This window comes from Kogia breviceps, chromosome 11, assembly GCF_026419965.1.
Source record: "Kogia breviceps isolate mKogBre1 chromosome 11, mKogBre1 haplotype 1, whole genome shotgun sequence".
NCBI classification, from domain to species: Eukaryota; Metazoa; Chordata; class Mammalia; order Artiodactyla; family Physeteridae; genus Kogia; species Kogia breviceps.
This window is the reverse complement of record NC_081320.1, coordinates 43765744-43909922: the sequence shown is the minus strand read 5'-3', so window position 1 is coordinate 43909922 and position 144179 is coordinate 43765744. Positions and strand designations below refer to the sequence as shown.

General features: G+C 44.5%; 1 protein-coding gene across 2 annotated transcripts; it reads right to left on the bottom strand.

Annotated features, from left to right (window-relative positions):
• Nucleotides 1-38853: 38853 nt before the first annotated feature.
• TGFA (transforming growth factor alpha) lies at nt 38854-141374 on the bottom strand. 2 transcript variants are annotated; one of them, XM_059079839.2, is made up of 6 exons: nt 141063-141374; nt 105517-105570; nt 57926-58046; nt 47635-47784; nt 44836-44945; nt 38854-42912 (listed from the first exon to the last, which is right to left on the bottom strand). In XM_059079839.2, the coding sequence occupies exons 1-6, from the start codon at nt 141100-141102 to the stop codon at nt 42905-42907; spliced, it is 483 nt and encodes a 160-aa protein (XP_058935822.1). In that variant the 5' UTR covers nt 141103-141374; the 3' UTR covers nt 38854-42904. The 2 variants fall into 2 exon arrangements, with proteins under 2 accessions (XP_058935822.1, XP_058935823.1); XM_059079840.2 differs by having other exon boundaries at nt 57926-58043.
• Between the last annotated feature and the right edge of the window lie 2805 nt (nt 141375-144179).

The following is a 144179-nucleotide window of genomic DNA, read 5'->3' as shown; positions in this document are numbered from 1 at the left end:
TACTTGAAGTGGTATAATAATATTTGATGGTAAACTATATATTGTAAACCGTAGTACAATCACCAAAAAGCAAAATAAAGAGGTATAATTATTAAGCCAGTAGTAGAGCTTAAATAGAATTATATTAAAAAGTTCTCACTAATATAAAAGAAGGCAGGAAAAGAGGAAAAAAAATCGAAGATGGGACAGATGGTCAAATGGTAGATTAAAATCCAATCATATTTATAGTTATACTAAATGTCTAAATACTCCAAATAAAAGGCAGAGATTGTCAGATTGGGGAAAAAAAGGAGGCCTGATTATATTTTCCATAAAAAGCCTATTTTAGATACAAAGACATAGATAGGTTAAAAGTAAAAAGATGGAAAGATATATCATGTAAGCAGTGATTTTTAAAAAGGTAGAATGGCTATATGAATATGAGACAAAGTAGATTTCAGAACAAGGATTATTACCAGTTAAAAAGAGGGATAATACATAGCGATAAAGGGGTCAATTCATTAAGAAAACATAACAACCCTAAACATATACGCACCTAATGAAAGAACTTCAAAATACATAAAGCAAATGCTGATGGAATGGAAAGAAGGAAGAGACAAATCCACAATTATAGTTGGAAACATCAAAAAACTTCACCCCCAGCTCATCCAACATTGCGGGTTCAGATCCTGAAATTCCTTCAAGCTATTTCCTCTCTTTCTAAAAATCACTTACAGGGAAGATGAAGACACCTTGGCCTGGTTTCCTCATTTCTGTCCTGAGTCGGTATACATGGTCAAGTCTTACTTAGACTTTAAGGCCAAAGGCTGTTATAGATGTCCATAATGGAGAAGAGACAGATCAGAGGTTAGAGGAAATACAGACCAACGTCTATTCGGACCTCTTCATTTTACTGATGAGGATAGTTGAGGGCCAGAATCCTGAAATAACTGACCTGAGATCACACCACTGATTGGCTGTAGAGCCAGGACTAGAACGAGGATACCTGCCCTCAGGGACACATTTTCAGACTATTGAAGGGGCTTTTAGAGCCACCTTGAGGAAGTCAGTGAACATTGGGGAACATTGCTTGGGAAAAGTCAGTGATGGCTCAAGAAGTAGCAAGCCAAGGGAAAAGGTTTCCTTTTGGAAATCGAGTGAAGAAGTCTTGCCTTTATAATTTTCCTTATGTCCCCAGTAACAAATAGAGTTTCTGGAACATAGGGGATCAATCCTTCCACAACCAGCACCCCGACACCCATCTCTACCTGGTTTATTTCAGCATAGGAACATTGTCTCTGAAGGAACTCTTGTTGGGGCGGAGACACTGCTCAGAGCAGAGTTCCTCTAGTCCAAGTGGGGCACAGCTACACCCAAGGTCCTGCCGGCTGGGTCTCGATGCTCCCCTCCCCTACACATACACAGGAAAATGGTTAGATATGTACTAAAGATGCTGCTCATTGTGGAGTGTCTAAAATGTCAGGAGCCAGTTTGAGGACCACCAGCTGGGAAGAGAGCTCTGAACCAAGGCTTATGAATAACATTGTTAGCTTTAGCTGATGCTTTACGATAAGCGCCCATTGCTTTCCCATACCTGGTCCCTTTCAACCCAGGTCCTCTTTGCCGTAATTATGCTTTTCATTTTACGGCTGAGGAAACAGTTTCAAATGCTTAAGTCAGTTTCCCAGGGACATGGGCTGGTAAGTGGCAAAGCTTGGAGTGGGACCCAGTTGACCAGATCCCTACTCACCTTTGGAGGGTGAGAGAGACGTGTCAAGGGAGTATTCGGTCTCACATTGGGCTGGGCTCCCTTAGGGTGCCTGTGTGAAGAATGGGGAGAAGGCCAGGGTGGGTGGTGAGACCAGTTCTGCCTGGAGGGTCAGGGTTTCACAGACGGGGAAACATTTTAGATGGCACTACAACAGCTTCCTAAATTTGGCTGCCCATCAGAAACAACCAGAGAAGTTAAAAAAAAAAGGCTGATTCCTGGACTCCTCCCCAGACCTATCAATTCAGTATCTCAGTGGGGAAAACTGAGAATATACCTGTATTTGTCCCAACAGCTTCCTTATGGCCTGATGGAGACCGTTGAAGGGCTGGGAGTTGGGGCCAGTCCCAGGGGCCTCCCATCTCATGCAGCTGTGGGCAGCCCCCCTGCACCCCTCCTCCCTGGGGAGGGGGGAGGGGCTTCTGAATGGAAGACCAGGGTCCTGCCTGCTACTCTGGTACCTATCTGGGTCCAGAGACCAGGGTCCCATGGACAAGGCAGGAGCCTCCCAGGTACATGATCTGTGCCGCACAGACTAGTTTACCACCGCCTACTGCGGACTGTGCTTACAGAAATGATTTCTTTGTCAAAACACACGACAGTGAGCCTGCTTTGGGCCCAGGCTTCTGTTTCGTAACTCCTTCTATTGCAGCAGAAAGAAGCAGCACATTATTACTCTTCTGCTCCCTGTTTTCTCATGACTCAAGACAGCAACAAGCGCTTTGTGCAAACAGAAAAGCCGGCTTTGTTGTCTGAGGACAGGGAGGTGAGAGAGACAAGAAGAAGGCCTTTCACAGACCATAAAAGAGACACACAACACAGAGCGGGCTCGGGGCGGGGCGGGTGGGCGGGGAGGGCTTGAGAATGGCAGAAAGAAAGCATTTGCACGCATTCACTGGCTCATCCAAGTTTCACAGGTTTCAGTAGTAAAAGTGATCTGGGCAGGTAGGTATGTGTCAAGGCTGTCTGGCAGAACCCTTTCTACTAGGAGGACTATTCTGGGATGATTTTATGCAACGATGATGTTTCTGTAAAACCAAGTGAGTCGATCAAGTTGTTGAGGGCATTTTGACGTTTAAGAAACCTTGGTACTAATATATGACAGCGGGCTTTCCATGTGCCTCCCTGTGACCTGTGAGGAGACAAGGTGGCCATTGTCACCCTTAGTCACAGAGGTGAAACCAAGGCTCAGAGACTGAGTTCCCTTTCCTCAGCTCACACAGCAGAGCTAAGTTCAGTTCCTGATGTGTGTGTTCATTTTACTTTACTCTTTTTTTTTTTTTTTTTTTTTTTTTTTGTGGTACGCGGGCCTCTCACTGCTGTGGCCTCTCCCATTGCGGAGCGCAGGCTCCGGACGCACAGGCTCAGCAGCCATGGCTCACGGGCCCAGCCGCTCCACAGCGTGTGGGATCCTCGCGGACCGGGGCACGAACCCGTGTCCCCTGCATCGGCAGGCGGATTCTCAACCACTGCGCCACCAGGGAAGCCCCTACTTTACTCTTGATGTCGGAAACCATTCAGTAATATAAGTATTTCCCTATGTTATTGGCGTCATGAATCTGAATCTAATAAAAATACTTTATGGAAGTATAGTTGATTTACAATGTTGTGTTAATTTCCGCTGGACAGACGATTCTGAATTTTTACACGTTTTATTTTCTTCAAGTAGAGCACAGAAGTTGATTCAGCTGATAAGTTAGCACAGCCTAGTAAGATGCGTACATGACTTTGAGAAGCATTCCTCACTAACAAAATTAAATTTTCTCAACGGTACAGAAATGAATAAAAAAGCAGAAATTTCCCCCTAAGCTAGGGCTTTTCTCTTTCCACCTCCAGATAAATGCTCTTTCTAGAACCGTGATTCTCAAATTGTAGTAAGCATCGGAATTACCTAGAGGGCTTATAAACCAGACTGGTGGGCCTCACCCCTAGAGAGTCTGATTCAGCTGCTTTGGGGTTGGGCCTGAGCATTTGCATTTCTTGTAAATTCCCTAGTGATGCTGAGGCTGCTGTTATGTGGAACCCATTTTAAAAACCACTGTTTTAGGGCTTCCCTGGTGACACAGTGGTTGAGAGTCCGCCTGCCAATGCAGGGGACACGGGTTCGTGCCTCGGTCCGGGAGGATCCCACACGCTGTGGAGCGGCTGGGCCCGTGAGCCACGGCCGCTGAGCCTACGCGTCCGGAGCTTGCGCTCCGCAACGGAAGAGGCCACAACAGTGAGAGGCCCGCGTACCGCAAAAACACAAAATAAAAAAAAACCCACACAAAAACAAACAAAAAAACCCCCCACTGTTTTATAGTGTTTTTTTTCTGTGTGTACACAAGTATATATCTCTATAGCTCTGCATATATACACACACAGATTATTAAAAATGGACCCCTGCTTTACTTATAATTTAAAATCTTGTTTGTTTTCATTTAACAAAATAAGACATCATTCCAACCCTGTAGATTAGAATCTGCATCATTCTTTCTTTAAAAAAAATATCTTATTGAAGTTGATTTACAGTGTTGTGCTAATTTCTGCTATACAGCAAAGTGATTCAGTTATACATATATATATACACTCTTTTTCATATTCTTTTCCTTTATGGTTTATCACAGGATACTGAAAATAGTTTCCTGTGCTACACAGTAGGACCTATTGTTTATGCATTCTATATATAATAGTTTGCATCTGCTAATCTCAAACTCCCAATCCAACCCAGCATCATTCTTTTTAATGGCTACATAGCAATCCATTGTATTTCTGTACCGTTATTTATTTAACCAGTCTCTATTACTGGATGTTTAGATTGTTTCTATTTTTTTCCTACTATGAACAATACTACTGCTCTTTCCATATATCTTTATACATTAGTGCTAACATTTCTGAAGGATAAATTTACAGAAGTAGAATTCAGATGGGGGACAGTGATTATGTCTTAAATTACATACAACTGTCAAGTTATGCCCTACCCTCATAAAGTTTATTCCAAATTATATTCCTAACAGTAGAATTTGAAAAATCCCTCAACACTGAATGTTAAGAATCGTTTTTATCTTTGCTTATCAGATAGGTGAAAAATGCTCTATTATTATTTTGATTTGCATGTCTTTTATTAGTGAAGTTGGGCATATGTTATTGACCACTTATATTTCCTCTCTTGTGGTGTGCGTGCTTATATCCTTTGCCTGTTTTCAGTGAAAAGAAATTCAGAATGGTAGAAAAATGCATGACAGTTTCCTTCCTGTATTGGGCATGGCTTGGGCTCCTGATAACCTGTTGAAGAAATTTGGAGGTGTCACAGAAGAGGAACAGGAAACAAGCCACAGAAATGAGCAAAAATTATTAAAGGAATGAGTTTAGAAAAGCAAAATGAATAAAGATTGCTTAGGCCAGAGAATAGAAAAGGGAAGGGGCAGTAGGAAGGACTCACCACTTCTGAATGGTAGGTGTTTCAAGACCCTTCTTGGCTGATATGTACTCCTTCTACCAGGAACCAACTTTGGTTCCCATAGAGGGCTTTATTCAGTGTGAGGAAGGTCTTTCTGATTATACGTGCTGGTTCTAGTCTACGTTTCTACTCTTAGAGACATTTCAACTCAACTGGAGATAATTTTGGTACAGTGACTCCTACACTTCAAATCATGGCGCATAATCTTCCAAATAGCTCTATGTCCCCCCCCCCCCTTTTTTTTTTTTTTTTTTTTTGCGGTACGCGGGCCTCTCACTGTTGTGGGCTCTCCCGTTGAGGAGCACAGGCTCCGGACGCGCAGGCTCAGCGGCCATGGGTCACGGGCCCAGCCGCTCCACGGCATGTGGGATCTTCCCGGACCGGGGTACGAACCCGTGTCCCCTGCATCGGCAGGCGGACTCTCAACCACTGCGCCACCAGGGAAGCCCCCCTTTTTTTAACTTAGAGAAATTTCAGATACAGTGGTCAGGTCAATCTGACATCATTTAATTAAAAATTTGGGGCTCTTTCCTACCCACCTTCTGCCACAGTGTTTGGAACTGTCCCTTCCTCCTTCCCAGCAGCATGTGCCTCTAGCACTTAGGCAGCTCATTTACAAGTTATGTCCTCTGCCTGGATGCTGACTGGGGCACCAGGGTTAATATGGCAGCAACCCAGCTCAGCAGCTGAGAGGTCCCCTCTTTCCACAGGACCTGAGCAAGTGTTTTGCGTTCAGAGAGTTTTCAGTGATCAGTAGAATCCAGATGGCAGCCCTCACCTGTGCTATCTCTCTGCCTCTGCCCCTCTGTGACGATCTTGACTCCAATCTCATTACTGGGCTCTTTTCCCTGTTCTCCAGAAGGTACCCTCTTGTACCAAAAGCATGAGTGAACAATGCAGTAAGAGGAAGGTACAGTCAAGGACCCGGGGCCCCCTGACTTCCCTCTCCTATGACTAGAATTAGAGAGTCCAAACTAGAAAACTGAGGCATCACCAACTCCTCCCAAACCTTCTGCTCCCCCATTCCACTAGTGACAGGATCTTATCAAATTTCTCTAAAATGTGATCTATTTTTGCAACCTTATTATCCCTGGTTTAGTCTAAATCCCTTCTCCCTTTCCTGAATGAATGCTTTGGCCTGCTGGCTTCCTCCAGTCACATCACCCTCCAGACCACTTAATCATATAACTATTCATTTATTCACTCATCTGCCATTCTGTGAGAATTGACTTGTCTTTGTGCCAAAGACATCCAATAGATGCTGTAAGACTGAGTTATCAATTACAAAGAAGACATCCAGGCAATCAGCCCTCTTGGTTCAAAGGAGCTGGGGAGGGGCTTTCTGGGGTGGTGTTCCAGAGGCAGATGAGCTTGAGGTGAGCCTTGAAGTGTGCATAAGTAGAAAATACCATGAGTCGTCCATCCAGCAATCATTCCCCATTCTTTCTTGCTGCAGTGGTTCACATTCTCATATGCTCAGGGAAGCTGCTTTTGCCTCCAGCCACAGATGGGGAATCTTGATTGGTTCAAACAAATCACGATGTTTCTCCTTTCAGTGATTAGCTTAGGCCAATAGGACCTTAGGGGAAGGCTTCTGGGAGGCTGAGGGGAATGCTTCTGGTAAACGGTTTCTTCCCTCGTGAAAACAAATGTATGGGAAGAAAAGCTCCTCTTCTTCACAGGTGTTACCATATACGCATGTGATTCCTGAAATCACAGCCACCTATTTGCAGCTGTGAGGAGAGATATTGCCAACATGTTGAGGCTGGCAGAAACGTGGAAAGCATTTGGGTTCTTTAAGGTCACAAGCCTGCAAATTAAGCAACTCTGGAAACTACCCACCCGCAAACTCCCATAACAAACTTATTATTCCAGTCTCTTTTAGTTGGGTCTTCAGTTGCTTGCAGCCCAAAGTATCGTGCAGGTGAGAGGCAGCCCAATGGGATGACTATTTCCTGGCTTGCTGTCCTGGGGTCACAGTGGCACTGTTCATTTTTCTGACTTTCCCAAGGTCAGGCTTGCATGCTGCAGGGTGTATTATTGAATACCAACTCTGCAGCCTGGCCTGATGGAGGAGTGGAGGATCAGGGGCTAGAACATGGCTCAGAGAGCCTGTCTTTTTTTTTTTTTTTTAACTTAAGCATTGTTATTTATTCAGCAAATATTCTTAAGCACTTATTATGTGTCTGGCACTATTCTAGGTGCTGTAGTGACCAAAGGAAAAGGCACAATTTCTGGGTTCAAGGAGGTGCATCCACTACAGAGGTGACCATGTAGACTGATGTAATACAGGAACATTGTGATATGCTTTCCAAAAGCATAAAGAAATGACCAGTGAGTGAACTGTGTACAAATTAGAAATTATAAGGTTTTAGTTTCTTTCCTTTTTTTGTGTGTGTTTCTCTGTTCTGTTTTTAATTGAAGTATAGGTGATTTACAATGTTGTGTTAATTTCTGCTATACAGCAAAGTGATTCAGTTTTATATATATATATATATATATATATATATATATGCATTCTTTTTTTAAAAAAATATTTATTTATTTATTTGGCTGCTCTGGGTCTTAGTTGCAGCATGCGGGATCTTTTATTTGTGGCCTGTGGGATCTAGTTCCCTGACTGTGGATTGAACCCAGGCCCCCTGCATTGGGAGCATGGGCGGAGTCTTAACCACTGTATCACAGGGAAGTCCCTATACATTCTTTTTTACAAAATATTCTTTTCCGTTATGGTTTACCATCGGATATTGAATATAGTTCCCTGTGCTATACAGTAGGACCTTGTTGTCTATCCATCCTATATATAAAAGCTTACGTCTTCTAACCCCAGCCTCCCACTCCGTCCCTCCCCCAACCTCCTCCCCCTTGGCAACCACCAGTCTGTTAGAGAGCCTCTCTTACAGTCTCATCTTATGTCAGAGAACGCCCAGCACATCCAGAAACCATGAGCATCCCAGGCTGGAAAGGCATCTTGGCCACCATCTGGGTCAGAGGGCAAGCAAGTGATTTAAATGAACGAACAGGCCTGTGTTAGCTTAGTAGACATGTAGGAATATCCTTTATTTCATGAAGAAAGATGCTCTCTTTAATTTTTTCTTGATGCAGATGGACCTCTTGGTTTACCTTTCATTGTTCTTATGGGAATGGAAAAAGAAGAACTGTTCTATTGAAAAATAAACTCAGCCTCAGGTTGGGGAGACATAGGCTATATTGGGGAATGTGGTGGACTGCAAAGAGTGCCCATCTAAAGGGGGTGGCTGTGGATGGCACCAAGTGATGGCTGCCACATGGAAATCCCAGAGCAGTAGGATAAGTCTTCTGATTTCTCAAGAGAAGCTTGAAATCTGATTTAAAAATTTTTGGAAGGCTGATATATCCCTTTGTGTGGTGAACGTGTGCATTCTAGGTACAAACATCTGGAAGCAGAACCTAGGGACAGAGCATTTGGGGTCAGGAGTGCAGTGTGGGTGAAGATTCAGAGAGAGACAGGAGCTTGGGCTTTTGAGGGACAGATGTTGAATTCTTGTCTAGGTGACAAACATGAAAATGAGGTTAAAAAGCACACTACAGAAAATATAGAAATGACTAAAGAAGAAAATGAAAACCACTCACAAGCCTGATTTATAAAGAAACACTAATTTTTAATCTTTTCCCTTATAGTTTTTTTTTTCTCTTATAGTCTTCTTTCCTGACTTTGTTTTCTTTTTAAATTAAAAAAATTTTTGGCTGCGTTAGGTCTTCGTTGCTGCGTGGAGGCTTTTCTCTAGTTGCAGGGAGTGGGGGGGCTCTACTCTTTGCTGTGGTGTGCAGGCTTCTCCTTGCGGTGGCTTCTCTTGTTGTGGAGCACAGGCTCTAGGCACGTGGACTTCGTAGTTGCAGCATGCGGGCTCAGTAGTTGTGGAGCACAGGCTTAGTTGCTCTGCAGCGTGTGGGATCTTCCTGGACCAGGGTTCGAACCCGTGTCCCCTGCGTTGGCTGATGGATTCTTAACACTGCGCCACCAGGGAAGTTCCCTTTCCTGACTTTAGATTGTGAGCATTTCCCCTTCATCATTAAAAGCTCTCTACAGACTTACTTTGGAATGGCAATAACGTAAGTCTAATACCAAGGCCATGTCTTGTGTAACCCCAAATATTTTTATTCTGTCAGAATAAAACTCCTTCCTGAATCTTGGCTGGTTGCTGTGTTCGCTACATGTGACACTTGTCATGATACTGCAGTAGGTTGTCTGCATCCCATGCTTAGGGGCAAGATGGGGGGTAATAAGAAAGGATAAAATCTGGCAGACCAAGAAATCTAGGGAGAGGACCAAGGCTAACCAATCACTGGAGATCTTTAAGTGAAACTTAAGTGCCCAAGTGGGATTCCTTTTATGAAACTTTAAGTAAATAAACTTCCTGGGTGTAAGCCACATCTGCTCCTGGGTTCTTCAGGGGCTCTGGGAGTGGGTAGGAAGTGTTTACATTCGCCTCCTGCGAATGTTACTCTCAGATCACCAGGCTAGGAGTGAAGAAAGGGCACAGGCAAATCCATGCCTGGTCAATTCAAAGTATTTGCTGACAGATGGCCAACAGGCAAATGAAAAGAGGCTTAATATTGCTAATTATTAGAGAAATGCAAATCAAAACTACAACGAGGCCTCATTATCTCTCTCTCCTCATAATCTCTCTCTCTCCTCATAATCTCTCTCTCCTCATAATCTCTCTCTCATCTCTCTCTCTCTCTCTCTCCTCAAAATCTATCTCCTCATAATCTCTCTCTCTCCTCAAAATCTCTCTCTCTCTCCTCATAATCTCTCTTTCTCTCTCTCCTCATAATCTCTCTCTCTCCTCATAATGTCTCTCTCTCTCCTCATAATCTCCCTCTCTGTCCTCATAATCTCTCACTTTCTCTCTCCCCATAATCTCTCTATCTCCTCATAATCTCTCCTCATTATCTCTCTCTCCTCATAATCTCTCTCTCCTCATAATCTCTCCTCATAATCTCTCTCCTCATAATCTCTCTCTCTCTCGCCTCATAATCTCTCTCTCTCCTCATAATCTCTCTCTCTCTCCTCATAATCTCTCTCTCCTCATAATCTCTCTCTCCTCATAATCTCTCTCTCTCCTCATAATCTCTCTCTCTCTCGCCTCATAATCTCTCTCTCTCTCCTCATAATCTCTCTCTCCTCATAATCTCTCTCTCTCTCTCCTCATAATCTCTCTCTCTCCTCATAATCTCTCCTCATTATCGCTCTCTCCTCATAATCTCTCTCTCTCCTCATATTCTCTCTCCTCATAATCTCTCTCTCTCCTCATAATCTCTCTCTCTCCTCATAATCTCTCTCTCCTCATAATCTCTCTCTCTCCTCATAATCTCTCTCTCTCTCCTCATAATCTCTCTCTCTCCTCATAATCTCTCTCTCCTCATAATCTCTCTCTCTCCTCATAATCTCTCTCTCTCCTCATAATCTCTCTCTCTCCTCATAATCTCTCCTCATTATCGCTCTCTCCTCATAATCTCTCTCTCTCCTCATAATCTCTCTCTCTCATAATCTCTCTCTCTCTCCTCATAATCTCTCTCCTCATAATCTCTCTCTCTCCTAAAAATCTCTCTCTCTCTCCTCATAATCTCTCTCTCCTCATAATCTCTCTCTCTCTCTCTCCTCATAATCTCTCTCTCTCCTCATAATCTCTCCTCATTATCGCTCTCTCCTCATAATCTCTCTCTCTCCTCATATTCTCTCTCCTCATAATCTCTCTCTCTCTCTTCATAATCTCTCTCACTCCTCATAATCTCTCTCTCCTCATAATCTCTCTCTCTCCTCATAATCTCTCTCTCCTCATAATCTCTCTCCTCATAATCTATCTCTCTCCTCATAATCTCTCTCTCTCCTCATAATCTCTCTCTCTCCTCATAATCTCTCTCTCTCCTCATAAACTCTCTCTCCTCATAATCTCTCTCTCTCCTCATAATCTCTCTCTCTCTCCTCATAATCTCTCTCTTTCTCCTCATAATCTCTCTCCCTTCTCATAATCTCTCTCTCTCCTCATAATCTCTCTCTCTCCTCATAATCTCTCTCTCTCTCCTCATAATCACTCTCTCTCCTCATAATCTCTCTCTCTCTCTACTCATAATCTATCTCTCCTCATAATCTCCCTCTCTCCTCATAATCTCTCTCCTCATAATCTCTCTCTCCTCATAATCTCTCTCTCTCCTCATAATCTCCCTCTGTCCTCATAATCTCTCTCTGTCCTCATAATCTCTCTCTCTCTCCTCATAATCTCTCTCCTCATAATCTCTCTCTCTCCTCATAATCTCTCTCTCTCTCCTCATAATCTCTATCTCTCTCCTCATAATCTCTCTCTCTCTCCTCATAATCTCTCTCTCTCCTCATAATCTCTCTCTCTCTCCTCATAATCTCTCTCTCTCCTCATAATCTCTCTCTCTCTCCTCATAATCTCTCTCTCTCCTCATAATCTCTCTCTCCTCATAATCTCTCTCTCCTCATAATCTCTCTCTCCTCATAATCTCTCTCTCTCCTCATAATCTCTCTCTCTCTCCTCATAATCACTCTCTCTCCTCATAATCTCTCTCTCTCTCTACTCATAATCTATCTCTCCTCATAATCTCCCTCTCTCCTCATAATCTCTCTCCTCATAATCTCTCTCTCCTCATAATCTCTCTCTCTCCTCATAATCTCCCTCTGTCCTCATAATCTCTCTCTGTCCTCATAATCTCTCTCTCTCTCCTCATAATCTCTCTCCTCATAATCTCTCTCTCTCCTCATAATCTCTCTCTCTCTCCTCATAATCTCTATCTCTCTCCTCATAATCTCTCTCTCTCTCCTCATAATCTCTCTCTCTCCTCATAATCTCTCTCTCTCTCCTCATAATCTCTCTCTCTCCTCATAATCTCTCTCTCTCTCCTCATAATCTCTCTCTCTCCTCATAATCTCTCTCTCCTCATAATCTCTCTCTCCTCATAATCTCTCTCTCCTCATAATCTCTCTCCTCATAATCCATCTCTCCTCATAATCTCTCTCTCTCTCTCTCCTCATAATCTCTCTCTCTCCTCATAATCTCTCTCTCTCTCCTCATAATCACTCTCTCTCCTCATAATCTCTCTCTCCTCATAATCTCTCTCTCTCCTCATAATCTCTCTCTCTCTCCTCATAATCTCTCTCTCTCTCTCTCTCTACTCATAATCTCTCTCTCCTCATAATCTCCCTCTTTCCTCATAATCTCTCTCTCCTCATAATCTCTCTCTCTCCTCATAATCTCTCTCTCTCCCCATAATCTCTCTCCTCATAATCTCTCTCTGTCCTCATAATCTCTCTCTCCTCATAATCTCTCTCCTCATAATCTATCTCTCCTCATAATCTCTCTCTCCTCATAATCTCTCTCTCTCGCCTCATAATCTCTCTCTCTCCTCATAATCTCTATCTCTCTCCTCATAATCTCTCTCTTTCTCCTCATAATCTCTCTCTCTCTCCTCATAATCTCTCTCTCCTCATAATCTCTCTCTCTCCTCATAATCTCTCTCTCTCCTCATAATCTCTCTCTCTCCTCATAATCTCTCTCTCCTCATAATCTCTCTCCTCATAATCTATCTCTCTCCTCATAATCTCTCTCTCTCCTCATAATCTCTCTCTCTCCTCATAATCTCTCTCTCTCCTCATAATCTCTCTCTCTCCTCATAATCTCTCTCTCTCGCCTCATAATCTCTCTCTCTCCTCATAATCTCTCTCTCTCTCCTCATAATCTCTCTCTTTCTCCTCATAATCTCTCTCTCTCCTCATAATCTCTCTCTCTCCTCATAATCTCTCTCTCTCCTCATAATCTCTCTCTTTCTCCTCATAATCTCTCTCTCTCTCCTCATAATCTCTCTCTCTCTCTCCTAATAATCTCTCTTTCTCCTCATAATCTCTCTCTCTCCTCATAATCTCTCTCTCCTCATAATCTCTCTCCTCATAATCTCTCTCTCCTCATAATCTCTCTCTCTCCTCATTATCTCTCTCTCTCTCCTCATAATCTCTCTCTCTCTCCTCATAATCTCTCTCTTTCTCCTCATAATCTCTCTCTCTCCTCATAATCTCTCTCTCTCTCCTCATAATCTCTCTCTCCTCATAATCTCTCTCTCCTCATAATCTCTCTCTCTCCTGATAATCTCTCTCTCTCCTCATAATCTCTCCTCATTATCTCTCTCTCCTCATCTCTCTCTCTATCCTCATAATCTCTCTCTCTCCTCATAATCTCTCTCTCTCCTCATAATCTCTCTCTCTCCTCATAATCTCTCTCTCCTCATAATCTCTCTCTCTCTCCTCATAATCTCTCTCTCTCCTCATAATCTCTCTCTCTCCTCATAATCTCTCTCTCTCTCCTCATAATCTCTCTCTTTCTCCTCATAATCTCTCTCCCTTCTCATAATCTCTCTCTCTCCTCATAATCTCTCTCTCTCCTCATAAACTCTCTCTCCTCATAATCTCTCTCTCTCCTCATAATCTCTCTCTCTCTCCTCATAATCTCTCTCTTTCTCCTCATAATCTCTCTCCCTTCTCATAATCTCTCTCTCTCCTCATAATCTCTCTCTCTCCTCATAATCTCTCTCTCTCTCCTCATAATCACTCTCTCTCCTCATAATCTCTCTCTCTCTCTACTCATAATCTATCTCTCCTCATAATCTCCCTCTCTCCTCATAATCTCTCTCCTCATAATCTCTCTCTCCTCATAATCTCTCTCTCTCCTCATAATCTCCCTCTGTCCTCATAATCTCTCTCTGTCCTCATAATCTCTCTCTCTCTCCTCATAATCTCTCTCCTCATAATCTCTCTCTCTCCTCATAATCTCTCTCTCTCTCCTCATAATCTCTATCTCTCTCCTCATAATCTCTCTCTCTCTCCTCATAATCTCTCTCTCTCCTCATAATCTCTCTCTCTCTCCTCATAATCTCTCTCTCTCCTCATAATCTCTCTCTCTCTCCTCATAATCTCTCTCTCTCCTCATAATCTCTCTCTCCTCATAATCTCTCTCTCCTCATAATCTCTCTCTCCTCATAATCTCTCTCTCTCCTCATAATCTCTCTCTCTCTCCTCATAATCACTCTCTCTCCTCATAATCTCTCTCTCTCTCTACTCATAATCTATCTCTCCTCATAATCTCCCTCTCTCCTCATAATCTCTCTCCTCATAATCTCTCTCTCCTCATAATCTCTCTCTCTCCTCATAATCTCCCTCTGTCCTCATAATCTCTCTCTGTCCTCATAATCTCTCTCTCTCTCCTCATAATCTCTCTCCTCATAATCTCTCTCTCTCCTCATAATCTCTCTCTCTCTCCTCATAATCTCTATCTCTCTCCTCATAATCTCTCTCTCTCTCCTCATAATCTCTCTCTCTCCTCATAATCTCTCTCTCTCTCCTCATAATCTCTCTCTCTCCTCATAATCTCTCTCTCTCTCCTCATAATCTCTCTCTCTCCTCATAATCTCTCTCTCCTCATAATCTCTCTCTCCTCATAATCTCTCTCTCCTCATAATCTCTCTCCTCATAATCCATCTCTCCTCATAATCTCTCTCTCTCTCTCTCCTCATAATCTCTCTCTCTCCTCATAATCTCTCTCTCTCTCCTCATAATCACTCTCTCTCCTCATAATCTCTCTCTCCTCATAATCTCTCTCTCTCCTCATAATCTCTCTCTCTCCTCATAATCTCTCTCTCTCTCTCTCTCTACTCATAATCTCTCTCTCCTCATAATCTCCCTCTTTCCTCATAATCTCTCTCTCCTCATAATCTCTCTCTCTCCTCATAATCTCTCTCTCTCCCCATAATCTCTCTCCTCATAATCTCTCTCTGTCCTCATAATCTCTCTCTCCTCATAATCTCTCTCCTCATAATCTATCTCTCCTCATAATCTCTCTCTCCTCATAATCTCTCTCTCTCGCCTCATAATCTCTCTCTCTCCTCATAATCTCTATCTCTCTCCTCATAATCTCTCTCTTTCTCCTCATAATCTCTCTCTCTCTCCTCATAATCTCTCTCTCCTCATAATCTCTCTCTCTCCTCATAATCTCTCTCTCTCCTCATAATCTCTCTCTCTCCTCATAATCTCTCTCTCCTCATAATCTCTCTCCTCATAATCTATCTCTCTCCTCATAATCTCTCTCTCTCCTCATAATCTCTCTCTCTCCTCATAATCTCTCTCTCTCCTCATAATCTCTCTCTCTCCTCATAATCTCTCTCTCTCGCCTCATAATCTCTCTCTCTCCTCATAATCTCTCTCTCTCTCCTCATAATCTCTCTCTTTCTCCTCATAATCTCTCTCTCTCCTCATAATCTCTCTCTCTCCTCATAATCTCTCTCTCTCCTCATAATCTCTCTCTTTCTCCTCATAATCTCTCTCTCTCTCCTCATAATCTCTCTCTCTCTCTCCTAATAATCTCTCTTCTCCTCATAATCTCTCTCTCTCCTCATAATCTCTCTCTCCTCATAATCTCTCTCCTCATAATCTCTCTCTCCTCATAATCTCTCTCTCTCCTCATTATCTCTCTCTCTCTCCTCATAATCTCTCTCTCTCTCCTCATAATCTCTCTCTTTCTCCTCATAATCTCTCTCTCTCCTCATAATCTCTCTCTCTCTCCTCATAATCTCTCTCTCCTCATAATCTCTCTCTCCTCATAATCTCTCTCTCTCCTGATAATCTCTCTCTCTCCTCATAATCTCTCCTCATTATCTCTCTCTCCTCATCTCTCTCTCTATCCTCATAATCTCTCTCTCTCCTCATAATCTCTCTCTCTCCTCATAATCTCTCTCTCTCCTCATAATCTCTCTCTCCTCATAATCTCTCTCTCTCTCCTCATAATCTCTCTCTCTCCTCATAATCTCTCTCTCTCCTCATAATCTCTCTCTCTCCTCATATTCTCTCTCTCCTAATAATCTCTCTCTCTCCTCATAATCTCTCTCCTCATAATCTCTCTCTCTCCTCATAATCTCTCTCTCTCCTCATAATCTCTCTCTCTCCTCATAATCTCTCTCTCTCGCCTCATAATCTCTCTCTCTCCTCATAATCTCTCTCTCTCTCCTCATAATCTCTCTCTTTCTCCTCATAATCTCTCTCTCTCCTCATAATCTCTCTCTTTCTCCTCATAATCTCTCTCTCTCTCCTCATAATCTCTCTCTCTCCTCATAATCTCTCTCTCTCCTCATAATCTCTCTCTTTCTCCTCATAATCTCTCTCTCTCCTCATAATCTCTCTCTCTCTCCTAATAATCTCTCTCTCTCCTCATAATCTCTCTCTCTCCTCATAATCTCTCTCTCCTCATAATCTCTCTCCTCATAATCTCTCTCTCCTCATAATCTCTCTCTCTCCTCATTATCTCTCTCTCTCTCCTCATAATCTCTCTCTCTCTCTCCTCATAATCTCTCTCTTTCTCCTCATAATCTCTCTCTCTCTCCTCATAATCTCTCTCTCTCTCCTCATAATCTCTCTCTCCTCATAATCTCTCTCTCCTCATAATCTCTCTCTCTCCTGATAATCTCTCTCTCTCCTCATAATCTCTCCTCATTATCTCTCTCTCCTCATCTCTCTCTCTATCCTCATAATCTCTCTCTCTCTCGCCTCATAATCTCTCTCTCTCCTCATAATCTCTCTCTCTCTCCTCATAATCTCTCTCTTTCTCCTCATAATCTCTCTCTCTCCTCATAATCTCTCTCTTTCTCCTCATAATCTCTCTCTCTCTCCTCATAATCTCTCTCTCTCACCTCATAATCTCTCTCTCTCCTCATAATCTCTCTCTCTCCTCATAATCTCTCTCTTTCTCCTCATAATCTCTCTCTCTCTCCTCATAATCTCTCTCTCTCTCCTAATAATCTCTCTCTCTCCTCATAATCTCTCTCTCTCCTCATAATCTCTCTCTCCTCATAATCTCTCTCCTCATCATCTCTCTCTCCTCATAATCTCTCTCTCTCCTCATTATCTCTCTCTCTCTCCTCATAATCTCTCTCTCTCTCTCCTCATAATCTCTCTCTTTCTCCTCATAATCTCTCTCTCTCTCCTCATAATCTCTCTCTCTCTCCTCATAATCTCTCTCTCCTCATAATCTCTCTCTCCTCATAATCTCTCTCTCTCCTGATAATCTCTCTCTCTCCTCATAATCTCTCCTCATTATCTCTCTCTCCTCATCTCTCTCTCTATCCTCATAATCTCTCTCTCTCTCCTCATAATCTCTCTCTCTCCTCATAATCTCTCTCTCTCCTCATAATCTCTCTCTCCTCATAATCTCTCTCTCTCTCCTCATAATCTCTCTCTCTCCTCATAATCTCTCTCTCTCCTCATAATCTCTCTCTCTCCTCATATTCTCTCTCTCCTAATAATCTCTCTCTCTCCTCATAATCTCTCTCCTCATAGTCTATCTCTCTCCTCATAATCTCTCTCTCTCTCCTCATAATCTCTCTCTCTCCTCATAATCTCTCTCTCTCTCCTCATAATCTCTCTCTCTCCTCATAATCTCTCTCTCTCACCTCATAATCTCTCTCTCTCCTCATAATCTCTCTCTCTCTCCTCATAATCTCTCTCTCCTCATAATCTCTCTCTCCTCATAATCTCTCTCTCTCCTGATAATCTCTCTCTCTCTCCTCATAATCTCTCTCTCTCCTCATAATCTCTCCTCATTATCTCTCTCTCCTCATCTCTCTCTCTATCCTCATAATCTCTCTCTCTCTCCTCATAATCTCTCTCTCTCCTCATAATCTCTCTCTCTCCTCATAATCTCTCTCTCCTCATAATCTCTCTCTCTCTCTCCTCATAATCTCTCTCTCTCCTCATAATCTCTCTCTCTCCTCATAATCTCTCTCTCTCCTCATATTCTCTCTCTCCTAATAATCTCTCTCTCTCTCCTCATAATCTCTCTCTCCTCATAATCTCTCTCTCCTCATAATCTCTCTCTCTCCTGATAATCTCTCTCTCTCTCCTCATAATCTCTCTCTCTCCTCATAATCTCTCCTCATTATCTCTCTCTCCTCATCTCTCTCTCTATCCTCATAATCTCTCTCTCTCTCTCCTCATAATCTCTCTCTCTCCTCATAATCTCTCTCTCTCCTCCTAATCTCTCTCTCCTCATAATCTCTCTCTCTCTCTCCTCATAATCTCTCTCTCTCCTCATAATCTCTCTCTCTCCTCATAATCTCTCTCCTCATAGTCTATCTCTCTCCTCATAATCTCTCTCTCTCTCCTCATAATCTCTCTCTCTCATCATAATCTCTCTCTCTCCTCATAATCTCTCTCTCTCTCCTCATAATCTCTCTCTCTCCTCATAATCTCTCTCTCTCTCCTCATAATCTCTCTCTTTCTCCTCATAATCTCTCTCTCTCTCCTCATAATCTCTCTCTCTCTCACCTCATAATCTCTCTCTCTCTCACCTCATAATCTCTCTCTCTCCTCATAATCTCTCTCTCTCCTCATAATCTCTCTCTCTCCTCATAATCTCTCTCTTTCTCCTCATAATCTCTCTCTCTCTCCTCATAATCTCTCTCTCTCTCACCTCATAATCTCTCTCTCTCCTCATAATCTCTCTCTCTCCTCATAATCTCTCTCTCCTCATAATCTCTCTCTCTCCTCATAATCTCTCTCTCTCCTCATAATCTCTCTCTCTCTCCTCATAATCTCTCTCTCTCCTCATAATCTCTCTCTCTCCTCATAATCTCTCTCTCCTCATAATCTCTCTCCTCATAATCTCTCTCTCCTCATAATCTCTCTCTCTCCTCATAATCTCTCTCCTCATAATCTCTCTCTCTCCTCATTATCTCTCTCTCTCTCCTCATAATCTCTCTCTCTCTCTCCTCATAATCTCTCTCTTTCTCCTCATAATCTCTCTCTCTCTCCTCATAATCTCTCTCTCTCTCCTCATAATCTCTCTCTCCTCATAATCTCTCTCTCTCCTCATAATCTCTCTCTCCTCATTATCTCTCTCTCTCTCCTCATAATCTCTCTCTCCTCATAATCTCTCTCTCTCCTCATATTCTCTCTCTCCTCATAATCTCTCTAAAAAGAAAAGAAAAAAAGAAAAAAAAAAAACTACAACGAGGTATCACCTCACACCACTCAGAATGGCCATCATTAAAAAGTCTACAAATAATAAATGCTGGAGAGGGTGTGGAGAAAAAGGAACCCTCCTACAATGTTGGTGGAAATGTAAATTGATACAGCCACTATGGAGGTTCCTTAAAAAACTAAAAATAGAGCTACCATATGACCCAGCAATCCCACTCCTGGGCATATATCTAATTCTAAGATACATGCACCCCAGTGTTCATAGCAGCACTATTTACAATAGTCAAGATATGGAAGAGACCTAAATGTCCATCCACAGGTGAATGGATAAAGATGTGCCATATATACAAATATATACACACACACTATATATATGTTTATGTGTATATATATATATATATATATACACATTGTATATATAATGGAATATTACTTAGCCATAAAAAAAATGAAATAATGTCATTTTTAGCAACATGGATGGATTTAGAGATTATCATATTAAGTGAAGTAAGTCAAAGAGAGAAAGACAAATGATATCACTTATATGTGGAATATAAAAAAATGATACAAATGAACTTATTTATAAGACAGAAATAGACACACAGACATAGAGGACAAACTTGTGGTTACCAAAGGGGATGGGGGTGCAGAGAGAGAGATAAATTAGGAGTTTGGGATTAACAGATACACACTACTATATATAAAACAGATGAACAACAAGGACTTACTGTAGAGCACAGAGAACTATATTCAATATCTTGTATAACTGATTCACTTTGCTGTACACCTGAAACTAACACAACATTGTAAATCAACTATGCTTCAATTTTTAAAAATTGTTAAAAAAAATACTTGCTGAGCAGCAATTTCCAACAGTTAAGTCAGTCAGCAAGCGAGGCCCTCTAGCTGTCCCCTCTGGAGTAAGTGGCCCTGGGGCCGGCTAGAAGGAGTGTGAGCGATGAGGGCCTGCAGGAGTCCCTGGGGAATGAAGTTGTCACACGGCCTCTGAGTCTCATCTTTGTGTCTGTCACCTCTCACTACCCTCTGGTTTAGGGGAGGGGGGCCCTGGCAGACACACTGTACCTACTTTGTGACTGCGTGCATCTCCCCGAGGGTGTGTTCCTGTGCCTTGTGCAATGATGGCTAGTCACCGGGCACAGGTGTGAATGCATTTCCCAGGCAGCTGGCATGATGAAAACTGGCTGACCCAGCTCCCCAGTGAACACTTGGTACCCCTCCTCTCTACTGTGTTCCCTTAACAGACACTTGACATGGTAGTGGGAACCGGCTTCAAAGATCATTCACAACACACCTGTGTGAGTGAGATCTTGCTTTGTGTGTATGTAACACCATTCCCAGGGCTCAGTTAGGGTGAAACCAACAAAACAAACTGATGTGCAATGCAGATTGTTTGTAGTGCTAATAATAATTAATACAATAACTATTTATTGAGCATTTGCTATGTGCCACTCTTTTGGTGAAGGACTTTTATGCATGAACTCATTTAAGCTTCATGAAACCTCCCTGAGTTGGATACCATTAATATCTTAATTGTAATGATGAGGAAACTGAGGCCCACGAGAGCATATTACAAACAAACAAAACAAGACACCTCCAGGTTGCCCAGGAAGGGTGAAGGAGAGCTTCCCAAGAAAATGACACACACTCAGAGCTGGAATGTTACCAATTTTTGTAAAGGTTATATTTCATATGGTCAACGAACTGAACTCTTTAAATTAATTGCAGTAGATTTTTCAGTTGCTTTGCTAGGGTTTTTAAAGTGTACAATCAAATCAGTATAACATTTCCTCTTATAAAAAATTTATATTTCTAATTTCTGTTTCATGTCTATTGTACTGGCCAGATCTTTCCAAATAATGCTAAGTAACCATGACAATGGTGAGAAGTTCATGATTTTAAAATGAATAATTTAGTGTTTTACAATTAAGAATGATGGTAGCTCTTGGTTTGAAAGAGATAATCAGGTAAGAAAGTGGTCTCTGTTCCTACTGATTTTATGTTTTGTGTTGAAAATGGAGATTGTGTTTTATCAAATGTTTTTAGGAAAATATTGACCCAAATGTAAGGTTTTTCTCATTTGACTTACTATAGTGTGTTTTCTTAGCTGCCCCTTATATCCTTGTAGTCCTGGATATGCTGCGTCGGGGAGGAAGAAATTTTCCTCTACTCTTCTAGGTTCTTCTTGCTGGTCTAAGAATTAAGTTGACATGAGACAGACGAACAAGAGAAAGTCACACAAAATTTAATAACACGTATACATGGGAGAGACCAGGAAAACTGAATAACTCTCCAAAATGGCTGAAGCCCTCACCATACATACCATTTAGCTAAAGACAAAAGAGGGTGTTGGGATGGCGGTTTGGGGCTTCAAAAGGGAAGAAGGCCAATTCACATGGAGATGAAAAAGTAAATGTTTGGTAAAGAAATGATTGATGGGTCACGCAGAGAAATTGGGACACAGAATTTTAATAAAGAGACTTTGCTAGATTCCTCCCAGTCTACACACCTAGCTCAAACTATAGTTATCTATGGTGATGGCTCCCATCCTGGAACAGGTCCTCTATCTACATTTTTTAGGCAGTTAGTGGGAAGGTCAAAGTTTCTTCTTGAGTTTTTTGGGTCTTAAGTGTCTTCAGCTTGAAATAATCTGCATGCCAGAGAGACATTTTGGCCTGGCCAATTTTGTTCCCCACAGATCTATTGGTTGTGATACTTTTTAAAAAAATGGACTTCAAATTTAAAAACCTAAAATTTTATTTAGAATTTTTCAATATTCATTTATAAATGAGACTGAGCTATAGTTCTCTGTCTCTGTCTCTCTTTCCCTAAGTTGTTTGGGCACCTAAGCATTTTTGCTTTGAATCTGAAATGAATGCTTTCTAAGCTCTGGAATGATTCTAATTCATTGAAGGAGAAAGGGAAGACTTTCCTAAGCAATACAGGAAACCCAGAATCAATTAAGAAACAAATAGACAAAATTGACTGCATACATAACAGTTTTTAACACGGCAAAATACACCATAAATAAAGTCAAAGATAAACACTTTGGGGATGCATCTGTGATACAAATGACAGAAAACTAGTTACTATCACACAAAAAGATTCTACAAGTTATGTGTCAACTACAAATTGGCACTTGCCATTGGCACTTGCCATCTACTTCTACAAGGATTAAATCATGTGCTGCTACAGCTGCTGACTTTTCCTGAAAGGAGTTCACGGTGGAGAGCAGAAATGCAGCCCTCTGTGCTCTGGGAAAAACTGGCAGAACAGGTCTTCAGATAGATATTTTCAGGAGCCAATTTTATGAGCCCAATTCTTGTATCTCCCCATATCTAGAAAAGCAGTAAAATCCTTCATGGTGATGACTGCTCCTTGTGACTAGCAGAAACCTCTGCAAAAAAATATGTGCTTGATTGCATGTACTCCCCCTTCACCAAAATCACATAGGTACTGACCTTCCCCCCTACCTCTTTGGAGCAGTATCTCAGAGCTATCTAAAATGCTGTCTCCCGGGCTATAGTCCTCATTTTTCCCCCAATAAAACTTAACTCACAGCTCACATTGTGCATTTTTTTTTAACATCTTTATTGGAGTATAATTGTTTTACAATGGTGTGTTAGTTTCTGCTTTACAACAAAGTGAATCAGTTATACGTATACATATGTTCCCATATCTCTTCCCTCTTGCGTCACCCTCCCTCCCACCCTCCCTATCCCACCCCTCTAGGTGGTCACAAAGCACAGAGGTGATCTCCCTGTGCTATGCGGCAGCTTCCCACTAGCTATCTAATTTACATTTGGTAGTGTGCATTTTTTTAAGTCGACATAAGGAAAAGAAAAACAAGCCGATTAAAAATGAGTAAAGAATTTGAACAGTAATTCAGAGAAGAGGAAATCTAAATGGCCAATTATCATATAACAAGATGTTTAATCTCATTAATTGTCAGAAAATGTAAATTAAAACATCACTGATATACTTTTTCACATATTAGACCAGTAAAAATGAATAAGGTTTCTTTCTATATATAGAGGTGTTAAGGATGCAAAAAAATAGACACTCTCCCTATGATAGATATGAATTATTACAGTTTATTAGGAACCTGTCCTGGCAATAACTATTGAAGTAAAATATATGCTGTGGTAGACACTGTTAGTTTCCTATCCAATATCCACAACTTTTTTCTTCCTGGCAATAGAATCCTAATTTTGTTTATGGAAGCAAGGCGATAAATTTTAATTGATTTAAACCATCATGAAAATCCTGTTCTTTTCTAGTTATTCAATTTCTCAGTTTCCCTTCCACCTGGCAGTGGTCATATAACCCAGTTTTTGTCAACAGAATGTAAGAGAAAGACTGCTGAAAGATCTCTGAGAAGGCCTTTGTTTTGCTAATGTAAGGTACAAATGTAAGTGTTGCTACCGGTTCCCCTTTACCTTGAATGTGAACATGATTGATGCCTGGCGTTTTGGCAGCCATCTTGTAATCATGAGGAGGCAAACATGAAAACAAAATGTCAAAATGCTAATGTCAACTAAAACAAAAACACACAACATAAGAGTTGTGAGTTTCAGTTTTATTCAGGGATCTTACTGAAGACTATGAGCCAGGAAACAGCCTCTTAGATAGCTCTGAGGAACTGCTCTGTAGAGGTAGGGGAGGAGCCAGTATACATACAAATTTTTTGGCTTGGAAATACCCGTAGTCAAGCATGTATCTTGGTGAAATACTTCTGTCAATTATAAAGAACAGACATCTCAAGTTAATGATTTTAGTGCTTTTCTATGTATGAGAAGATCCAAGAATCTAGGGTCATTGAAATTCTTCTTGAGATATGCATCTTAACTTTCTAGGGGTCTATTTCTCCAAAGCACAGAATACTTTATCCTGTTTTCTCCATCCTGAATTCCCCTCAGGGCTCACTGTAGGTGGGTGACTGCAGTAGGTTGCAACTTAACCCTTTGTATAACTGGATGATGAGAAACACTGTTCTTTTTGTTCACACTAAGGATATGAGAGCAGAAAAACATATAAGAGCTTGGGTTTCTCAAGCAATACCTACTATTACTTACCTCCAGACGCTTGTTATGTGAGAAAAACAAGTCCTTATTTGTTTAAGCCTTTGTTAGTAGGGTTTCTGTTACTGGTAGCCAAATATACCTCTAATAAGACACAAAACTTTTGACCTAGCCATTCCCATGTATGACTCTATCCTAAAGAAATGAAAGTACCAGTATATAGAAAGTTATGTAGAATTTATGTATAACATTGATTTTTGGAAGCAAAGAACTGACAATAAATGGAATGTCTCTCAATAGCCATATGGCTCAATAAAATGTAGTATATTCATACAACAGAATGCTGTATAACTATTAGAAAGAATGATGTGAACTGATGTCTATTGACCTTGAAGGATGTTCATGATGTATTATTCTGTGAAAAATAGCAAATTGAATTGTTAACATTTATAGTATAATCTATTATTTGTGAAAAAAATCTGTATAAGTATATAATGTTTGTATACGTCTACACAAGCATAGAAAAGAGGGATAAAAATGTCTACAGGAGTGAGTGAAGTAACACAATTGAATGAAACAAGCCTAGCAGAAAAAATAAGCTGCCTGAGGTATTATCCAACTTTATTTTTATTGAACTATGAAGAGAAACATCTAATGCGATGTAAATATACATGATATTGGCAATTATGTTTTAAATATAGTTAGAAGAAAATTTTAAAGTGATATGTTTTTGTTTTCTCATAGTTTCTTACTCTTCTTTTTGTAGAACATGAATTCCAATTTTATTTACCCCTGTCCCAGGAATTTCAAGATAGGTCTTATTTTCCTTTTAATGATGAGAACGCAGAATTCATCCTGGAATACTTTACCTAGTAGTGATACTTAATTTTCAGAATGAAAAATATCTGTTTAAAAGTGTGGTACTCCTACAGTGAGAGGCCCGCGTACCGCAAAGAAAAAAAAAAAAAGTGTGATACTCCTAAACAGAGATATAGTGTTTGCACATTAAAACAAAAAAACCAAAACCCAAACCAAAAACCTCACTGTGGGGCTTCCCTGGTGGCGCAGTGGTTCAGAGTCCGCCTGCCAGTGCAGGGGACACGGGTTTGTGCCCCGATCCGGGAAGATCCCACATGCCTCGCAGTGGCTGGGTCCGTGAGCCATGGCCTCTGAGCCTGCGCGTCCGGAGCCTGTGCTCCGCAACGCGAGAGGCCACGACGGTGAGAGACCCGCGTACCGCAAAAAAAAAAAAAAAAAGAAAAAAAAAACCTCACTGGAGTTCTTTACCATACAGTCAACATTAACTGAGAAAGACAACTGAGTAATGTTAATTCATTTTCATAATTTCATTTTCATAATTTTTATAGATTTTTGGAATTCAGTTTTCATCTCCTCAAATTAAGAACAAACTTCAGATCATCACTTTCATTACTAGAAAACTGATTTTTGTGTAGGAAATTGAGCCAGGTTATTTCTTGTCGAATAAGTTTACCAAAGACACAGTTTCTCTAGAATGAATAAATCAAATCATACATTTGACGAACTACTTGTGAATGCCTTTCAACGTCATTTTGGAGGTATCATCTTGACAAAGAAAAATACCAAGAATTAATCCAATTTTAATTAGTGAACTGAGGTAGAGACGTTTCCTCAGATAACCTGAGCAATGCATTTTTTTTCCCTTTACAGTTAAAAAAATTCCATTCACATTAAGACACTGGTTAGTCACATAACCTCTGTGTAGTGCAGCAGCCTTCCATATTGTACTGCCAATTTATTGTGCATCAAAATGTTTGGGTTAAGCCAGGGTGGGAATCTAGTATACAGAGTTAATTACTACTTTCATCATGTGTTCTCTTCTTAATATTTTCACAACAAAGAGATTCTTGGTGAATGACACAATGAGTTTAAATCCTGTTTCCATGCTGAATGAGGACACCATGAAATTGTTTCATGTGAAGTCTCAGCTTATTATCAACATCACAAAAGCACTGTCTGCAGTTATGCTGACTAATTTTGACCTGAGCACATTAAACTTTTCAAGAATGTTCTCAATGCAAGATAATTTATTCCTCAGTGTTTTGTCTGATATGGGCATATGTCCAAAAATTCTTTGCACATGTTAACCCCACCCCTGCCCCAAACCCCAAACCAACAATACCTATTGGATCTCATGAATAAGTTTAGTTAGTTGTATGATATTAGTTATATCCATGTTCTCATCAGTTACAAGAAAAATATCACAAATTATCCAATTGCTTCTACCTAACTTGTCCTGAACCTTTTGAACCCTATCTTTATCATGCTGAGCAACAGTGTTTCTGGTAAATGTGTATTTCTGTATAATTTAGACAAAAACAATGGAAAAGTCCATTTCTTCAGTTCAGTGATTTTTTTCATCTGATTGATTTTTAGTTATCTTTTTTGTTTTAGTAATAGCTTTACTGAGATGTATTTCTATACCATAAATTACCCCCACTTTTAAGTATACAATTAGCAGTTTTTAGTATAGTGCCCTTTATTCCATGTCAGTATTTCAAATATTCACTCAAGGAAACATCCCAGTCACAGATTGAATACTTTTGAGAGTGTTTATGACCACTCAGAGTTCAACTCAAAGAGCATAGCATTGGAATTGGGTTCTCAATATGCCTTTACTGGAGTTACATCATCTGTACTTTCTTTTCCAGAATGGAAATAACCTAGTGTTCACCTGTTATGTATATATTCAGAGAGTAAGGCTTGGATATGGCCATAATTAAACCCTATATAGATCAACCAATCATATTCAATTGAGAGTTATTTATGACCACAGATCCTTAAGTGGGTAGAAGGTCACAGAATGTTTGGAATGTATTTCTGATCCAATTGAAGATTGCAGTCCATTAAAGTGTAGAGGATGAAGCAGATGAAAACGACAGCCTATACTGTGTGCCAGATACAGTTCTAAGCTTTATAAAATTTACATATTTAATCTCTGCAATCACTTCTGAGGATATCCCCATTTTATGGTGAAGGAAACTGAGGTGCACAGATATTAAATAAATTACCCAAGTTCACACAGCTAATAAGCGACAGGTCTGGGATTTGAACTTAGGCAAACTGACTTTCAAGCTGTGCTCATAACATCAAGCTACACTGTAGCAAAGATCCGCAGCAGAAGAGTGGTCAGAAGACCACTTGGCTTTGGGAGATCCACAGAGAGTTTTGGTGTCTTTTCCTGCATCCCTACTTTCTCCCCCACATAACCTAGAGGGAAATAGGAAGATTTTCAGATTGGGTATGGAAGGGGGGCTGGGAAGAATATCTGAGTTAGAGTGGTCATAGAGTCTAACTTTTCTTCTTTTGCTTCAAAGGTTGGGAAAAAAACCATGGTAGCTCAGTCTGTATACATACTGTATACATTTTTTCTGAGTATAACACACTGTGTTTACCTTCAGGGTGTGCCCAAGAAGTTGGTTCTTCTAATCTTCCTTCCAATTTTAAATTAAATAAATGTCCACGGGTATAAATGTTTCTTTCTAGAAAGTGCCTTACCTGTTAAGAGCAGTATATACTCTGTGTTCATTTTTGCCTTATGTATTTTTGAAACAATGCCATTTGGCACACACATGGCACATTTTAAGTTTTTATATCTGCCTGGTAAATGTAACCTTTTAGCATTATGAAATGCCTTGTGGTACACTTTATCTTATGTGAGTATAGCCACACCAGCTTTCTTTTACTTGGCAATTTTATAGTCTATATTTTTCTGCTCTTTTATATTCAATTTTTCTGTACCCTTATTTTTAAGATACATTTCTTATAAGCAGTATACAGTTAGGTTTTTTAAAAATTGAAATATAGTTAATTTACAATGTTGTGTTAGATTCAGGTGTACAGCACAGTGATTCAGATTTTATATATATATATATATATATATATATATATTCTTTTTCAGATTCTTTCCCACTACAGGTTATTACAAGGTATTGAATATAGTTCCCTGTGCTATACAGTAGGTCCTTGTTGTAGGTTTTTTTAAAGATTGAAGTATAGTTGATTTACAATATGATACTAGTTTCAGGTATACAAAATAGTGACATGATATTTTTACATATTATATTTTTATACATTATAGCTGTTACAAAATAAAATAATAGCTGTATTTCCTGTGCTGCACAAAATATCCTTGTTGCTTATTTATTTTATACATAGTAGTTTATATCTCTTAATCCCCTACTCCTATCTTGCCCCTCCCCACTTGTAACCACTAGTTTTTTCTCTATATTTGTGAGTCTGTTTCTGTTTTCTCATATATATTTGTTTTATATTTCACATATAAGTGATAACATGGAGTATTTGTCTTTCTCTGTCTGACTTACTTCACTAAGTATGATACTCTCTAGGTCCATCCATGTTGTTGCAAATGGCAGAATTTCATTCGGTTTTATGGCTGAGTAGTATTCCACTATATATATATCTCACATCTTCTTTATCCATTCATATGTTGATGGACACATAGGTTGCTTCCATATCTTGGTTATTGTAAATAATGTTGCTATGAACATTGGGGTGCATGTATGTTTTTGAATTAGTGTTTTTATTTTCTTTGGACATACACACAGCAGTGGAATTGCTGGATCATATTTAGTTTTTAGTTTTTTGAAGATTCTCCATACTGTTTTTCATAGTGATTGCACCAATTTACAACTCCACCGACAATGTACTAGGGTTCCATTTTCTCCACATCCTTGACAACATTTGTTATTTGTAGGTTTTTTGATGTAACCATTTTGACAAGTGTGAGGTGATATTGTGGCTTTGAATTGCATTTCTCAGATGATTAGTGATGTTGAGCATTTTTTCATGTGCCTGTTGGTCATCTGTATCTCTTCTTTAGAAAAGTATTCAGATCTACTGCCCATTTTTTAATCAGGTTGTTTGTTTTTTAAAATATTGTGCTGTATGAGCTATTTATGTATTTTGGGTATTAACCTCTTACCAGTCATATAATTTGCAAGTATTTTCTCCCATTTAGGTTGTCTTTTCATTTTGTCAATGGTTTTCTTTGTTATGCAAAAGCTTTGAAGTTTAATTACGTCCCTTTCATTTTTTCTTTTTTCTTTTCTTTTTTTTGTGGTACGCGGTCCTCTCACTGTTGTGGCCTCTCCTGTCGCGGAACACAGGCTCCGGACGCGCAGGCTCAGTGGCCATGGCTCACGGGCCCAGCTGCTCCATAGCATGTGGGATCTTCCCGGACTGGGGCACGAACCCGTGTCCCCTGCATCGGCAGGCGGACTCTCAACCACTGTGCCACCAGGGAAGCCCCCTTTCATTTATTTTTGCTTTTGTTTCTTTTGCCTTAAGAGGCAGATTCAAAAAAAATATTGCTGCGATTTATGTCAGAGTGTTCCACCTACGTTCTCTTTTAGGAGTTTTATGGTTTCAGATCTTACATTTAGGTCCTTAATCCATTTTGAGTTTATTTTTTTGTGTATGTTATGAGAAAATGTTCTAATTTCATTCTTTACATCTAGCTGTCCAGTATTCCCAGCACCACGTATTGAAGAGGCTGTCTTTTCTGTACAGTATATTCTTGCCTCCTTTGTTGTAGATTAATTGACCATAAGGGCATTGGTTTATTTCTGAACTCTCTAGTCTGTTCCATTGATCTATATGTCTGTTTTTGTGCCAGTACCATGCTCTCTTGATTACTGTAGCTTTGCAGTATAGTCTGAAGCTTGGGAGGTATAACCTCCAGTCTTTGTTCTTTTTCTCAAGATTGCTTTGGCAATTAGAGGTCTTTTGTGATTCCATATACATTTTAGGATAATTTGCTCTGGTTCTGTGAAAAATGTCCTGAGTATTTTGATAGGGATTGCATTAAATCTGTAGATTGCTTTGGGTAGTGTGACTATTTTAATAATATTAATTCTTCCACTCCACAAACATGGGATATCTTTCCATTTCTTTGTATCATCTTCAATTTCCTTTGTCAGTTTTTGTAGTTTTCAGAGTATAAATCTTTCACCTCCTTAGTTAAGTTTATTCCTAGATATTTTATTCTTTTTGACACTATTTTAAATGGGATTGTTTTCTTGTTGTCTCTTTCTGATAGTTCATTATTAGTGTATAGAAAAGCAACAGATTTCAGTATATTAATCTTGTATCCTGCAACTTTACTGAATTCATTTATAAGTTCTAATAGATTTTTTTTTTTTTTTTGGTTTGGAGATTTTAGAGTTTTCTATGTATAGTATCATGTCGTCTGCAAATAGTGGCATTTTTACTTCATCCCTTCCAATTTGTATGCCTTTTATTTCTTTTTCTTATATGATTGCTGTGGCTAGAACCTCCAATACTATGTTAAATGTAAGTGGCTAGAGTGGGCACCCTTGTCCATGATTTTAAAGGGAAGGCTTTCAGTTTTTCACCATTGAGTATGATGTTAGCTGTGGACTTGTCATAAATGGCATTTATTATGTTGAAATATATTCCCTCTATACCAACTTTAAGGAGAGTTTTTATTGTGAATCGGTGTTGAGTTTTGTCAAATGCTTTTTCTGCATCTGTTAGGATAATCATGTGATTTTTATCTTTCCTTTTGTTAAAGGGGTGTATCACAGTGATTGATTTGCAAATATTGAACTATCTTTGCATCCCTGGAATAAATTCCACTTGATCATGGTATATGATCCTTTTTATATATTGTTGAATTTGATTTGCTAATATTTTGTTGAGGATTTTTGCATCTATATTCATCAGACATAATGTCCTGTAATTTTCCTTTTTTTGTAGTGTCCTTGTCTGGTTTTGGTATCAGGGTAATGGTGGTCTCATAGAATGAATCTGGGAGTGTTCCATCCTCTTCACTTTTGTGGAATAGTTTGAGAAGGATAGGTACTAACAATTCTTGGTATGTTTGGTAGAATTCCCCTTTGAAGCAGTATGGTCATAGACTTTTGTCTGCTGGGAGTCTTTTTTAAATTACAAATTTAATTTCAATACTTGTGATCAGCCTGTTCAGACTCTCAATATCTTCCTGATACAGTCTTGGAAGTTGTATTGGGTGGGCCAAAATTTCGTTCATTTTTTTCCATAAGATGGTTCTAGTAGCACTTAGTTGTCTTTTTTTGTTAGATTGTATGTGACAGCTGTCATATCAGCATGCATTTAAAAAAGACATCAAAATTGGTGAATATTTGTGTAGCCACTTTAATATTGAAGATGGAAGAAAAAAGCAACATTTTTCAATATTATGCTTTATTATTTCAAGAAAGGTAAAAATGCAACTGAAATGCACAAAAAGTTTTGTGCAGTGTATGGAGAAGGAGCTGTGATGGATCAAACATATCAAAAGTGGTTTGCAAAGTTTCATGCTGGAGATTTCTCTCTGGATGATGCTCCATGGTCGGGTAGACCAGCTGAAGTTGATAGTGATCAAATCGAAACAATAATTGAGAACAAATCAACGTTATACCACGTGGGAGATAGCCGACATACTCAAAATATCCAAATCAAGCGTTAAAAATAATTTGCACCAGCTTGGTTATGTCCATCGCTTTGATGTTTGGGTTCCACATAAGTTAAGTGAAAGAAACCTTCTTGACCGTATTTCGGCGTGCAAGTCTCTGCTGAAACGTAATGAAAATGTTCTGTTTTTAAAACAAATTAAGATGGACGATGAAAAGCGGATACTGTACCATAATGTGGAACAGAAGAGATCGTGGGGCAAGCGAAATGAGCCACCACCAACCACACCAAAGGCCGGTCTTCATCCAAAGGTGATGTTGTGTGTATGGTGGGATTGGAAGGGAGTCCTCTATTATGAGCTCCTTCCAGAAAACCAAACGATTAATTCCAACAAGTACTGCTCCCAATTAGACCAACTGAAAGCAGCATTCGACGAAAAGCGTCTGAAATTAGTCAATAGAAAACACATAAGCTTCCATCAGGATAACGCAAGACCACGTGTTTGTTTGATGACCAGGCAAAAATTGTTACAGCTTGGCTGGGAAATTCTGATTCATCTGCTGTATTCACCATATATTGCACCTTCAGATTTCCATTTATTTCGGTCTTTACAAAATTCTCTTAATGGAAGACTGTAAAATGCACCTGGAACAGTTCTTTGCTCAAAAATATAAAAAGTTTTGGGAAGATGGAATTAGGAAATTGCCTGAAAAATGGGACAAGGTAGTGGAACAAGAGGGTGAAAACGTTGTTGAATAAAGTTCTTGGTGAAAATGAAAAATCTGTCTTTTATTTTTACTTAGAAAACCGAAGGCACTTTTTGGCCCACCCAGTATATTTAGGTGCTCTTGTATTGGGTGCTGAAAAGACCAGCAACCTAGACATTGATATTGATATTTGATAAAATTATGGCTGAAAACTTTCCAAACCTAAAGAAGGAAACAAATGTCCAGGTACAGGAGGCACAAAAGGTCCCAAATGAAATGAACCCAAACAGACCCTCACAAAAACATGACATAATTAAAATGATAAAAGTTAAAGAGAGAATTCTTAGGGCATGCCACTTCCTTTTGCAGAAAAGGAAAAAGTTTCTGCAGAAAAATCAGCCTTTTGGGGTTCCCTTGTATACAGCTTTTTGTTTTTCTCTTGCTGTCTTAAGAATTCTGTTTCATTAGTTGTTTTTTTCAGGGTTTTTCTCTTGCCCTTTCAACTGAAACAAATTCCTCTGTCTTCTCATTTTGCTTAACATTCTCTGTCTCTATGAAATTAGGTGAAATGGTTACCTATTGTGGTCTTAAAGGGGTGTCCTTGTGTGCGAGCAGCCTTATACAGTCTGTGTGTGCCCAGTGGCTTTGGTGGGAGAGCTGGATCTGACATGAACACTCATCTTTCCTCAGAGTGTGCTAGGAGCTATTACCTTGGTAGGAGGTGGGGCTGGACATGGAAGGGCTAGAGCCCAAACCAGGTGTTGGTGAGGACGTGGAGTAAAGGGAACTCCTGTGCACTGCTGGAGTGAATGTAAATTGGTGCAGCTGTTATGGAAAACAGTATGGAGGCCTTTCTAAAAAAAATTAAGAACAGAACACCCATATGGTTCAGCAATCCCACTTCTTGGTATATAACCAAAGAAAATGGAATCTGGTTCTCAAAGAGATATCTGCACTTCCTTGTGCATTGCAGCATTATTCACAATAGTCGAGATACGGAGACAAACTAAGTGTCCCCCAGTGAATGAATGGATAAAGATGTGCCATATGTACACAATGGAATGCGACCCAGCCATGAGAAAGAAGGAAATCCAGCCATTTGTGACAACACGGATGAGCCTTGAGAGCATTATGCAAAGTGAAATAAGACGGACAGAGAAAGACAAATACCGTAAGTCTTCACTTATATGTGGAATCTACCAAAGCTGAACTCAGAGAAAGAGAGTAGAATAGTGGTTGCCAGGAGCTGGGGGGTGGTGGGAGAAATGGGGAGAAGTCTGTCAAAGGGTACAAACTTCCAGTTGTAAGATGAGTAAGTTCTGGGGATACAATGTACAGCATTGTGACTATAGTTAAAAATACGTATTATACACTTGAAAGTTGCTAAGAGATTAGATATGGAGTGTCCTCACTACACACACAAAAATGGTAACTATGTGAGGGAGTGGAAGTGTTAATTTCCCTACTGCGGTAGTCATTTTGCAATAGATGCATGCATCAAATCACTGCACTGTACACCTTAAACTTACACAATGTTATATGTCATTTCTTTCTCAATAAATCTGGGGGGGGGGAAGGGAAAAATATTCCTGTTAAATTCACCTAGGCTGTGACAAAGTTCTTGGTAAGATACTGGTCAGAACATGTAATGTGTTTTTGCCTAGAAGCAAAGCTCTCATGATAGATAGGTCTTTGGGACTCTCCCTGGTTTCCTATTTGACCTGTGATGTGTCCAACCGTAGCATCCAACACCAAGTCCAGATAACGCAGCTCCACAGGACCCCGTGATCCCACATGACGCTGCTCTCCTGCCTCCAGAGACAGACATTGGTCCAACCAAAGCCCCGTATATCTGAGGATTTTGTTCAACAAAGAGTAATTGCATCACCTTGCATGCTTCAGCCATCAGGCTAAATGCTTAGGCTACAAAGATGCACAGGACAGAGGTTTTCGACCTTGAGAAGCTCATGACCTGGGGCACAAGATGATCCTGGACGGCAGGGCAACTCGTGGAGGACTTTGTCAACAGTGTCAGCCCAGTGAGATGCGTGTCTTAACATAAGGATGTACAAAGTGCTCTGGGTGGGTTGGGAAGGTTCTGCATGGGGGTTTCAAGAAGGCTCCAGAGAGAAAGTGAGGTGTGAGTCCCTTCTTGAAGGACCAGAAGTTTGCTCAGGCCAAGAAGCAGAAAAAGCCATTCTTAGTAAAGAGAACTGTGAAGGCAGAGAGGCGTGAAAGGGCCTGGCGGAGGTGGAGACAAGTGAACAGATTGAGAGTGAAGGCTGCCGACGGATGGTGACCTGCAGACAGATTTCGGTGTGGTCACAGAGTGGTTTATGAATTTGAGTCACATTTAGAAATGGAGATATTTCATGAAAAAGTCCAGATTTTCTGCTTCTCTTGAAAAAACGGAAAATCGGGCCACCTTGCTGGATATCGATCATGGGCTGGAACTGAGACATGATCGCCCCCTTCAGAAGAGGTCTGTGCACCTCAGTTTATCCCGATGTCCACCTCCCATGCCAGATGCAAACTACTTGTGGGCATTTACGCTCCCATCCAGCAGTTGCACTAATTCCCATTAACAGCTTCACTCCTGGTGGCATTTGAATTTTTAGCCTCCGGTCAAGCATCCCTGGAAATTAAAGGGCAAGGTGGAGGTTGCAGGGGGCAAGAATGGCAGAGTTAAAACTGGCAACTGTGGGGAGACATTACCACCCCAGAGCAGAAGGGACACGGGGAGGGAGTGGCGTAAATGAAGTGTGGTGAGAGCTGGAAGGAGGAGGGGCCCTGAGAGCCGAGTGCTGGGGTGTAATTATTGGAGACACAGCACTGGAGCAGGGAGGGAGGGGGGTTAAAATACCTCCATCTCAGATAAGCAACAAGAATTTATTGTACAGCACAGGGAAATATAGCCATTACCTTGTAGTCATTTTAAACGGAGTATAATGACTTTATAAAATGTCATATAATCTATGAAAATATTGAGTCACTATGCTGTACACCTGTCATTAATATAATATTGTAAATCAACTACAGGTAAATTTAAAAAACAGAAAAGAATTGCACCATAAAAACAAACAAACAAACGACCCTGGTCTCTCCTCCAGGGCCTCCCACTAGCTGAACCAGAAGCCATTGGGCAAGAGAGTCCTACCGAGGCTGTCCACAGCGGGGCACTGGGCAGAGGACGGTGGAGAGTGGATGTGGTACATCTCGGCACTTGGGGATAGAGAGGGAGCCAGGAAAGGCCCTCTCCTGAGAGTTACTGGAGCTGTGGTCCCTGTACAGGGACCCCCCCTTGAGTATGGTTAAGCCACAGGGGCTCTAAAGCCAGCACGTGGGAGGGAAGGGGGCTGGGCAGGGCCTGAGCTGCCCCTCCATCACCGAGAATCTCTGGGAGGCCACAAGCCCCACAGCAGGACAAGGGGACGACAGAGGCTGAAGTCTGGGCTCCCAAAGACTATTGCGGAAGGGTGCTGTGGTAGGTGGAGGTTTGGAGGGCTGGGGTAGCCCGTGGACTCATGGGCAGGAGAAGGTGGTCAGGATACTTAGAGGAAGACTGGGCCCCGAGGTCTTCTGGCTCATGTTCTAGTTCACCAGGCACCCACTGTGTCCCTGGTGGCCACCCAGTCTCTGCTTGATCACTTTGGTGTTAGGGAGAACAGTAGTCCAGGAGGTGGCTCTGATGATGAGAAAGACCCTCTGATGAGCTGAGGTCAACCTCTTTGTCCCTAGCCCTGCAACTTGAGGCTACAATGAACACCTTCCTACATCCAAGGAGAGTTTTCCTCACCCACCTAGGTCCTTAACCACTTCTAAAGGTGGTGTCCTGGGACCATGACCCTCTGGATGTGGCCCCTCTTGCCCCTGGCTCTCTGGAAATAGTTCTCATACAATCTCCCCTCCTCATGCCTTCTGTTACCTTGGATTGAATGTCACCGGAGGATGGAGGAATGAGGCCTCCCTTGAGTTGGGCAATGTGTCAACGGCATTTAGGACAGCACTAGATTTTTTTATTCCAAGAATCAGGCTGAGCAAGTGGGAGTTTATAAGTTTTACCTCAACAGCTCCCTGAGCTAAACGGGCAGGAGCGAAATAGACAGGGACTGGAGGTTCAGAAAGAATTAGTACCGCCCTAGGGTGACACAGCCAAACGCAGGGCTGCAGCCAACCCCAGGTCTTCACCTCCGGGCCTCCTTCCACCACGGGGACCCGGAACCCCTGTGCTCTGTTTGGGGGGCTTCTTTTACAAAGGCAGGTGGGAGCGCCCCGCTGCAGGGGAGGGTGCCGCTGCATGCCCTGCTCTGGTGGGACAAGGTTTAAACGATGCCAGCTCTTTACAGCACAGTCTTTCTGGGATGTCACATTTCTAGACCCGAGGAATCCTTCCGTGGAACAGGCAGGGCAGACCAGCCCAGGGAGTGGAGCCGTTCCCTTGCCCAGTTCTCAACTCCACTCCCCTAACACCCCTGAGAGGGGCTCCCCTGCCAGACTTGGACTTGCCCTGGAGGACTTCATGGCAGCAGTGGCTCCTCCCGTCCTAGGGCACCTGTTCAGCTGCACATCAGGGCCTGAAACTTCCATTGAGGTAAATGTCCCTGGAGAGAGGATTTTTTTTCCTCTCCTGTTTACTTTTCAGTATCAATGTCACCACATTTTCATTCCCAATTGCAAAATTTGGCTCCTGAAAAGCCACTGCCCAGTTGTGCGTAACCTCAAGCATCAGCCACATGGTACTCCTCAGGGGGCCCTGTTCCCACAGATGTTATCTCACTTCTTTGCTTTAGATGATCCCACTTGAAAGGAGGTCCAAGCCTCCCTGTTTCCCCAGGGCTAAGGCTAACATCTGCTGGATATTAAGGGATACTTAAGCGTGGACTAGGGTGGAACGCCCTGGATGGGTATCTCAGCTCCAGGCATCAAACCTCTCCTGTGCCACGTGCTCCCTGGGGCTTGGCATATTCCAGTGGGCAGTAGGGATTGGATTAGAATCACGGGGAGAGATTTTTAAAAGATGCTCAAGCTCCGCCTCTTGAGCATGGGGGCTTTTTCCTGGATGGGTCCTCCCCTACCACCGCAGACAGTCCAGTGCACCTGAACGGCTACTAGACACCGGTAACGGCAGAGGCAGTCTTGGCAGGAGGGCTTGGACATCAGGGAGGAAGGGAAGGAAGGGGGCAAGCAGAAAATCCAGTGGTTTAGAAATCGGGCCTGGAGATGTTCCTAAAGACTGACTAGGGTCACCAGGGGGGTACTGAGTATGGGTAGAGGTCTCTCCCTCCCTCTTCCCAGAGGTGAGTAAAGGCTCTGTTGAGGGACAGATACCACTCCAGGGCACTCAGAATAAGGAGCTGCCTGTATCACTTGTCTCCCTGTAAGTTAGGCCGACCCCAAGCCCTTTGAGGCCTGGACAACGGGCTCCACACACCCTTCCCTCACTACAAAGAGCTGAACCTTCCTTGGGACCAAGATCTCACACTGTACAGAAGCTACTTTGCTCTGTGCTGCTTCTCTACGTGTTCCTCTTACTTTTCACATGCGAGGTCCACACGTGGGTTGGAAGGGAAGAGGGTTAACCGTGGGAATTCAAGGGCAGCGAGGCTTGTAAGAATTGGGTTGGCAGTTTTAGAACAATTCCTTACAGTTAGAAGCTGAGCAGTGGGGACTCGGGCTGTGGTAGGAGATGGACAGGCCTGTTTTTCTCTTTAACTAGGCTGAGCAGAGAAGATCCAGGCCTTACTTCAAGACCGTACTGTCTGATGGCCATTAACTTTGAACACTAAGAGGTAAATTGTGTTAAGTTTCGCTTCCTCTGAAAAGCCTCTAGACAGCCTCTTCTAAAAACTGTAGCCCCATATGAATTTGCGCTTCACTGAGTCCTATAGCCCAGTGGTTCTCGAACTTGAGCATGTATCAGAATCATCTGGAAGGTGGAGGGGGCGTGGGGCATCTCGAGAATTTAATAGGTTTGGGGTGGGGCCTGAAAATTTGCGTTCCTAAAAAGTTCCCAGGTGATGCTGATACTGCTGGTCTGGGGGCCACACTTGGAGAATCATAGCTGCTAACACATACTCTCTACCTTAGAATTTCGGGCGTTATTTGTATTTGGGCTGGAATTAGTCTGGAATTATTTTCTGCATGTCAGTCAATCTCAGCCAGATTTTGATTCCTTTGGGGCAGGGATTGTATGTTTCATCTTTTCTTTCACACTAGTTAGTGTATTGTTGGACACATAGTAAATGAAATACTCATATATTGAGAAGAACTTCAGCAAATTTGGTTTTTACAAGCAGACAGGGATCAAGTAAAGTTAATTTTAGGATTCCCACATTTTGCAAAAGAGCATCTAGTTTTTTCTCATCATTCACATTTGCAGAGAAAAATCTTAAATGTGCTTCAGCCATCTCCCAATCTCATGAAAGAAAAAGCTCTAGTCTTGATTTAGGAAAAAAAAGAGTTCATTCCTTCATCCTTCCAAACAAGGTACAGTACAACTGAACAACAATACACATTACTGAAAAACACAACTGCATTTTACATTGCTCACTACTCTTTAAATAAGTACAATTCAGACACTAAGGAAAAGAACTACTAATCCCATTAACGCATTACAGAAATCAAAATTAACTTACCACACAAAATAAATTAAAACATTAAATATTAACCTTTTCAGTGCAACATATACAGAAGTCAGAGTAACAAGTTCTAAAAAAAAGCATCAGGTTTGTTATAATAAGATAATGAGAAGTTGAACACTTCAGTAAATTATTACACTAGGAAGAGGGGTTGTGTTCAGTACTATGTGTGTGTTTGCCATGAGATCTTTTAGAAAGCGTGGTAAAATCAGTGGCTCCAGAGAACAAGTCTTATGTTAGAACATTAAGAACAAACGTGTGTTCATCTTGTTTCTGTGATGTCGCCCTTGGTCCTGGCCTTTTTTTGTTTTTGCGGTACGCAGGCCTCTCACTGCTGTGGCCTCTCCCGTTGCGGAGCACAGGCTCCAGACGCGCAGGCCCAGCGGCCATGGCTCACGGCCCCAGCCGCTCTGTGGCATGTGGGATCTTCCCGGACCGGGGCACGAACCCGTGTCCCCTGCATCGGCAGGCGGACTCTCAACCACTGCGCCACCAGGGAAGCCCCCCGGCTTTTGAATCATCCTCTGAGCCCTCCTCAGCTGAGCAGGTTGGGAGGAATCAAAGCCCAGATCCTACTAAGGGGTTGAGGTCTCCTGAGCACTGTTCCTACCAAAACTGCCTGCAAGAGTAGCCGGCGGTTCTTGTGTACCGAGGCAGCCCAGACCTGGGAAACCAGAAGATGCCAGACACCTTCTCCACCTGCACAGACCAGGCTCCCAAGAAGGTCTGGAAGCACACCTCCACCCTCATCAATATGGGTGGGGGAATGTCAATCCTGCCGTCTCCTTTCATGGCAGATAGACTCTGGGGACATTCTGCCCCCCTTCTTTGCTGGCACACAATGGCAAACTCATATCTTGCTTGGTTACATGTGTATCCACATGTGTCTTCCAGATTAGGATTGGCTGCTGTCTCTCCTTTCATTAGCAGAAGATGTTTCCCGCCAGTATGCTTAAAGAAGTCACAGCCTGTAGAGCAGTGGGAAAATCCAGGCCCCAAAAAAGATTTGGAAGCACCCCCTCCCTTTTTTTTTCTTAGATGGGGGCTTTACATTTCTCCTGAGACAGACATTGGAAACAGCTGTGTTCCCCGCCCCCAGGCGTGTGGCTGCTTACCAGGTCAGATCTTGGGAATGATTCCCTGACCGTAATGAACTTGGCTTTCTAAAAAGCAAGGAAACACGGGGGACCTACGGAGATGGATTAGGAGATGATTTTTAACCTGAAAAGGGGGCGTTTTTACAGCTAACCGATGCCAAAGAAGTACCAATGCCATTAATGGCGTAGGAATCCAATGCCTGTTGGCCATCTGATTTCTAAGAGAGAAATCACTAAAGAAGCAAGGTTCTCATACCCTGGAGCATGGACAAAGGTCCAACCAGGCCTGCCTTGACCCCACCTCTGCTTCCAACTCTCTTCAGACCTGCTGGTTTACAGAGGACTGTTCTGAGAGGCACTTCTAGGATGGCATACATTTGAGCCCATTCACTGCGTGGTTGTACAGGCACAAGGAAGGGGGCACTGGCAGCCGTGACTTGCTGGACTGCAGCATTCACAGACCCTAAATATGAGGTCCCCACAGGGAACAAGGAAGGTTTCCTCTGCCTCCACCCTTATATTCTCACCCCTCTGCAAAGGCTCTTGGACACCTAAAGACTGGACACCGATCCTTCCACTCAGTAGGTGAACAAAGCCCCACAAAACATTCTCAACATCGGGTCATACTCTTTAAAGGCAACCAGACCTCAAATAGTCTCTAAAAGACCGAGTCAAGATTGTCCTAAAGTAAAAATGTGATCTCAAGTGAAAAACAAGTGATGCTACCCCACTCGCATTAGTCTCTCTGAAGCGGAATCAGACTTTCAGGAGAGCCTGATAAGAAAAGTTGAGTGCCAGCTGGGGTCCACAGACCAGTGTCAACTGCACTGGTCTCCTATGGTCAAGCCTCAGCCCACACATCTGCTGCTGTAGGACCAGCCTAAGGAATGCAGACTTCGGTGTATTTTCTTTTATGACTACAACCTGGGAGCTGTGGTCAGTTACACTGCTGGCGAATGGATCCCATTTCTGCTACGGGTGCTCTGCGTGCTCCATCATTCAATAAAAGTGCCAGAATTAAGACACGTGTCATATAATTATCTCAACTGTAGGAAATACAGAGAAAATGCACTGAAGTAGACACACTGGGGCAGAAGAATTCGAGGAGGACAAAATGACCTGGTAGGAATTTCAAGCCAACTTGACATATTTTAAAGGTCCCTTTCACAATGTGAGGTGCTATAGGCACCTATACTATAGCACCTATAGGTGCTATAGTACTGAAGGGTTAATAGGTAGAAATCTTCCATTTTTCAAACATTAGTGAGTAAGAGTTCCCTCACATACGGAGTCTACATATTATTTCATTGTTTTCCCGTTTTCAAATTTTAGTGACAAATCCTAGGGATGAGCGCCCACCGTGCAGCTGGAGGGAACTGGAATTTCCCACAGGCAGACCCACTGGGTTGGAAAGCACCCAGGAGAACAATTTCTCCTTCCCTGAGGGAAAAGTGAGACCCACACGGTGGAGGTGGCTTGTTAGAGTTTTTGTTAAAAAAAAAAACAAATGGCATCCTGGATGGAGAAGAAAAAAAAAAGTCACTGGAATATTTCTCCTAATGCTTAAAAATACATAGGAAAGTTCAATTTCTCCCTTTCAAAATCAAACAACAAATCAACTGAGTAGCAACGTGGAAAATAAGTGACTGGTCCCCCTTCATGGACGCAGCCCCAAATGCCCGTGGCCCTCCGCTAATGCTCTATTTCTAAACAGATTCTCAGAGGGCCTACTAGACGGCTAGTATGTTTCCTAACAGAGCGGGGTAGTCTGTTTCCCCCCCATGTAGAGGCACACACAGGCATTCTTCCTCTTCCTTGACAAGATGCCAGATCTCCACTGCTAGATTTGCTAACTTTTCAGCAGGAATGTATCCTGGGGCATTTACTAGTTTTGTGTATTAAATGGCATGACCTCTGAATCCCAATCTTTGCTCCCATCAGCAACTCATCCTCTGCTTCCATCTCCGCCTATCCTGGTGGCTTTTTTCCCAAGCTTTAGCTGTTCCAAAGAGATCAGACATTTCTAATCAGTCTAACTTTTTGGCCAGCAATACATGCATCATTAATGCAGACGTCTGAAAGGGTTTTGCACTTTTTACATTGACTTAAGGGATTAAAAATAACACCATCGTCCATCTAATAAATAAGAAGTTATCTCTGAGGGTGGCAACAGCTCGGGAAGGTCTTCAACATCATGTGTCTGTGGAAGGTATCGGGCTGGTTGAGGGTTCCGTGGACAGAGGACAGACACGGCTCCTCTTACACTGGTGTCTTCACGTAGCAAAAAGCAGTTATGCCTTTTTCCTTCTTCCCCCATAAGCGGTAGGAAAAAAAACTGTAACAACTGTAGGAATCTCCAGTGTCAGGCAGGATGGAGACTGTTGTGGGGAGATGGGCCCATTAACGAAAGCACAGCCTGGCATCCGTGACGGGCAGAACACACCTGGACACAGATGCCAACGCACACACCTCACTAGGTGAACAGGAGGTCCAGCCCATGCCGTTCATTTCTGACCAGTCTTCAGACTGTGGTCCACTTATTTCTTCTCCAGGTCACACTGGATAACCCCAAGCAGACAGAGTTGTGGACAGAGTTTTGAACGAAGGCCCACCAAAGACAAAAAGCCCACACAGGCGAGGGCAGGCAGAGTAGGAAAGGTCTGCTGGCCCGTCCCAGGCAGCCCTCGCCGTGCCATCCTCAAGAAGTCCTTTCTTCCTCAGGCTGCCGCAGGCCATTTGGCAGAACTCCTCCTCTGGGCTCTTCAGACCACTGGAAGGAAGGAAAAACAGGTTAAGCTCTGCGGGCCAGACCCCAGCCAGGCTGGGAAAACTGGCTTGGGACAGAAACTTGGGGATGCACCAGCCAAAGTCACCAGGTTCTCTTGGGCGGACAAGTCTACCTTCTGCTGGTTCAACTTCAGGGGCAGAAGCTCCTGAAGCTGCGTTTTCAGCGCCAAAGGAAACAAGAGAATGGGGATGCGTGCTGTCATGAGGGCCTTCATTCAACTGGAGGTGATTCAACCCCGTCCGCGGCCAGTTCCCTCATCAGGGGTGGCTTAGCGGGCAGCTCATGAGCTGGTCAGGGCTCTGGTAGCAGAATGGCTTCCCCCGAGGCTATAGAAGAATGGACCCCCTTGTTGCTCAATGGGTGGGCCCTGAGGGTATCCTCTGTGCCTGTCACGGGGAGGCAGCGTGTACCCATTCCCTAGCAGCTCCTGAGTCCAGCCCAGCCTGGACAGCTTCCTGCTCTGGTCCCTCCCATGGTTCCTCTGGAGGCGGGAAGGTACCTGTCAACTCAAGGGGAGGGGCGTCAGCCTTGGTGGCCATCACTGGAAGGTCAGATCCCTCTCCAGGTTCAAAGCTAACATTCTCTCAAATGTGGGTAGGGAAGAAGTGACATTAAATTTACTCTATCCTAAATGACTCTGCCGAGGTGCAGACCGATGGCACAAAATCTACTATAAATCTTCTTAAAAAGGCATACACAGTTTTCCTATTGGTGCTAAAAGACAAAACAAAAATATTTATCTTCATTAGCTCAATGGATGGTCCCCTGAGGTAGTGGAGGAGATGTGAGTGGGGCCTTCAGAGGACTTGGGTCTCATTCTAGCTCCCCCAGGGACTCAGGGAGGCACCCACGCAGGCCTTTGGCAGACTCAGTTTACCCACACCCTCCTCCTTAAGGCTATCGTGAGGATTAATGAATCAGCACCTTCCTAAATCAAAAGAGCTGCTCATGCACAATTACTATGGCTCTTGAAATGAAGACCAAGTGAACGGCGCGCCCAGGGCCTTCAGTTCCCTCCAGGTCAGATCACCAGGAGGCCGAATGAACACGGCAGCGCTCCAGCTTCCCAGGCACTTTTCTTCCTGTCTTCTCCATGCAGCCGTGAGCTTCTGGAATGCTGACTGTGCTACGGCCATACGGCTCTGAACGCGCCCGATCTCGTCTGGAATGCTGTTTACCAGAGAAGGACACCCCTAGGTGGACGAGTCTGGGGTGATTGTCTCCTGATCCACTACTTCCTAAAAAGGAACTCTAAGTTTCTGACGGGCTTTGTGGGTCAACCCAGCGTTCCGGAAACTTGTTCATGTGAGACTTTTCAGAGCCTGTCTGGAGCCCTGAGCAAGGGATGCTCGGATGAGGGTTCCTGAGATGTGAGTTTGGCCTCATATCCAGATGTCCAATCTTTTTCGTGGATGTTGGAGAAAATATTCAAGCAACAATGGTAAACTGAATGAAGATCACGGGATTCTAAGAGTTGAGAGTCCTTCAAGACCTTCTATAGGCTAAATCTCTCATTTCACAGATGGGAAAGGGGAGATGATTTCTCAAGGGAAAAAGAATGAACATCTGTTCAATGTCTACAGTCTGTGACACACTAGGTACTTCATATGGTACTTATTCAATTTGCACATCTTTTTAACAAGAAAACCAAGGCTCAGAGAGGTTAAGTTACTTGTTAAAGGTCACACAGTCACCAGTAAGGATAAAAGAGCTCCCTTCTGAGTAAAACACACATTAGAATAAACTAAACCTGACTCGGTAGGATGAATATCCTCTTCTTTTTCTCCCTTCTTTCTGCTTCATCCTCCAAGAACTTCTGCCCTGACCTGGAGAAGGTGGTCCTTTTCTCTACCCAATAGTGTCCCCCGAGGGAAAAAAGGCCTTTCCTTGAGGCAGCCCTCTTACCTGTTTCTGAGTGGCAGCAAGCAGTCCTTCCCTTCAGGAGGGCACTGGCCTTTTCGTGCCGGCAGATGAGGGCTCGGCACCATTCACAGTGTTTTCGGACCTGGCAGCAGCTGCAAAGGTGCAGAGAACGCGGTCTTGGCAAGAGCCTGGCAGGGGTGCCCAGCTGGTGCAGCGTCTGCCCGAGCGGCCTGCTGGGCAGCTCTGGGCTCTAACCCAGCCTTCCCATGGGGCCTCCAGAGGGAGAGACACAGCAGGGGGCTGAGGGCTTTGCAGGGTGGTGGCCTTTGGGGCAGGAGCTGGCCACCTGAGAGAGGACCTGTTGGCCACCCCAGAGGACCAGCCCCATTCGGCTGCTCTGCTCTGGGCTGGCAGGGTAACCTGGCAGGCAGGTACCTGGCTCCAGCCGATAGAAGGTACCGGTCCCCCGCCGGCTGCTTGCTCCCTAAAGCAGCAGTTGGGTAACTCCAGAAATGTGGGAGCAGCCTCAGAACTGCTGTCAGGACTGGGCCAAAGCTGCCACTTCAGGCTAGCCAGGGCTGGGAGGGCTAGGGACGGGGTCATCCATCAGGAATTGCCAGCAGAAAAGCTGGGACTGTGGGTGGGCTGCAATGGACCCACGGAAGGAATGGAAGAATAAATCATGCATCTCCGTGGCTTCGAATCTTTCTCTGAGGACTAACATTCTCTAGTCGTGGCAAACTCATCCTCTCAGTGCACCCAAAACCCGTAGTCCTAAAGCATCAGGACCATGAACGCTCCGGCCTCCCTCTGTGGGCAGGAATGGATGGTCTGCTGAGTTAGCACAAAAAAGGAACCAGAGAACCCAAGAGAAGGGCAGAAAAGAAAGCACTAAGACATTAATTACCTACAGACACTGATGGTTGTTTCCCTTGGGATACCACGGAGGACTGTTTCCACTCATTCTAACCCTAAGGTATACGTAACCTACACATCCAGTGTCTGGGGCTGGGAGGGGTCTCCTGGCTGACATGAGCCTGGAAGCAGATGAGGAAACAAGTCTGTTGCTGTGCTTCCCTGTTGGAGCCTGGTGACATTTCATGATCCTCACCCCAGCCCCCCTCTCTCGGCACTGCCCCAGGAAGGTTACTAGAGCCCCTGAATCTTTGGGCAGCAGAGCTGAGAAGGGACCCTGAGACATTTCTTCCCAAGCTGCTTCTGCCAGGGGTGGCCAGAGCAGTCTCCCGGGCCTGGGTCCCTCCTGAGCCACGGAGTCCGGGTTGGGACCAGCTCACCCCATGCGGGAGGGACCTAGGCCTTTGACTCCAGATCTATCAGTGACTGCTGTCTTGCTGTCACCTAGCCAGAAGGGCTTGCCCCAGTCACTACCCAGACAGCAATGGCCCAGGGCAGTGAGATCAAGGCCTCTAGATCCCTCTGGCATGGGATAAGCTGGTCCCGACCAGCTCTACCACTCAGGAGGGACCCCGTGCCCTGGCAACCAGCAGTCTGGCAGGGGCTTGGTCTCTCAGGGATTCTGAACTTGATCTCTGGCAAGGATGGGCTGGGAAAGGACAGAGGAGAGATGGGCTGGCTGCCTCCCTGGGAATTCCTCCCTGGGAATCAGACAGGCCGCCCAGGTACCCTGGGTTGTTTCTGTCTTCAGAGAATATGGCAAAATGAGCTTTTCACTACCCCTGGGGAGGCCCGCGTGGGCACCGAGTCTTGTTCCTATGGCTCTGGGACCCTCCTGGCCACAGAAACAGGACTGTGGGAGTGACGGGTGCCCCCACGTGGCCAGCCGGCCATGAGAACCAAGGCTAGTAGAGGTCTCAGCCCAGCTGAGACCTCATCCCTCACCCTTAACACTGGCTTGATCCAGGAGGAGGATGTGAGTGGGCTGTGGCTACTGTCAACAAGCTGGGGCTCTAGGGGCACCCCGTTCATTCCCAGAACCAGGAGTGTGTGCTTTAGACGCTCCAACAGCAGCAGCCAATAAACAAACGGGACGGAGACTCTTATTTATCTGTCCAAAACCCAGGCAACCCCAGAGGGCTCAAGTCTGGCTTCCTGCGGGAACACGCACCGCTTCCTCCAGGCCTGGCTAGAGGGGCCTGTCTACTTACTGTTTCCACCATGAGCTACTCTACGCTGAGCTAACCGCAGCCTTTGGCCGGTCTGTCGATTTCTTGTGCGTTTCCAATTAGGTAGCATACTCTGAGAGCTTGCTCTGTGACTTAGAGGTCTCCAAATATTTCCAGGGAATAAATCTGGCCAGATGCTGGAAATACAGCCCTAGAGCCTCTCGCTTTGCAGAGCAGTCCAATCGGGAGATATGGGCAGGCAAAGGAGGCTAAGAAACACCGGGAAAAGGGCTCAGTTGGTCTAGGGCTCAGGAAGGCTTCCTGGAAGATGTCAGGCAGAGACTGAGTTTCGGAGGAGGAGGAAGAGGGCAGAAAAGCAGAGAAAGGGGGAGGCCTGTCATAGCAGCAACAGTGGCTTTAGGATTTGCGAAGTGCCTTCTGTGGAGAGGAAGCGAGGCTGCTACTGCCCACGGGAGGCTGGGCGCCGTTTCTAGTTCCCTCTGGAACCCCTGCACATCCCCATCACAATGGTGAAGGCTCCAAGCCCACAGCAGAGAGCGAGCACCTTTGGCTCTGCTTCCAATGGGGTACCTGCCGGGATGTGTGCCTTTCACACAACTTGGCTGTCACCAAAGTTCCTCTTTGCTTTGCTAACACTAATCAGACATCACAGCAGTGAACGGTCGAGGTGGCCCTGATATGGCCCCGGGAGGGCCTGCAGGTGGGGGTCCCGGCCTCAGGGGTAGCAAAGACTCACTGTATCAGCACACACGTGATGATGAGGACAGTCAGGGCCACGATGGAGACCACCACCAAGGCAGTAATGGCCTGCTTCTTCTGGCTGGCGGCCACCACGGCCAGGAGGTCCGCGTGCTCACAGCGTGCACCGACGTACCCAGAGTGGCAGCTGAGGGAGATAGGAACATCAGCGTGCTCTCCAGGCAGAAGTCTCGTTCTCCCCACTCCCCAGGAAGGCTGGGCCAGAGGGGAAAAGCCCAAAGGGGCCCCTCCAGCCTTTGTTATTGGAGACAAAGGCATCAGCAAAATTGTTCCTACTCCCCTGCACAGTCTCCTCTTGTTTGGAAAACAAGGGATAACTCACCAGCTTATCATCTGAGGGGAAGGTGCTGCTGAGGCACTTCGTTATTACGGTGACCGTGCCAAATCCCGGGGGAGTGAGGAGGGCGGCAAGTGTGTCCAAGACACGAAGCTCATTTTGGCAGTTCATAAAAATCCAGGTTATTTTTAAACTAAATGTGTGTATTCCGAGTTCTTAGTGATGAGAGAAAGACAACATGCTAAACCAGCAGGAGACAAAGACTGGTTTGCTTTTTTATCTTCTTTATCAAGTTTAATGAGTTCTGTAGACATTTACCAGGTGGGGCATGTACTGGACTAGAGGCCAGCACCACTATCTGGTAATAACAGCGGGCCTCTCTCCGCTAGAGGATTAGTAACGGCACAAAACGATGCATGTTTATGAACATGCACGTAGCCTGTACAGGGCAATACAACACAAGGTGATAGCACTACTTGTATTGCTACTATTTGGAGACTCTTTGGCATCAATCATTTCAGTAGCAGACTCCTCCTAAGAGCTGACGGCTGAAGCTGCTTCTTCCGCGTAGCCCTCACCTATGCTAAACTCCCCCCACCCAGATTCTGGCTGGGGCCACAAGGGGTTCTTGCATGGTGATTCCTCAGGACATGTTCTAGGCATAAGGAAGCGATGGTCATTTTCTGATGCAGGCCCTTTTATTTCCCGCCAAGCATATGATTCTTCTCAGTAGAAGATACTTAGCTTACACACAGGTCCCTTTGTCTGGGGTGACTTTTTTATTGTAATGAAAATGTTTGATCACGACTGTCTTCTCAGGTAGGATAGCTTCCTTCCCACAGGGGACTTCCTTGAGGGGCAGTCTTGCACCAAACATCACACTGGATTTAAAGCTTTTTGTCCCTCCCCACCGCCCTTCAGACACGACAATGACAGTTAAACATTTTTTTTTAAGAGTCTACCTTTTGAGGAAATAGCCCGACTGTCACCTTCACTTTTAGATTAAAAGGCTTTGGAAGGGCAAGGAAAATGAAGGGGGATTAAGGGTCCTAGTATGCCTGCTGTTGTGCAGGGCCAGCTCCAGGGGCATTGTATTTGTGATTCCCTTAAACCTGGGCTCCTGGGCTGCCAGACCCCACATGCCAGAAGGAGTCACAGGACAAATACAGTGCATTTTCCTGGAGTACAGGTTTTGCTCAATGCTAGCACAAATGGAATCATTTTCAGGTACTGTGTGGGTTTAAGGTTAGGGCAAACAGGAGATACTGCAAAAATGGCTGCTTAAGGCTACAAGCTGGGATACCAGAACATATAGCTTCTGTCTTTAATGCTGCTTAATGGAAAAGTCTCTCATTGGTGCTCTTTATCCCAAAGCCCAACTGTTATGTACCTCCTTTAAAGGTATTCTTTAGTTTGAATTCTTTTGTCTGAACTTGCTTTTCTGTTAGAGGTTAGTTTACATTTGACACATGTTTTCTCATTTAGTCTTTGCACAGAAAAGTCAAGTCACTTGCCTGTGCCCACCCTGCCAGGGAAGAGAGAGAAATCCATTCCCAGGTCTGCCGACCCCAGGGTCTGGGTTCTCGCTCATTCAGCAGGGCTGCTGCCCCTGCATACTATCTGGGGATTGTGATGAGAATGGCGCAGATTCAGCTCTTGATTAAATCTGGCTTTTGGTTTAGCCTCCAATCTTGAAAGTGTAAAGGAGATTTGAGGTTTTCGGTTCAACAGGGGTGCAAAGGGTTTGCAGTCTTCAGTTAGTAAGGAAGCTGGGAAGGGCCAACTGGGATGGAAAATGCCATGTAGAGTTCTCCACAGACCCGAGGAGGAGAGAGCGGCCTCCAGAGAGGAAGAAGATGCAGGAGCTCTGGCAAGAAGACCTTGTTTGAAAAAGGATCTGGACCATAGAAGTGTGAACACAGACTCTCACGGACTTTGGCTAGGAGGGCGATGACTGGGGGCCAGGAAACAGGGGCTAGTTTGCTTTTGTTTGGTCTTAATAACAAAATCATTTTGAGGGCAAATTCAGGAAACAGCTCACCCTGTAGGCTGGGGAGAAAACAAGGTGCTGGCCCCTTCCCAGCAGAGGGGGAAGCTGACGGTGGACGGAACTAGAGACTGAGAGGCGATAAGCAACAGGCACAGGTGATGCACAAATTGAAGCTGTGGTGTCGACAGCGAATCCTGCAAAGGGTCCCTCCTCCAACCCATCCTGAATATTCACCCTGCACCCGGATGGCTCCCACCTGGGTTGCGGGCTTCCTCCATTTGGTATCCAACACCCCTTATCTGCAGGGCCCTAATCCACCCCCTCTACTTTATCTCCAGTCACCTAGGTTTCAGCCAACCCAAGAAGTACCCCCATCCCCAATGTCAGCTAAACTAGTGCCCAGCACATAGGCACTCAGGACACGTCGGCCTGTGAATGAATGAATGAATGAATGACTACCTTGCCCATCTCAGCTCCTGCCACCTTCTCTGCCTGGAATATTATTCCTCACTTTCTTCCTCAAACTCCACCTCAAAGACCACATTCTCCAAGAAGATATAATTAAAAGACTCACTCATTCATTCGCCCTGTCATCCATCCATGCATTTTCCATAGCTCTTTCTATGGATCTCCCTAGCCTCTCCTCCTATGAAGGCCCTTAGGACTATACCCACCTCTCTGACTGCCTCTCCCCCAAGCCTCACTTTAGGCCAGCCTCCAGGCTCCTGCAGGCAAGACCAAGCTCTACAAAAACTCTGGTGAACCACAGAACAGAAGAGGGTTGGGGAGCCTGGGCTTTGGGATGGATTGTTAGATGTCTAACCAGGAGTTGCAGTCAAGCCAATGAGACTTCTCTGTAGCTGGGTGTTAGTTTGCTTCCTCCCAGGGAAGGATAGCGTGATGAGGATTTGCACAGCTATTCGTGAAAGGTCCACGCTATAGGAAGAGCACCCCAGGAGGCAATTTCACCCAGCTAGAGATGTTCCTACTCTAACCTGCAGGCCCTGAGAAAGGAGGATTCTAACACCTCCTCAACTGCTTGGTTCTGGAAACCCTATGAATTAACAAATCAATGCTGGGGACTCTAAGAAATCCCATTTAAATAAAATAGTGGGAGCTTAGTGCTAATTACATTATCTTATCAACGAAGGCTATGCTAAACTCCTACATGAACTATCTCTGTTAATTCCAACAATGACTACTGCATGTGAGGTCTGGGCTGCTGATCACCTTGTTTTACAGATGGGGGCGGGCAGATTCAGGAATTAAAAACCTAAGGATCTCAACTGTGAAGGAGACCTTTCTGGGGTAATGCAAATTAATCACTACTCTAGGATAGTGATTCAATGGCAAACTCACAAACTGCACAGCAAAAGGGAAGAGGGGTGGCTGATGGTCCCATTAAAGAGGTCTTCCTGCTGTGGGTGTAGCAAGTTGCAAAGATGCCCCCAAACAGTGCCGTCTTAACTCTCTAGTGAAGATAACCCCCTGGGCTGGGACACTGAGTCACAGGACACCTGTATTGGGTTTACCCTTTTTTGGCTTCAAGAACTGGATTTACCAAGTCCTAGAACCTCTTTGCTTGGGGCGCTTGGGAGGAGTGGGCTGGAGGGAGTAGGGGCTTCCTCATCGTACAGCCCTGGGTTCCATGGTCTCCCCAACTTTCACTGCTTCTTCAGCAGGACTCGGATCCTTCAGCTGTGGTGATGGTAACACTGTGCTGTTCACAATGGTGATCGTGCTGATGATGGCTGTTCTTAGGCTCCGCTAGGAACTGGGCTTCAATATTCTCTAATGTGCTAATAGAACTTTCCGTGATGATTCGACAGATGAATGGATAAAGATGTGGTACATATATACAATGGGATACTACTCAGCCATAAAAAAGAACAAAAGAAGCCATATGCAGCAACATGGATGCAACTAGAGATGATCATACTAAGTGAAGCAAGTCAGAAAGAGAAGGCAATATCATATCACTTATATGTGGAATCTAAAATATGGCACAAATGAACCTATCTATGAAACAGAAACAGACTCACAGACATAGAGCACAGACTTGTCTATTGCCAAGGGGGATGGGGAGTGGGGGACAGATGGTTTGGGAGTTTGGGGTTAGTAGATGCAAACTATTTTTTTTTGTGTGTGTGTGTGTGTGTTACGCGGGCCTCTCACTGTTGTGGCCTCTCCCGTTGCGGAGCACAGGCTCCGGACGCGCAGGCTCAGCGGCCATGGCTCACGGGTCCAGCCGCTCCGCGGCATGTGGGATCCTCCCGGACTGGGGCACGAACCCGTGTCCCCTGCATCAGCAGGTGGACTCTCAACCACTGCGCCACCAGGGAAGCCCAAGATGCAAACTATTACACGTAGAATAAACAACAAGGTCCTACTGTACAGCACAGGGAACTACAGTCAGTATCCGGGAATAAACCATAATGGAAAAGAATATAAAAAAGAATGTATATATATGTATAACTGAGTCACCTTGCTGTACAGCTGAAATTAACACAACACTGTAAACCAACTATACTTCAATAAAAAAATAAATTTAAGAAGAACTTTCTGCGATGATGGAAATAGTGTCTGTATGTGTGCTGTCTAATACAGTAGCCACTAGCTGCCTAGAGGTACTGAGTACTTGAAATGTGGCTAGTGAGACTGAAAAAAAAATTTTATTGGAGTATAGTTGATTTACAATGATGTGTTAGTTTCAGGTGTACAGCAAAGTGAATCAGTTATACATGTACATATAGCCACTCTTTCTTTTTTTAGATTCTTTTCCCATATAGGCCATTACAGACTATTGAGTAGAGTTCCCTGTGCTATACAGCTGGTTCTTATTAGTTATCTATTTTATACATCGAATAGTGTGTATATGTCAATCCCAACCTCCCAATTTATCCCTCTCCCCCGCATCCCCTGGTAACCATAAGTTTGTTTCCTACATCCGTGGCTCTACTTCTGTGAAAAACTAAATTTTAATTAACTAAATAAATTAAATAGCCACACATGGCTAGTGGCTCCTGTCTTGGACAGCAAAAGCTCTGCATGCATCATGGTCACGGGGTCCTCATTACAATCCTGAGAAGTAATAATCCCTCCATTTTATATGCAAAGAAACTGAGGCTTAACGGTGCTAAGTCACTCAGATCTGTCTGATGTCCAAATCCATGCCTTTAACTGCTGCATTATCCTGCCTGGTGTGTGATCCTCAGTACCTGCTTCCCCTGGGGGCAGAGAGAGGGTGTGCACTTTCTCCAGACTTGCGGGTGGGTGATGTCCTAACGTCTTACCCCTACAGCCCATCACCTGCTGGTTATTGAGATGATAGTAGATATACATAAAGTGGCTCAAGCACCAACAAGAAAACCACTCCCACTGCTGATCTCTCGGGAGGCGTGTTCTCGGTCACACGGGCAGTCTGCTTGTGCACTGAAGGCGGTCACCCCTCTCTGGGTGTTTGACTCTGTTCAGATCCCACTGGAATGTACTGTGGCCGGAGCCAGGTGGAATGTTTTCCTTGGCTGACAGCAATGTGCTTTCACACTTTGCTGTGGGAAAGTCAGGGAGTTCAGTCACCGAGGGGCGTTTTTTGTATAGGTGAGACACTTCGATGAGTTGTCACTGGCTGTCAACACTGGAACCCTGAAAACCTGTCACCTGGGTGGCTTCCTTCAACTGTTTTCCTTTGTTTGAAGGTTTCTGCAGGCAGCAGACCAACGGAAGCACATTAGAGAATACTGAAGCCCAGAACTGCAGCATCTGCCTCAGGGAAAAAAATGGTGTTTGAGTCCTAACCTTGCATTTCTGTGGTTTTACTTACTACCTTTGGAAATTCTTTCCCTATTTGTTTTCTGAAGTGGTTGGCTCCTAGCAGGGATTTACTAAAGGGAGACCAAAGATACAATCTAGGGTTCATCTGAAGCATAAATGTTTCAGGATAATGTTCACTACCTTTGGTGATTTCTGACTAGTTATTTGTTTTAACATTTTTTCCTTATCTCATATTTTAGTGTGAGACGTCATTTTAGTTCTCTGGAAACCTAAGGACTATTGTTCTCATGGAAAACAAAGCTTAAGAATGACAGTATTTTAGAAAGAGCTCCCTCTTTTTGGACTATAATCTTGGGCCCCTGTGGGTTTTCCTGTAAGGCCGTGACTGACACGGCCTTAACTTCCAGGTATGTCAGTTTTATTGACAAGAATGAGTGTGTCAGCTGCCTAAAGCTGGGGGAGTTCTAAGTGCAGGGACAGCATGTTTTGCTTTCTCTGCATGGACTCACAGTTTTTGGTCTGGTGGGAATTAATGAATTAGAACATTCCTCTACGCGCCGTGAATACAAAAAGGTATAAGGTGTGGTCCTGCCCTCACTGAGCTTACAAGCTCCTGTGGCGGCAGAAGTGAGCAAAGCAGGCTGGCGTGAACAGAGCAGAACAGAGCGGGGCAACAGGATGGCTGGGGGCCGACTTTGCTTCGGTGCTGGGGAGCTGCAGGAAGAGGTGGAAACTGGGCAACTGGAGGGGGCAGGCCGTGTTCCAGGGAAGCTGGGCGTCTGCCTGGAGGTGTAATACCTGACTTCCAAAATGCGGACAGCTAATTACAACCACCAAAGAACAAGGCAGACTCATCTACCGCGGTATGAAACACGTCTGTGGGCTGAATACCACCACTGGGCCGCCACGATCCAGCGGGGAAACTGAGGTAGAGAGGCGGTAAAGGCTCAACGTGGCCATGCCTCCCCACAGACGGTCAGCTTTCCCACACTGCAGAAGGGTCTCCGCTGATTTTGTAGACCCTGCCCTCGGCCCACAGGAAGGATTCATTGAGAGTCTGTGCTGAGGGTAAGGAGAGTAGGAATGACCCTGACCTTCCTCTGGAGGAAGGTTTACCTGCAGGGCAAAGTTGCCCACACCTTTCCTGGAAATAAGAGCTATTTGAGGTGAACTCTGTGAGACTGAGACAGAGACAGAGTGACCTCAGGGGCAACAGCTGAGAACATGGGTTTCGGGGTTGAAATTGATGGGACTGAACCCCAGCTCCACCATTTATGGGCTCTGGGGCTGCCTAACTTCTCTGAGCCTCAGTTTTCTCATTTACACAATAAGGGCAAGAATCTCTACTTGAGAGGGGGGATGGGAGGACTCCATGAGTCACTGTATGTGGAGTGCTGGGAGGCGGGCCCCGCACACAGTTACAGCTTTTACAGAGAGCTGACTATTATTATTAACAGTAATAGTTATAGGGTGAGTGGGGAGAGAGACAGCTGGTCCTCCTGACCACCAGCACATAATGCTGTGTAAATGCGATGGACGGTGATCTCCCTGAGCCACGAGCAGGGCTTGGGACCTAGACTGAGCAGAAAAAGGGAGCCACCACCCCCTGCTCTCAGAAGGCTTCCGCCAGCTGAAGGCGGCTCGGCCACAGGTAAGGTTACCTGCTGACCCAGGCTGAAGGCTGCCAGCTCTCAGAGTTTACAACAGTCCCTGATCTGGTAGAAAAACTGAACTTCTGACACACTTTCGATCAGAACTCTCCTCTCTCTCTCCAAAGAAGATCCCTCCCATCACACAGCCCGGGGCAGCCTGAGGTCCCGGCACCGCTCCGCTGGAGGGGAGAGGGCCTTCTGCCTGCTGCACTGATAGGCTTCCTGAGATCTAGGCCAAGAAGCCACCCTTCCTTCAGGGCCAGTGTTTTTCCATAATGACCAGGCTACGATCAAAAATAATCCCATCAGCCTCCCAGAGGCTCCTATGTGTATTTTAATAAGAATGATCATCATGAATGACGACTACTGTCATCAATGTGCTTTGTATTTAGGGGCAGGGAGGGCTCTTGGCTCTGCAGACGGTGGCCTGGGGGCCTCACCCAGGCCTCCCAGGAGGAAGGTGGCCAGTGTGCCTCTCCAGGCTTCAGAGGCACCCCGAGGGGCCTGCCCAGGCTCACAGAGCTGCACCTCAAGAAGAGGAAAGCCCTACCCACCACCACTTACTGTGGCAGGCTTTCCCGGTCTCCAGTCTCTCCTGGGCTACTCATCCGATACCCTTAAGCATCGTGGTTAAGAATGCAGTTTTAGGGCTTCCCTGGTGGAGCAGTGGTTGAGAATCCGCCTGCCGATGCGGGGGACGCGGGTTCGTGCCCCGGTCCGGGAAGATCCCACATGCCGCGGAGTGGCTGGGCCCATGAGCCATGGCCGCTGAGCCTGCTCGTCCGGAGCCTGTGCTCCGCGACGGGAGAGGCCACAACAGTGAGAGGTCCGCGTACCGCAAAAAAAAAAAAAAAAAAAAAAAATGCAGTTTTAGGAGCCAGACAGGCTGGGTCTGAATGTGAGCTCTGCTATGTGATCTGGGCACAACTTCTCTGTGCCCACCTCACGGGATCATCTTGAGGATTACATGAATTAACACATGGATCATGCTTAGAATGATGCCTGGCATGAAGCAAAGCTCAATAAATGCTGGCTTTTATTAACATTTAGTATTATTTACTGGTATTATTAGTTTGGATCATATGAAATTGCTGACTTTTAACCGTTTTTGACCTATAAAAATGGCAACTTCATAGACATGGGTGGTTCTTAATGGGGGTAGAGGGCAATTCTTCCTCTGCTCCCAACCCCCCCCCCATGCTGGGGGACATTTGGCAATGTCTGGAGACATTTTTGATTGTCACGACTGTTGGGGGGAAGTGGTGCTACTGGCACCTAGTGGGTAGAGGCCAGCGTTGCTAACACCCTTCAGTACACAGGTGAGCTCCCACAGCAAGGGGTTACCCAGCCCCAAAAGTCAACAGTGCCAAGGCTGACTATAAGGCCACCTAACAGTACTCTACCACGCACAGATTTACTTCCCTAAAACACTCCTTCCCATGACTGGCACGGTTCCCACTGCCTAGAGAATAAAGGCTCACTTCCAACAGGCTCTGGCTTCCAATTCATCTCCAATCTTGTCTCCTCCCTACTCTGGCCTCACTGACTGTAACGGCAGGTCCCCCAACACTCCAGGCCCGGAGCAACCTCTCTGCTCTCCCCACCAGCCAAACCCCGACACCTGCTCCGGGAAGCTTTCCTTACGGGCCTTTCTTGCTCAGTCGGGCTGACCATGGCAATCACTGGTGGCTCTTAACTAATGTGACTCCTGGGTCCCATTCCTGGAGATTCTGATTCAGGGGATTGGGGTGGGGCTCAGCTATGTTTTCAGAAGCAGCCCCCAGGGGCTCACGCTCAGGCTGCAGTGGCAAATGCCACGCCCCGGCCTGCATCTTTATTTCCAAGTTGCTTTGCTCTGTTACCACTCATGTACACCAACCCTCTGCATGTACTTCTGGCTTATTTTATTAGCTGGATGAGGGCAGAGACCTCATCTTAAGTGATGCCAGCTATTCAAAGGGATCCAAACAAATGCCTTGCTCTCCAGAAATTCTAAGTAGTGAATTAAACTTGAACCAAAATTAGGAGTTTGGGATTAATAGATATGCACTACTATATAAAAAATAAACAACAAGGTCCTACTGTAGAGCACAGGGAACTATATTCACTATCTGGTAATAACGTATCATGTAAAAGAATCTGAAAAAGAATATATTCTTTATATTAAAAATATATAGAAATAACTGAATCACTTTGCTGTACACCTGAAACTAGCACAACATTGTAAATCAGCCAGACTTCAATTTAAAAAAAAAAGAAAAAAAACGTGAATCCAGGAATTTTCAGACTTTGTTGAACCCAGGAGTCACCTGAGGTGCTTGTTAAAAATGCAAATCCCCAGGCTCTAAACTCTAGGAGTTCTGCCTTAGTGGCTCTGGGCCAGGGCTCTGGAACCCGGATTTTTAACCAACTGGGTTTGAAGCAGGTCTCCCTTAGCCTGCTGTTCTGATTCTCTAACACATCGGCTCCAAGGCTCTCAGGGGCCTCTGGCATGGCTTCTGGAGGGAAGTGCTCTTTTAATGGGTTGCTGGCGCGTCTGCAGCCCCAGCACCCCAGAACCCCAGGGGACACTTACACACATGCTGGCTTGTCCTCCTGCACCAAAAACCTGCAGGTTCCATGGAAGCAGAACTGACTGTGGGAAGCTGGGCAGTCATTAAAATGGGACACCACAGCTGCGGCCACGGGCGGGTCTGCTGGGGAGAGAAAAGACATTTGGCTCAGATCCAAGGCATAGCAAGACATCCCACTGGTTCACCCCACCAGAGAGGGAGCCTGGATGGCTGGGGTTTCTGGTTTCTACCAGTACCTCCTCTTCAGCTCTAACTTTCTAACAGCCAGTACAGGACCAGAGATGCCTGCATTGAGAGTTTTCCAGTGGGGCTTTACTTATTTACTTCACTTTGTAGAAAACAAAACAATCTCTCCAAAAGACTCAGTGTAATTCAGAGACACCAGAGCAATTTTACTTTCAAAGCCTGTTCCCCAAGAATGACCTAATTTTACTTTTCCAAAGTGATAGTGATGATTTTTTAAAAGATAGCCTTCATAAAAATCTGTTTTAAAGGCAGGAAACCAAAGAAAGGCATAAAAGAGTACTCTAAAGCCATTAAATTGATGCTGAGGAAGAATAATGACGCAAAAAGATGCTCATGATATATGACTGTAAGTGAACTAGTGCATTTCCAGTGTGGTCTGTATAGTATGATTCTATTTAAACAAACAAACAAACAAACAAACAGAAATTTAGATGCGAAGAAGAGTCTGGAAAGGGTTTACATGAATCTGGTGGTAGGGCCTCTCTGGCCTAAGTTGATTAGGCGTGATCACGCCATGAAGATGACTTAATGCATAGAAGTCCACCCAGGAGTAGCACAGGCAGTACTGGGAAAGCCTTGATGGGGAGGGAGAGGCAGCAGAGTCTGGTCCACTCAGAGCCCTGGTACCTCTAACTCTCAAGGGTTTGGGGCATCACCAAACCTCTCAGGCCAGCTGGAAGCACTGTTGGGAACCACACATGACCTAATGGCCAGCCCAAAGGGTATCACTTTGGATTTATTTTATTAGACTCCAATAGCCTTGTTTTGTCCAAATAACCCTTGAGAGAGAGTAGATAGCAATTTCAAGATGGCATGATAGACGTTTCTGTTGCATCTTTCAGGGGGTCCTCTTATATTTTGTGTTTTGGGCATTTGGGGAGTGGGTCTTTCTCAAGTATTTTTTGAGGAAAAAATATGTGTTTGGAGTTCTTGCTCTTTGAGTGAATTAAGCCCCAATTTCATATTGTGGGATTTTTGACCACCACGAAATAGTAAACTCATGTTGCTGTCTCTCTATTGCTTCCAGAAGAATCACAATTTTGGAAACCTCGTAATTCCAGTGGAGAAAGCAGAGGCTAAAAATATAGCAGAGTCCATGATGCAGAAGGCGAGAGGGCACTCAGAGGTTATGAGTGTGGGTTTAGGAGGCAGAGAGACACGGGTCTGGGTCCTGCCTCTGCCGCCTGGATGCGGTGCTGAGCTTCCACCCCAGTGAGATGGGGAGTCCACTGCCTCATGGTGGCTCTGAGGCTGAGCGAGGCCAAGCGGGTTAAGTACTGTGCTCAGCAAATCGTCTGGTACATATCTCTCAGCTGTTAGCTCTTCTGTTATCATCACTGACGATCCCACTATGCTAATGAGTCCCCACACGTAACAAGACCACTCTCATATATAATCTCCCCCTCCCTCCATAACTTCAGTGCAGCATAACTGAAAGTCCAGGTGGGCCCTTCAGCTACTAAAGACAGTGACTTTCACATGTGAGGACAAGCAGAGAAGCCCAGAGCCAGGTGGAGATGGCGACCCAGGGCTGTTGGCCGGCCCTGCTCTGGCTGCAGCACATCCCTGTCCAGCAGGGGCCTCTAGGACATGGGTTCCAACTGCCTTGGCTGAGATAACGGCTACCTGCGAGTCCCAGGCCCAGGTGGCTGATGAGTGACTTGGTCACTTGCTGACAGCGGACACTGGGGTGGTAAGTTGAAGCTGGAAGGATCTGCTGTAGTTCACATAACCAGTGTCTCTGTGCTGACTAAACTCGTCAAGGGGCAAATATGGAGAGATGAAGTGGCTGGAGATTAGTGGATCTAATTTGATTCAGACATTAAAAAAGGCTTTTGATAAGCTCTACAAAAGGCCATTTAGACAACCACCTCCAAGGGGCTAGTGGGAGTCCCTTGTCAGGGCTTAGAGCCGGGCTTCTTAAAATGTGGTCTATGGACCAGCAGCTTCACACCCCCGAGAACCTGTCAGAAGGCCAAGTTCATGGACCCCATCCCACATGATGGAATTAGGGTCCTTGGGGTGGGGCCCAGTAATCCGTGTGACAAACTCTCCAGGTGATTTTTTTAAAGTTGGGTTTATTGCGGTAGAATTGATATACAAGACCATTTGCCCTACAGGTGATACTGATGTGCACTCATGTTTGAGAGACAGGCTTGTATCAGAGGAAACAAAGGATAGAGACAAAAGGCCTCTCAGAGAAGTAAGATGACAGGGATCCTGAAAGGGATCTTTGCTGGAACTGATCATCTTCCAGCTCTTCAAACTCCTGTGTGATACTAAAGCCTGGAATCTGCTGAGGTTCTCTGTGGTCAAGTGTCAGGTCAATAGAAATACATTAAAAGGAAAACTCAGGATCTGTCTTTGGGAACACTACTCTCCAGAGCTGACAGGGGAGGGGTAGACTCAATGCCACAATCTCGCTTAACCTGTATTTATGGATATTTTGCCTCATCTCATAAATGACTTGAAGAGGCTTTATAAAAATAGGTACCATAAAAAGGAGATGCAAATGGAAAGACGTGTGTGTGTGTGTGTGTGTGTGTGTGTGAGAGAGAGAGAGAGAGAGAGAGAGAGAGAAACACAGAAGGAGGGACGGAGGGAGAATTGGGTGGGGGGAGGAGGCAGAGGAGACAAAGACAGACAGGAAGGGAAAGAGGGAAGGAGGGAGAGACAGAGATGGAGAGAAAGGGACAGAGAAGGGGAGTGGGGCAGAGAGGAAGAAGCACAGAGCGGCAGTGAGAAAGGGAAGGACAGAGCAGAGCAAAGGAATATAAGGGCAGGGGTTGAAAAGAGCAAAGAACTCAGGTATCAGGTTACATATGAAGACACAGGTCAGACAGTCACGTGCATGTGCTGAAGCTCCATGTCTCCTAGCCATCTAAGCAAGGGTGTACACAGTCCGTTAAGTAGCAATGCACCTATTTTGCATTTGCAGGACAGACTCAGCTTTGCCCAAGTCTAAGGTCAGAGAGCAACTTCTCTTCTGCAGCTGCTTTTGAAAGGAACTTCATGTGTTATGGTGGATGACATCCTCCACGAAGACAACAGAGAGGCATCTGCCAATGTAAACCGTCTGTCGTTCAACAGCTCCCTAAGAGCCAAAGAGCCCAGGCAATGAGGAAACTCCCTGCTCTGGTCACAATGATGGCAGCAAATGCCTGCTGGATTTTCTCCCTGCAGTCAGAGACCAGGGTGAGGAGGGGAGTCTGATGCTTAGAGCTTGGGCTCCCACTCCTCCACAATCCCACCGTTCCCACTCAAGTCCAGGTGCTGAGGGGACCAAGGGAGCTTGATGCTAGTCAATGATCATGATTACTAAAAGGCTGTTTATTTTAAACAACATTTTCCTGATTACAAAAGTGATACATCACTGTGGAAACCTTTTGTAAATGCCAATGTAGAATAAAAAAACATCTTAGGGAATAAAACCCATCTTTAATCCACCACTTAGGGAGAACTATGTAACCACATGCTGCCTGCGTGCCTGCACGCACGCACGCATGCACGTACACACTCATGTAAACTTCCTGTTTCTATTCTGTTACACAAGCTTGTCCTCCTAATATAATCCCAAACATCTTAAAAGTGAGCATTTAGTTCAAGACTCTGCATTGGGTGCCATCCTGATCCATAGCCCCGAGCAGTTCATTGTGTATAGTGAGGGTGGGTCCTGTTTCCAACAGCACATTCAGCGGCTCTGGGGGGGTGTGGTTTGCACTGGGGAAGTGGACGGGGAGGAGGGAACCAAATACAGTCCGCAGGTGGGCCACATCCTGGCCCTCTGCGCTTGCTGCAACCTCAGCGGGAGTTGTAGGCTCCTGTGCCTGGAGGTGCTGGGCAAGCCTCATGGGCTGAGGTGCCTAAAAGCCCTGCACAGAGTGTGAATCTCCCCACAGGTCAAGGGAGGCACTGCTCTTGTTTCAGGGCTTTTAAAGGTGTTTGCCTCAGACACCACTAGAATCAGCAATGAAAATTGCAACGCTGCAACATGCTGAGCTCACACAGACAAGACCGGTCCTACTGATGTTCCCAGAAGCTTCACGGGCGCTCTGGAGGAGAGGGACTCTGGGGGAGGCTAGGAGGGGAGACGACAGTCACCACTTTCTGAGTGTGGGTTACGTGCCAGGTGCTGGCCTTACATACAGGCAGGACAGGTGGTCACAAGTGGAGGATTTGCTAGTAACTTAAATAACAATGAGCTTTATAAGGAAACGCCCCAACTCCCAGCATCTTCCCAGAGAATGAGTCTCGAAACTCTCTCTGTCTCTCTCCTTTCCTCCTCCTCTCCCTCTCCCTATTCTTCCTTTACCCTCCTCTACTTTCTTCCCCTAATTTTTCTTTCTCTTCTTTCTGAAAACTCAGGGAAATATCAAAGTGAAGGAAGGAGAAGCCTAGATACTTAAAATGGAAAAACCCCCGCCTCATTTAGAAAAGGAAGGCAGTAAAGGCCAACAGGGAAACTCCAAGGGGGGGCCCCGGAAGTCCAGGCAAGGGAGGATCGGGCTGCCCCTTCCCCGGGGCTCAGGACCCTGCTCTCCTCTCCTCCAGGCACCAGGTCTGATTAGCACGCAGGCTGACTGGAAAATCAAATGCTCTGGTTTGCAGAACAGACATACCAAGCCCATCTGCAGCTGGAGTTTCAAAGCCGCTCAGTTCCTGTTGCTCTGAAATTTATGAGGCCTCTCCGGCTTGTTAACCAAACGCATGTCTTGCAGACACCACTGTTCTCCCGAGAAGCTGTGAAAGCTTTGCCCTGAGACCACAGACCCACTCATAGGGCCTGGAGCCCCCACCCCATTCACAGGCAGAGGGTCTGGAATAGCAATTGAGGGGCACGGAAGCCACAGATTCGATTCACAGCAGGTGTCTCTCCAGTTCAGAAGGGCTGGGAGGCAGCCATCTGGACAGCGCCTTCTGACAGCCCTGCTCCCCTGGGAGTGGCGCCCACACCGCTGAGGTGATCACCCCCTTTAAAAGCTGCCCTAATTGGACTTTCTGCTGGGCTGGTCGCTGGGAGCCGACACCTCACCCTCTTCTCCAGGTGTCAGAAGTTGCGAACACATTTGCCTGTTGCAAAGCTTACCTCATCTATAGCCGTTTCATTACTTCCTCAAATATCATCGCTAACTTTCTGACAATTTAAGAGTGACAGCTGGCTTTTTAGTGGGAACTTTCAGCCAGGTTTTTGACCTGGGATGCAGTATTTTCTCTTCAGATGCTATAGTGGGAAAGCCAACTAATGCTTCTGGAATGTCTAAGAGAAAAGGCAGTAGATGAATTTAACGAAGATGGGAACTGGTCAGCAGCCCCGGTGAAGCTAGGGGGGCATATGGACCTGAGTGCATCTGAGATCCACAGGCTGGTGCTCCCAGGGCCAGGCTAGAGTCACAAAGTCGTCTAGGCTCAGTTCTGGGATGGAGAAGGCTCGCTTTAGGCTGTCAGTGGGCCCATGTTACAGGGTTGGAATTCTAGGCTTACATGAGGCAATGCATGAACCTGCAAAATTAGCCAGCGTGTGAAGGAAAGGCTAGTACAGAGGCTTAACACCTGGGTGGCAGAAGTGCTAAGCCAGAGCTTAGAGAAATGGATGGTACAGAGCACAGGCACCTCTCCAGAGAGAGACTGGTGAGCAGGGACCCTGGTCTCCCTGGGCATTTGGGGAGTGAGAAAAAGAACTATGAGAAGTTTTATAAATGATCCCAAGGAGGAAGAGCATTGTCAGTATTGAGCATGGCAGCACTGCTGACCTTTACCACAGAGAGGAACGTCCCACAAAGGAAGACAATTATTAAGGGCATTTCCTGAGGCTGTGTGAGGGGGCAGATGAACAAGGGGGCAGTTTCAAGTAAGCAGTGGAAGTCAGCAGAGTAAACCCAGCTACATTCACAGGAGTAGCAAAACACATCGTATTCTTAAGGCCTACTGGCCAATCAAGGGGAATTCGATTTTGCTGTATTTGGGATGTGTGTGGCGGTGGTATGACATAAATATAATCACTCAACTCATTCACTATTAAAACTAAGGACAGTGGATACTTTAAAAATAATAGATATAAAGCAATTTGAAAGCAGTTTGGCTTCACAGTACCATCATTTAGGAGGGAGCGGTCATTTGTTTTAGTTAAGTGATGAGAGAAAAATAAGTAGCCCTGCAATTCCTCTTGCCGTTCCACGGATGCGGGGAGGGTAGCACTACTGTTTTCACTACCACCCCCCACCCCAAGATGCTCAATTTCCTGAGAGTAAATCTTATACTTAAAAGATATATATTTTTCCTATTACATTATCTCTGAATACAGATTTACTACTTTTTAAGCAATCTCTTCCAACACCGGCTACTTTTGACCCTATTTGATCTTCACATTTCCCTGGTCTTAAACTGACTTTAGACCCTACCCATACCTTCATCTCCACTTAAGAACACGGATACCATTTTATCTCCTAAAACCTCAAACCACCCTGTGGGGTAAGCATTAGTATTCTCTGTTTTTCAGATGAGAAAAGGAAACTAAAGATCCGATAAACTTGCCAGTGGACATGTAGCTAGAAAGTACTAGAGTTGGGATTTTATCTCAGGTCTCTCTGATTTTAAGAGAGTAAAGAGCTGTAGAAAATTAGGACACTATTCAAGTCCAAGAAGACAAATGCTGGGAAGGCACCTAATCAAAATCTACAAATCACGAGGCAATGAGGAAGGGGAATTCTTAGCTTGTTAGGTAGTTAGGAAACTAGATTACTTTCTAGTAATCAGAAAGGGGCACTTTTAGGAGAAGCAAGAGGAAGTATTACTTTATCTGGGGGAGGAGTGGGGAACTATACATATGGGACTTATTATTCCCACAAGGGAGTAGAAGCTGAAAAACAAAGATGCAAAAGAGATTTCTGTCTGTCCACAGATGACGCTTAACTGAGGAGTAGCTGGAAGTAGGGTGGGGGGCTGGCCCATAGGGTGGTACTAAGTGGTCTCACAAAGCAGGCTCTCCCCAGAGCCCCAGTCTCTGGACTACATGGTGCTCATGCCCTAGAAATCGGGAGCTTCCGGCTTAGAGCATAGCTAAAATGGACTCTGAATTGCTTTTACAGCTTTAAACAAGATGCTGGGGGAACCCAAGGGAGCATCTAAGCTAATTTAATTCCCTCTGAGCATTACTCTCTTTGGGTAAAACCCAAGGGGAATCAGATGTGATGGAACCAAATTCAAAGAAAGGTATGGGTAAAGAAGCAGACAACACAGACAACATATTTTCTATTTTCCTACAAAGATACTGTTTTTAATAACACAACACCCGTGTGTGTGTGTGTGTGTGTGTGTGTGTGTGTGGTGGGGAGGGTGGAGAGAGAGAGAGAGAGGAAAACAGACACACATTCAGAGAGGAAGTCACCAGTGGTATTTGACCCCAATGGGGTTCATCCTGCTTGTGCTTATTTCTAAGGCAAAGGCAGAATTTGTATCACTTTTGGTATCCTTTTCCAATCCAAGAGAAGAAGAGAATCACATAACACGAACATAAAAACAATTTGCTAGGTTCATATCCCACCTAAAGTGGGCTTAGAATTTTTAACTGGGCTTAGAGTTTTTAACCCAATGTGGATTTTCTGGGGTTGGACTATGATGATGATGACAACCATTATTATGAATAGTAGCTACCATTTAATACATTGTCTACTAAATGCAAACACTATGCCCAGCATTTTATACAGAGAATTCTGTTTAATCCTCACAAAAGTCCGGAGAGGTACTCATTACTACCCCAGGCTATAGACGAGGAAAGTAAAGCCGGGGAAAAGAATGAGTTGAGGGTTAAATCCTTATGGGAACCTTCCAGCAGTTCAGACAACTCTTTCATTTGAAGAGTAAACAAATCAGGAATTACCATGAAATTCTCAGGGCTGTTTTAGAATTAAAAGAGCTAAAAGACCCAAGGCAATATGGTTTTAATTAGCAAAGAGGTTTTAGGAATCGAAAATAAAATCTCAGTGACATCATGTGAAGTATGGGCTAAAACCAGACTCCCCGCATACTCATCTAAAGATGCTCAGCATACAGATTTCAACTTGGTCTTTTACCTGCATCCAGCTTTCACCACCTCCTCCCTCAAAGCGCATGAGGAAGGGAGAGGCATGTGTGAGATGCCCCGAGTAGCCCCCAAACTGCATTTTAAGTCTGTGAAGGATTAAAAGGAGATGGAAATAGAAGGGAAATACACCACACATGAATGATTACCCCTCCCCACCCAGCTCTTCCTTCTCCTCCTCAGGACCCTGTTCTCCAGCCCCCTGGTTGCCCCTTATCTCTCTACCTTGGCCTTAGTGATTTAAAGTAAAAAACCAATTAAGGAAATTGCCAGTCATGATTTTGCTTTGAAGACTGAAAGTCAAACCTCCCCTCTCTCTTACAATTTAATAATTTGATTTCAAAGAGACAGATCATCTCTTTCTTTCACATCATCAAACCAGGAAGCCCCGTATTTTAATTACATCCTCTTGGGTGTCAACCATCATTTTGAAAATACTTCATTTCAAATTTCCATTTACAAAGTGAACAAGGGTATCTTCGTTTGGCTCTCATCAGCCAGCTTTGAATCAAAATGTGAACGGCTCTGGGAACTAGACCTGAGTCCTGCTGGAAGGGGAATTCTGTTTTGGCTTTGTTGGAAGAACAGCCCCGTTGGAGCCTGGGGCCACCTAGGTTTGCAGTCTCTGTGTGTCTCTGTTCTCCTCTTTATTAATATCAAAATTGTTAGGTAAAGTGGTTGGCAGGAAACCCTCAATCCACCCTTAGGAAAAAATGCTTCCTCTTGTTGAGTCTTTGAACCATAATCCCTTCAAACCCTCCTCTGAGTACATGTAAATACTACTGGGACAACTGTTTTTCTAGAACACTCTATGCCCTCAGAACTTTTTGACAGATGCCTTGTTCATTTATAGTCTGCAGATGCGGTCTGGGTAGATGAAGGACACTCCTCATTTTAAAGTGAGGAAATGGAGGCATCCAGAGGTAAATTTTAGGCAAAGCTCAACAGCCTTAAAAACATAGATGTGATTTTTGTGGCTGGGACTTTGTCCCATGACAAATACGTGGCTCTTCCTTTTCAACCTGGCAGTTATACTGATGGTTTTTGGTTGACCTTAGATAAAAGCCCTTTAATTAAGATTATATTCCAAAAGGAAAACACTGAGACGTTGAGAGGGTGGTGGAATTATGGGCAATCATTTTCTCTTTCATAATTTTCCAAATTTTATAAAATGAACATTTAGAGTTTGAAAATAAACATTATTTAAAATTAAAACTGTACAACGGGCTTCCCTGGTGGCACAGTGGTTGAGAGTCCGCCTGCTGATGCAGGGGACGCAGGTTCGCGCCCCGGTCCGGGAGGATCCCACATGTCGCGGAGCGGCTGGGCCCGTGAGCCATGGCCGCTGAGCCTGCGCGTCCGGAGCCTGTGCCCCGCAATGGGAGGGGCCACAGCAGTGAGAGGCCCGCGTACAAAAAAAAAAAAAAAAATTAAAACTGTACAATGTTAAAAAGAAAAAGTTTAAACCATTTTTATTTTTCATTGTTTTACTCACAGATAAAACTGTAGTTTTATAGAAACTGGCCTTTATGAATCTAGATTTGAATCTGCATAACATAAATCATATTACTGCCTTGTGTTTTATCATTAAAGGGGCCATAAGGAGGAGGGATACACAAAATAAATGTTTAGAGAAGACAGAGGATGCTAAGATGAAAGATGTTTAGTAAAAGCTGACCTCAGGCTTGGCCTCTAGGTGCAGAAACCTCACATGCTCCCACTATAAACAACAATGAACCTCAGAAAGAACATGGCCTGTGTGATCCACTCCACTTCCAACTCCTATACTCATGTCGTTTTTTTGTTTGTTTGTTTTGTTTTGTTTTTAATTGAAAGAAGACATTTGGGAAACCATTCTACGAAGGAGGCAGGGAATGAGAAGAAGGAAAAAGTCTGGGGCAGAAACTCCCATGAGTTCCTCTAAACCTCTGTTATTTTCCCTCCTGGACACACAGACTACATTTCCCAGACTACCTTGCAGGTAAGTGTGACCATGTGACCAGGTTATGGCCAATGGATGTGAGCAGAAGTTATATGCACCACTTTGGTACATATAAACCTCTCCAGTGAGATCTCCCTTTTTCTTTCTCTAGCTGCTGGCTAAATGGAGAGAACTCCTCCAAAGGCATGGAGGAGGGAGGAGCCACAAGATGGAAGGAGCCTGGGTCCTTGGATAACTGCAAGGAAAGAAGTCTGTAAGGCCAGGAACACCTGCACAGACTTTGAAATATGAAGGAAATAAACAGCATTCAGGGCTTGTCTATTACAGCAGAGAGTGTTACTCAAGTGCTAAGTCTGAAGTATGAACAGTGTTTGGGGGTTAGTGAATTTCTGATGAGGGAGAAATCCTCTTAATAAATCATTTCCTTTTCTCCTCTTCTCCCATAGTCCCTTCTGGGAAACTCACCCAAAAACCAACATGTCTTACACTTAGAATCTCAAGTCCATTTGACCCTTACTGGAAGCCTCCAGTTTGAAACCCTTGCTCCTCAGCTTATGGTATGTCCTGTCCACTCTCTGGTCAGGTCAACCCTCACAAACCTCTACAGGGTTGGTAATAATCTTTTGGGGGCCCAGGAGTGACTTGTCCTTGCTCAATGTTTATGCGACCAGCATTTGTAACTGAGCAAAGTATGGATGGAGCAAAGGCTACCTCTTCAAGTGTAAGTCTGAGAACACAACAAAATATAAAGCACTGTGGCCACAACTGAGAGCAGGCAGGGTCCAGCTGTCTTGTTTGAAATGACACAGCTGATGTGAGTTTACTAGATTATCAAAACTCTCTAGACAAAAAATTCAGCAAGGCAGGATAGCAATGTGTCTACCAGTCTTCCTGATACAGAAGGTGGTGCCCTATAATTTCTCCAAATTTGCACATCTTGTATCTCACCAGTTAAAAAATCTTAAATCATCTGCCTCAGAGTATCTTGATAATATCTCATCAATATCACTGGGGGCTTTCCATCCAGGCTTTAGTTTTACTGGTGATGTGTTACATATAAAACAACTTTTTATAACAGTCCCAGAAAGAGTTTTATAATTTGTTATTTAAAAGGTAATACATATTCATTGTAGAAATTTTAGAAAATAGAAAAATCCTAAGAAAATTACTTGCCATTGCTGAGAAATAACCACTGTGTTCACAGAACATTTTATAAATGCTTATGATTTCTAGTTGTTTTCCCTTTTTTGTTGTTGTCCTTTGTATAAGGGACTATGTTTCTTTGACTTCTTTTCCCTTGTAATGATTTAGATATATCTATTTATGGTTATCTTTAAATTAAAAATATTTAACTTATTTTCTCTAATTATCAATATTAAGAATGAAATTGGATGTTCCATTCGATACGGAATTCAGTGTACCTTTACTTCCTCCTTCCTCTTGTCCCCAGTTACTAGAGCCTGATTTCATATCCCTTTTACATTATTTCTATATGTAACTTTTATTTTACTAATTAATTTTGACACTTGTACTAGTATAACTAAATCAACAACAGTTACTAGGACACACATCATCACTGTTTTTTCTACACCGTATCTTTCCCATTTTGGGGGCTTTTAATCTTGATACAGCTTCTATGTAGCTGTGTAGGATCTTTGGACATTTTTTCAGGAAGGGCATGCGAGGGGTATGTCTACATCATGCAATATTATGTGTCTGAGAATATCTTTCTATGTTCTCATCCACATTCATGGCTTTGCATGTGAATGACAACTTGGGTCACAATCTGTAGACCCCGTAAGCCCTCCTACCACTGACTTGTGGCTTGTAGTTGATGAGAAGCTCAAAGTTAGCTTTACTGTATTCTTTTGTAAGAAACCTGTTTTTTGTTTTCACCTGGATGCTTATGAGATTTTTTCTTTGTAATGAAAACTTGTTAAGTCACATTGAACGTTAATGCTTTCAATCTTAAGGACATATCTTTTTCAGCTTCAGAAAGTTCTCTTTAATTACTTCATCGATGACTGCATCAACCTTAGTTTGCTTTCTTCTTTTGCAATTATTATTATCTGTATATTGGATCACTTAATTCTGTTTTTCAGATTTTTCTCCTCTGTATTTTTATCTTTGTGTCCTTCTGAGCTCTAAGAGATATTTCCCAGGTCATTTAAAAAAAATCACTGATTTGATTTACTGTCCATTATGAATTCAAAATTAGGTGCCATATTTTTCATCTCCTTGCAGTTGTTTTCTTACTAATAGCTCCCTGCTGTGGTTTCATAGATGCAATGTCAGCTTCAGTCTCGAAGACACGAATTAGAGATAATTCAACATCTTCTCCCATTTCTTAGAAGTAGAGACAGTCACTGAAATTCCTCACAAATATTCTTCTCATAAAATATTGGGTTGGCCAAAAAGTTCATTCTGGTTTTTCTGTAACATCTTACAGAAAACCCCAAACTAACTTTTTGGCCAACCCAATAAGTCTTTCATGTGGCCAGTAATTTCCTGCATCATCATCTTTACAGACAAAGATCTACTTTGTAGAGTATGATAGAGAGTTAAGATAGGTTCCGTCAGAGACCATGTGGCCCTGTTCAATATTTTTGGCTCAGATAAAGATAGAAAGGGAAAAATTTAAATATTGGCTTTAAATATCTGAGGAATCTGTTCGGTAGAAGCAGGAGACAGAGCAAGTACAGCAAAGGGTTTTATCTCTGGGACAGAATATTTTCTTTTCTTCCCTTGTTTGCGAGGCACCCATGCCATGCCAGGAGTGAGAGCTGACGGAGTTCATCATTCTGTGTGGCCCTGACTGGCGTCCTTTCTTGAGGTGTAGACAGGATCCAGATGGACCTTCCCTAACCCCACTTTCACATGGCCAGCTCTCCCCTACATACCCTGGCCTTCCAAGGTGTGATTCTGCTCCTGACAATCCCCTCACCTCCTGGAGGGCTAGATGCTGTTCTGGGGGGGGATGGGTCCCATCTGAACATTCACTGGCAGAAATTCTTCAGAGCCTCTAGTATTGATACAAGTTAAGAAATAGTTTCATGTTCCACTGATCACTCATTTCAATGAGCATCCAAGGGCAGATGGGAGAAAGGAGGAGTGAAAGTGGTATGCTCACGTCTCCCTTCATTTTCCTATAGACATTTTCTACATTATGGGTGACCAGTGTAACACTCCCTCACCACCCCCCACCAACCCCCTTAAGTTTCTCCAGGAACTGCATTCTCAGTTCTCCCTATGGAATCCCCAGTGAAGTGTCAGCAAGTACTTTTGCATGCTCAGAGTGGACTGGTTTCCCCCTGGTAGATGTCTGAGCCTTACCTGGCCAGTATCCCCCAGAACTGCATACTCAACCCTCTCTCCAAGGTCTGCTGGGATTCCCAAAGAGAAAACTCAGTGCCAGTGTTCCTGCCCCTTCCATGATCTAAAGGCTCTGTCTCATAAAAAGTTGGGAATTCCTGGTTTTAACTCCACAGGCTAGGTGTAAACCAACCACATCAGAACTTTGTTCTTAAAAGGAGAAATGTAAGGGGATTCCAGAAACACCAAGGTCATTTTACCTCTTAATAGCTTCTCCAAGCCACACTGGTTCAGAAACAAAGATCTTATATTTTGATGAAACATTTCTTTTCTATAAAAAGTAAAATAAAAAAAAGAAAAAAAGCCCTAAAGGGTCCCATCTCCCCAGATTCTTCCCTAACCAAGAAATGAAATATTACAGAGATAGAGGTGCTCAAATCTAACTTTCTAGCTAGCCCAGAGACCATCCCTCCATATGGTGTCCCTGAGGGGGGCACCCCACCTGTGCTTGACTTTTCTTATACAAAGGGCTCACTACTCCCTAAGGCAACTCCTTCTCTTTGGAGCAGTTTATTGCAAGGAGGTTCCTCCTTAAACCAAGTTGACATATGCCTGCCTGAAACCTCTCTGTTTATTGGTTTGACTATTGGAAGCCACACAGAATAAGTCTCCCTCTTCTAGAAAACAGTCCTTTCATGTATCTGCAGTCGGTTTCCAAATCTCTGAGACTTTGTGGTGATAAACCCAAAGATGGCTCCTCCAAGATGGCTCCTAACGATCTCCAGCTCCTGGTATCCATGGCCTTGTGAATTCGCCTCCCACACTGTCTCAGGATTGGTCTGTGTGACTGATAGAATATGGGTGGTATGTGACTCCAGAGGCTAGGTCACAAAAGGCACTGTAACTTCTGCTTTCTTCTACTCTGATCATTTACCCTGAGGGGGGAAGCTAGTTGCCAGGTCATCAGGAGAGGTCCATGTGACAAGAAACTGAGGTCTCCAGACAAGAATTATATGAGTGAGCCCTTATTCAGCCCCCAGTCAAGCCTTCAGATGACAGTGCAGCCTTAGTTGATATCTTGACAGCAATCTCTATAAGAGACCCTGAACCAAAACCTCCCAGCTAAGCTGCTTTGGAATTCCTGACTCTCAGAACCTGTGTGAGATAAATGTTTACTGCTTTAAGCTGCTAAATTTTGGGGTAATTTGTTACACAGTAATAGATAACTAATATACACTCCAATTCCTATAAATGTTCTTTAAGTGAGAAAGTCTGTCAACTTTTTGTCAGTTTGAAATTTTTTTAGTGCCATTCTTATAATAGTCCACTACAGGGTAACACTGATAACAACAACTATTACAGAAACATTTACCAAATGCTTTAGGTTTACATGTATCATCTAAGTTAGTTCTTATAAAAGCCCTGTGACATAGTTCTATGAGTCTAACCATTTTACAGATGAGGAATACACGTTTTAGAAAGGTTTAGGGCCTTGTCCAAAGGCACAGAACTAGGAATAGGCAGAGGGGAAATCCAAAAACAGGCCGTGTGACCCCAGAGCTCACACCCTAAAGCTCTGGGCTATGGGAACAGAGGACAGCAGGAATCAATCTCCTATGATCTGATTTCTACAATAATATAACTCAATTCTCTATCAATTTGCAAGCAGTTCTAGAGCTTATATAAGCTTGTGGTCAACTAAAGCCTCTAGATTTTCTCCACATATATGATTGTCAGACTTGGCCTCATATCCTTCCTAATTAAATAGTTATTCTTAACCTAGATACTGTTAAATGTGTCACTGTTCAATTTAACCTGGTTGGTTGGCTTTGATCCATTGTTCTAGCTCAATACTTTTTTTTTCCCCCCTTTTTGAGTCTTTATCATTCAACGCTTCCTTCAACTATCATTCTGGGCTTTTGTCACCTCTAAAGTTGATAAATTTGACTTATATGTCTTTTTTCAAGTTGCTCATACAAATCTCAACAGAAAAGGAGGACAAATCTTGCTGGCAAACCCTTGAGGTCCCCTCCCAGGTCAATATGAATACATCAGTGAACACTTCTGGGGGATGTTCTGATTACAAACTTCCTGTCCTTCCCAAAAGTTCACCGGTGAATCTGTGTAGGGTATGCCTGGGGATTCACTCGTTTAAGGGGGTCTCTACCATTGTTCCATCTTATTGATCAGCCACCTTTTAAACTCACGTTTCTCCATTTTGTACTACTGAATACTTTGATTTGGTCCTGTGCCTTGCTGAAATCAAACTGCGTTACCTTGATAACATTGTCCTAGCTGCATTTTCCTCATCAATCTATAACACTAAAAAGGAAATAAAGTTAGTCTGCTGTAACTCATTTTTGATGGATTCATTCAGAGGCCCAAGAATTTATTCTCTATTCCCTGTAATAGTTAGATCTGGAGTTTTTCTGAGAGTATCATCAAGTTTTCTCATCTATAGTCTAAAGAATCTTAAGGTGTCTACTTATTTAAAGTCAGAAACATTTTTGTCTTTTTTCATTCACTGAGCAATTTTTACATTTCCTACTATTTCTTAAAAATTCCCAACAGGGATGGAAAGATTTTTGCTACAAGAGTCCTCAGTATACAGAGGTGTAATTCATCTGTACCCTTGAAAATAAATTCATTCATGGCCTTAGGTGGTCTTACTAGGATCCTCATTTGCCTTTCTATTTCTTATTTGTTATGTTTTATCTTCTATAATTAAAATTTTAGCCAGTAGTAGTCTTTTCTTGGTTCTGCACTAACCTCATTCCAGCTGCCCCAAGGAACAGACATATTTCTTCCCTCTTTACCTGTCTATTCCCAAGTATAGGGTTAAAAAGTCATTTTCTTGTGTGGCCAATAGCCATGTGGGCAAGCCTCTGTTTCTCATGTCCTTCAGTTTTCCTGACATTCTCATAAACGCCTGCCGGCGCCCAGAGTAACACCTGGCACCCAGGAGGCACCAACGTGCTTGTTCTCTTAACAAAGTGCCATTCAGTACTGTTCTTTGTCATCTCTTGGGACCTGTCTTTCTTTTGATCTTCTCTGCACCGCTTATTAAATGGTACCGCAGAGACCTCCCTCTGCAGATGCACTCGGGTCTTCTTCAAATGTTTACTCTTCGTCTTTATCATGCACCCTCTGACTATAAACTCGGAACCATTATGAGCCTTCCAACCTCCCCAGGCCATATTCCTTTTTAGAATCCTACTCATGGGATCACATTTGGTTTTCCTCTGAATTTTTGGAGACTCTGCTTTTCTGAAGTTGAACCATGCCTAGTGTTTCGTTCTGTCCTGTTAGAAACTTTAAAATGACACAGAGACACACCAGCCTGTTATCCTTTCTGGTCAAGGCTGCATTCAAAGAAGCAGGTGTCCCTGTCTTCTCTACTTTCTGAGTGATACGACAGCCGACAGGTATGTAAAGAAATTTTCAGGTGTTCGATTTGTGGCACACTGAGACTTCCAGAAAATGTACCAATCTGACATTTGCTGTTAAACCACATTCTATCCTTATGACTACTTTGTAATCAGGATCCACGCAGTGTTAATTACTTGGATAAACCATCTACCCATAGAACTGACCCATGATGATATTACTTTTGGTATTCCCTTTTTGTAACCTTGAATTAAATACCCATGTCTCTGCTGAGCTCATGCTCAACAATTGAGGGCTGTGTGGCAAATATTTCTCCACTTCCAAACAGCACCCAGATTTTCTTTTGGGGAATTACTTTTCCCACCATGGGTTTACACTGGTTTATGGCCACAGTCAGACACCTGCCCTCCCTCACAGAATTTGAATCTTAAGAAGACACAGAGATAATGAGGGTAGAGTTCATGCATTGCAATGGCAGTGTGTTGAACACAGTTCTGTCTTGAGATGCCTGGCTCCCTGGAGGCACCTTGGTTACTGTTCATTTCCAAGCATGATTCTCCAGCTTTCTTGCTGATTTTGTGGGCTGTCAACAGCCTTCCAACAAGGCTGCTTTTGTTTAAGGTAGCCAGAATTGATTGCTGCAACCAAAAAACCCTAGTTGATATACTCCAGGACAAGGCATATTCTCCAATCACTTATTCCAATGATGTTCTTCCCACCAAGTCTCCAATGCCCACAGCATCATGGAATCACCCATTCAATTCACTAGACTCATTCATTTATTTGTTTTTCAGAAACAGTTCCCTAACAAGCCCACATGGCATAAACTGGATTAAAATTTCAAGTTGAATTTATTCGTTGTCCCCAAAGAGAGCTCTGAGACTACAGTTACCAGAAGTTTTAAGTATTGTTGATAGTATTGCTGTGTTCTGCATTATTCTTGTTCTTTGCTAAGCTCTCCCTTCCTAAATTGATAAATATAACTTCATGGCCTCCTTTAATGTTTTGAGAAATTTAAAAATAAATTCAATATTGTAACTGAGAATTAAGAATCAACTCAAAGGGGCTTAGTGCTGCTTAATTTTCAAACTACACTTGCCACCCTCTCTGCAGCACTTGGCTTTATATTTTTAATTGAATCTTTATCTTTCTTATCCCAAAATTTCTGTTTAAGGACATACTGATTAGCTGGGGGGCTCTTTTGCCAAACATGTGCTTACTTCCCTGTTTATACATGCTATAGTCCATCTCTTGATGAAATCTTTATAGGCCATGGTCATTTATATATATATATATTTATATATATATATATATATACACACATACACACACACACACACACACACACACACACACACACACACGTATATATGAGAAAGACCAGACACCTACTAATTAGCTACACCGGGATCAACACTGTACCCTTCAACAGGATGTAACAATTCACAACTGTACTGCTTCCTCCTGGAATTGAGGACTCTTAGGGTCTTCTACTATTCAGGTGGTGTCAAGGTGATGGTATTTGAAAGGCAAAAGCTCACATAACTAGTCTCTTAATCAACCTGTCGTGAATATATTTTTCCTAGCCTTCCAAGTCAGGAGTCATTGCTTTCTACTACCCACTGGAGTGTAGCTGTACTGCATGTACCCACTTGTGAGACACTTTTTGTGAATGGGGAAGGTCTATATTTGCCTCTGGGCAATGCAGCAGAAATGTCCTCTGTAGACCTAGACAGTGAAACCACGAACACTCTGATCTATTGCTCCTTATGGGAAGGAGGACCTGGGGAACAGGGCAGGGTATTTTACCTCCTTTGATCCTGGTTTGGGCACCTCTAGGGTGCACTCCTCCTAGTGGTACCAGACCCCAACCACAAGCCACTTATATAGTCTCTCAAAGACAGCTGAGCAAATCCCACCCAGATTCTTACAACTACACCTCCTGCCTTTCTTTTGTCTTCCTTGTTTTAATAACTTTTGAAGTTTCCAAAAGCAACATATGTTCAAGGCAGAAAACTTGAGAGAATAGAAAAGCACAAAGAAAGAAAAAAAAAAAACCTAAGTCACTTGTAAGCCCACCACTTATAGATAACCACTGCTGGCCCCTCACTCAGGGATTACCAGTATCAGCACTTTGGAGTATAACCTTTGTCTTTATTCTGTGCCCCAACTCTGTCCCCAACAGGAATAAAATGATGCTATCATGAACATTTCCCCAACTCAGTAACATTATAGTACAAGGTAATGTTCAATAGCTGAAGTTTTCCACTGATATACATTTTCTTTAACCAATCTCCTCTTGTTGGACACTGTGATAGCTTCCCAGTAACTCACTCTTGTAAATAATACAGAACTGAATACTCTTCTACACAGACCTTTGTTCAAGCACATTTATGATTATTTTCCTGGGAGCAGAATTGGTGTGACAAAGGAATGCTTCTAAGACTTCTGAGGCATATTGTCAATCTGCATTCCAGGACATTGTAACAATTTATGCTCCAGTGAGGAGATGAATGCTCCTATCCTTCCCAACACTGGATATTACCTTCCCTTTCCCTCCTTGCCAATTTCATGGAGGCTTATGGAAACCTCTTATATAAATTTGTATTTTCTTGATAACTTATGATGTTGAATGTTTTTTTCATATTATTATTAGCATTTGTGTTTCAGCTTTGGTGAATTAGCTGCTTATATCTTTTGTCCATTTTTGTACTGATATGTTCTTCCCTGTTTATTTGTAAGAGCTCTTTAAAATGATAGGAATGATAACTTGGTATCCTGTTATATACATATATATATATGTACAGCCAATAATCTGTGGTTTGTGTCTTCATTTTGCTTGTGCAGAAATCACCTCCGTGTTATGATTAGAGGCCTTCCCTTCCTTAAGATTATGCAAATATTTACCTACATTTCCTTCTACTATTTCATTGTCTACATTTAACTCCAAACAATCTATCATTTATTTTGCATTTATTTATAGTGTGTACTTTATTGTTTTCTAAACAGCCAACCAATTTTCCCAACACCATTTACTGAATAGCTCATTATTTCCCTATTGATTTGAAATGTTATCTCTATCATAACTATACTTATTTTTTGGTCTTTCTGTTTAGTTCCACTGAGATTCTATTTCTAGATCAGTACCAAACCACTTTATTTACTGTAACCCCGTAATATGGTTTCATATCTGGCAGTACAAATTTATTGTTCTCCCTTGCCCCCATGACACATTATTTAAAAAAAACTGTTAGATATTCTCATCTGTTTATTTTTTCCAGTTGAACTTTAGAATCATTGTCAAGTTCCCCCCCCTACCCCGATATCCAAATATTTTGGAGATGGACACTAGAAATTAACTTAGAGATAACTGGATAATATGACGTTTTCCTAGTCACAAACATGCTATGCTTTTCCATTTATTCAAATCTCCTTTGTGCGTCTTGCAGTCTAGTTCTATGGAACTCTGCACACAACAACCATCGCTGCTGTGTAATGCCCTTGGCTTGGTGTGAACCGTCCCTGATAGGATCTGTAAAGGACTTCAGCCTCGCTGGCCTGCTGTAGCCCTGTGTGCAGGAAGCTGCAAGGGTGCACCAAGGCTGGAAGGATGGCATCATGAAACACTGGGGTGGCAGCCTGGGTCCCAGTGGTGGCTTGGACACCCACTCTTCATGACTTTGGCCAAGTCACTCTCTTCCCTGGGTCTCAGTTTAGTCCTTCGTAAAATCGGTTCCTCGGATGGGTCTGGGGAGAGGAGCCACAGTGGACAGAATTTGAGCAAGTTTTCATACGTCTGTTTCTTTTAGCTCAGTCTTGGGTGGCCGTTGTACAGAATTCACCCACTCTCTACATAGAGGGGCCTAGTCCAGAAAGTCCAGCCCGGTCCTAAGACTTCCTTGGTCCAAAGATGGTCAAAGAATCCAGGTAAATTAATTTAGGGGTCTTGGCCTTGAATCAGACCTTTCCAGGCATTGGGAGGGCGTGGGGAACACAGAGCGAGATGATCTTTCCCAGCTTGGGGGACAGGACAGGGCCTGGAGACCGTTTGTGGGGTCCCCATGCGGGGAGGCGTGGGCAGGAGCTGCCCCTCCAGTCCACACCCAGGCCCCAGAGTGAGGTTCAGACAGGCCGTGTCGCCCAGAGCTCTGCCAGGGCACCCACATCCTGGTGCTCAGCACTGCCGGCCTCTCTGGGCAGGTGAGCGCCTTCGCCCACCAGCTGCTGGAGAGGCGGGCGTTGGAATGCTGCTTCGAGGCACCCTGGCATCGCTCAACCTGGTGTTTCACACACCCATTCCTTAACCTCATTCTCAGCCCATTTCATTCCTTTTCCCACGCAGTGTTTATCGAGGTCTCTCACCCCCACCAGACAAAGCATGAGACCAGCGTTCCCGGGGGCTGCCTGGGGAACGTTCCCTCAACAAGGCAAGCCGCCAGAGCATAGAACACAGGTCGCCACCCTATCGACTGTGACACCCAGCCACCCACTCAGGGGTAACAGACCCCAACCTCCACCTCAGGGGTGGCTCATGTTCTCAAGGACAAACCATCAAGTGAGGTCTGACAAAGAGGGGTTTTTCCTTTTGGGTTTGCAAATAATAATAATTTTTAAAACCTCATAGGAGGGCTTCTCTGGTGGTTCAGTGGTTGAGAGTCCGCCTGCTGATGCAGGGGACACGGGTTCGTGCCCCAGTCCGGGAAGACCCCACATGCTGCGGAGCGGCTGGGCCCGTGAGCCATGGCCGCTGAGCCTATGCGTCTGGAGTCTGTGCTCCACAACAGGAGAGGCCACAGCAGTGAGAAGCCCGCGTACTGCAAAAAAAAAAGAAACCTCATAGGAAAAGGAAGATGAACTCTTGTGGCTTTGCTGTTTGTTTACACAGCAGGGGACAGCAGTCAGGGGACAAGCGGGTACCTGAGCAGCATATTATCATCACTGTGTCTGCCATCTGGCAACCAGCTGTAAGTTCTCTTCTATAGTCTAGGACCTCGCTGCTCAGTGTGGTGGGTCCGCAGACCAGCAGCACTGGCACCACCCAGAGGCTTGTTAGAATGCAGAGTGTCAGGCCCCACCCCGGAGCTGCCGAATCAGAATCTGCATTTTAACCAGACCTCCCCGTCCCCCACAGAGGGTTGTGTACACACTGCAGTTTGCTAAATGCTGCTTTGGTCCAGCACTTCTCAATCTTGGCCACACATTGGAACCACTTTGCAAAAGTACCTATGCCTGGGTCCAGCCCCAGAGATGACTATTTAATTGTTCTTGGGTGCAGCTGGGACAATGGGATTTTTAAAAGATTCCCCAGGTGATTCTACTGTGCAGTAAAGTTTGGGAACCACTGGTCTAGTATATATAAATATATTAAAAGAAAAAAATTAAGAAATTCCTTCTGGAATTCCTGGACTATAAACAGAACCACAGAAAACTTTGCAAACAACTAAGCAAAATTCACTGAGAAGGAACAGGACATATAACCACTGATGTGATGTGCCTTTGCTATATGGTGTCAATAAATGATGTCCTTAAGAAAGAGAAAAATAAAAACAAGGTTGAATCATATTCTTTGGTGAAGTTAAAAGGTAACACTTCCTCTCTCCCATCTTCTGACTAATAAAAGAAAACCCTCCTCATACAACAATTTTCAAACCATGGCAAGTGGGAATATTTTTGTGCTCCTGTCTTATTAGAACAATTTTACTTCTGCATTGCAAATTTCGGGTCTGATAACACATTCTGCACTACGGTCCCATAAGCACAGTGGAAGTTCTTGTGTTCACTGGCAGAATACAGAGTATCCTTTTACTCACATACATACTCCTTTAATGTAGTTAGACATCAATCTTTCTAGCCTAGAAAGGAGGTTTTATTTCATTGCCAGGGAACAGAACTTCCAAAAAACACAAATGTCTTTCAGCATCATGTTGGGTAAATAATCAAGGGGGTATGAATTGGTCTCTCTCTGACTTCCTGCCTTATTTTGCTTTAAACTCATAGGTGAGCTATGAAAAGACATCTGCCCTCATGTTCCAGGCACCTAGGCAGGAAGGACATCAGCCCAAAAGCCAAGTCTCGGCTTACAGGGCTTCCTGCACTTTGCACATTTATCTGGCCCTGGAGCCAGCACAACAAGGTGTAGACATATCTGCGTACCAGTCAGCGTCTTTCCTTTCAATTCAAGCCATTCATAAAAGTGACTCAGGAAAATATAAGGTGACCCCTGGCTCGGGTTTCCCAAATCCTATCAGGTGTGACATACGACATGACCATATTCAGTGGGAACTGACAGTGGAAAAAACGGTCAGTATTCAGTATTTCAAGCCCAGGGGCAGCACAGAGTTCACCCGCCTACCCACCCACTTTTAACTCCTAAAGAAGGCACTGTTAGCTCCCATGCCCCACCAGAAACCCAGCACGTTCTCTGAGAGCCGGGCTGAGGACAAGGACCTGAGCTGCTGGCTGGTACTTCCCTCAGGCTATTCAGCCCCAGGTGTGCAGTGTCAGCAACGGTGCTGGAATGGGGTCCCCCAGGACAAACCCACGTTGAGGAAGGTGACAATTAGGTGTCAGGAGGTTGGCCAGGACCAGCAGCTTACAGTGTTCAGGGGACCAACAACCTTCCAGACCAGACCAAACTTTCCAGTGTGGCACAGTCCAGAAGTCACTCCACCACACATGTGCAGAGAACTGTTCTACTCTAGAGGCTCCACCAAAGCCCACCTGTGCTTCTGTGAGTTTCCTTGGCCTGTGAAATGGCCTTTATGAAAGTTGGTTTTTAAAGACATTCATTCCCTTCATCTTCTTGAGAATTCACAAGGAACACAAGTATATACTGTGAGAAATCTCTCTCTCACCCTTCCCCAAGTCAGCCAGGCTCCCTTCCTGAAGACAGTGACCTAACAAGGTCTTATGCCCAGGACTGTTGGTACCACTTTCCTTCTCAGAAACGCTCTGCTCTGATGAGTGAAAGGTTTTCTTTGCTCTCCTCTGACCCCCTAAGAAAAGGCTCGTATACATCTTCTGTGCCATGAGGAAGATACCACGACTCTGTCAGTTTCCTACCCTCATCCCTTGGGAACTCCCAGGGCGCCAGTCCACACAGCATGGACTAAGAGTTCACACAGCCAGGAAATGAGTTGCACAAAGGTACATCTCCAGTGTCTTGGAGGTCAGATCTTCAATTCTACAATTTATTTTTTTGCGGTACACGGGCCTCTCACTGTTGTGGCCTCTCCCGTTGCGGAGCACAGGCTCCGGACGCGCAGGCTCAGCGGCCATGGCTCACGGGCCCAGGTGCTCCGCGGCATGTGGGATCTTCCCAGACCGGGGCATGAACCTGCGTCCCCTGCATCGGCAGGGGGACTCTCAACCACACCAGGGAAGCCCTCTACAATTTTTTAAAACCAAGTATTAACTGAGCTCTTTACCTGTACAGGAAAACTTAGTACGGAAGAGAAAAACCACAAGCAAGTCTTGCTCTACCTTCAGGGATCTTATATTCGGGTGAGGTTACTACTCACACTCCAGTTTGGGCTGATACAAAGGAGAGAAAAACAAAGGTATCAAGAGGGATGAGAGGAAAGGAGGCAGGACTACAGACAAAACCTGGGTCTCAACACAATAAGGGATAGAGAAGGGGAAGAAGAGCAACAGAGCTTGTCTCATACTGATGGGAGCCTTCCACAGTCACCACCGGCCATGACAGGTACTTGAATGTGGCACTTCCTTCTCCACACCTGGCCAAGGTGGGGAGAGGGGAGAGGATTCTAGAGAAGTAATGAATGAGCTCCATCTTGGATCATGGTCAGTTGAGCACTGCACTGGCATCTTCTCAGCTGGGCTGTACATCTGTTGAGGTCATTCATCATGGACAAGATGAGTGGCTGCATGTGTCAGCCATCACCCCTATTTCTCACCACCACCAGACAAGAAGGTATTATTCTTTTCCCATTTAATAGACAAGGAAACAGACTCAAGAGGTTAAGTGATTTGCCCAAGGTCGCTCTCCTGGTTGGCAGCACAGCCAAGACGGGTTAATCAAGCCTGGGATTTTTTTTTTCCCTTTTTTTTTTTTACTGTGCTAGGCTGTTTTGTTCACCTTGATGTTCCTTGATATCCCTTTTGATGACTGAAATGATATTCCATGTTTAACTTCAAAACCCCAGTTCCATTTCACAACGTTTAACGACACCCCCCCCCCCCCCGCATGGTTCTCAATCACCAATTGTGCTTCCAATTGCTCTGAAAAACAAAGATGTCTATCAAATTATTCCCTGGTAAACACAGCTGTACTTTTGGTCTGCATGCTAAATTCTACAGTAGTTCATTCCCAATGGTGATAAGACGAATTCATTCTCATTTTAAAATGTAGCTTGGATCCCTCATAGGAACAAACTTCAATTTGAAAACTATGTGTACGTATTTATCTTTAATATAGTCAAACTCAAACAGTAATGGATACTGACTGTGGTTCCTGTGCTTATAGGCAGAGGAAAGAATGTACGTGATAAAACCCCGAAATGCCCGTGTACCAAGTCATTAAACATGCATACACTCTAGTATCAAGTGACAACTCTCAGTGCTAACGTTTTGAACAGTTTTCTTCAGCAATGTTTACTGTGCTCCTTCTGTGAGCCAGAGAGCAGACCACATGTGAGGAGAGAAGATGAATAAGGCCCACTCTCCCTCCTAGGCAGGTCCTGTGGGTCTGCTGGGCAAGTGACTACGGACACCTGGGCTGCTCCATGGCAGGGCCGTGGTGTGACATTATAGTCTCAAACTTCTCATTCTGCATGTGCAAAACTTTGCAGTGATTTGGAGTAGGGGTCTGAATAGGCGAGATTTAGAAAATCCTCCTAGAAAGATCTCGGATCACCATGGGAGAGTCTGTCGGGCTTGCATGCCCAATCTCAGGTCACTTTGTAATCCATTTGTTGTAGTTCTAACGGCTTCTGACCTCTGTGTGTGTCTTCACTTGACTCCACAGCACTCACTGTGATATTCCAAGATCCTCCATATGAGGACACACCACACACCCAGGCACACACCTCAAAAAGGATAATGCTAACAATAGTGTAGTCAACTTCCAAAACAAATCAACTAAAATTTATTCACCAGCCTCACACACTTATCAGTGTCATCATAATGATGTATTTGACAAGAGTAAACAAATGCTGAGGAAGACCAGAACTTTATAGCAAGAAGTGAACCTTAAGGATGAAGAAAATGAGATCTAGAGAGATGACTTCCCAAAGTCATGATCAGAATCTAGGTCTCTGAACTTCTCATCTGGGACCAACTAATGTATAACTACGGCTCAAGTATAAGTTTGATTTTTTTCTCCTTTTCCAAATGTATTTGTTTTCTATTGCACTATGCCAAATTACCACAAACCTAGTGACTTTTAAAACAACACAAATTTAACATTTTATTGTTCTGGAGGTCAGAAGTCTGAAATGAGTCTTATGGGGCTAAAATCAAGGTGTCAGGGCTGGTTCCTTCTAAAGATTCTAGGGGGGAATCGTTTCCTTGCCTTTCCCAGCTTCTAGAATCCGCCAGAACTATTCTTTGACTAGACGCAGCATCACTTCAATCTCTGCTTCCCACATCTCCTCTCCTGTTCTGACTTTGGGCCTCATGCCTTCCTCTTATAAGGGCCCTTTTGATTACATTGGGTCTGCCCAGATAATCCAAGACAAGCTCCCCATTTCAAGGCCCTTAATTTAATCAATCTGCAAAGTTCCTTTTTCCATGCAAGGTCACATATGCACAAGTTCTGGAGCTCAGGATGTGGACAACCTTGGGGGACCATTATTTAGCTACCATACCTAACAAAAAGAATTCTATTTGTCCAGTAATCTGTTGTCTGCAGAAAAATATTTGCAAATTTGATGGCCTTTCTAAAGTGTAAAAATTGGTAGAGTGGGAGGAAAAGGAAACCTATACATATATATTTTTTTTCCTAATAAATTTTTATTTATTTATTTATGGCTGCATTGGGTCTTCATTGCTGCATGCGGGCTTCCTCTAGTTGCAGAGAGCAGGGGCTACTCTTCATTGCCGTGTGCAGGCTTCTCATTGAGGTGGCTTCTCTTGTTGCAGAGCACGGGCTCTAGGCGCATGGGCTTCAGTAGTTGTGGCACACGGGCTCAGTAGTTGTGGCTCATGGGATCCAGAGGGCAGGCTCAGTAGTTGTGGCGCACATGCTTAGTTGCTCTGTGGCATGTGGGGTCTTCCCAGACCAGGGCTCGAACCCGTGTCCCCTGCATTGGCAGGCGGATTCTTAACCACTGTGCCACCAGGGAAGTCCAAACCTATATTTTTTGCTTGTACAATTATAATCCGAGGGCCAGCACAGTTATAAATTCAATCCAATGACTATGTCCACAGGTACTATACAAACCTAAGCAAGTGTTCAATAGTTCAAAACTATAAATGAGAAATGTGGACCCCAATTCATAGTAACCTGAAAGACACAAACCTGAAAAACTTCCATCAAAATGAAAAAACAAAACCCTAAAAACGGGCCATCAAATGCATCATTGCCATTTACTCATTGGCCCCTCAGATGGTGACCGGAGCGCTAAAGGTTTTGTATGGTCCAGTAATATGGACACAGGCTCTCCCCACCATTTCAAAGCAATCCTAAACCTTCCCCAGCCCCTGTTACCATCTCAATACTTGGAGTTTTCCTGAAAAATATCTTGCTGTCATGAACATCATCGTAGCTAAGTCATACAAATCTGCCCACGCTTATTTCCATAGGATAAATTCTTAGAAGTGTTATTTCTGGGTCATTGGGTAAGCAAGGCATTTTAAAGACTTATGATGAGTATTATGAAATTGCTCTCATACATGTGAGACATACAACTTACACACCCAACAGTATGAATCTCCAACCTTATCTATTTTGTACACCAATTTTTACCTTAGCTAATTTGATCAATGAAAATGATATCTTGAGTTAATATGCATTTCTTTGATGACTAGCAAGGCTGGATATCTTTTCTATGTTTATTACCCACAGGTACTTATTATTTTGTGACCTATCCAAATAATTTGCTTGTTCTCTTACTGGTATATTAAAATTTTTGTTATTGGTTTGTAAGAGTACTTTATGTTTTAACGATTGGCAAATATTATCTATGACTTTTCTTTATAGTGTTCTTTCTGTGATATTCAGAAAATTATGATTTCTATATATCTATTTCCTTTATGGTTTCTGTCTTCAGTGTTCTGATTAGTTCTTTTGTGTAAGTCATATAAATATTCACCTATATTTTCTTAGATAAATTTTTTGCTTCCATTGAAACAATTACTCTAGTCAGCTAGAAATTACTTTAGAATGTCATTAGGTTTTCCTATCTAACTTTGTCTTTTTCAATGTTTAGCCTGTGACCCCAGAATCATTTGTGACATCATCCCCTCTTTCCCTAGGGATGTGAAATGCCACTTTGTATTACGTCAACCTGTTACATGTAATTGGCTCTCTTCTGGAAACTTCCACACTGGTTCATGAATATATCTATTCCTTTTTTTTTAAACATCTAATGCCTTTTTAAAAAATTATTTGTTTATTTTATTTTTATTTTTGGCTGCGTTGGGTCTTAGTTGCGGTCCGTGGGATCTTTGTTGAGGCATGAAGGATCTTTTGTTGCAGTGCATGAGCTTCTCTCTAGTTGTGGCATGCAGGGTTTCTCTTCTCTAGCTGTGTGCAGGCTCCAGGGCACGTGGACTCTGTAGTTGTGGCATGCGGGTTCCAGAGCACGTGGGCTCTGTAGTTTGAGGCATGCAGGCTCTCTAGTTGAGTCGCGGGAGCTCAGCATTTGTGGCGCACGGGCTTAGTTGCCCCACGGCATGTGGGATCTTAGTTCCCTGACAAGGGATTGAACCTGCATCTGCATTGGAAGGTGGATTCTTTACTACTGGACCACCAGGGAAGTCTCGAATGTATCTATTCTTGTGTCAGTGTCATAATGTTTTAATTAGTGCAGCTTTATATTAATTGCTAATACTTGATGGCACAAATCCCTCAACCTTTTTTTGTTTTATTGTGGTACGTGGGCCTCTCACTGTTGTGGCCTCTCCGGTTGCAGAGCACAGGCTCTGGATGCGCAGGCTCATCGGCCATTGGCTCACGGGCCCAGCCGCTCCACGGGATGTGGGATCTTCCCGGACCGGGGCACGAACCCGTGTCCCCTGCATCGGCAGGCAGACTCTCAACCACTGCGCCACCAGGGAAGCCCAACAATATAGTTTTTAAAGACAGCAGTTTATCTCCTTTCCAACCAGTTTACTGGGCACCCTCTGTCAGTCTTCTAGTCTAAGAGGTCTGCCTGTGACAGATCTCAGTGCTGCTGCAAAGCTGCTGCTACACCACACAGAGGAACCTCAGAAGCTCCTGCTGCTGGGGAAGTGCTGTTAACAAGCACCATCGATGTTGCCTGGAGTTAGCCCTGCTTTCCATTTCCTGCCATAATTATTTTTATTTTCCAAAAACTAGACTTTAAGACATGCATTACTTCTCAAATCATACATAATCCTCAGGCTCAAGCAAACGTCTATAGCTCCCTCCAAAATATGCTCCTGCTGGAACATTTCCTTGTTTCCACCAGGTTCTTTTGCACAAAACTGTGGGAAATGACCTATTTCAAGGGCCATGGACAAGAATTTTTGAGCCACAGGAATAAACAAAATACTTGCTATTAACAAATCCATGAAGGTACAGAATAAGGCAAAAATCTGAACCATAACCTCAGACCTGACTCTGGTACAAACTTTTGCAGGCAGGCAGACTGAGATCAAATCTCAGCTCTTTGTTACTAATTCTGACCTTGGGCAAGTCCCTGAAACCCTCTGGGCCTCAGTTTCCCCATATCCATAGTGAGTGTTGTAAAGATGCAGTGGTAATGTAAAGCACAAATTCATTCATTTCTCCATTCACTTACACAAATATCAAGTGCCTTCTGTGTGGCCAGCATCGTGCTGGGCACGGGGAGCCGTTAATGAACTAGCCAGACAAGATCCCTGCACTCAAGGAACTTAGGGCGACTGGGGAAGGCAGGCAGATGATAAGTAAATAAACACATGAAATCATTACAGACAGCAGTGAGTGCTACGAAGGGAAGGAAGAGAGGTGTGATGGAGAGCTGCCGTCGGAGGTCACCATCCAGGGAAGAGTGCTCTGAGAAGGGCAAGCAGATCTGAGACCCTCAGGACACAGACAAGTCAGTTATGGGTAAACTGCGGAGACGGCATCCCAGGCAGAAGGAAGAGCAAGTGCAAAAGCCTCGAGATGGAAAAGGGTCTGACATCTCTGAGGAAAACAGAGGAGGCCAGAGACTTGGAGCACGGAGAGGAAAGAGGAAAAGAGGCGCTTGCTGCAGCTGAAGAGGGAGGTTGGAGCTGCATGCAGCAGGGCCTTGTGGGGCAGGAGCGGCTTGGATCTCTGGCTCCTGCTACTGCGGTGACCGTTCTTATAGCCGATGGTGATGTGGGAGATGCTGCATTGGGTTGAGATTCAAACCAGAGCTCAAATACTTATTCAACTATATTCATTTGCAAGAAAGCATACTAAGGAGATCTGACCTAAAGCAGGCTCATTTTCAGATTGCTAAGCATTTCTGTTTAGTTCAATGAATCTCTGATGTCTGTTCAAGACCTGACAACATGCACAAATCAAGGAAAAACATCAATTGCACCTACTATGTGGGAGGCACTGGAAATAAGGAAAAGCTGCACCTGCAGTCCCTGCAGACAAGGAGCTGAGCCCTGGAGCTCTTTTCCTTTGGGCACATGGCACTTCAGCCCTGCTGACTTCTGAGAAAGAACTCAGGTGGAGAGGATGCTCTGGCTGCTGGGCAGGAAGGAAGTGGGCTCCACCTTTTGGAAAGGTCAGTGTGGCCTGTAATCTGATGCTTGACATAAAACCTCCACTGACAAGTTCCTCAGCTGTATTAGCTGGACCAGTAAGAATCATTTCAAAGGATCTGTATCACAGCTGTCTAGGCTGATGGATGCTTTTGATCTTTCTATAAAGTCAACAATTCACATCAAATAAACAAAATGGGTTATTTTCATAAGTGGTACTGCATTTATTTCCTGAGAGGTAATCTTGCATTGTTCTGCCTTGGAAATTGTTAGACATGAGAGGAAAAATAATTAAAAACAGCTTATTCCAGCATAACCTCTCAGCTCTGTCAATGGAAGAAAGCCAATGTGGTATTGTTAAAACTAAAGAAAACTGACTTCGGAGGCCATTCCCAGGTTATAGAATGGTAGCATTTCAAGAAGTTGTTGCAAATCAGTTGGTTAGATCTCAGGATCTAACCTGAAACAAAATATTAAACCACAGGAAACAAGACATTATAAAGAGTGGGTAGGAGTGCTAGACCAGCTAGTCTTACCTATTTGCACACTTCATCTCTCAAGTTCTGCTGAGTCTGCCAGTCCTAATGATACTGCTGTGGGACAATGCCTTGGATTCCAGTTCTCTGAGAATATGGATTTCCTATGTCGCTCAAACCCATCAGAAAGCAGGAAGGGACCTCCTCCAGGGCCAGGGTGCTTGCTGTCTGCCCTGGCATGGGACTAGGGTGTCAGTGGGAAATGAGCTTTAGGGAGAGGTTGGCAACATGGTTGTAGGGGCTTAGAGTTATAAGGCACATGTCTCAGAGTGAAGGGACAGTGAAGGGAGGGGCCTGCGAAAGGAGATGGCACAATAAGAGCCCTAGGCTAAGGGTTCTGGAACAGATGAGGGAGAGGAAAATAGAAGTGGAGAAGGGTTTTTTTCCCCCCTCTTTCGCTTCCTTTTATCATGAAGATAAGCAGAGAGGAGGGAAGGAGGGACCCCGCCACCCCCAATTTACGGACTGTAAACAGGAGGCAGAAGCAAAGGTGGGGAGGATGCTTTGCTTCCCCTCCTGGCTTTGTGGGGGGGAGGGAGAGGACTGGCATGTGAGCATATAAGAATGTACATGAATCCAGTTTATAAAAAGTCCACACCTGCCAGTGTATAATTATAGCCAATATTTGTTCAATATTGTAGCTGACAAATACTTTCACATTTGTTTGATCTTCACTGCCACTGACGGGTATGCAAACCAAGGTTTAGTCTGTACCGGAGTCAGGATTCAAAGGCCCTTGCTCTTTTTCCTGCACCTGTGGTTTTCTACTCTGGCCTTATACTAGAATCTCCCTGGAAGCCTGAACAAATACTAATGCGTGGACCTCACCCTCAGCCTCTGTGAATTAGGGTCTATGGGGGGTAGGGCCATGGCATCAGTATCATTAAAACTCCCCAGGTAATTCTAATGTGCAGCCAAGGTTGAGAACTCCTGTCCTACCCAATGGCCCCCAAATGTTAGTGTGACCAGCAAGGAGTTAAAAATGTGGATTCCCCATCTCCACCTCAGAGATTCACATTTGGCTTGTGTATCAATATATGCATCCCTCGACTTCTAGGCACACAGGCTTGGTCTCCCCAGGCCACTGTATAGGTACGGCCATATGTGTTACTTCAGGCAATGAAATGTGAGCACTGAAAAGCGACCCATAACTTGGTGAGAACATTCAACTGTGGACACAGACCTTACATCCCACAGGAGGTTTAACCTGAACCATCGGTTTCCCTGCAGAGTCACCCAGGGCCCACAGTGAACTTTTTGTTTATTTATTTGGCTGTGTCAGGTCTTAGTTGCAGCACGCTGGCTCTTTGCTTCGGTGCACAGGCTTCTCTCTAGTTGTGGTGCGCAGGCTCCATAGCACGTGGGCTCTGTAGTTGTGGCACGTGGGCTCTCTAGTTGTGGTGCACGGGATTAGTTGCCCCGTGGCATGTGGGATCTTAGTTCCCCGACCAGGGATCTAACTGGTGTCCCCTGCACTGCAACCACTGGACCACCAGGGAAGTATCCCACAGGACTTTAATAAATGTGTGAGAAAATCTTGCTGTTAAGGCAATGAAATTTTGTTACTACAGCATGACTTAACTTCTCCTGACTGAATCTGTTAGTCTAGAGTGAAGCCTGGGAGTATTAATTTTTATAAGCCTCTAGCTGATTGTTATGCTACCAGCCTGTGGCCTCCACTTTTAGAAGTAAAACCAATGCTATGTTAACTTTCTGTATTTCGTGTCTTTATACAGAACTTGGTGTTACAGAGAGCTAGTGTTCATTTACTCATTCAACTTTTACTGTGCGCCCGCTGTGTCAGGCGTGGAGTTAAGCATTCACCTTATATAGAGAACAGGACAGTCCCTTGTCCTCAAGGAGTTACCACAGGAGAGAAGGCAGCAGGGGGAAAAAACCAAATATTTCCAATATTTCAAAACAAGAGGATGGGACAGAGGAGGTACGAATTAATCTTGCCCAAAGATGGTCAGAGAAGCTTTCTAAAGGAAGAGATGTATGACTTAGATCTTAAAGGACAAGTCCACATTCCCTAAGCAGAACATTGTTACAGGTACAAGTACACGAGAAAGCACTAAACACACAGGATGGAGCAAGATACCGGGATGAGGCTGATGAGAGATGACCCAAGGGAATGGCTTTTAGGGGAAGACCCAGGATGGAGGGAAGTGATGTGAGTGGGAACAAATGTGCTGCACGGCCCTGGGGCTGTGTTGTCTAGTAGCAATTAACGGGACCCGCTCAGGTGATCTGGCATTTTCTGAAAGTCACCTTTCGGGGAAAAAAAGTGAAACTGATTTGAATATTTTATTTAACCCAATATGGTCAATATAGTACCATTTCAATAGATGACAAGTATTAACAGGTATTATAAGATAGTACATAAAAAGAATAAGAAGTCTTCAAAAATCTGGTGTTTATTGTATATTTTAATGTATCTCAACTTGGCTCCACAGCCACTGGCAGCTGCTGTATTGGACAGCACAGTTCTAGACAGCTGCCAGAGGCATCTAAAGACGTCCTCTCTTCAAGGAGGATACACTGAGCATTGAGCGCTCATCCTCTTAAAGGCAAACCATGAACTGAGCATGCTCCATGTGCCAGATTTTTAATTATCTAAGCCTTTGAAGACCAATACAAATATACTGATATTTAAAAATATTGACATTGTCAAAGCCTCTCCCCAAACAACATCCTGGTTCAGGGCATTCTATTTACTCATAAAGTTATACTATTTAAGCCAAGTTACAAAAAAAAAAAAGTCAACCTGCAGCATTAATGGGCAAAAACATACCTCTGAAGAATTCCTTTGACTTAATTAGCCAACACCAGTTTTTACAAGAGTGACTATTTGCATAGCTCTGTAGTACCAACACTCTTTCCCAAGGTTGATCATTTTAACTTGAAATGTGACCAGTAGGAAGCAAGGCCTGCTCAGCGGACCTCCTTCCCTCAAGCACAGTAAAAACGGGCTGTCTGTGCCTCCCCCGCTGTGCTCTAATCAGGGGTGCCCCTCGTCCTTCTAGAGGAGCCAACTGCGGGCATGACTGACACAAGACACACCAAGGTGTACACGGGGAATGGGGGGCCTGGACTTCCCCTTGTTTCAAAATCTTCAACAAATATTACATTTCATTTGTTGAAAAATGCTCTGGGCTTCCCTGGTGGTGCAGTAGTTGAGAGTCCGCCTGCTGATGCAGGGGACACGGGTTCATGCCCTGGTCCAGGAAGATCCCACATGCCGCGGAGCGGCTGGGCCCGTGAGCCGTGGCCGCTGAGCCTGTGCGTCCGGAGCCTGTGCTCCGCAATGGGAGAGGCCACAACAGTGAGAGGCCCACGTACCACAAAAAAAAAAAAAAAAGAAAAATGCTCTGGAGGCTGTATCCTTGCCCGTGGTTCACAGACGAGAGATCCTGGACTCTGAACCACTCAGGATCCTCCAAACACACATTTTCAAGCCTCCTATTGTTGTCGAAGCTGATTCCAAGCTGCGACCTTGTCCTTGGAGCAGAACACAGATTATTCACAGAATTCACTCCTCTAAGGAGCCTTCTTCAGGCCCTCGGGCAGAGGACGGCCTGCACCTGGCCCCTCCTGACAAGGATTTATTTATAATTCTGGTGGGCAGTCATTTACAAATTTTTAAAAAATTTATATTGGAGTAGAGTTGATTAACAATGTTGCGTTAGTTTCAGTGTACAGCAAAGTGATTTAGCTATACATATACATGTATCTATTCTTTTTCAAATTCTTTTCCCATTTAGGTTATTACAGAGTTTGGTGGGCAGTCATTTAACTCAAGTAAGGTTTGAAGTTTTACTCCTCACTTTTCCCAGTTAAAGGGCCCTGAGCGTGGGGACCGTCCCTTGCCCATCTCTGATGCCCAGCACAGCTGTCTGTAGTAAGCCCTCACTGTCAATCATATGAATACTTTTAAAAAATTTTTTTAAAAAGAAAGAAAGTCAACTCAAATTCGGCCAAAGATCCCTTCAGTATGATATCCTCTTTCTCAAGCTAAAAGCCATTTAATCCCAATAGCTCACAATCCTCAATTAGGTATGTTCTCAGTTTCACTAGCTAATTATTTCTCCATCTTTATACATTTCTAACCTGTGCTTCCACTTAGATTCTGAAATCATTAGAATCAAAAGGGGAATTAGGACTGAACTCTTCTCTTCTAATAGCTATAAATAGTCCTCACACAGGATCACCAGCCTCTCCCTGAAGCCTTCACAGGAGAGAGAGAGCAACCCATTCGCACTGTATTTTAAACAACGGTGTCAGAGGTTTTTCCATATAGCAGGAATGTGAATCCCTCAAGCATGTGACTGTGCCGTGTCCACCTCCATGCCTCTGCGGCCTGTGCCAGGTACCCCGTACAGGGAGCTGAGACCTTCGCCTTGCTCGTCTGCCCTCTGGTGCCTTGGCTTCTCATGGTGGTTCAGTTTCTCCAGCTTCTCTATGTCCCTCCTAAATCTCACTACTCAGAATAGAGCACGACATCCCACGTCTCCCATCACTGTCACCGAAGGGCCAGGCTGTGTTTCCTCTACATTGGGTACCACAGTTCTAAAAGGAGAGCTTAATTTTGGGATCTTCTAAGTGGCAGGTTCTATAACACCACTTCCCAACAGGCTGAGGGGGGCTTCCTCTGACCTGTCCTTTAAGTTTCAAGGGCAAGCCCCTGAGCGTGGAGTTATATGGCTTACCCTGGCTCAGTCCTTTACAACTTTAAACTCAACTCGTGTCCTGGCTACCAACTGCTTCAGGCCATCTCCGTATTTTGAATACCATTTCTCACGTGTATATCACTGCTTTCACTATCTTTGAAAAGATTTATGTGACCAATACACAGACCTTACTCTGCACCTTGCCCTGTTTGAGCACTTTACAGGTCATCTCTTTAAACCTCACAATGACCCTATGAAGGACGCTCTGTTGTTGCCTCTACTTTACAGATGGGGAAACTGAGGCACAGAAAAGTTAACTTGCCCGAGACCACAGTCCCCAAAGGGCACAGTTAAGACCTGAATCCAGGCTGACTCTAGATTCTACTGTAACTACTATGCTATCAGCCTTATGATTTTTATTTTTAGGCACCTTTTCATCAAACCACACTTAAGTAGGTGAAAAGGCATAATTCCCTCACCTGCTAATGAGGAGGTGAAATCAAGTAAAACCGAAGCTCCAAGAATAACTGAGAATTTCTCAACACTTCCACTGGATATATACCCAAGGCAGCTAGCAAATGGGGCCACCACACACGACAAAGCTAAAGAGTGGGAGGGCTGTGTTATTACCCACATGGACTTTGTGACCCTGGAGTTCTCTAGATTTAACCCCTTGTGTTTCAAAAGCCGAGTTACAACCACCTTAGGTAAACCTATGAAAAGGTTCCCTTAGGAAGCACCTTTCCGTGACTAGACCTATGCAAACATTTACAATAATAATCTATACACCTCAGAACAAAGTCCACGCACGGTCTTCCTCAGCTGGCTACAGCTTTCTTCCAACCTCACCTCCACACATCTGCAAGAACGTCCTGTCCCCAAAAGTCTGCCTGCCTAACTCCATCTCGGACTCCAAAACTCAGTTCAAAAGTCACTTCCTGTGAGAAGCCTTCCCTGATGCCTCCCCCAAAGAACAAGTTGAGGTTCCCTCTCTCCCTCGGCACCTTGTGCAGCCACCCGACCGCACATGTGCCACCCGAGGGTGTGATTATCTGTTAGCCAGACAGTTTCTGCCCTGAGATGCTGAGATTCTCAAGGGCAGGAACGATGTCTTAGTTGTTCCCCTGGGACTCAGCATATCCTAGGATTGAGTCAGTCTTCGTTGAATGGAAGAATAAATGTATAAAGGAAGATTCCACCGTTTTGTGTTAAGAAGAATATAAAATTAAATAGAAGCTTATATATGTATACATATATGCTCACACATAAGCACTCATATGTGCACATGTGTATACATACATATACATGCCCATAATTTGCTTTAAGATGTAGGTCTAATTTTTAGTGGAAAAGAGGATTAAAAACCCAAGAAAGTTGTTCCCAATTTGTCTTGTGGAAGGTAGAAAAGAAGAGAATTAGGTATTTAATGCTAGGTGTTGGTAAATCTTCCCTCAAGCAATATCTGTGGTTTGAATGAGATACATGTATATCTCTGTGTGTGTATTTTTCAAGCCTAGTGGTGAAGTGCTTACAACAATGCTGTTACCTGGGTTAAAAGCCCAGTTCTGCCACTTTCTATGTGATCTTGGGCAAGTTACTTAACTTCTCTGTGTCTCAGTTTTGCCAACTGTAAAATGGGGCTAATAATAGTGCCATCTTCCTAGAGTTCTAGGAATTAAATGCGGATATATAGAAAAGTATCCAGCATACAGTGAGAGTTCTATAAGTGTTAGGTCACATTACTATGTGAACTCTATTGTGATCGATAAAATACAAATTTATTTCAAAGTGTTCCTGAGTTCTCATTGCAACTTTCATATATTAATTAATTTAATGTTAAAGGCACAACTACTATCCATGAGGTGTCACATACTTTTGACGTTCAAATTGGGTTTTTATTCGGAAAAAGGTTGGGAGGCACCGACCTAGGGTTAAATCCTTAGGAAATTGCCTGCAATGACAACTATGATGTGGTTATCATCTGGTTAGATGTGCGTCTAGGTTTCTAGAACCTTTCGCTGTGCTGGGCTGTGGTTATTTAACAGGATATCAGGTGGAAAGCCTGCTAGACCCAGACTTTTATAGAGGCTCCAGTGGATGGTTACGTGATTCATGATTATATTTCCATCTGTCATGCCCCAGAGCACCAGGAGGATTCATTAGTGCCAGATTTCCTAGTAAGAGCTAACATTTTTCACTTTCAAGATTCAAAAACTGCCTTCCTAGACCTACTGTGTAAGGCAGGGAGCGATGTTTGTTATATCCCAAGCCCCCAATAGTCAGGACAAAAAGGGCCCGAAAGAGAGCTTCCTAGGCAGGCTGCTAAATGACAACTGAGAATAAAAGCATCTTTCTTCTGAACCCAGCTCCATGGCATGAGTAAAACTGAGCCCTCCATTCTATTTCATCTTATCCATCTCCCCCCTTGTTTAGTGCTAGCATGTTTTGGTATTTAAGAAACATTTTAGTCAGTGCAACCTAGTGATTAAATGGTCATACATGTGCTATCACCTTCTGTTACACATTCTGCTAAGAAAGTTGCACAATAACTTTCCGGACAGGAAACGAAGAAGAGAGATTCAGAATGAAACTGTAAATCAAAGTTATTGAGGCTGCTAGGAGGACATCTGAACCTGGCTCCATCAAAACAGCTAAAGGTCCCTTCATTAGTAAATAACCAGATACCCAGGCTGTTCCCCAAACTCAAAAGCAGGAGGTTGGGGTCAGGCTCTCAGAAAACAAACCTGATGCCTTAACCAAAAGCCTCCATGTTCATCATTTCGTCACAGCAAGGGTAACAAGAAAGAGGATGTTTTGAGGTGATGGCCCAAGTTCTGAGGTTTTGGGTTGTCTTTACCAAGCTTCCAGGTGAATGCTAGAAAATCAGTCCTGGAACACAAACATTTCACAGACTCCCAGAAACCGGCTCTGTCCAGCGAAGGAGCAAGAACTCCAGGGACGGGGAGGGGCTGTTGTCTTAAGGAGAAAGCCCCTCAGCCTACAAGGGTGCGTACCACTCAGCTTCTTCCCATCGGGCCTTAGCAAAATGTGGTTGAGGAACAGAAGTGCTGATTTGGGCCACATGATGAGGGGGGCCCAGAAATCTGCATTTTAACACAGTCAGCAGGATGACTATTCTGCACATTGAAACACGAGAACCACTGCCTTAGAACTTAACTGCAGGTGATAAAAGCACCCATAAAGATACAGGTCTGGCGTCATGACATGTGCATCACCAATAATATAGTAAAGAGGGGTAGCAGCAGAGTACCTACGTGTGTGTGCACACAGCTCCAAGTGTTTTACATGTAATCTTTTAACCCTCACAACAACCCTAAGAGCAGGTCCTATTATTCCTATTTTGTAGATAAGGAAGCTGAGGTACAGAGAGGTTAGGTAATTTGCTGAAGGTCTCACAGCTAGTAAGTGGTAGAGGGAGAATCCGAACTCTGTCCAGTTCCAGAGTTTTCACCTTCTAGAGACTGACTCTAGGGCTGGGGGCCTGGAAAAGCCCAGCCTCTCTGTTGAAACCCAGAGATAAAACTGGATCAGGGGCTTCCCTGGTGGCACAGTGGTTAAGAATCTGCCTGCCAATGCAGGAGATCAGCAGCCCTGGTCCGGGAAGATCCCACATGCCGCGGAGCAGCTATGCCTGCACACCACAGCTACTGGGCCTGCGCTCTAGAGCCCGCGAGCCACAACTACTGAGCCTGCGTGCTCTAGGGCTCACGCGCCTAGAGCCCATGCTCCGCAACAAGAGAAGCCACTGCGATGAGAAGCCCGAGCACAGCTGCGAAGACCCAACGAAGCCAAAAATAAATAAATAAAAATAAATAAATAAAAATTGAAAAAAAAAAAGTGGATCAGGATTTAGGAGCCAAAGGGTCACCCAAGAAGAGTTTGGATGAGCATCCCCAGAACTTGGAGGTGAACTGGCAATTATCCTGTTGGGGTCAACATCTCCAGACACTGAGGTCCCTGGGGGTGGGTGCCAAGCTGCAGGGACTGGGGCAGCCCTCAAGCAGGCCAGTATGGCAGGTCCCTGTGCTCCAGAAACAGCGGCACTGACCGAGCCTCAGTGACAGCTGCAGCCCCGAGACAGCAAGACTGAGGCAGCCTGCATTCAACCTGTGCTGGCCAACAGACCTGCAGGGCAGGATGCCAGCCACAGCCTTTTCTTTTTTTTTCAAAATGTAGCTCTTTTCGGGACTTCCCTGGTGGCGCAATGGTTAAGAATCTGCCTGCCAATGCAGGGGACACAGGTTTGATCCCTGGTCCGGGAGGATCCCATATGCCGTGGGGCAACTAAGCCAGTGAGCCACAACTACTGAGTCTGCACTCTAGAGCCCACAAGCCACAACTACTGAAGCCCGTGCACCTAGAGCCTGTGCTCCGCAACAAGAGAAGCCACTGCGATGAGAAGCCCGCGCACCACAACGAAGAGTAGCCCCTGCTCGCCGCAACTAGAGAAAGCCCGTGCGCAGCAACAAAGACCCAACACAACCAAATAAATAAGTAAATTTATTTTTAAAAAAGTATCTCCTTTTATTTCTGACTATAGTATTAAAACATGCTTGCTGTAGACAGGGTAGAAAAACAGGAAAGTACAAAGGAAATTAAAATCACCTATATTCCCATTAGCCAGAGACAATTAATGTTAACACCATATGATGTTTGCCCTTTATTTTTGCATCTCTGTGTACAATTTTGATATATTATATTCAATTTTATATACTACTTTTTCTGTTTATTTACATGTGCATTCTCCCATATCGTTAAATATTCTTCAGCATGATTTTAAAGGGCTTTCATTTAAAATCTATCCACCTGTCCCATAACTATTTCCCTCTTGCTGACATTTAAATTGGCTATATTTTACTGTAATGGAGAATAACCTAACATCTCTGGTTATTTTTGTAAAATAGATGGCTAAAAGTGTAACTGTTGAGTCACAGGGCATGGACAATTTTAAGGTTCTTACTAATACTAAGGAATCAAGTTCCCCATTAATACTAAGCTCTTTCCTAGAAAGTCAACGTGCACATCCATAAGCAATATATGTAGCTGTCTCATCTCACACACACCAGCACTCAGTATTGCCATTCTCAAAAATGTGCCGATTTGATAGATAAAAATATAATAGTGTGTCTATCTTTCCCAGCAGAGTATAAGGTTCTTAAAAACAGAGACTATTTTGATCAGGGCCTGGCACATAATAAGTGCTCAATAAATCTTTGTTGATCTTTGGCACCTTGTTACCTGCAGCTTCTCCTTCCCAGTCCTGCCACAGCTGTTGGGTTACCACTTGATCAAAGGGGACAAACCAATCCAATTCTCTCTCTTGAGACTCTGAGCTAAGTGGCGCAGAGATGGAATGAACTGGTATTAGAATGATCTTCATGGTAGGTACAGAGTAAATGGCCACAATCTGTGGGGCCTCACTACTCAGCAATTCTGTGGATTTTGCCAGCTCCACAGATGCCAACCACAGCCCAGATGGGTGATCAATCAGATGGAAAACCAGCTCGGCACCACAGGCCAAACTGAGCATGAAGCAATTTATCAAAGAAAGTAAAAAGTATACAGTTTGGCACTTGGATTAAAAATGGGAAGTCTGAAATAGTAGAAGCAGGTGTTTTCTTCAAAGAAATCCATGTGGTAGACCACATGGTCTATGTTTATGATTTACTTTGAGATGTAAAAATCATCATCATCATCTGCCTGACCCTATGCTCTCTGATGTCAGGGCTCATAGTTACTTCTCATGTGTATCTCCAGGGCCTAGCACAATGCCTGGTATAAGATAGTACCTAATAAGTTTGTGCTAAATAAAAGTTGAAAACTAAAAAGTGGGAGAACAGTAGGCTTCTATAGGCCTTGATTTTTAGAAATCCAGGAATTGTGTCACTTGCTTTGATTTTTTCAAAGCTGGTAGATGCTCTCTTCTCTGAGCTCAGCTTAAGCCAGGGCCTTGATTTACCCAATCCATCCTCTCCATTCCTTCGTTAAAACAACTAGACCAATGTTCTCAGAGTGCAAAAGCTCAATTAGTTGGCTACTCTAGCTTACCAGCCCGTTTCTGTTTTTACCAGTGAAGCTATATATTTACCAAGAGGACATGTGTGTTTGTTCCCAAACCTGTTTATGTCAGTTGCACTCATTATTGTATTTACATAATTTAATTACATATTACATAAACTAATGACATATCTATGCATAAGGAAAGAGCTGTTGTTTCTATTGTTAAGTGGAGTGTTCTGGAAAGACTTGATAAAGGTGAGTAGATAAAAAGAACTGCTGTCATATACACACTACCAAATGTAAAACAGATAGCTAGTGGGAAGCAGCCGCATAGCACAGGGAGATCAGCTCAGTGCTTTGTGACCACCTAGAGGGGTGGGATAGGGAGGGTGGGAGGGAGATGCAATAGGGAGGAGATATGGGGATATATGTGTATGTATAGCTGATTCACTTTGTTATAAAGCAGAAACTAACACACAATTGTAAAGCAATTATACTCCAATAAAGTTGTTAAAAAAAAAAAAAGAACTGCTGTCAAATTAGGGGTGAACAAGACAACTAAAAAAGACTAGGTGTATGGGGGGAAAAGTATAGGTAAATCTACAAAGATTTACAGCGCTTACTTTGCAAGTGTCTAAGTGCTTACGCTGAAGAATTCAAATATGGAAATTACAGAGGATGCAGTATGGGTGCAGCTTACACAAGTAAACGAATGCAGAATGCCAATATATAAATCCATGAATAACCAAAACAAGAGTATCATGAAACATTACCTGACTTTTCTTCATGTAATGCACTCTGAAATTCTCTTGTCTAAACTATTCAATCTCCTTTTAAAAAATGTTGCTTGTGACCCACTAAAGTGATTTTGTGACTCACAGTTTGAAAAGACTGCCTTAATCCAACTCCTTAATTTTATCGAGGGGGAGCTGGGGTTCAGGGAGATTTAATGTCACACAGCTAGTGAGTCAGAATTACGATCCTGGATTCCACACCCTATGGCCTGTCTACTACCCCGAGCAAACTTCCCTCTGATCCAGCACAGTTTCCTCTGCAGAAAGTAAAAGGTAAAATGAGGAGAAAGAATCCCTCTTTCTCTCCTGAGGCTCCACGGTCCACTAAGTGTCCTCTGAAGTGAGCTAGTCCCAGCACCTACGGCTGTCTGTGCCTTTAGCCCCTAACAAAGTCATACCAAGTCTCTTGTGCTACAGACACATATTTGGAACAGTGAACCACGTACCTGGGTAGAACACGTGAGCTTTCTAATTTTAGAATGACTTCAGCTCCACGTGGGAAAACTCCAGACAATGGAACGGGGAAGTGGTTTGCAGTTCTGAAAAGCTTTTGTTAGGTGAGATGAGCAATAAACAGATCCCTTGCTTGCTGGCTGACCCATGTTCTACCTGTTTTCCAAACAAGTAACGCCTTCAAAGACTGCTCCCTATGATCAGATTTGCCCTCCCTCTGCACCCCCATCCCAAACTCGCCCTTCTCAACATAGTTAAGCCTAAAGTCCCCGCCGAAATCTGACCACCATCTCCCCAAACAAGCCGGTAAGAGTGACCTTCCCCGTGAATAACAGCACTGTGAATTTTCCATGGTCTTTTATCATCGCCTCTGAAGTTTCCCAGATGCTAAATTAAGTAAGGCTTCCAACACTGCCCGGTTACCGGTGGGGGTCATTAGACACAGGCTAGAGGAAGCAGAATTCAGAGGTTTCAAAAGTCACCCCGAGTACCCAGATCGTGCAAGGAAGATAACAAGGGAGCCTGGCTCCCAGGTGCCTGAGCAAGGCCCTCGCCACACCCCTTGGTCATTAGAGCAAGTCTCACAAAAACATGAGAACCTCATGGGAAGCCTGGGAACTACGCAACATTTCGGAGGGTTAAGCAAGCAGCCACCCAACAACTTAACCAGGATGCATTCTGTCCCTTGTCAGGGGCATTAAAAGGTGCCTCTGAAGATAGGTTGTAACTCTTTGTGAAGGATGCGAAGCTCTAAGCTGTAGGTGCTGCCTGCCACCCTCACCTTGCCTCCAGCTAACGTTTCTCCGCATGCTTTACAAATTGACAACCAACCAGATACAAATTTTCTGTCCTGATCCCCAGACTACTGACTTCACTCTTGTAGCAATTATTTTTCTAAATCATGCACTAAGCAGTCAGCTGTGGTTGCCCTCCGTCACTATGAGGCTCTCATTATGGGTTCACCTGTGTAGTGGGACACAGAAGGACACAGAAGTTGTCCAGTAACTATAATGTTAGGACCTGAATGTAAAATACCACCTGGCTCCAAGAGAATGAGATACATGGCAGTCACACTACCACCAGCCTATCTGAGGCCTGTGGCAGGCAATGCCAGTTAATCACTGCCATATTTCCTAACAGTCTGAAGGCAGCCTTATAATCCTCAGCAAAGCTTTCCAAGTAGTCTCTATCTATCCATCAGAGTGATCACGTGAAAAACTTCACAGGTTATTTATGATTCAAGGCCAAGAGATGAGGAAACTAAGATCTAAACAGGAACCAGATGAATAACTTGCCCAAGGACTCGACAAAACTCAGACCAGATGGGCCCAATGCCCAGGATTCCTAACCTTCAGCCTAAGGCATCTATCCCTCCAATGTCCCACCCAAAGCAGATGTCTGAGAAGCATTTACTGATGACAATAATGCCAGTTTCCCATGCCTCTGGCATCATCTACCCCCCACATATGGGACTTTATGAAAAGGAAGATTGGAAGAAACCAATGAAACCTCAACAAGAAAGTCAGAAGCAACCATGAAGTCATGAGAACATTGCACTTTTTTGGGGGAAAAGCACAAGAAAGCCTCATGGGATCAGCCCCTGTTCCTTCAAGCTCATATTCTACTCCTGATTGGTACATGGAGTTTGCAATTTTCTCTCGACACTGCTCCATCAAAATGTTAGAGCTTAATTCTGAGTATGCCTGCAGTCCTCTGCTCCAGCACCATCCATCAGGAATGTACCAAAACCTTCTTATGTCCACTACTGTTTCTCATTCCAATCAACTCTTAGAGTGAAGAGACCTGCATATTTATGCCATGGGTGAAGCTCTCATAGCTTGTCCTAAAACAACCCATCTTCACATCTAAGTGGATAGTTTTAGGATTTAGTAAATGAGCCCACCAACATCCAGAGCATAAGGGTTAGGAAGGACTCAGATGTGAAAGTCAGTCACCCAGTATATAAATGAGCACATTTTACAAAAAGCAGTGTTGACCTGAAAGGAAATATAAGTAGAAAGCAAAATATGAAAACATCAAAGGGAATGAAAATGAGGGACTTCCCTGGCGGTCCAGTGGTTAAGATTCCTCAGTTCCACTGCATGGGGGGCACGGGTTTGATCCCTGATTGCGGAACTAAGATCCCACATGCCATGTGAGAAAAAAAAAAGCTAGAATTAAAAAAAAAATCTAAAATGTCTAATCTTGTGACAAAGGGAATGCAAATTAAATGAAGTGCCACAAATTTGAATTCAGCATCATCCATCCTCCATATTTAAGGATCTAACAAAAAAAGAATTCTTGTTGCTTTTGTTGATGTAAGTGAACTATGGTTTTGTTTTTAAAGTTCTTACCTGTTAGATATAAGCAGTGTTCACAAGTGAAATGGACTTTGTTTTAAACTATCCCAACAAAGATAAAACTCAAAAAGGTGAGAGAATAGATGAAAGAAAAATTGCAGAGTGATCCTAATTGTTGAAGCTGGGTGATGGGTATATGGGGATTGATTTCACTATTATTTCTCCTTTTCTATGTATGAAGATTTCTATTATAAACAGTAACAAATAGTTTTACTTCCTGAATTAGTCAAGAATTAAATACACACATACCCCAGTGCTGGGGTACAACATCCCCTAGGCCTTTCTTGTACACATGGATGCAATGGGAGGAGGGGATAAAATAACCAGGAGTACCCGTCCCCATGGAGGTAGCATCAACATTTGCCATCACCACAAACTGTCACCTACAAGTGACTCAGAGGAGACCCCGGCTCTTGGCCTACCAGGTCCTACAGTGAGGACCAGGAGGGGCTGGAGATGCACCTGGGGGGTAAATGCATCCCAGGAGGGGGGTTGGGGCAGTTCTGAAAACAGCATGGGGGAGTCACAAAGCTATCTCCCCTCCCTATATACCATATGTGAGCACTTTGTGATGGGGGAAGTAATTAAAAAGTGAAAGAACTACTTCATGGAAACTCTGGCAGACCCTGGACTCTAAAAGCACCTCTTTGGGAGGTATAGATCCTTCTACCCCGAGTCCCAGAAAAGAATAACACAGAGGAAGAAAGGCATCTGTGGCAATGTGGGCCACCAAGTGGCTTGGACACCTTAATGGTTCAAGTGCATCAAGGATAACAGCTCCAAGAGGAGACTGGTACTCAGTGGGAGTGGCAGCATCACGTCCACGGTGTTTGGATGGAAAGGTCTGGAAGAAGAGAAGAGCCAAGTACCAGGGACACTGTGTGGTTGGTCAGAGAATTTATGAATGCATAGGACCACCTTCTGCCCAGGCACCTCCCTGAGATAACTAGGGAAACACAGCAGGGGCCACTGAAATGACAGATGGAAGCATACTCCATGTCACCGAGGGAACAGTGAAACTGGCAGACTCACGCATTGCTGGCATAGAAATCAGCTCAATTCACTTGGAAAGCTATTTGGCAATTTGTTAAAAGGTTCATAAATATATTTATCCTTGCTCCTGGAGATATGTCCTATGGAAAGAATCCAAAAGAAGGAAACACCTTCTAGGCATCAAGATGTAGCATTATAATTTAAACTGGAGGCAACAAAAATATCCCATGGGAAATGCCTAATTAAACCACATACGTCCGTCTTAATGGAACATCATGACATTTTAAAAGGATAAATTTCAAGACTTTCTAGCAACATGGAAAAACGCACAACTCCAAACCTTGAATTTAAAAAGCAGGAATCCAAATAGTTTCCTCACCATGACTAACTGTCTAAAAATATTAGCGCACATGGACAAACGCTAAAAGCCGATGCTTTCTGTGATCCTCTGCCCGTGAATGGTTTGCCTCCCACGTTTCCCAACTTCCAATCTGTTGATCGAGGATCTTGCAAACGAAACCAGGGAAATATGACTACAAATGTCAAAAGATAAACTGGAAAATAACTAAACAAAATCACCAGGCAGAAGGAGACGAGGGTTTAGGAATCTGGGTTCTTCTTTAGATGGATTATAACGTGACAGTTCCCAGCTTGTGGGTGGTGCGGGCTCTGCTTTCCGGCACCCCTGCCCACAGTGACTGTCTGATCGGAGAAGGGAGAGGGTGAGCCCTGAGGCCAGCAGTTAAGACCTCCCAGGAGCGCTCCCTGGGCCCCTGGGACAGAGGACAGAGAGGGTGCAGGGGACAGCTGTGCGGGAGCTCAGTGGGCAGGAGCCCCAGGAGGAAGCTTAGAGCTCAGGCTCCACAAGGCAGCCAGGGTCTGCCGCCGTGCAATGCTCCGCACACCACCCCACACCAAGGGGATGGGACTCACCACTCAGAGCGGACGTACTGTTCTCCAGGGCCTGGCACACAGCCAACAAAAGACCTGTGAGGGGAAGAAGAGAGGACAGGTGAGAGTCTGGCCAGCAGCCCACGTTCTCAGGCTTCGAGAGTGGGCCCTCGCAAGGGAGAGTTGGTAGTTTCACAAGGTGGCCAAAGGCAGGCTTGGTGACATACTTTGGGGAACTCAGTGCAAAGTGAAGACGTGGGACCCTCTGTCCAAAAAGCAGGGGAAAAGTACCTATCTAATGGGCACTCGAAGTTACTAAAATATCAAGCTTTTCCCTTCCTTTCCTGGTCTCTCTGTCTCCACTTGTCATGATGTTTCTTGTTTCTGTCTTTTTAAAAACACCTTATAAATATTTTTATTGTGGTCAAACATACATAGAAGTTAATATCTTAACCGTCGTTAAGTGTACAGTTCGGTGGCTTTAAGTACTTACACACTGTTGAGCATGTCGTGATGTTTTTTATTTGCTCTTTCTGGTCTTGCTCTCTTTGGGGTTTGAGGAGACTTGCAGGGTGAGCACAGCTCCTCAGAGGCACCCTGGGCCCCAGCGACAGTGCGCAAGTGTGCACGTGACCCGGGACTGCCGCGTTTCCCCTCCCCCAGCGGCGGGATGGATGTGTGCGACCCAGCTGGGGGCAGGGGAGCCTAGTCAGGGCTTTCTTCTTCCCAGAAACCAGTCGCCCCAACCCAAGGTGGGCAGGTGACCCGCGAGGGTGTTGCAATATCCACCCTGGCAACCTGGACGGGGGGAGGGGAGTCAGTCATCCACAGAACGCAGTGGGGCTGCCAGCCCAGGATGGGGCAGCTATCACCATGCCCTGCCCGGGATGCCGTGGGATGCACACACCTCACCCCAGCCTTTCTTGTGTCCAGGCCCCAGGTGGCAGGGGTGAGAACCCACCCAGGGGAGGCAGGGAGGTGCCGGTAGGTAGGACCACAGGAGGCGAGGCCCAAGTCCTCCCCGGTGCACACCCCACGGTCCCACTGAACTTCATTTACAAGATACAAATGCAAAGACAAAACTGTTAAGAATTTCAAGACTGCAGCTGCACAGCAGCAGCGGTGTTAGCCCCCCAAGCCCAGGGCCCACCTGAGCAGGAGATCCTGTGACCACCTGTGAAACTGCCCCTGCCAGCAGATGACCTTATATGCCAGCATGTTACAGTACCAGAGGTTTCAGGAAACGGAGCAGCAAAATTCTGATGAAAAAGGAACCTCTCTGAGTTGTGCAATCAGCATGAACTAAGTTAGAATGACCTCCTAAAACCAAACTGCAAAAAGACGCCGTGGTGGCCATGCTAACAGGCTGGGCCGCCTGCAGGTTAGCCCCGTGGCGGCAGAGAAAACAGGCAAACTTCTGAGCTGTGACCCCTACCCCAATGCTCAGGACCAGCTCGCCCCCCACCGTGCGGGCTGTGAGGGCTCCTTTCTCCTGTTCCTCAGAGGGTAGACGCACCAGCCCTTGACTCTCAAGGGAGAAACACGCTTGGAACAGATAGGGCAATCTGCTCGTGACTTTCCTTTAGGCCTTCGACATGAGAAACATCTCAAAAACTTCAGACCGCTTTTACTGAAGGCTTGGCATGGATTTCCCAAACACCCCTACAGAGTGTTGAACCAGACATTTGTGTTGGAGTTGGGTTGGGGGAGACCAGTCGATGGTGGGGGACAAGGAGAGAAAGTCAGTAAAATCACACATCTGCCCCGTGCAATTCTTTCTTGGCTGCTCAATAGACACTAACTTTGGAAGCATGGTCTTAGGGCTCCCCTGGACATATCTACAAGGCCCAGTTTGTAATCCGCACACCAAGCGTTAAAACGAGGCCTTCCTACCAAAGCCAGAAAAAGTCTTAGAGGTTTCTCACTGTCAGCTGGGGATCTGTCACAATCTGATTTTGCTGACACCACCACAAACCACTCTGGGTCAAAGGTGGCCCGCGACCTGTGGTACCAAAAGGAACCACTCGGGGATGCTTTGCATACCTCTCGACAGAAAGTGCCAATGGCCTGTCACAGACTGTCCCTGAACGAATGAATTACCTTCCCATCTCCCTCCCGGCCCCATATCCTGGCAGTCAGTATAGTTCCTGGGCTCCACGTTGACCTCTGCTTAAGCAAAACCAGAACAAGAAAGCAAATACTGTCCAGCTCTAGCCAGGACAGAGATGCTCACCAGCCTGCAGGGTGTGTGGACGGGGGGCTCCCCCAGACTCGGGTTGAGTCCCCTAGCCAACTCTGCTCCTCACCTGGGGGCTCTCAGCTGCCAGCTTGCAAAGATGTCTTGGGAACTAATTAGAGTTTACAAAACCACCATGTTCCACAGATGAAAGACACTGGGCTTTTATTCATAATTTGAGCAACAGGAGAAGAATAGTTCCTTTCTATACCCTCACATTCCCATGGAAAAACGTTTTAGTGCCCCGGGCTCTCTCTGCAATCTCCATTCAGGCACAACTTCAGTTGAGGCCCTGGGATGGGAGGTGAGGCCTCTGCTTTCCCTTCACTACGTGGTGGGCTCCCTAAGAGGGTCCCAGACCAAAAGGACAGGGTCAGGCCTCTTTCAGTTCTCACGTGGGTGGATACCCCTTATTGGACAGGTGCCCCTCTCAGGCCCACCACTCGGCTTTTACATGCATTATCTTATTTAGTCCTCATGATAACCCATGATACAGGGCACCTCCTGGCCTCCCTGCCTTCTGGTCCAGCCCATGGAAACACCCGGTTTTACACATGAGGAAACTGAGGCTTGGAGAGGTTGAGAAGTTTGCCCAAGCTCCTGCAGCCAAATTCAAATTCAAGTCTGTCCAACTCCTGTGCCCAAGACAGTGTTTAATTACCACCCCAAATACCAGTCCTTCTGACCATAGCCTGTCATGACACACTGGAAGGTGTCTGTTTACCAGTTACAACCCCCAAATGAGTCCAGACAACAGATTCAGCAGGCTTAGCCTCCAGGTTGATCCGTCTTTTCCAGAGACTACGTCAGTTACCTCTTGGGATACCCCCACTGCCTCCAACTCCCCCACTACGAGCAAGGTCTGCCGAGAAGGGGTAAGGGTGTGACTGTCCAGACTCCCTACAGCCCAGTATTCATAAGGCCAGCTGCCCAGACTGCCAGCCCCCACCCACGGGCTGTGCACAGGCCTTCCAGAAACATGTGGACTTGGCAGGCTCTGAGGCTCATCAGAAGCACAGGAAATCCTTCCCTGGAGCACCTGGATGGGGACACTACAGGCCCGGGGACAGCGCCACAGTCAGCAGCTCCGAGGAGACAACACACACTCCAGACGAAGGCTTGGCAGCCACAGGGGTTTCTCGCCTGAGGTTCAAAGCCGGACCTCACCTGCCGCAGGGCCACCCAGCCAGCCTCCCTCTGGGCCAGGAATCCCTTCTAGGCTGCTCCTGCCAGCACCCCATTTCTGTTTAAATAGCTCCAAAGAGGGGAATCCCTGCATTGTGAACTTTAAAAAGAAAAGGGGGTGGTGGTGAGGGGAAAACCACATGCAACAGAAGAAAGACCTTATGAAAGACGACCCTGTTCCTTGAGGTAGAGTGGGAACCCAGGCTGCCCTCCAGGAAGGACAAGGGCTGCAGTGCTTATAATTCAGCTGTTTGGAATGCAGACAGACGTTAACAACAGGAAGAATGTCAAGAGAAAGGCTAGCCTACTTATCTGGTGAGCTCATAGGACGGGGCCATTGTGAAGCCCATCCACCTCTGGGCCAATGGGAAATGCTGCTGATGGATGCTGGACATGCCCCACCCCCAGGCCACAGAGCAGGGTGCCCCCTCCATGCACGCCTTCACTCAGGCATGGGACTGGGACCTAGCTGCGCCTTCAGCTAGGGACACCTAGGGACACCCTCCACCCATCACCTGTTGGCCTACTGAACGCCTCGCCTCCTCTGTGGACATTCAGCTCTAGTGCTCTGGCCTGGAAGAAGCATCCTCAGGCCTCCAGTCACCCCAGCAGAGTTGACCATGCCCTGCTCTGGCCTCTGCTACAGCCAGTATTTGCTCCTACCTACTCCACTATATAAATCAGCTGTTCTGGTGGTGGCCATTCTGACTGGTGTGAGGTGATACCTCATTGTGGTTTTGATTTGCATTTCTCTAATGATTAGTGATGTTGAGCATTCTTTCCTGTGTTTGTTGTCAATCTGTATATCTTCTTTGGAGAAATGTCTATTTAGGTCTTCTGCCCACTTTTGGATTGGGTTGTTTGTTTTTTTGATACTGAGCTGCATGAGCTGCTTGTAAATTTTGGAGACTAAGCCTTTGTCAGTTGCTCCATTTGCAAATATTTCCTCCCATTCTGAGGGTTGTCTTTTCATTTTGTTTATGGTTTCTTTTGCTGTGCAAAAGCTTTTTCATTAGGTACCATTTGTTTATTTTTGTTTTTATTTTCATTTCTCTAGGAGGTGGGTCAAAAAGGATCTTGCTGTGATTTATGTCATAGTGTATTCTGCCTATGTTTTCCTCTAAGAGTTTTATAGTGCCCGGCCTTACATTTAGGTCTTTAATCCTAATCATCAGAGAAATGCAAATCAAAATTACAATGAGGTATCATCTCATACCAGTCAGAATGGCCATCATCAAAGTCTACAAACAATAAATGCTGGAGAGGGTGTGGAGAAAAGGGAACCCTCTTGCACTGTTGGTGGGAATGTAAACTGATAGAGCCACTATGCAGAACAGTATAGAAGTTCCTTAAAAAACTAAAAATATAACTACCATATGACCCAGCAATCCCACTGCTGGGCATATATCCTGAGAAAACCATAATTCAAAAAGAGTCACGTACCACAATGTTCATTGCAGCTCTATTTACGATAGCCAGGACATGGAAGCAACCTAAGTGTCCATCAACAGATGAATGGATAAAGAAGATGTGGCCCATATATACAATGGAATATTACTCAGCCATAAACAGAATCGAAATTGAGTTATTTGTAGTGAGGTGAATGGACCTAGAGTCTGTCATACAGGGTGAAGTAAGTCAGAAAGAGAAAAACAAATACCATATGCTAACACACATATATGGAATCTAAAAAAAAAAAATGGTCAGAAGAACCTAGGGGCAAGATGGGAATAAAGACGCAGACCTACTAGAGAATGGACTTGAGGACACTGGGAGGGGGAAGGGTAAGCTGGGACAAAGGGAGAGAGTGGCATGGACATATATACACTACCAAACGTAAAATAGCTAGCTAGTGGGAAGCAGCCGCATAGCACAGGGAGATCAGCTCGGTGCTCTGTGACCACCTAGAGGGGTGGGATAGGGAGGGTGGGAGGGAGGGAGACACAAGAGGGAAGAGATATGGAGATATATGTGTATGTATAGCTGATTCTCTTTGTTATAAAGCAGAAACTAACACACCATTGTAAAGCAATTATACTGCAATAAAGATTAAAAAAAAAAAAAAAGGATTCCTTGGATTTAGAGATGGTGAGCAAAGGCCTATGGAGAAAGAGCTAATGCAGTCGAGAGGGGCAGGAATCAGGTGAGAGAGGCAGAAGGGAGTGTGGCTGTTTGGAGGGTAGCCAGGATCCCCCCTTCCTCTCCTGCCATGCTTGGGGTCGCGGGGTCATAAGGGACAGAGCAGGAGCTCAGGAAGTGAGGGTGGTACCTAGAAGGTGAGAATCCTGCATCTCAGCATGAGGTCTTCAGGTGACACTCATGGACAGCCATATAGGGCACAAAAATATACGGAAATGGGTCACGGGGAACCCAGGGCCTGCTGGTATCTTCTGGTACCAGGTTCTAAAGTATCTTTTCTTATGAATTATATTCCAACATCTGAATTTTATCTGCAAACATGGCAGGATTTTTAACTGCATAGCAGAAACTGCAATATTGTGTGACTTTATCAGTATTTTTAAATGCAAGACGTTTGAGAGCCAGGTGAAGATGCTGGCTTCAGGGTCACAACTGATTTGGAAGAAAGAAAATGGGAACACAGTGCAGGCAGGGACAAGGAGGCAAGCTGGTAGGACCAGGAGACCCGGGCCTGCCCCACCTTCGAAAAGATCCATATATGCCATGGTCGAAAGCAGCCACGAGGCATCCCCATCGCCCCAGTGCAGCATTTTTCTCCAAGGAAGAGATGACAGTTCACAAGTGCTCCTACTTACAGAGACACCAGTTACACTGGCTTCAGAGGATAACAGGCAAAGCAGCAGAGGAATTTGTGGAGGAACTGGCCAGACGGGATTAGGGCAGCTCATCGGAAGGCAAGGAGGGTTTAGAAATATGTGACACAGGAATGAATCACCTTAGGCCTATGGGCTCATGGGACAGAGGGCTCTTTCTTTCACCGTCCCAGCATCTGGAACCCTGCTTTCAAAACACAGATTGGACTCTGCTACCCAAGGAGAATCTTATCGAGAAATTATCTGAAATGGTTAGTGCTGTGTTTCAGGTGGCGAGTCCAGACACACAAAGAAACCAACTCTGCAGGGAGAGGGCAGCTCTCAGTTACAAACCCACCCAAATGAGGTTCTGACCCTGTGCCCAAACAGCCCCACATTGGACACATGAACTGAGAAGACACTTGTATGTCAGTGGCAGGTGGTAGAGGGAAGACCACCAGCGCCTGATTGGTCTTCTGAGCTCCCTCCTCACACCGTTCAGCTCTAATTAGTATTGTGGCTGATAGAGTTATTAACAATAATAGCAGCAACATTTGAGCACTTATGACATGCCCTGCATCATCTCATTCAATACTCAAAGCCAGTCCTAGGAAGTGGGTCCTATTTGTGCTCCCATTTCAGAGGTGAGAAAGTGGAGGTACAGGAGATGAAGTCACCTGCCCAAGGTCACCCACCTTGTAAGTGACAGACACTGCAGGCTCATGTTACAGGGACCAGCTGGCTCCCCTTTGCTTTCCCTTACCCAATGAAGTGCGGCCAAAGAACACAGACATGCTAGAAAAGTCCACCTCCTCCTCTTCTCCTGGATCAAAGCCAGATGTACTGGGATATGCAGGCTACCAAGGGGTCCAGAGACTAGGATCATTCGTGAATGGTGTCACCTTTAGCAAGTCCCTTCACCTCTCTATCTTGGGTTCCTTACGTTTAAATGACAGAGTTGGGCCAGAAGATCAGCCCAGTCCTTAACTTCTGGGACAATATGGGTCTGTGCATCTTCTTCAACCATCTATCTGGGGAAGGGGGGGTGGGGTCATACTTGGCCTCATTCCAATGCTTTGTAGGTGGATCCCTCGCCTGGAACAAGGATCAGGCAAGATGCAGGCTACACGTGCTTATCTCAGTGAGTGTGCTCGGTTTACAGTAATTTTGTCTTTCAATTTGACATGGCACTTCCATCAAATATCAGAAGATGGGAGAGATCCAAAAACCACAACCTAAAAGGGCACTTTTCATTTCTACATTTTTGATGCAGTCTTTTTTTAAAAAAATTATTTATTTATTTATTTTTGGCTGCGTTGGGTCTCTGTTGTTCTGCAAGGGCTTTCTCTAGTTGCAGAGAGCAGGAGATACTCCTCGATGCGGTATGCAGGCTTCTCATTGTGGTGGCTTCTCTTGCTGCGGAACACGGGCTCTAAGTATGTGGGCTTCAGTAGTTGTGGCTCGCGGGCTCTAGAGCTCAGGGCTCAGCAGCTGTGGCGCACGGGCTTAGTTGCTCTGCGGCATGTGGGATCCTCCAGGACCAGGGCTCGAACCCGTGTCTCCTGCATTCAGGTGGATTCTTAACCGCTGCGCCACCAGGGAAGCCCTTCAGTGCAGTCTTGACACTGGCCTGATGATATATTCCAAGCTTATAGTCCATGAGGAATGCGCTTGGGTCAGTGAGCTTGGGACCCTTCCTAATGACCCCTGGGTGGCCATAAGAAGCAAAGCCCAACTTGATGCGTCTAAGGCAATACCTCATGACTACGACATTGTGCAAAATAAGCCAGGGTTACCTGAATGCTCATGGGTATTTGTCCATATATCTGTGGATGGGAAAACCTCAAGTATTCAGAAGGAACCTGCAGGATGGGGAGGTGAAAGAGACAGGCAGATGGGTGCCTGCATTGCAATCCTGTACCATTTTCTATTCCTGACTCAGGGTCTATTATGGCAGAGCAGAAAGAAGCCTCGCCGTCAGGCCTTTGTCCAAATCCTGGCTCTGTCTGCCACTCCTTAACTGTGGGACCTTGGCTAAGTTATCTAACCTCGCTGAGCCTCTGTGTCCTCATCCATAAATAAGGATAACACTTCCTCACGTGACTACTGCAAGGATTAAATAAAATGGTGTATGCAGAGTCGGAGGAAAATGGACTCTTCCACACTATATCGAAGGAAGATGAGTATGGGCTGCTGAAGCCAACACACAAACCCCATGTTCCCACAGACACTTTCCCACTTCCAGGTCCCATGCACCGCCGCCAATCCTGACCCCTCTCCAGAGGCCTGTACCTCAAATGTCGTGTTCAAAAATAAACTCACCTGTCTCCTGACCGTTCCACTCCTCCTTTGTTCTAGGTGGGGCTGAAGACCCGACAGGTGTCATCGACCCCTCCTTCTCCTTTACCCTGTATCCAAGCCAAGGTCTCCTACACGTCCTGCCTCTACCTCATCCATCCTCCTGCATCCCCACTGCCCCAGTTCAGCCTCATCTTCTCTCCTGGGCTATCACAATAGTTGCCTGACTGGTTTTCCTGACAACAGCTTTTTTAACCTTTGCTCCTGCTGCCAAAAGTGAGCTTCCAGAGCACTTCTGGGCCATCAGACTCCTTCCCTCTAAACCCTGCTCACAGAGCCCCCTCCCCCAGCCACGAAGTCCCAAGCAGAGATTTCAGGTGCATAACCTGGTCCCAAACCCCATTTCCATCTGGCTCCTCCCACCCGCTCCTGTTAGGCACCAGCCGCCTGGCACTGTCCCCCTTCCCTGCACACCACCTGTCCTCACTCAGCTCGGTGCCTTGGGGCTCACGCCACTAGGGTCCTGACTTGAGTCCTTGCAGCTGTGTGACCTTTGCTTAGTTGCCTGAGCCTCAGATCCCTCCGCTATGAAAAAGAGATAACAATATTGGTCTCTCACACAGGGTTACTGTAAAGACTGAGTGAGGGGACTCAGGAGAAACGTGTAATACATGGAGTGGCCCATCACAACCATGCAACATGTGGTCGCTGCTACGACTGAGAGTTCCCATTTCTATCACGCTGCTCTGAGTCGGCCAGCCCCTTCCTCCACTTGTAAACAAATTTGTCTCTGAAAGCCTCGCTCAAATGTCAGAAACAATCATTTCTTCCTCAGTGCCATCCTTACTAGATCCCACCTTGTACTTAAGAAGTTTTCACATCTCACCCCTCCCCGCCAGCGAGGTCGGCAGCCGTATCCTACTCATCTCTACCCTCACACCTGGTGCAATGCCTGGCACCTACTTAGGGTCTGGATACATGTATGTTGAACTGGATTTCTCTAAGAGGTCACCAGCTTGAAAACAGAGTTGGAGGGGGGTGAGTACTGACAGTGTACAGGCGGGGAGTGGGAAAACCCACCGAGCCCCCGAATTCCCCCCTCACTTCTCCCCCAGCTACACCTCTCAGTGTCGGTTCTTTTTCAGATTTCAGTGGAGTTGGAGAACCCGGAAACCTGGCATTCACTCAGTCAACAAGTGTCTACTGAGCACCCACTACGTGGCAGAGACTGCTCTAGAGGTTGCCGAGATAGGGGAGGGACTCAAAGGCCCCTCTCTCACAACATCTGCAAGGTACTCTTGTAAGGAATAATTCTTCCAACCCTTAGAAACCATCACACTGAACTCCATTACAGAAGTCAGGCTGCACCATCATTCAGTCGGGTGCTGAGTTAAAACGCCTCTTCTCTTTCAATCCTGGCTAACGAGTCTCACTAGAATACAGAGAAGACCACGCAGGATGGGGAAGCATCGCCCTTCTCCTGAGCCTGGAGTAAGTCTGCTGAACCAAGATCATGCCAAGATAACCCTGAGTTGTTTGGTCACCTGATGAGATGACCCCCGAAATGTTTTACACCCTTAACTTATTTTGTCAGTTTTTCCTGAAGTCTTTACGAGAAACCAGGAAGATACGGTCGAAGCAAACACACTCACCTGTGTCCTGGGAGCCTCTCCCACGCTCGCTATTCAAGTCCTTTGTTCCACCCAAATGTGTCCACCTGGCCCAGGCCTCTTAAATATTCTCACTAGCTCTCTCCTGCCTGGAAAACCCTCAGGCTGCCCTGACCTCACTTCTTTGCAGCCCCCAGGCCCAGACCTCTTTTCCCACCATCTCTGACTCAGGAGAACAGATTACTATCTTCCTTTCTGTACTTCAAAGGCCAAATGAGAATATTTGCAAAATGCTTTGGGCTCTTTAGAGTCAAGGTCCTAATAAATGCCCAAGCCTTATACCACATGCACAGGCATCAGAGAAGCAACGCAGCTATAAAAGGAGGTGGCGTGCTCATCCTGACTTCTGGAAAACATGCAAAAAAGAAATGACTAAATAAAAAATCCGCAGAGACCCTTGCAGGAGGGCGTGGGTGCTGCCCTGTTGAGAAACCTTTGTTTCTAAGGCCTGGCAGGTGTGATGCAACCCCTCACACTGCTACATACATATCTTCCTCTCTGCTCTCCCCAACACCCACCCACGTCAAAGCCTTACAGAACAGTGCTGCCTACTGATCCGGTGGTCTGAGAGGACCCCCTCCTACAAAGCGAACAGCACACAGGAGCAAAATATCTTTGCCAAACAGTAAGTTAACCAGGATGCACAAAGCATCTCCTCTGGGCGAGGCAGGCCCTGTGCTCGCTCCCATCTGTGCCCCACCCTTTCTTGTTAGGAAGAAGCAGAGCTGAGGGTTTATCAAAGACCTGGACCAGGGCTGGCAACTGAGTCAAACTTCCTCTTCCACAGGCCCCGCTCCCATGCTGGCTGGCCGAGAGCCCCAGCCAGGGATTGCAGGGCAGCAGGGCGAGTATCGCCGAGCCCTCGCGGAGTTTCCTGGCCACTGAATCACCAACAGGCTCTACCAGGCCTGAGCTCTGAGGCCACAGGAAGCTGTGAGGAGGTGCTCGCGACCCCGTTGCAGCCGACTGACACTGATTTGAGGAGTGAAGGTGTCAGTGCCAAGGGCCACGCTCGACTTTCCCAGAGTCCCGGAGGAAAGGAGGGGCGGGAGAGTGGACCTGAGACAGGGCTGGGATCAAGCGGTAGATGCAAGGACACCACCTGCAGCGCCCGGGCCCCTCAGCTGCCGGGAATTGCAGAAATCAAACACCGAGCCTCCTCCCGCTTCGTGGAGGCCCACTGGCCCCATCCCAGCTTCCCCTGGCCTTGTGGTGTCCCCATAATTACCATCCTCCGGGCCCAGGGTCAGTGGTGGCTCTGCCTGTGTGGACCTCAGCCCAGCAGAGTTAGCCTCTTGGCAGCCCCAACAAAGCCAGGCCCATCCCTCAGCTCTGTCAAGGCCCTATGTACACATCACTCACCACTAGTGGCTTGGAAGTAGGCTACGAGCGGGAGGTTAAAAAAAAAATAAGCAATCCTTGAACTCGGCCCCATTTCCTCCATGTGAATAGCTGGGTGATGACAAACTCATCCCTTCCCACAGCTCCGCTCAGGACACCCCTGGGACCCCTCTGTAGAAGGCATGACGAGGCGTGGGGTTTGAGCCAAGATAAATACCAGTGTGACTTGGCCGAATTTCAGATCAATGCAGAGTCAGCCTTGGGGGCTGGGGGAGGGTTGGACGGAGGGGACGGAGCTGCACCAATGCTAATCGCCACTGTCAGGCTTCCATCGTGCTCTGTGTTCTCAGGGCTGACCACAGAGCACCCCTTAGGAGAACTCACTTGACTGCATGAGGACCACTGCTTGAGAAGCAGGGTTCAAATGGAGAAAACAAATCCTCAGAAGCCTAGATTTTCAAGAGTTAAGGGAAAACTCCCTGAAGTTCTTGAAACCCCACATCACACTGCAGGCTAGAAAAATGTCTAAGTTCTTCTCCTTGGGCCCTGGAAGGTGAGGGGCAGGAGAAGGAAGAGGGGAGAGCAGATGAAAAAGGGTGTGGGTGAAAACAGCAGGTACCAGCCGCTGAGAAGGGCCCGGGTGAGGAGTGGGCAAGAGGCACTCAGAGTGATCCCTTGTAACTCAGAGACCCTGACCAAACCACCTCTAGCCCAGGGGTTCTCATCGCTGGCAGGGCCTCCTGGGGGCATATGGTAGCGGGCGGGGTAGTTTTGATTGTCACAATGACGTTAGGGGCTCTCTTGGTATTTAATGGGTGAGAGCAGGGGTGCTAAATTGCTGTGATGCACAGGACTTTGTCCTGCCTAAGATGCTAATAGTGCACCTTGCTGAGAAATTCTGGACCCCAGCAGGGAAAGTCCCTTCAACCGCAGGCCATTCAGCCTCCAAAGGCACGCAGGCAGAAGCACCCTAAACTCAGGGGAGATGGAACAAGCCGGCGGTCACATGAATGGACAGGGTGGCTCAAGGGAGCCTTGCTAATGGTCTGGGGAAGCTCGCAGCAGGACTGGGGGGTCAGCCTGCCCTCAGGAAACTGGGATGCTCCCTTCCCCATTCAGTGATTCCCTCCATACTCTGTTCACCTGTCGGCCTCTCTATAATAACCTGAAGCATCCGGCTTGCACAACAGGAAGCCTACCTATAAAGTAACAAGACCGTCAAGCCATCAACAAACCTGCTCCCAGGGATTTGTAGTCGTGGGGCTCCAAACAGACTCCTGGGAGCCCGGAGAGGGAGGGAACTGCAGGAGGGGTGAGGCAGGCAACTGTCTCTTGGTGCACTGATTTTAGGGCCCCTGACGTATTTCCCTCTGGCCAATGTATGTTCTTCTGGCCACGTATGGCAAAGCTGTTCAGCGAATGCCCCCAAAGCACTTAGTTGTATGGAAGAGTCTTATTTACTGACTGGAGACAAACCAGTGAAGAACAAGGTACACCTGACTCCACAGTTTTGGGTGAAGAGCATCAGGTACCTTTTAGTAGTATCAACTTAAATCATTTTAAAGGAAGACAAAAAAGCCCTAGGGAAGCATGGTAATTCTCCCCTACCAACCCTGCTTCTGCCCTTCCCCTACTTACCTCATTGACTTTTGGCAGGGAGGGTAGAGGTGCGAAGCAAAAGAAAAGAGGGAGGGAAGAGGAAGTTTTCTGCTAGGATGGTTTAGCTCGAGCTAGAGGAAAATGATAGAAAGAAGAATGTGTGTGGCATCCCTGGAATATTCAGCATATTTCCGAAGCACTGCCCAGAAAAATCAGACTCCTCTAAATGAAGGTGGTGCAGGAACCAGAACAAGCTGACGAAATGGTACAGCCACTTTGGAGGACAGTTTGGTGGTTTCTTACAAAACCAGACACAGTCTTACCATATGGTCCAGCAATCGAGCTCCTTGGTATTTACCCGAATGATTGAAAACTTATGTCCACACACACACACAGAAAGCTGCACACAAATGTTTATAGCAGATTTATTCACAATTACCCAAACCTGGAAGTAACCAAGATATCCTTCAGCAGGTGAATGGATAAGCTGTGGTATATTCAGACAATGGAATATTATGCAACAATAAAAAATGAGCTCTCAAGCCACAGAAGGACACAAAGGAAACTTAAATGCATATTCCTAAGTGAAATAAGCCAATTGGAAAAGGCTTATACTTGGAAAAGGCTTGTACTGTGACTGTGTGATTCCAACTATATGACATTCTGGAAAAGGTTAAACTATGGAGACAGTGAAAAGATCACTGGTTGCCAAGGGTTTGGGACAAGGGAGAGATGGATGAACAGGGGAAGCAAAGAGCATTTTTAGGGCAGTGAAACTATTCTGTGTGATACTACAATGGTGGATACATGTTACCACACATTTGTCAAAATTCATAGAATGACAAAGAATAAGCCCTAATGTAAACTAGGGACTTTTGTTTACATTTAACCTTAGTTAAAAAACATTAACTTTCATTAATAATAATGTACCAATATTGGCTCATCAATTATAGTGAATGTACCACACTAAAGCAAGATGTTAATAACAGGGGAAGCATATGGGAACTCTCTGTACTTTCTGCTCAATTTTTCTATAAGCCTGAAACTGCTCTAAAAAGACTACAGTCTAGGGCTTCCCTGGTGGTGCAGTGGTTGAGAGTCTGCCTGCCGATACAGGGGACATGGGTTTGTGCCCCAGTCCAGGAAGATCCCACATGCCGCAGAGCGGCTGGGCCTGTGAGCCATTGTGCGTCTGGAGCCTGTGCTTCGCAACGGGAGAGGCCACAACAGTGAGAGGCCCACGTACCGCAAAAAAAAAAAAAAAAACCAGAGAAACTACAGTCTACAGGGGGCAGTGCTCAGCCCACCTGGACCCTCATGGCAGAGGAGGCCCTGTTATGGAAGCAACCTAAATGTCCACTGACAGACGAATGGATAAAGAAGATGTGGTACCTATATACAATGGAATATTACTCAGCCATAAAGAAGGAATGAAATTGGGTCATTTGTAGAGACGTGGATGGACCCAGAGTCTGTCATACAGAGTGAAGTAAATCAGAATGAGAAAAACAAATACCGTATATTAACGCATATACGTGGAATCTAGGAAAATGGTACAGATGAACCTACGTGCAGGGCAGGAATAAAGACGCAGATGTAGAGAACGGACGTGTGGATGCGGGGGTGGGGGGATGAATTGGGAGATTGAGATTGACGTATGTGCACTGCCACGTGTAGCTGGTGGGAACTTGTTGTATAGCACGGTGATCTAGATGGGTGGGATGGGAGTAAGGGGTGCCAGGGAGGTCCAAGAGGGAGGGGATATACGTATGCATATAGCTGATTCACTCTTTTGTACAGCAGAAACTAACACAACATTGTAAAGCAATTATAGCCCAATAAAAACAAACAAAAAACTACAGTCTGTTACAGACAACTGTATATTGATGGTGGCTGCCAGGGAGAAGCTTTGATCAGTGGCTGATCTGACTGGACTGAGCCACCGTGGACCCTGAGCCTCACTCTCAAACTGGGAGTGTGTCAGGACGGGAGGAAGCAGAGGAGAACCCTCTGGAAATAGGCCACGGATAAGGCAGGTGGGAGCCTGGAGGGGAGGAAAGGGAGGAACAATGGGTGAGGGGTCTTCCAGAGAAGTCTTCCTATAGAGAGGTTGATAGGCACCACTGGGAATCTGAGCAGCTTTTGCAACAAAGAAGGAAATCCAGTGCCCTGGTTTCAGGCAACTGGCCTTGCTTCTGTGGTTTCTGACGTAAAATAGATGATGTATCCTAGATGTTGCCTCAGCTGAGGACAAGTGATGAATACAATTTTCAACCTGTAGCCAGCCAGCTGTCACCTCTGAGACCGAGGGAGCAGAATTCAAGAGTTGCTAGAAGGATGGATTAATCCTGCTTCTGGACCCTCCTGCTATATCTAAGAGGGGGGCTCCTATGTGGGTATCAAGCACAGCCTTTGGCATAACAAAATGCAGCTACCGTTACAGAGAACTCTTCCACCCTCCTCTTCCTGTCCTTTCTTACACTTCAGGTAGGAAAGGAACAACAGAGAACTGGATGGCTTTCAACTGCCCGAAAGCATCCTTCTGTGAAGACCGATCTGCAAGGTAATGAAGCTAGTGACTCATCCCCATGCCAGGACTGTCACAACATGACATTTTATTGTAGGTTTATTTGTTTATTTTCTGTCTCCTTGGCACCAAGTGGGGGACACCCTCTAGGGAACAGTGCCTGACGCATCGACAGCTCTGAACAAATACCTCCTGAATGAATTCAGTTCCTTTTAAAGCCAAACCTGGGAGACAGTTCCTAGACGTCTAGGAAGTGTGAACTGAAGAAGGTGACACTTAAACTCCTATTTGAGCAGGAGTATTTTATACAGACTTTGTGGAATATAGGTTCTTTCATTCTGGAATAAGAAGACACTATTAAAACTTTTCTGTGATGACAGTTCTCCAAGAAATAATGCAGACACTGGAGCATTTTCTTCATCATGGGTGTGTGCATAGATAGATAAAGTCATCACAGATGTCCTTTCTGAACAGGTGACATCTAACAAAGACCTGAATAAAATGAGGGAAGCAGTCCTGCAAAAATGTGGAAGAAGAGCAGTCAAAACTGAAGGAACAGCAGGTGCAAAGGTCCTGAGGTGGGAATGAACTTAGCATGTTCAAGAAAGAGCAGGAAGGCTGGTGCAGCTGGAAGACAGTGGTGGGAAACGAGGGTGGAAGGATGCCAGGCAGGTGTCTGTCACAGGGAGCACTAGGAATCTGAATTTTTCCAAGCTGGGCAGCCTCTTGAAGGTTTTGAGAAGAGGAGCCACAGCATCTGATTAGATGGATCACTCAGGGTACTGAGAAGAGAAGAGGCCTTATAGAGGCAAGACTGGAAACCAGAGGAATGGATGAGGCTACGGCAGTCCAGGTGGAAGATGAGAGGGGCATCCAGGAGGGCATGAAGAGTGGTCGGGTGTAGAACAGAATCAGAGCCAGCAGGACTCGGGAACTCGGGAGGGCTGAGCGTGGGACCTCCTCTCCTCACCCCATCTCTACCTCTACTATTTCCTTGCTTTCTTTACCTTCAAGACCAGCTCAAACATCAATGTCTTCAAAAACCTTTCCTGACCACCTCAGATGGAGGACCCCCTCTCCCTCAAAAAATTAAAATAGCAAGCAAATGAGTCAACAGGAACACAGGTCTGAAGAAACCCATTTGCAAGTGCCAACAAGCACCAAAGCCACATAAGTCAATCTCATCTTGGTCCTGATGTTCTCACATTTCTCTAAAGAGTGTTCATTAACAGGGCCCAGCCAGGGTCTGTCCACTACCCACAAGATCCTCCAGGATGCTACAAATTGGAATGAAGGCTCTGGCCCTGCTCATCCCCAGAAAGGTGCTAGGAATCTCAGTCCAAGGGAACCCCAGGCTTACCTGTGAGACTCACATTCAAAATCCAGGATAAGTTAGGGTCGAGACAACAATGGCTATGCCCAAGGCTTTCTGGAGGCTCACACAGTATCTAATCCTGCTCACCGTACACCCCTCTGCTACCACCCCCGGGGTGGCCTAAATCATCCCAGACTCACAAGTGAAGGGCCCGCGGGGAGCAAAGTGAACAGGCTCCGAGCCAACTTGTGACCAGAGCACAAGGAGCTGCAAATGTACAGACCCAACCACCATTCTCTGCTCCGGGTTTCTCTGCCCTACAAGTCCTGCCTCTGCCGCAACCTCTATGCTCCACATGGACACAGCCCTTCTCTCTACTTTCTTTCTTATCCCCTCACAGTGCCTGTGGGGGATGATTAAACAGGGATGGTCACCCCCCACTGATGTGGGTGTAAGGATGCTGATGACTGCTGGGGCGGAAGTGCCACGACATGCTATATACCCTCTAGGGAAAGGAGTCCCTCCCTCTAAGAAAGCGAGATATCAGTGTTCCCTTCTGCCTAGCACGCAAGCCAGAACACTCCTGCTAATAACCCAATGAGGGCCCAAGATCGGCAGACATGAACATCAACACAGAGCTCTGTCATCCAGCTTTACCTGTGGTTTTCTGCTTCTTACTTTGAAGGTGGGCAAATACCCCCATGTCCTGAACGACGACAGGATGTACCAGTCCATATCCTCACAGGCTGTCTGCCTTGCTGGATGCTAATCCTGCCTAGCAGAACTCAGTAGCACTTCTACATGGTTATGGTATTAGGTTTATGGAACACATTTTAAAAATTAGAGTACTGTATTTTTTAAAAGGCAGGAAATGTAAGCAACACCAGTGGGAACATCCAACTAATTCCTTGGAAAAACATATGACTTTTTCTCATTCTTAAGAAAAACGGCCCACCATCTCAAGCAGGAATGCAAGTATATGTGACACCACCTCCACACTGGGTCCACAACAGACATTACTAATTGATCACAGTACTATCTCCCACTGAACTCAGATGCATCCTGCAAATCCTTAGAAACAGCCATTTCCAAGGGATCACAGTTGGCCTAGAAAATGGAACTATTTCCCACTTCTGCTCAAAAAATACCTGCTGCTATATTAATGATGTTTTGAAAGTTAGAGGTAGAGAGGGGAAGGAAAGAAAAGAGAAGTGAAGAGAGACTCTGGGGGTAAATTATTTGTCATCAATAAAAACATAAGGATCAATCATGTTAGGTATTGTGTGAGGCACTGCAGAAGTTGAGGATGGGGGCAAGAGGAAATCTGAAATAAAAAGCCCATGAAGTAGGAAACGAAACCTCTAGATGAAACACATGCACACATTCTCACACCCTTGCACACAATTACTGTCAATGGAGCAAGATGCCATCTGTTGGTATGGCAACAAATGAAAGTGGATTCTTCTTTTCTCCACCAGGATAAGGGAGGCAGTACCAGAGAATACCAGTAACTCTTCATACCAATTTGTCCACCTCCTCAAAGCAAAAAGTTTTTATATAAATCTAAGCGCTAGATTTTCAGAAAATTTCTGCCTGTATAGCCTCTGAAAATATCTCAGGTGATAAACAGCCCAGGTGAAAATAATGACTGAACCAATGATAAAAGAGGCTAAAGTGGAAACAACCAAGAGCAGCACAGAGATAGGTAGTTAGAACAATGCAGATTTCTTTAATGCTTTCTAATTAACTTACTAGGAACCTAAACATGTTCATTCACAGAAGGTGATGACTTTATCTTCAAGGCCAAACAGTGAGGCCATTTGCCCACTTTTGCTCTGCTTACAGTAGAATCAGATGACATCACAGTCCCCAGAGAACATTCTTGGCTGAGCCAGGACCGGCTTCTGGGGTAACAGCATGCTCAGGGATGAAGACCACACACCTAGAAGGGGGTCTCACCTTGCAGGCTGACCCCCTCCCCCATTCACCAGAGCAGCTGGTACCTGCCTTGTTTAAGGAAGTATTTTTTTTTTTTTTTTTTTTTTTTTTTTTTTTTTTTGCGGTATGCGGGCCTCTCACTGTTGTGGCCTCTCCCGTTGCGGAGCACAGGCTCCGGACACGCAGGCCTAGCGGCCATGGCTCACGGGCTTAGTTGCTCCGCGGCATGTGGGATCTTCCCGGACCAGGGCACGAACCCGTGTCGCCTGCATCGGCAGGCGGATTCTCAACCACTGCGCCACCAGGGAAGCCCTAAGGAAGTATTTTTAAGGGAAGGTGCATAGCATATCCTATTTCTTTAGAATAAAAAACATACCCCCCCCCCCATAGCCCTGTGGTTCACTTCTCAAGGCCGAGAGCTCAGATAAACTCTCCATCCGCAGGGCGGGCTTGCGAGGGCTCTCAGCAGTGGGGGCTGCCTCTCCATCCTTGGCCCGTGAAGTCACCCACTGGAATGGCACCCTCTCCCTGCTTCACATGGTTCTTCCCACAGGAGCACAGAAAATGGCCGGAAAGCGTTGTTCCCTGACTAGTAGGCGAAACACATGTGTGAATGATGAAGCACGTTTATTTTCTTCATGCTGGAAAACAACTAGGCTTATTTCCCTAGTCTTTTCCTCATTATCACACACCAGCCCCGTGCAATTTTGGTTCCTTGGGTTCTGAGGCACAAGCTGAAAAGATGAAGACATTTTGTCCCCAAAGGACTACTCTGTTCCAAAATGTGAAAACCTTTCTTTTTTTCTCTCCTGTTGAGTGTCACAACTAAAGAGCATCAATCAGAGGAAGAAACTGTGACACAGCGGGTCATTAAGAGATTAGGGAGGGTGACGCAAGAGGGAAGAGATATGGGAACATATGTATATGTATAACTGATTCACTTTGTTGTAAAGGAGAAACTAACACACCATTGTAAAACAGTTATACTCAAATAAAGATGTTAAAAAAAAAAGATACATGAAAAAAAAAGAAAAAAAAAGAGATTAGAAGATGCAAACAAAGATCAAGGAAGCCTGCAGCCCAGTGTGGAGAAGACCGTGGAAAATTCAAGCAGGCCCTCTGCTCTGAGAATATCAAGAGTTTTATAAGCAGCTACTATCTGTGTGGGTAACTCTCGGGAGAGAGTTTAGTTTCTTGGCTCCCTTAAAACATCAACTTTTCCTCCTCCATGGCCAACTGGATGGGCTTTAACACAATTCCCAACTAGTTAACTTTTTTTTGAGAGGAGTCGCCACAGTAGAGGCAATCTACTTTAGGCAAACCAGAGATGTGAATGATTTAGATTTACAAACCTATTAAGGAGAGATTGTTCTAGGAAAGGATTATCAAATAAGGTCCTTTAAACAAGAATACAGATTTTTTAAATCCCACATTTTTTTTCAGAAGCTCACTCACTGCAAAAGGGTCTGTCCCACTGGCTGCTTTGTGTGTTAGTAACACACTGATTGCCGCTGCATTTGACCCCATTACCTTTACCTACAGGGAAAAAAAAATCACCTTGAATCAAGCTTTGTCGACTGTCCACGCTGTGGCACTGTTCTAACACCTGGGCATCTGATACTCAATTGTCTATTCAGAGGTACAAAGGCCATCAAAAACGCTGCCAGCTGAATGAATGAAGTTCCTACACACAAGTGAAACAGTAAATGCTCTTTCTGTTCTGATCTGAGATTCTATCGAGTATCGAATTTATTATTAGACGCTCCCTGGTCACAACAAAATATATTTTAAGTCACACACACCTCATGTGATTATCTGTCTTCTGAACATCTGAACTTTTGATTGAAGAAGGGGGGATAAAATCTCTTACCACACTTGTTTCTTTACACTTCATGGCATTGCGAAGTAGTAATACTTCTTTTTAGCCAGCATGACAATTACCTTCATGGCAATTACTCTCAATATGGTAAATATTATTTAGGGGAGCAGCTGTCTGAAAGCCTGATTACACTTAATGTCTACTACAAAACGGCACTCTCACACATGACTGATGCCAGGAACTTCAGTATCCACAGCCTTCCATGGATGACCTGGAGAAGCAGAACAGCGGGAAGGCTAGGACAGCAGGAAAGGGTCCTGGGTTCAAATCCTTGTTCTGCCACTTGCTGTCTGTAGGAACTTCGGCAAGTTACTTAACATTTTTGTGTGTCAGTTTCCTCATCTCTAAAATGCGGATCATCACCGTATGTCACAGGATTGCTAGATGGGTTAAAGGAATGTGTGCAATATGTAAGGCACTTAAAGAAATTACCATGTGCCAGGCACTGTCCTAAGTACTGGCCATTATCTTCTCAAAGAGTGCCTTGCCCCATCATACCGAGAACGCTCATCTTTTCTTTTTTCATTTTGGCCATGCCACAAAGCTTGTGGGATTTTAGTTCCCCAGCCAGGGATTGAACCCGGGTCCTCAACAGTGAGAGTGCGGAGTCCTAGACACTGGACCACCAGGGAATTCCCTCAAGGACCCTCCTCTTTAACCCAAGGTATTCACAGTGTATCTCATGTCATACGGTGAAAAACTGTGTGTTTGCTTCTGCTACAATCTACAAAGAATTCAGGGGCTGGGGGCAAGGGCTAGGTCATGGCCCTCTTTGCTTTAATATCACCAAACCCAGCAGAAGGTCTGATACACAGTTAAGTGTTTGCTGAAGTGAACACTCCATGTATAAAATAACCTAAACAAACAGCATCCCTCACTTTGAGCTGACAGATCTTAGTTTTGTTATTCATCCCTTGGCTCTATAAGTGAATAAAGTAGCTACCTTGGGTGAACTAAGAATAAAACGTTAGGCCCAGTTCACAAAAATCACAACTACTGTTTCATCACTTGGATCTATTCTACATGGGATGACAACTGAGATACTCCAAATGCCTCTATTATTACTGTTAAGAGAAAAATGTCCTGCCTTTTATCTGAAATCCAAAAAAATCCAATTTAGTTGAAAGGACTTTTTATTTTTCCCTCTGTTCCACAGTAGGGAGGGGAAAGGGGCACTTCACAAGAAAGTAAATCAACATTTCATAGTGAGTTGATGTTTTTCTAAGTGTAAATCTCTAACTCTCAAGTGATTCACTGGGGCATAAGCAATCCATTCACCGAAACCTTCTACAACCTACAGAGGGTTCAAAATAAGAACTGATTTGAAAGGATGGCTTCAATCAATGAAGGTTCCACTACCTTGATCCTAACAGAGCACTAGTCCAGGAACCTGGAGTAATGCCTTTTATATATTTTTCTCTCTCCACAAGGAAAGTTAAAATAGAGTTCTGCTTAACTAAGGAAGAAAGCTCTCCTTGTTCGCAGGTAGTAATGGAAGTTTTGCATTAACTACAGGTACCGCATGTGAATAAAGGATTTACTAGTGATGATCTTCAGGCACTGGGAGACCCTGAATCATTAAAGAATCATTAAAGAATGATGAAATTACATAACAATTTTTTAACCTGTATGCACCTAACAATAAAACATCACAATACATGAGGCAAACATGAATAGAACTACAAGGAGAAACAGATGAAACCACAATTACAGCTGAAGATTTCAACACCCCTTTTTCAGAAATGCACAAATCCAGCAGGCAGAAAACAAGAACACAGTTGAGCTCAACGACACCATCAACCAACTGGATGTAATGGACATCTATAGACTCCTTCACCCAACGACAGCAGAATATGCATTCTTCTCAAGTTCACATGAACATTCACTGAGACAGACAACATTCTGGGCTATAAAACACACCTTGACACATTTAAAAGAAGAGAAATCATACAATGTCTGCTCTCAGAAAATAAAGGAGTTAAACTAGAAATTGATAACAGAAATATAGCCAGAAAACCCCCACATACTGGAGATTAATCTAAATAACACATGGGTCAAAGAAGAAATCTCAAGAGAAGTCAAAAAGTATTTTGAAGTAAATAAAAATGGAAACACAACTCATCAGAATTTGTGGAATGCAGTGAAAGCAGTGTCTAGAGGGAAATTTATAGCACTGAATGAATATATTGGAAAAGAAGGAAAATCTAAAATCAATAAGTTTTTATCTTAGGAAAACTTAGAAAAAGGCAAATTATATCCAAAGGAAGCAGAAGAATGATAAAGTTATTCATTTTAGTTACTATTCTGCTCTAAGTATCTGAAAATGAGTCATCCACATGGGACAGTACTTCTCAAACTTTTCCATTAAAACCCCCAAAATGGCAAAGAGAAGGAACTCATAACTGCTCCTCTAGAGTCTGGGGACACAGCCTGAAACAATCGAAGTGGGAAAAAAAAATCACAATTTATTTGAAGTCTTGTATCCAAAAAATTAATTTTGACATTTCAATCTTGCATTCTATTTGCTAATATATCTGAGTTTGTTTTAATATATAAAACAATGTTATGACTTTCCAGTGAAGTTCCTTTCTGATTAATTATTTCCTTTAGGAGATGTGCCAGGTTTGGTCTGTGGCTCCAGGTATGCCATGGCAGACTCCACCGTCCTCCCATTTGAGAAGGTGACATGAAAATATACAGTGTCAGTTAACTAGAATGTCACATGGAGTGAGGACTGCAGGCCTGCCTCATGTCCCCCAACTCCTGCAAAGCACAAAGTACCAGAAAAAATAGGAGGGCAGAGGCAGGTTATCCATGCCTTTCAGGACAGTGAGACTCAATGCCCACCCAATGCCTGCCTACTTCTCAAGATTTTTCTGCCCCAACTTCCTGGGGGCAATAACACATTACCAGCCCCAAAGAATGGTTCATTACAGGGCGAGCCTCAGATTAATGGAACAGAACAGAAACTGCAAAAAGACTCGAGTACACCTAAGAGTCTCAAGTGACAAAAGTGGGATTTGAAATCAGTGAGTAGAGAATAAATCCAACAAATGGTGTTTGAGGAACTGGATCATTTCGACAAAAAGGCAAGTTAGATTTTTATCTCACATCTTACACCAAAATGCATTCTCAAAGAAGTGAAATTTAAATCCAAAAAGTAACAACATAAAAGTACAAGGGGAAATGAGAGATCAGAGAGTCATAGCAAATCCCTTCCTACCACAAGACAAAAGTAGAAATCACAAAGAAATAATGAACAGATTTTAAGTCCTTAAAAGTTAAAAACAAAAACAAAACCATACTTCTGTAAACCCAAACATACATACACACGTAAATTTAAATGACAAAATAAACAAAATATTTAATATATCTTTTATAAAAAGGTTTACAAATCAATGAGAAGATAATTCATCCACCCAAAACATAACCTGAGGACAGAAATGGGTAAGTCTCAAGAAAAGAAATTCAAATACTCAAACATGAAAAGGCATTCAATTGTAGCAAACTTTGGTTTTAGCCAAAGAAACACAAATTAAAACAAGGAGATATCATTTTGCCAACATGATTAGCAAAGTCTAGAAAATGATAATATTCATCCTAGGCAAGTTTGCTGATAAACAGGCAGTCACACATAGGACAGAAGTATAAATCTGTCTACCTTTTCTGGAAGGCAGATTGTCAAAACATACTGAGAGGTGAAAAAGTGTGTACCTTTTGACCTAGTAATCCATTTCTGGGGATTTGACCATAGAAGATAATTCAAAGATGCTGGTAATGTTTAGCTGTAAACATTTTCATTTCAGGTTTGAATATTTAAAAGTTTGAAACAACCTACATCTCTATCAATAAGGGGTGGATAAATGAATAATGACAGAGCTGTGTAACAGAATGCGTTAATCATTAAGAATAGATTGATAGATACATTTGTATCTTTGCCACAGAAATATTTTCTCCATACACTGTAAGTGAAAAGCAGATTTCAAAATACCAAATGCCATTTTTGAAGGAAAAAGAGTGAATATACAAATATATCCGTAACCACACACAGAAACGGATCTGGTAAGATCTCTGACAGTTCAACCTTGTAAGCAGATGTCTCTGATGAGCTGAATGTGCGGGTGTTTTCTAGATACCTTTGTTTGTGGATTCTGATTTCTATTTCGCTGTGGAAAGAGAATGATTAGGATTTAGAAAGGCTGGCAGACAAGGAGGGTACTGAGTGGCCCACATGGGAGGTGGCAACCAGAGGGTGTGTGTTCTGGTAACACTAAGTGGCCCGCACTGGGGCCAGCACAAAAGATGTGTTTGTTTGGGGTTTTTTTTTGGTGGTGGTGGAGGGGGGACATGGGAGTCTTTGATGAGGTTTAGGGAGAGTCCAGATCCAGAAGGATTCCCCATCAATGTGATCTATGAGTTTACCTCACCTCCCTAAAAAAATGCTCAGGCCCCGGGCTTGCTTTCATTCTAGTTCAGGGACCTATGATTCATCCCCTGAAACTCTAATTATAACACCCAAGGTCTGCTATGTGCAAAAACATCTGTCATTGTTCAAATGTGCTAGCAGGGAGTGTGTACGGCATGCAAACCGGCCTGCTGATGTGCTCCTTCAGTGCAAAAGTGGTAACCCAGAAACCAGTCCAAGGTGAGAAGTGCCCAAGCCCAGAGTTTCCAGCTGAGCTCAGTGACAAATAAAAAGTGACCAGGTTATGTCCCTCGGCAGCTCACATGCCAATTCCTCAAAGCCACCGCCACGGTGAAAGTTACAAGTCTTACGTGCTTTCTTTCAACCAAGAAAAGTATCCTAAGTTTGTGTTTTCCCTGTTGCCAAGGCCTGGCAGCGGGAGGGGAGCAGAGTGTGTAATTGCAAACCGCTCGTTTATCAGCTTTGGCTGCTTTTGTGTCACCACTTTACGTGTACCATTTAGCCAGTTAATCTCCCGTACCTCTTGGAAGTGTATAGTAGTTACACAGAGAGTGCCTCAGCCCTGGAAAGAAATTACGAAAGAGCCATCAAGGTATATCTATTCTCTAAGCACCCAGGAGAATTGTTTACTAACCTCATTCAAACTCAGATTAAAGGCCTAAAATCCAAGAGGAAGACATGGTCGCTTTGTCAGAACCCAACATTTTTTTACCTAGACATACTGATCTTAAAAACAAATGAAAAAAATAAACAAAAAGCAAATGAGCAAACAACAGAAATGTCCCATTTGCTCCAAACACTACAGTAACATCTAATGGACACAATAGTGTATCTGGAGGTTTTTAAACTTTTGAAAGCTTAAGAAACCATCAAGAAGCTACTTAGCAACCTCTGCTAGAAATCACAGTGCCATGCGTCATCCAAATCAGAAATGGCATTATTACAAGAACTTTGGCACATGCATTTATGCAAATAAACCATCAAATATGAAGCTTTGCCTTGAATTTGATTGATGATTAAAAGGAAGTTTTTCTTCAAAATGTCATTATCAAGAAAAACAAATTAAAAATATATTTTATTTGGGGGGCCTAAGTGTTTACTTTGTTTCATATTTGGTAAAGTCATATTAACTGAGGTTGCAGGTGCAAAAGAAAAATTTTTAATTAAAAGGAGATCATTTATAAATCTGTGCTAAAGCTTTAGAAATCTGAATTGAAGAGATTGTGAGGAAAATAAATAATTACCAAAAACACCTCAAGAAGTAGAAAACTTGAACTGATCACTAAAAAGGGACCAAGCTTAGAAGTTTCATAAGCAATTTCTTTCAAGCTTACACAGAACCATTTGATTTCCATGATATTTCAGCTACTCCAGAGCGTAAAACAGATGGAACATTTTAATATTTATTTTAGAAAGCTGACATAACACTGATATCAAAACCTAAAAAAGAAAAAAGGCCCCAAATACTTCAGAACAGATCAAATCTAGCAGTAGATACAGAGAATAATACCACACAACCAAGAAGGTTCATTCCAGGAATTTAAGAATGGCTTTAATTTAACTGAGTCAATATATATCCTCAAAACATTTGGAAAAACAACAAAAACACATTATCTCCCCTGCTTTAAAAAACAAAGCAAAATACCAAATCTTTTAGTAAGTTATGAAGAGAAGTATATTTTACTAACATGATAAAGTTTATATCCATATATATACATATACAAATATAGTCACATATATATGTATATTATATATTAATAACTGAAAAGTCAGCCTCTTGTGTGACTTAGTTAAATGCTACAAACATTAGCAGTACATCAAGAAAAATACAAGGATATCTACTGCCTTTAAAAAAATGTTGTTCTTAAAGTTCTAGTCAGCATGATAAGAAAAAGTAACGAGATGAAAATATAAAAGGAAAGAGGCAAAGTTATCACTATTCAAAATTACATGATCATCTACATAAGAAACATGAATCAACTGAAAGACTATTAAAATTAACAAAACCCATCACAAAATGCAGTTGATCCTTGAACAACAGAGGTTTGAACTGTGTGGGTCCATTTATATGTGAGAGTTTTTTTTGATAGTAAGTACTACACTACTACATGATCCGGGTAATTGAGTCTGCCCATGGGGAACCTTGGAAATGGAGAAACCGGTGATGTGAGGGCTTACCATAAATTAAAGGTGTATTTTTGGAGGGCTGGCCCCCTAATCCTTGTGTTGTTCAGGGGTCAACTGTAAATATAATTCTTAAAAAGCTTTCAGATAGAGAAATGCAAATCAAAATTACAATGAGGTATCATCTCATACCAGTCAGAATGGCCATCATTGAAAAATCTACAAACAATTCTGGAGAGGGTGTGGAGAAAAGGGAACCCTCCTGCACTGTTGGTGGGAATGTAAACTGATACAGCCACTATGGAGAACAGTATGGAGGTTCCTTAAAAAACTAAAAATAGAACTACCATACGACCCAGCAATCCCACTGCTGGGCATATACCCTGAGAAAACCATAATTCAAAAAGAGTCATGTACCAAAATGTTCATTGTAGCTCTATTTACAATAGCCAGGACATGGAAGCAACCTAAGGGTCCATCAACAGATGAATGGATAAAGAAGATGTGGCACATATATACTATGGAATATTACTCAGCCATAATAAGAAACGAAATTGAGTTATTTGTAGTGAAGTGGATGGACCTAGAGTCTGTCATACAGAGTGAAGTAAGTCAGAAAGAGAAAAATGCCATACGCTAACACATAGATATGGAATCTTAAAAAAAAAATGGTTATGAAGAACCTAGGGGCAGAATGGGAATAAAGACGCAGACCTACTAGAGAATGGACTTGAGGACACGGGGAGGGGGAAGGGTAAGCTGGGACAAAGTGAGAGAGTGGCATGGACATATATACACTGCTAAACATAAAATAGATAGCTAGTGGGAAGCAGCCACATAGCACAGGAAGATCAGCTCGGTGCTTTGTGACCACCTAGAGGGGTGGGATAGGGAGGGTGGGAGGGAGGGAGACGCAAGAGGGAAGAGATATGGGAACATGTGTATATGTATAACTGATTCACTTTGTTGAAAAGCAGAAACTAACACACCACTGTAAAGCAATTATACTCCAATAAAGATGTTAAAAATAAATAATTTTTTTAAAAAAGCTTTTAGGGCTTCCCTGGTGGCGCAGTGGTTGAGAGTCCGCCTGCCAATGCACGGGACACGGGTTCGTGCCCCAGTCCGGGAGGCTCCCACATGCCGTGGAGCGGCTGGGCCCGTGAGCCATGGCCGCTGAGCCTGCCCGTCCGGAGCCTGTGCTCCGCAACAGGAGAGGCCACAACAGTGAGGCCCGCGTACCACAAAAAAAGGAATTTCAAACCACAGTAGGAAGGATAGATTACTCCACAAAAGACAACTGAGAATATTAACTGGTTGGCTGTTTTAAAAAAAATGAAACATGAGTTGTATTGATACCTCATACCATATATTAGAATAAATTACAGATAGATTAGTTCAATATAATGAGACCACTACGAATTAGAAGAAAAAAATAAGTAAATGTTTGCCTCAACTTAGGATAGGGAAGGTTTTCCTAATTATACAGCAAAGGTAGAAAGCTTAAGGGGAAAGATTTATAGTTTCTGTTACATAAAAACAAAAACCTTAGGTAGTCAAAAATATAAACAAAACAGTAAAACACAAACAATAAATGAACACTTGCCAAGTATTAACAACCATTTTACATAAAGTGTGTTATAAAGTTCTAAGAAAAGGAGGATCCATCAGTAAGAAGAAATTTTGAAAAGGTTAAGATGCAAATAGCAAGATGACAAATGATGCACAAACTTACTCACCCTAACAAATATTAAATATGAAATTGGGCTAAGATTTTTTTCTCCAGTCAACTTGGTAAATGTTAAAACTAACTTTTGGTTATAGAAGAATCTAGAAAGTGAGCATTTATATACTGCTGGTGGGAGAAAAAGCCAATTTCTAGAAACTTATCCTAAATAATCAAAGATGAGCCAAACATTTACGTACAAGAATGTCTGTTGTGTCATTTATATTCCTTGACTTTAGCATTATAAATTTAATATATGCTTGTTATAAAAAACTAATCAATTCAAAACATGGCCCGATATTATACATCTGGTTCTAGAACCTGCCTTTTTGATTTTAATATTTCATAAAAACCTTTATTCTTTTAAATAGATACATAATAAATAATTGTATTCATACGTAAAAATATGTAAGGAATCTCCTTAAAAAACTGTAACAGTGTGGTACTGGCAACTTTTTTTTACTGGCAACTTGTTTAGTATTATAAACAAGTCAACAATCATCACCCTTTACATTTTTCCTCACACTTTTAGGCAAGTATTTTTGTAGCATATATATCTAAAAGTGAAATTGATGACCCAAATTATACCCACGTAAAATTGATAGCTAATGTCACGTTGACTTCCAAGAGAAGTTGTATCAATTTATATTCCCAACAACACTGTGTGGATTATTCATAACAGTGAGAAATAAGAAAAATCTATATGTCCAAAGGGATTCAAAATTATAGTAAACATAATCAAGGGATTATTTCCCAGCCACTAAGAATGATGTTATGGATGAATGTTAAATGATATAAAAATGTTTATCATGAAGGATTAAGTTACAAAAATAAGTTAAACAGTGTGAGCCTCTTGGAATTCATATAAGTTTTTAAAGAATATCTATTGACCTATACATTAACCCATCAGGCTGTGCAATGGAATGTTAATCATAGTTATCTTTGGATGGTGGAATTACAGGCCATTAAAATAACTTTTCTCTTATGCTTTCCTGAATGTTCTATATTCTAGAGAAAAAAAAATATGTTTTTGCAATCAAAAACAAATCATAGGGCTTCCCTGGTGGCGCAGTGGTTGAGAGTCCGCCTGCAGATGCAGGGGACATGGGTTCGTGCCCCGGTCCGGGAAGATCCCACGTGCCGCGGAGCGGCTGGGCCCGTGAGCCATGGCCACTGAGCCTGCCCGTCCGGAGCCTGTGCTCCGCAACGGGAGAGGCCACAACAGTGAGAGGCCCGCGTACCGCAAAAAACAACAAAAAAAACCCAAATCATAATCTATTTTAAAAAACCAATAAAACACTATCTGAAAACTAGTTGTATAGAAGAATTTATATGAAACCACTCTTGATTATCATAATGAAGAGTTTCTCAGGATAAATGTTACCTACCCAGCCAAGTGTTTGCCAACTGAGTCCACACTTGGAGTATTCAGTATGGGGCACCCCAACGAGTCATCAAGTGCTCACTGGTCTCCCCTGAAGGTCGGCCTGTGCTCAGGGTGCCAAAGGCAAAGATGAAGACCAAGGGGCTCTGCCCTCAAGGAGCCCTCAAAATAGAAGGGAAGAGGGGGCAAGTAGCAGCCAATGTTAGTTGAAGGCAGGACATGGAGGGGTCAAGACATGCTATTGAGGTTCCAAGCCAGAAAAGTTAACACATTCAAAAATTAAAACCAAAAGAGGAAAGGCAATAGCAGGCTGGAGTTATACAAAGTTTTGCAAGCTTGTTATACAAGGGAGTTATGTGTCAAATCTCTCCTAGAGGAAGCCCTAACCATCTGCAAGTACTTGAGAAGTGTAAACCCTAAGGTGGGGAAAACTAAAAGCTTTTCAAGGTAAGAGGACAGCAGAATATTAAGGACAAAAGTACTGGGCATATAATATACTAGACTAGGGAAGTGAAAGAAAACTTTGTTTCCTCTGACTTCAAAGAGAAAGAAATAAAAATACTAGCAAATACATAAAATTCCATTTCAATAAACTTCCTACTTTTTCTAAGCCCAGGTAACAACTATTCAAGTCATATTTAATACAACTAATCCATAATGCTTCAAAAGAATTTACCCAAATTTTTAGAGACGGTCTAAAGGGAATGTGCCTTGTGCTTAAAATGAAGAGCTCCTAAGAGATCGTTCTGGTAGCCTAGATTTCTGGCTTTCCTGATTCTACGAAAGATTTTTATACTTGACATTTCACAGGGAAAAAAAAAAAAGCAAAACAAAAGTCACCATAAAAGTGCCCCAATCCTCTATCTAGATGCAATCTAATACATACTAGCTTGAGCGTAGAATTAAGTTCATACTTTAAAATGAGGGGATGAAAAATATTTGAAATGACAGCAAAACAACAGTCAATTTTTGGTGATCCACAAAAAAGAAAGCATGACATAATTAGCTTTGGTCAGCTTGAGTTTAATAACATGGGATCATTATATTTTCCATAGGTAAAGTACAGGAACACTTAGAACAGGTAGGGAGTTCTCAGCACCACTTCTAACTGTGCTCTGGTAAACAAGACAGGCGGTAGAAGTGCCTTTAATAATGCTCATAAACCCACGGCAGCATTTAAAACATCAAACGTGTTTCAGACAAAATGCAACTCATTAAGCTAGAAGCTTCCCTAACAGCACCAACTGTAGAGCCGTGGGTCTCAAAGTGTCCCTTTACTCTCCTCCCCACCAGCAGCACAAGCCACACTGGGGAACTCTTTACACATGCAAACTCTCCACCTCCTGCCCAGCCATCTGGTTTACCAAGCTCTCCAAGTGGTTGCAATTTGAGGGTACTGCTGTGGAACACACTACAGAGGTTGTGAGTGTGAAACCAGGCACAAGATGCCCAATTCAGTGTGTCAGGCCAGTTCCATTTTGTGTGACCCAAACTCCACTTCCCATCCCCTGTCCCTTTTAGTGGGCAGCCCAAAGAGCAGGGCCCTTGTTCAAAACATACTTTCAAAAGGCCTTTAGAGATAGGTCTAATGGAAAAACCATCTATTTTTCATATGTTACCACAGGAACATGAAGCATCATTTACTCCTATTAGAAAGGTCTCCTTTGCAGGGGACACTGAGTATTTACAGAAAGATCACTTTATCCTAGGAAACCAGATTTTGGAAAAGTAAATACAGGAAACTCAGCCTCTAAGCCTTCCATATACACCTTTACAGCTCTTGTTCAAAGTGAACTTTCCCTAATTTCAGCTGCCCAATAATGAAAACATGTGTCCTGGGCAAACCTCCACTGTTCACTCTGAAAGACATCATTACCAAGTAATGGAGAAGCTGACCTGTTTCCTCTCTACCCATCCTTCATGGCATTTCGTGTCCTAGGACATTCTTCTTTAGCCTACATTTAGTCCTACTTCTGGGAGCTGCCATAAAACTAATAATGCTTTTTTTCTGGATGATAAGACCCATTATAAAATCAATGTCATTTTGTGTGTAGTGTTAAAATTTATTTTTATTTATTTTTAAAGTTTATAAATAGCTTCCATATTTACCATCTCATTTTATTCTCATAACAACCTGTGAAGTGGTAGTTTTATTATTCTCACTTTATAGATAAGAAAACTGGAACTTAGTGCCGACTTCAATAAACAACTGACCACTGAACAGTAAGGAGGAAATACAAATGTTCTGCACCAAAAATTAAAGAATTCACAAGCTCCAAAAGAACTCCCAAACTTACTTGAAGTTGTCATCTGCCAAACGATATTTGCTAAAATCTGAGTAGGTTTTTAGTTTACGTGGTATTTTCTGTCTTAGGAAGGGTGGGGAGATGGAGAATGAGATAAGACAAACTCTCAGTTACAGAATGGACATAACCTGCAATGATACCTGGAATTCTATGAGGTTCAAAGTGACAATGACTATGATTGATTAAACTCTTACTATGTGCTAGGCACCATTCTAGGTTCATTAATCATATTCAATGATCCTATTAATATCACCATTCTACAGATGAGGAAAACAAGGCACAAGGAAGCTAAGTAACTTGCCCAAGATTACACATCTTGCTCCCTTGACACAGGGCTGGGACTGGAGAAGCCAAGCCCCTGTGAGGTTTGCTCCGCCAACGACGGAAACCTGACATGGGAGCACAGCCACCACAGGAACCTAGATTATGTTCCCAATGTTGCCATTTAAGCAACAGTCTCCACATTCTCTTGGCCAAAACATCAATCAAGTAATCAGAAGAATCAGCTGAGACTCCTAACAGTTCCTTCTCAGACTGTTCCCATAGAGGTGGGAAAGGAGGGGAAAGATCCCGGTTTTCTAGATCTTGATTAATGATGGAACACTGGCTAATTTGCCTGGAACTGCCTTCAACTAATTTAAGAAAAACTAGCGAGGAAAGCAACTCTGGAGGAAATGTGCAGAATAAAGATGCACATGGCACTGATGGGTATTTAGTAATCTAGCAGAAAGAGAGGTGGGAGGCAGAAGTGGTAGTCAATGTACAGAAGGACATTGGCTTTTTATGGCCAAGTTCAATGGCTTTTTTTTTTTTAAAGCAATATAAATAAAAAGGAATCCTCACTGGCGTAAGTTCCTCCTGCCTTCTTTTCCTCTACTTTTTTCAACTGCTCATAGTTTGGAACTGTATGAGCCAGCTTTCACATATTGATCAACCTGTGCAAATTTATACATCTTTTTCTTAAGAAAGGAAACAAAGATCAAGTGTAACTCAGGCAAAAGAGAAAAATTCCATGATGAATGAACGCAGTCTTCATGGGCAAGTATAGTATGATGGGGGGGGGGGGATGGGGCAACTTTACAAAGCTTCCTCAAATTTGCTTATCTTCATTGTTTCTTGCCTCTGATTTTCACTGAATAACCTAAGACCGCCTTGAGATCCTAAGAGTCCAAAAGAAAACCCAATTAAAGCAATCTCCAGGGTATTCCACCCCTCTCGACTCGAGGAAAAGTCCCAAACCTGGGAGATGGGACTACAGTGACCACAGTTAGGTGACTTTTAATATCCACATTCCTTCCACACTCTCGTAATTCTGGCCCAACTACCTACTAACTGTGGGACCATGTGCTTCACTTTCCTCCTCCATAAAATGGGGATGATAATACTTTCTTCATCAGGTTGGTGTGAAAATTAAATGAGTTAATACATGCACAGCACTTAGAACAGTATCTGGTACAGAGTAAGTGCTCAAAGAGTGTTAGCTATTGTTATTATTACTATTAGCATTTGCAAAAAACATTACATAGGGACCCAAATACAGGAAGCTTCTACTGTATTGGTAATGTTTTACTGCTTTAACAAAAAATCTAAAATTAGAACCATCAATACAAAAATATAAAAAGGTCTTGGGAAAAGAAAAAAAAAAAGCCACTTAGAGTCATGCCACCTGTTGGTGAGTTTCAGGTGAGGGTACACCTCGGAGCAGCTGTGGAATCCCGTTCCACGGCTACTCTGTATTTCCCTTATATGATGCCTCCACTTCTGCTGCGGTTCTTAATCAGCGTTTCATGGGCAGGATTACGGGCGGGTCCGTGAACCCCCTGAAACTGTACGCGGAACTGGGTGGGGCTGCGGCTCTGGGCATTTTGCAGGGAGGGGTTCTATAGCTTTTCTCACGCTCTAATAAATGATCTTGTAGGGAGCAACTTGCTTTACAGGGTTAAACGCAGGAGACAGCGACTGAACAATTCATTTCACGGAAGCTACGGCAGTAACCAGGACACCTGGGCTGTCAATCTGCTATCTCAACACGAGACCCGAAGCCGCGAGGGGCAAGAGCCGGCCGGGCAGTGACCTTCACCGTCGAAAGTCTCACCGGCTCCCCAGACCCGACCCGGGTTTGCCGGGTTTAACTTCCCCTCCCTTCCCCCATCCCTCGTTCTCTTCCAAAAACAAACTCAAAGGAAATCAGCAGCGCTTCGTCTAGGGTTTCACTCCTGCCCTCGGCTGACACTTAAACCACTTCTCCAAGGGAAGTTAATTAAAAGAACAATTAATCCGCACAAAAATCCACAACCCACCCCCAAAGCTCGAGAACTCTCAAAGTTAGAAGACTGAGGCGCCGCTGCTGATGGTGAACATCTGCCGGTCGCTGGGGCTCACGGGTAGGCGGCGGGTACGAAAGGGAAGCAGCTAAGGTCCGGCCGGAGGGTCGGACGCTGGCCACCCTCCGCGAGTGTACGCACTACCGACGCCAGTGACGACGGGCTTGGAGGCAGCCAGGTAAGCCGGTAGGTGTGGGCAAGTGTACGAGCACACAGAGAAGGCGGATTAAAGTTCAAACCCGTTCACCCACCGCTCCCCCTTCCTCGGCGGGTGTTCTCACGCATGGCCCGGCGGCCACTTACGGGAAAAGCCTGAGCGCTCGACGGTCCCCCTCTTTGGAACAGGCTCACCCAATTCCTAATAAGCCCGAGTGACTCCCTTTGCCTCCCAGCCTTCAAGCCTCGAAAAGCATTCGCCGCCTTGTCCTCTCCTAGGCGGGCGCAGAACACCCCCGGGAGAGAGAAGTGGAGGGGACAGGGGAAAGCGGGGTGTCGCGGAGGGCAGGTGCCACCGGGCGCGCAGCAGGCAGCGTACATACCCAGCACGAAGAGGGCGAGCTGTCCAGCTGAGGTAACCATTTTACGGGCGGCGGGCGGCAGGCGCTCCAGCCTCCTGCCCTACCTGAGGTGCCCGACTGTCGAAGCGGCGCCGCGGTGCGGGGGAAAAAGGCGCCGGCGAGGCAGGGCCAGCCCCCGGCGCGGGCGGGCGGAGGGAGGACCGCGCGCCTCTGCTGGCACTCGTCCCGCCGCGCCGCCGGCCAGGCGGAAACGGGAAGGCGGTTACCGTCGCCTCCGCCACTTGGCTACCGGACCCGGCGGACCACCTTCCCGCCCCGGTGGGGGGCCCCTCTAGGGGCACGGGGGTGGGGGTGGAGCGGGGGTAGGGGTGGAGCAGGGGCGGGGAGACTGCGCGCACAGTGCCGGGCGGGGCGGGGCGGGGCGGGGCGGGGCGGCGCGACCTGGGAATGTCCGAGTCCGCGGCGCGAGCCGGGCACCCAGGCCGAGGGAAAGGCAGGAAGCGCCTGATTTCAGACACCACCCTCAGACTAACAGCTCAGTGCGGAGCCCGAGTGGCCGGGCGCAGTGGCCGCTTCTAGGTTTCAGGCGGGGGGAGCGGAGCGGCCCTGACGTCTGTCACTTGAGCCAACGGCAGCTGTCGGGGGCTCTCCCAGGCAAGGCACTGGGACTCGACCCGGAACGGGACCTGCGAGCTTTACCTGCCCCTGCCAAGGCTTGGCCCAAGGAAAGTGCTCCCCAGAATCGAGCGAAGAATTTGTTCAGCCGGATTTCCCACCGGCGCCCCCATCCGAGAGAACACTGGATTTTCGGGACGCCTGCCGCGGGAGCACAGCCACCCCACGTTCTCAGGCGGCACGTTGTTAAGATCAGCGGGCCTTCGTGCATCTGGTCAGATGCTTATAATGAAGATGGGTCTTTGCTGTGGGGCACCTGGTTATCCATCACCACCAGTACCCCCAGACCACTCCACCCCACCCAGCCACAGGCAGTTGAGGCCAAGAACAAGGTAGCATGCAGCCATATGTCCCTGAGAGAGGATGTGTATGGACGGGAGCTACCTGAGTGGTTCTTTCAAGGATTTGTGGCCTTGAGCTGGCCCCTGGTGCTGGAATTTGGGGAAGTAGAGGGGACAGAGGGAAGCTATCCTGGGCAGAGAATGGAAGAATCATAGGTTCCCTGGGGACCATCCATAGGGGACAGTGTGCCCTTGAGAGGCTGTGACGGATGTATTCTCCACATGCCCCGAGCTCAAGGATTAAGTCTTCTCCTGATCCCTCTAGCCTACCTGCTCAGGGTAGACCCACTCTCCTTGAAGGGGCAGGGAGCAAAATCTCTTGCTGTTTCCTTGGCGCAATGCTCAGACTCTGAGTTGATGTTTGTTAAGTTTATTTCATAGGAGCTGAGTTTCAAAAAGGAAGCACCAGGCCATTGGCCTCAACATTTGAGCAGGAAACACCAGTGTAGAAAGGGACTTTGAAAACAGTGTAAATTTACTCTGAGAAACCATTCTTTGCAATACATTTGTCAGAGGATATTTTGCTGCTTTTTCAACCGTTAATGATTGGTGGTGAGGGTTTCACGATAAGTCCTTGGGTACATCTTTTCCTAAGTCCACACCCATGCATGTACAGAGCACACACACACTCTCTTTAGTGAGTGGTCCCTGACTCCCTTCAGCATCTGTGTCTTCATCCTTCAGACTGGTCTTGACCTGTTCCAGTGGCTCTTCTGTCTCCTTCCTAGACTAGCCTGCCTTGTCTATAGGAGGAAAGAAATCAGGAGTTCTCCACACCCTTTTCCTATTCTCCAGGACCCCCAACTAGGACTGGAGAATTGACCTGTCAGCTTGTTTCCTAATGGGACACACACATCAAGTTCACTGTGGCTGAGGGCTGACTGTCCAAACTGGCAAGAGTCAGGTTCAGCAGTTTCCCCTCCTCTGCCCCCTGCCTGCACACAAAGTCGTGGGTGGAGGAAAGTAGCAGCAGAATCAAGACAACGAGCTTGTCCCCTTCAGGGTCGTAAAATCTTTGTAATCAGGATATAATTTGAGGGCTTCCCTGGTGGCGCAGTGGTTGAGAATCCTCCTGCCGATGCAGGGGACATGGGTTCGTGCTCCGGTCCGGGAAGATCCCACATGCCGCGGAGCAGCTGGGCCCGTGAGCCATGGCCACTGAGCCTGCCCGTCCGGAGCCTGTGCTCCGCAACGGGAGAGGCCACAACAGTGAGAGGCCTGCGTACCACAACAACAACAACAACAACAACAAAAAACCCTTGCAGGCTAAAGAGTACTCACATCAAAGGACATTCTGATGCTTGTAAATCATTAATTCTTCCCTCAAATTGTCAATAGCCGGTCCATATCTGTAGTTTTATCAGCCTTCCAAATCATTCAAGTCAAAGAGACAATCAGTTGTTGAAGTTTTTTTCTAAACATCTACATTTTTTTTTAAACTGAAAAATAACTTTTGGACATTTATAGAACTAGGAGGAAACCCAATATCCTAAAATGTTAACACTCTGACTTTGGCATCTTGTATATCTGATTTAATCCTCACAACAACCCTATGAGATAGATTCCATCCTCCTTTTATATGAAAACAATCGAGACCTAGAGAATTTAGTAACTTACCCAGAGAAACAAAGCCTGCAATTGGCAGAGTCTGATTTTGAAAGCAAAATGAGCCGGTTCCAAAGCCTCTGTATTGGCTTCTAAACCATGCTGCCTCAGTTTCCATGGTTTTAATAAAGATAATACTGAACTCACTGGGTTGACGTGAAGACTAAATGGAAGAATTTATTTGCATGCTTAGCACATTATTTAATATCAACAAATATAACTATTGCTTGAAGAAAAACTCTCAGTAGACATAAATTTCCCACTCTCTCAATTTACTACCAATGTCTCTTTTTTTATCATTTCCATATCAGTTCTTTGCTTGTGCATGTGTACACCTTCCTACAGGGGATAGTTTCACAGGTAAGTCAGGAGCTATGAATTTGTTTCTCAGCCTGTGGTATAAGAAGAATGAGAAAAAAAATTACAGAATGCAATTTAGAGGGAAGAAATCATTTTTCCTAGAGGACGCTGTGATGTTTTTGTATTTTAGCAGTATGGAATAATGGCACCCCAAGCT

Coding starts and splice junctions, on each gene's coding strand:
- TGFA (XM_059079839.2), bottom strand. CDS start 141,102: ATGGTTACCTCAGCTGGACAGCTCGCCCTCTTCGTGCTGG. Junction 58,047..105,516: donor CAGTACGTCCGCTCTGAGTG/GTGAGTCCCATC, acceptor TTCTCTCCCCAG/CAGACCCGCCCGTGGCCGCA. Junction 47,785..57,925: donor GAGGACAAGCCAGCATGTGT/GTAAGTGTCCCC, acceptor TATCTCCCTCAG/CTGCCACTCTGGGTACGTCG.